General features: G+C 33.6%; 14 protein-coding genes across 14 annotated transcripts in view; 8 read left to right on the top strand and 6 right to left on the bottom strand.

Annotated features, from left to right (window-relative positions):
- HELRODRAFT_182479 (hypothetical protein) overlaps positions 1–3,352 on the bottom strand; it is a gene marked incomplete at both ends in the record, with an annotated part of 3,690 nt that extends 338 nt beyond the window's left edge. The window contains 3 exons of the mRNA XM_009032739.1: positions 93–206; positions 306–516; positions 2,949–3,352. Coding sequence (XP_009030987.1) covers positions 93–206; positions 306–516; positions 2,949–3,352 — 729 coding nt within the window. The remainder of the gene's footprint in view (positions 1–92; positions 207–305; positions 517–2,948) is intronic.
- Positions 3,353–9,622: 6,270 nt separating this feature from the next.
- HELRODRAFT_90708 (hypothetical protein) lies at positions 9,623–11,828 on the top strand (the record flags this gene model as incomplete). The annotated part of the gene is made up of 5 exons (XM_009032729.1): positions 9,623–9,823; positions 10,040–10,286; positions 10,824–10,897; positions 11,157–11,436; positions 11,584–11,828. The coding sequence occupies 5 exons, from the start codon at positions 9,623–9,625 to the stop codon at positions 11,826–11,828; spliced, it is 1,047 nt and encodes a 348-aa protein (XP_009030977.1).
- Positions 11,829–16,314: 4,486 nt separating this feature from the next.
- HELRODRAFT_182481 (hypothetical protein) lies at positions 16,315–23,153 on the top strand (the record flags this gene model as incomplete). Its single annotated transcript, XM_009032740.1, has 9 exons — positions 16,315–17,137; positions 17,399–17,540; positions 18,223–18,534; positions 18,809–18,849; positions 18,969–19,085; positions 20,230–20,401; positions 20,546–20,700; positions 21,056–21,396; positions 22,725–23,153. The coding sequence occupies 9 exons, from the start codon at positions 16,315–16,317 to the stop codon at positions 23,151–23,153; spliced, it is 2,532 nt and encodes an 843-aa protein (XP_009030988.1).
- Positions 23,154–32,170: 9,017 nt separating this feature from the next.
- HELRODRAFT_104310 (hypothetical protein) lies at positions 32,171–52,471 on the top strand. Its single transcript, XM_009032741.1, has 22 exons — positions 32,171–32,281; positions 32,768–32,866; positions 33,006–33,182; positions 33,674–33,825; positions 35,008–35,113; positions 35,191–35,379; positions 35,539–35,677; positions 35,876–35,944; positions 36,267–36,379; positions 36,788–36,943; positions 37,100–37,325; positions 37,481–37,728; positions 38,164–38,406; positions 38,923–39,089; positions 39,330–39,495; positions 40,453–40,529; positions 47,714–47,885; positions 49,225–49,305; positions 50,464–50,616; positions 50,969–51,102; positions 51,588–51,759; positions 51,923–52,471. The coding sequence occupies exons 3-22, from the start codon at positions 33,129–33,131 to the stop codon at positions 52,109–52,111; spliced, it is 3,006 nt and encodes a 1,001-aa protein (XP_009030989.1). The 5' UTR covers positions 32,171–32,281; positions 32,768–32,866; positions 33,006–33,128; the 3' UTR covers positions 52,112–52,471.
- Positions 52,472–52,818: 347 nt separating this feature from the next.
- On the bottom strand, positions 52,819–68,661 carry HELRODRAFT_194612 (hypothetical protein). The gene is made up of 20 exons (XM_009032742.1): positions 68,505–68,661; positions 66,975–67,115; positions 66,446–66,542; positions 66,176–66,226; positions 65,740–65,801; positions 64,460–64,756; positions 63,038–63,220; positions 62,628–62,900; positions 62,213–62,377; positions 61,743–62,031; positions 61,526–61,554; positions 60,549–60,684; positions 60,209–60,390; positions 59,757–59,898; positions 58,887–58,991; positions 56,542–57,129; positions 56,277–56,402; positions 55,651–55,914; positions 54,926–55,052; positions 52,819–53,218 (listed from the first exon to the last, which is right to left on the bottom strand). Exons 2-20 carry the CDS (start codon positions 67,026–67,028, stop codon positions 53,023–53,025), a joined length of 3,366 nt encoding a protein of 1,121 aa, XP_009030990.1. The 5' UTR covers positions 67,029–67,115; positions 68,505–68,661; the 3' UTR covers positions 52,819–53,022.
- Positions 68,662–71,018: 2,357 nt separating this feature from the next.
- HELRODRAFT_182488 (hypothetical protein) lies at positions 71,019–71,429 on the bottom strand (the record flags this gene model as incomplete). The annotated part of the gene is made up of 1 exon (XM_009032743.1): positions 71,019–71,429. The coding sequence occupies one exon, from the start codon at positions 71,427–71,429 to the stop codon at positions 71,019–71,021; it is 411 nt and encodes a 136-aa protein (XP_009030991.1).
- Positions 71,430–76,005: 4,576 nt separating this feature from the next.
- On the top strand, positions 76,006–76,278 carry HELRODRAFT_153303 (hypothetical protein; the record flags this gene model as incomplete). Its single annotated transcript, XM_009032744.1, has 1 exon — positions 76,006–76,278. A coding segment is annotated over one exon (273 nt), but the record flags the coding sequence as incomplete, so codon positions are not given.
- Positions 76,279–77,414: 1,136 nt separating this feature from the next.
- Positions 77,415–79,471, top strand: HELRODRAFT_182490 (hypothetical protein; the record flags this gene model as incomplete). The annotated part of the gene is made up of 3 exons (XM_009032745.1): positions 77,415–77,505; positions 78,874–79,056; positions 79,362–79,471. 3 exons carry the CDS (start codon positions 77,415–77,417, stop codon positions 79,469–79,471), a joined length of 384 nt encoding a protein of 127 aa, XP_009030993.1.
- An 11,198-nt stretch (positions 79,472–90,669) lies between these two features.
- Positions 90,670–91,299, top strand: HELRODRAFT_90672 (hypothetical protein; the record flags this gene model as incomplete). The annotated part of the gene is made up of 2 exons (XM_009032723.1): positions 90,670–90,776; positions 91,089–91,299. Coding segments are annotated over 2 exons (318 nt in total), but the record flags the coding sequence as incomplete, so codon positions are not given.
- A 12,367-nt stretch (positions 91,300–103,666) lies between these two features.
- Positions 103,667–104,838, bottom strand: HELRODRAFT_182493 (hypothetical protein; the record flags this gene model as incomplete). The annotated part of the gene is made up of 2 exons (XM_009032746.1): positions 103,667–104,255; positions 104,777–104,838. The coding sequence occupies 2 exons, from the start codon at positions 104,836–104,838 to the stop codon at positions 103,667–103,669; spliced, it is 651 nt and encodes a 216-aa protein (XP_009030994.1).
- A 1,236-nt stretch (positions 104,839–106,074) lies between these two features.
- HELRODRAFT_182494 (hypothetical protein) lies at positions 106,075–106,428 on the top strand (the record flags this gene model as incomplete). Its single annotated transcript, XM_009032747.1, has 1 exon — positions 106,075–106,428. One exon carries the CDS (start codon positions 106,075–106,077, stop codon positions 106,426–106,428), a length of 354 nt encoding a protein of 117 aa, XP_009030995.1.
- A 3,665-nt stretch (positions 106,429–110,093) lies between these two features.
- HELRODRAFT_182495 (hypothetical protein) lies at positions 110,094–112,532 on the bottom strand (the record flags this gene model as incomplete). The annotated part of the gene is made up of 4 exons (XM_009032748.1): positions 110,094–110,143; positions 110,842–111,063; positions 111,832–112,001; positions 112,399–112,532. The coding sequence occupies 4 exons, from the start codon at positions 112,530–112,532 to the stop codon at positions 110,094–110,096; spliced, it is 576 nt and encodes a 191-aa protein (XP_009030996.1).
- Positions 112,533–116,340: 3,808 nt separating this feature from the next.
- On the bottom strand, positions 116,341–117,091 carry HELRODRAFT_182497 (hypothetical protein; the record flags this gene model as incomplete). Its single annotated transcript, XM_009032749.1, has 3 exons — positions 116,341–116,448; positions 116,564–116,793; positions 117,076–117,091. The coding sequence occupies 3 exons, from the start codon at positions 117,089–117,091 to the stop codon at positions 116,341–116,343; spliced, it is 354 nt and encodes a 117-aa protein (XP_009030997.1).
- Positions 117,092–138,538: 21,447 nt separating this feature from the next.
- Positions 138,539–144,179, top strand: part of HELRODRAFT_182498 (hypothetical protein) — a gene marked incomplete at both ends in the record, with an annotated part of 5,893 nt that continues 252 nt past the window's right edge. The window contains 5 exons of the mRNA XM_009032750.1: positions 138,539–139,135; positions 139,195–139,434; positions 139,552–139,727; positions 139,785–139,947; positions 143,657–143,773. Of these exons, the coding sequence (XP_009030998.1) occupies positions 138,539–139,135; positions 139,195–139,434; positions 139,552–139,727; positions 139,785–139,947; positions 143,657–143,773 (1,293 nt within the window). The remainder of the gene's footprint in view (positions 139,136–139,194; positions 139,435–139,551; positions 139,728–139,784; positions 139,948–143,656; positions 143,774–144,179) is intronic.

The following is a 144,179-nucleotide window of genomic DNA, read 5'->3' on the forward strand; positions in this document are numbered from 1 at the left end:
TTCAGTCTAACAGGGATGGTTGGAAAACGGCTGTGTTTTACGCTGCCTGGGCCCCTTCGTTTTCAGATTGGCCAGTTATTTCTGTCGACAACCTCTTTGTTTGACAGAAGCAACAACATTGGTTTTTTTTGCTGTTGGACTCCGCAGTCGCTTGGGTTTGTAGACTCCCGCTTCTGCTGGCGTGGCTTCAACTCCCGTTCTTGCTCCTATTGATTTTTTTTATCAAGGAGTTCGAAATCCACAAATTGGTTTGCCTACTGCTTGGCCTTTCTAGACTAATTTGTGTTCAATGCTATTAGCAATACGCTCATTGCAGCCCTTGCGATAATGCATGCTTTCCACAACTCCTCTGAAGAGACATCGGTAAAAGACGACTTGAGAACGTTGACAGCTTTCTCTGGTCTATTGCCTCCGCAGTACGGGACAGCTCTTCCCAGCGATACCAGCTGGCTGTCCGACGGACTACTATTCGCTTTCGTAATTGCGTGTGAGTATTCTTTTTCCGCATTTAGAACACTGTTTCATGTTTACCTAAAAAATACAAAATAAATTAATTAACATAGTAATTTAAATTTATTGAGGTGGACGACAAATGGTCTATATGATAAATTATTACAAGAAAAGGAAAATGAACGAACGACAATCTAGAAGTCAGCCAAAATATTCATTCATTCATTCAATGATCCTCTGTAGTCCCTTAAGGGACCGTTGAGGCCGATGGTATTCTTCTATCTTTCCAAAATCCTTTTCTTTCCCTCGCCATCTTCATTGAGCCCAATGTTCCAACCCCCGTCCATTCCGTGATATCATCCATCCACTTCCTCACAGGTCTTCCAACTTTTTTCTTCCAGTCCCTCTTTCTCATCAGTACTTTTTTTGATCAGTCTGTCGTCTGTCATTCTGCAGATGTGCCCAAAGATACCCAGCTTTCTTTCCTTGACCCTTTCATACACAGTTTTTTGTCTTCCAAGTTGTTTTCTTATGGCATCGTTTCTTATCTTTTGTCTCCAACTGATTCTCAGCAACTTTCTATAACATTGCATCTCGAATGCTTCCAGTTTGTCTTTGTCTCTTTTCTTCAACGTCCAAGCGTCACATGCATACATCAATGTAGAAAACACACACGCTTCTACGATCTTTAACTTTGTTTTTGTAGATACATTACCGTTTTTCAATATTACTTTCAAAGATGCAAACATTCCTCTCGCGATTGCTATTCTTCTATCAATTTCTTTCGAACAATTATTGTCATCAGTTATGAGGCTGCCCAGATATATAAATTGGTTCACTTGTTCGAGCTTTTCTGCTCCTATCTGGAATTCATCATTGTTTCCACCTGCTTCCGAAATCATTATCTTTGTCTTACTGCTGTTGATGTGTAGTCCATGGTTTCTTCCACCATCGTACGTCAACTCGATCAGTTTCTGTAGACCCTCTGCACTAGGTGCTAGCAGATCTATATCATCTGCAAACCTGAGGTCCCTTATCACTCTGCCTCCAATGTCGATTCCCTCAATATCTGCATTCTCCATTTTTTCCAAGGCTCTTTCCAACAGTGCTAAGAACAATAAAGGTGATATTGGATCTCCTTGTCTACTTCCTATGTTCGCTTTGATCCAGTCTCCCAGCTCTGTACCTATCTTTACCGCCATTGTTGACTCCTCATAAAGCCCTTTCAGCACCCTTACCATTTTTATTGACAATCTCATACCTTCCAAAGTTGCCCACAAACCTTCGTGCCAGACTGAATCAAACGCCTTCTTAAAATCCACAAAACAATGAAAAGTTGTTTGACCTCTGCTTCCTGCATCTTCCAACAATAGTCTCAACATCAGGATTTGCTGGACTGTACTTCTGTCCTTTTTGAAACCTGCCTGCTCCTCTCCTAAATGCTGTCTTTCTCCAATCGTTCTTTCAAGATCGTCAGCATGATCTTGCACATATGAGGGATCAGTGCTATTGATCTGTAGTTGTTGCAGTCTTTCAGGTCTCCTTTTTTTTGGCAACATGATCAAGATTGATTTACACCAATCTTCTGGCCATTTTCCACTGTCCCAGATTTCTTGGCAGATTTTGTGAATCTCATTACATACAATTGGTCCTCCCGCTTTGATCAGCTCTATGGGAATTCCGTCTCTCCCTGTGCTCTTGTTGTTCCTCATTTTCTTCATTGCTTTCATTACTTCCTCCAATGTTATTTCCGTTTCTTCCTCATTGACTACTTTTCTTTCTTTTAAAGCCTGTAACACCTCCTTTGTATACGTGTTTTTATCTGTGAACAGGTCTTTGATATATTCCGACCATCTATCTTTGATTTGTTGGCCTTCAGTTAGAACATTTCCATCCTTGTCTTTAATAATCTTTGACGTATTCTTCAGTTTTCCTTTTAACTGTCTGACTAGCTGATAAGCCTCTTTTGTTTTGTTTTGTCCAACTAGTGCTTCTACCTTCGCATCTATCGTTTATCCATCTTCTTTTATCTGCTCTGGCACTTTTCTTTATTTTGCAACAAAGTTGTTTATATTTCATCTCATTTTCGTTGTTTTGTCTTTTCGTTGCTTTCAACTGTCTTCTTTCCTCTACGAGTTTCCAAGTTTCATCACTTATCCAGGGTTTTATTATGTTTTTCCCTACTTCGAATTTTTCGACTGCAGTCTTCTATTACATTTCTGATGTCTTTCAACTTCTCTTTTATCATTTCTGTGCTATATTTCACTCTTTTGATATTTTCGCCTGACTTTGGTCTTTTCGTTATTTTCATCTTGACGTTGCATAACACTAGAAGATGATCTGATCCAATCTCTGCACTTGGAAAAGCACGGCACTGAGTAACAAATTTTATCCATTTCTGTTCTATCAAAATCAAATCTATCATGTTCGTTGTTTTTCCATCTGGTGATTCCCATGTCCATTTTTTTCTATTTTGTGTTTTTGTATTTGTTATATACATTTTTTGGTCCTTTGCAAATTCCAGCAGTCTTTCTCCTCTATTATTTCTGTTTCCTATACCGTATTTTCCCATGACTTCTTCAAAACCAATATTGTTTCTTCCGATCTTTGCGTTCCAATCTCCGGTGATTATCTTAACATCTTTCTTTGGCAGTACATTCAATGTTTGCTCCAGTTGATCGTAGAATGCCTCGATTTCTGCATCCGAGTGATCCATTGTTGGAGCATATGCCACTACCACATCAATGTCTCTCGGGTATCCCTTAAACCTCGCATACATCATTCTTTCATTCACTGGATTGTACTCCAACAGTGCTTTTCTTGCTTTTTCGCCAATAACCATTCCAACTCCATAGACGTGCTCCCTCTCTGTTCCAGACCATAATATCTTCCCACCTTCCATTTCTCCACCTCCTGTCCATCGGCCCTCGCACAGACCAACCACATCATATCTGAGGTTTGAAGTCAGAGTTTTCCTTCTCCTAGGTAATAGCCGACCAAGGCTAACGAGCTTCACCTGCCCGAAAGCCAAAATATTATCTGTGATAATTTATAATAGTATATGGTTTTTTCTATAAATTGTATTTGCATCTATTGAGAAATTATAGTGAGTTATAAGTTAGAATTAATTTGGAAACAAAATGAGTGGTTGATGAACTTGTAAGATTTTAGTTTTGATTGCGGTAGATATTTATTGGTTAGATAATCTCTCCTAGGTAATGTTTAAGACTTAAATTTTGAATGAAGATTTTAGTCATTAATTAATTAATTGATTAGTTTGTTTATTTTTTTATTTGTTGCGTGTCATACTAAAGTTATTATTTACAACGTTGCAGACATTTCTGACCACAAGTCAGCTGAGAATGCAATTTTTTGCAGAAGAAGATCAGCTGTTGTTTTATCAACCAGACAGATGAACCAACTGGACAATAGCGATGATCAATTATTCCAACAGCGGGAGCGAAATGAATGCGGTCAACATGTTAATGGCCAGAGTAACTTATTTTTATTGTTCTATCAAATATCTAATCAACCAAATGATCAACAAACCACTTCACCTTCAGAGCAGAATAACTTTCAGTTGGTGAAGGAAGGATTAAGAAAGAGCAAGTGGCATCATGAAAGAATGAAAAAAATCGTATCTTCGGATTTCCATAATGAGCATTACAACTCTACTGCTGGTTTTGATCGCAATTCGAGTGTTGGCGATAATGTGTGCGAGTACATACACGTTGAAATCAATCACTTCCTCTCTGGTTGTTTAAATCATTTCGACGGCAAGAACCAGGCAGCAACTTTGCCCACCATTAAAGATAATGACGACACCGTAGATTATGAAATGATTTTTGAAGCTATGAAGTCTCAACAAGAAAGAGCCGAGGTTTTTTGATTTTCATTACACCCTAGAATCTCCATTATAGTTTTATTCTTTTTTCAGAGAATTATCTCTACTCATTATTTTCTGCATGCATTAATTAACAAACCAAACTTTTAAAGACAATAATAAATCAGTGTATACAAATTTTCACGATCTTATTTTTTAAAGTTGTTCATCTGATTATGGTTTAAAAGACTTGTGCCACATTATTTTGATGAACGTTGTAGGTGAGACTGTTTGCCCTGCAACAAATACTGAATGTTCTTGCTAGGCGAGAGGCAACGTCATCAGTGATCAGTAAAAACTGGGAGGATGATGACGATGATGCAGCTGATATTGTTGGTGCTGCGGCTGATGATATTTGGGACAAAGTAAGCAAAAATAGATTGAAGTCGTCGTGGAAAGATTTTGAATACTCCATTGATGAACGTTTTTTTGCTGGATTCTGTGGGCCAATTGGAACGTTTGCCGATTATCAATTTAGTGAAAGCAGCAAGTTCGCTTTCCATTACCAGGCATGTTTGGCATTTTTATTGATAATAAATTAATAGTTGTTTTATTATTATTAATATTATTATTATTAAAGATCGTTTATTTTTTTATCATTGATTTATTTGCTAAAAATTGTATTTGCAACATAAATAACGACAAAAGTAAAACCACTAAGAATACATTGCACTGCATTAACGAAATCTCTGGATATTATGAAAAACAAAAACATCAATAACAATAACAACAAAAAACATAACTACAAGTACAAGGTAACAAAAAACGATAACCATTACATGCTACAGGACAACATTGAGACATCCTGTGGTGGCATGCAGCAGTCCATTCAGCTTGTCGCCCATCAAATATTCAATCGTTTTATACAGTGCATAATGGACGCTTCTCTGGGTTGGCACATTTCAAGTTTCTATGTTTTTGTTTATTCAACAATTCAAGTGGAGTTAGATTGTTTAAACTTATTGCAACTTCATAATTATATTTTTTTCTTTTTTCATATGTCGTTACAGAAGCACAATTATTGTCGTTAATAATACTTTGAATTGTTAATAATTAAACAACTTTTTGATAATTAAATAACATTCCCAAAATTTATTGTAACTTTTGGTAACTTATAAATATTTTCATAGCTAACGGTAGCAAGATAACTATGTAACTACATTTTCATTGTCAGATAATATGCAAGTGATTTTAAGAATATTTTGGATGAGTATGAGGTACGAAGCAAGTGATGTCTCGCTCATCGTCTCGTCAGGACTTCTTCGCAAACTATTTCTTCTATCTGGGACCAACATGTGCATGAGATCCATCTTGTTTAAACTCATGAAGAATCATTTGATTAGTATTAGTGGTGATGGCGATGATGATAGTGATGCTGTTGATGATGATGAAAATGCAAGCTACGAAGGTGATTTTGATGATGGAAAGCTTAATGAGGGCTCTACCTATCACAAAATGGATAAAAATAAAAGTTGCAGTAAGGAGGATGAAGATGATAATTGCTCGGATAAGAAGCTATCTTCAATTGATGAACTGTTAGAGTGTACAAGTATGAACGCTTTGCAACTTATTGTCCTCTCTGTATGGTCAGTAAGAATTTTTGCTGTTATATTAAACATGAATCAGTTAAAGATGAATCAGTTGATAATTAAATTTATTGAATCACACTTCATATTGAAGATAAGTACTACCTAATGTTAACGTTAAATAGCCTTAAATGTGCAAATTATGTGTTAAAAAACATTTGCGTGGAAAACTTTAATGCAGACAACAACAAATGCCTAGATAGTAATCTGTAGGGTTTAAGACCACGTTCTGAGGTGATTCAAAAATTTAAAAAACAGTTTTGATTTTTTAAAAAAGGGCAATAAGTTAAATTAAAACCATCAGAATGTTGAACGTTTTTCAATTAAGGCATTTCCATTTATTTGATTTGAATTAAATTTTTCGCACTCAACAACACAGCGAGCAGGCTCACTTGCTGCCGACCTCAATCATACAGTCAACATGTGATACGCTCTTCTTGCAACTCTGCAAACTGCTCTTTCACCTTTATGGCAAAGATTTTTTTTCGCATCTTCCTTCCTGGTTGGATGGATTACTGGAGGAGATTAGCGCATTTAAAACTCAATCCTCAATGGGTTTGTTTATTTTTCTGGATGGCTTTTTTTTTTACTTACGTCCAAGAAAGACGGAACGAAGTAGGCCAGCGTTGCCGAGCCGACGCATTTCATAAAACAGTGTTACGCTGCAATCTCAAGTAAAACGCTGAAGGTCTATTACACTCTTCTATAACTTAAAGGAATCAACAAAACACACAAGCAATTTAAAGATAGGTTAAAAGAATTTATTATAAACATATTTACAGATGGATAGTATTTGATGAAAGAAATTTGTCTCATTTTGAATAGAGGAAACCTCAACAACCTTACTAACATTTTAAAAATTGACTATTTAATAGCGAAGAATGGAAATCTTTGATAATATTCTAGGAACATCATTTTTTTTAAAGTTTATAACTGGATATTATGAGCTATTAACATTGTTTATGTGATATCCTTTAACTTTTAGAAAACTGTGTTGGTTTCTTTTTAGGTTTTACTCAAAAATGTCGACAAAAATTAATTTCATTATTTTAACATTTTCAAATGATAATTTTCATACAGTTTCAAAAGAATTGGTGTTGTCACTGCATGATTATCTTTCATTTTTGTTGCATGTTGCATCTTGTGAGCACGTCAAAAACAACATGGCTACTCATAAATGGATCGACGTTTTGATTGCAATGATTGGATTCATCAGAGACAGTGGTTTGTCGTTTGTAATATTGCTAACGTAATTTAACAGTGCATTGTAATAACAGGACACAAAGGCGCAATAATGTAACACTAAACATTTATTTTTGAATGGTTTATTATTATTATTAGTTTATTATTATTATTTATTTAAAGCTTAGATGTTCCGCTAATAGTAAACGTCACTAAAAGTCTGTTCAAATAAAAAATGTTTGAGTGGCTACTTGAAGAGTATGATGGATGATGGATGTTTGCTGACAAATGTAGGCTGGTAGGACATCCATATGTAGGGAAAAGTGGAAGTGAAGCTTCTGTTGACTATTGATGATTTGTTGACAGGTTCAGGTTGGTGCAGCTGAACAAATAGCGACGAACGAAGATGACGATTGGATGAACGAGGATGTATGAGTTGATGAGGATAAGAAGGTTGAGTTGTATGTGCTATGTTTAAAAGAGAATTACATTTTTTAAAACAAGTGGTACGGCGTTCAATTATTTGAAGAAAGAAATAAAACAAAGGAGTTAAACCGTTCATGTATTAATACGTGTACGGTGCATGTATATATATATATATATATATATATATATATATATATATATAAATATATATATATATATATATCAATCATCGTTTAGCGTCTAGAGACCCAGTTCTCCCGGGGTAGGACGTGAGATTAGAGTATAAATTTCTGGGTGTCCGAAGAATAAAATAAGATGTTGGTATAAAACAGGATCTTTCTGCAATTCGCTCCATTTGGTTATCCGCATTTACATTCACTTCACCTCAACAGTCCCTTCACTCTTTAAAAATTGTTCATGTTCATGTTCCAGCTCTTGATTTTTCTAAGGCCTTTGACACTCAATAATTCTACTCTTGCTTTAAATCTTGGCTTTGTCTGGTAACACTTGCAATTTCATTGTTTCTTTTTTCTACTAGAACTCACTCTCTTTACTTTCTCAACTTTCAGTCTCACCGTCTCTCTCAATTAGTTCCAATGAGGTCTAAAGGTTTATCACTCCCAGAACACCTATCAACCACTCGCACAAATCAGCTCAAAGTTATAGGCGTTTAGGACTTGCCACGAAACAAAATCTAAACCGACTATAAACCTCATTGACAAACTTATCGGACTACATTTTTTATCATTTTCCTAGCCGTCAATCATCCAAATTCTCAACGCATTAGACATTTGCTTGTTTAGGAAAATAGAATCGCGTCATAATCATGTCATTTGCTCATTGCTACCACAAATCAAAACCACATCACACAACTCATAAGGCAAGCTCGACCATGCAATCTCCACGTATTCAGCATATCAAGAAAAAACATTCATTCCCAGAAAACTTGAGTGAAACTGTACTCATACATGACCGGTTAATTTATTTATAACTAGTCCTTACTTCCACCATGTCCTTACAGCCATCAAGTTGCTTAGTCGTTATTCATTTTCAATTTATTTTTTGCTTGTGTTTATTTTAGCCAACAATGTGCAACTCCAATTTCATTTTATTTTACATTTTTTATGTATTTTACATATTTTTCTATTTGCATTTTCGCGATTCTAATTTTGTTTATTGCTTGCATGTTGTAGGAGAAGTAATGTTGAAAGCAATGACCATGAGATTGCAAGTCATATCCCTGCTTACTCAGCTTCTCAGATCTTCGAAATCAGCATTGTTTCAGTCGTCCCCCTCATCACCCTTGCCACCACATCTTTGCCATCGCTATCTTCACCGTGTTAGTATTTTAATTTATTTTATTTTATTTCACCGACCATTTTTTCTTTGTTAGCAGGCGCCTTAATATTTTAAATTATTTTGTAATGTTAATATAAAGGTGGTTGAAAGGTTGTTGTCATTGGTTAGTTATTATGGATGGCTGCATCCTCTGAATGAGATGCATGAAGAGGCCAGGAACGTTGTGGCGGAACTTATCTCTCGAATCAAATTTTTGCTGAAATCAAACGGCCATGTCGTGGAGGATGATGACTACCGTGCCAGGGAGAGGGCAGACCTAGAAACTGGACTTGATGATGAAAATTTTGCCGATACATTTCTCACTGGTGTTAAGATGTTGAAGATGTGCAAAGAATTTAATTTACAAACATTAGCTCTCCCATGTGAACATCGCATGAAAAAGCAGGTAATTTATTGAACATTCTCCTACGTTATTTTGACGTTCACTTTATTAAGATCCACTGTTTATCACAGCTATTAACAAGTTCGATTTAAATACGTCTCATTTCAGTGCCATTGTTAATATTTTGTGCAGATTATTAAACTGATGAAAGACGTAGTAAGTGATACGCAATTTAACTCGGCATGCAAAGCAAAACCTAAGCCTTCATCTGCCATGACATGTGCAACTTTTACGGAACAGTCGACTGCTAAGTCGCCATCAGAATTCACAACAACGACATCCATCATGACCACATCCTACAAACCAGCATCAGCATCTCTTGGACCGACATCAACAGCCACCGCAAAAAAGTCGATGTCAACAGCGCCAACTAGGCGAGAATGTGGATATCGTAGAACACACGATCTAATTAAGAAGTTGGACGTCTCATTTGATTTTGAGTTATCCTCGAACTGTTCGCTGAAGAATGATGGATTGGTGGCTGTACATCAGAGTTCTTGTGCAGGGTATGCTTTGGTTAATCTTCCTATGAAGGTCGGCACTTTCAAGTGGAAGGTAGTTTCCCACTTTACTTGCTTATTAATAAGGCTTAGTTTTATAGCTTAGTTTGATTGCAAACACAATTTGTATAAGATATTAACAATTTTTCAAATGTAAGTTATTCTTTGTCGAAGGAAAAGTCTTAAAGTTTTTTTCTTCAGTTAACTTAACATAAGAAATAGAAATAGTAATTTGAACGTTTTGTGTTCTCGTTGCACTGCTCCGTTTCAGATTCAGTTGGTGCGTGAGAACGTCAACAACGAAGGGACGTGCATCGGAGTGTGCCGGCTGCCCATTGCGGATTGCAACTACAGTTCGACCAGTGACATGTGGCTGTACAGGGCCTACAGCGGCTCCTTGTACCACGCTGGCGAGGTTGGCTACAGACAAAAATTCACTCAAGGTGACATTATCACCTGCTATTATGACGCTGATAACAAGACGTTGGCCTTCGCAAAAAATGAAACAACAACAACGTGTGTGAGTACTGTGAATGTTTAAAAAAAATCACTGCATTTAATTTATAAAAATATTGTATATAACCTATCATTCCATTGAAATATTTTTTTGGCGCTTATACTGAAAATCTTCAAATTGAAACTGTATGCATATCAACATATGTTTATTATTATTATTATTATTATTGTTGTTGTTATTATTATTCTCTCTTAGATATTTCTCAGAGGTTATTACAACATTCACACAGTTACAAATACACGTGAATCAACGCATCACACACTTTTACATGTGATGGGCGGGGGCGGTGATCTCTTTACATTCGAACCTGAACACTGCATCAACAATGCCAGGCACATTAACCATTACTCTATCGCGCCGCCAAAATTTTCATTAGATATAACTTTAATTAATTTTAGTTATTTCATATTTTTTGTTTTTACGACAAATTGTTACGCAAATGTATGAACGTTCAAAATACAATTTGATATTAATGTTATAAAACACTACATTTTAAATGATTCTGCTCTACACACCAATCCAAATTAGGATTACAAAGTAGCGTTTGAGGATATGACATCATCTGAGGTGTACCCCTGTGTTGTCTTCTACAATCCAAGCAGAGTGGAAGAGGTTCATGTTAAACGTTCAATAATTAATTCTCAAACGTCTTTCCTCTTTGATGTTTTTATGTTTGTTTGTGTGCAACTTGAAAATTCACATACTCTTTGTGCAGTTACTCCAAAACATCTTAAATATTTTTTGTCATTAGAATTGTTGAGAAAAATGAAAAGTTTACTCAAATGATATGTTTCAGGGGCTTACATACGATGAAAAAGAATTTATTTTTAAATTTCATGCATTTACAGAAAACGAAATAACTTGAATGCAGGTAGAAATAGTGGACATGCAAATGATAGTAGTCTCAGGTCTGTACCATGCAGGTGACCCTTGCCTCAACCCCCCTGCGAGCACCATGGTCGAGGAACTCATTCAACTCATGCGATCGTTGCATTCTGATCTGGATGTTTGGACTGAAGTGATAAACGATGTGCTTCTTGACAGGATGAAGATGATGAAAAACATGAAAGTTGTTCTCGAGCGGTCGTTAGATAGCAATTTCATGAAAATGCCAATGTTACAAAATTTGTTAGATGCTTTGGGCAGAGCAGGTTTGTTTGCTGTTTGCTTTTTGTTTGTTGTTTATAGTTCAGGGTTTTAGTTAAATTTATATGTAATTTTTTGGACATTATTTCATTTGAATTTGTAATATCTAATGTAAAATATCCAACATCTTTCATCTACTCCAAACAAAACAGATGAGGATAATGTTGATGTTAATTTTCCTGGTGACACCAAAGCATTGGCACCAAACGTGTATGACGTCTTCATGCAATGTTGGCCAATGTTGGTGCTGCTAGGTGGAATGGATGGAGGATTAAGGATGGGAGGGAGGTGTAGGTCGAAAGTTACAAGAAAGATCGGATTGGTGCTAGGTGCAGCCTGGGTGGGATCAAAAACTGTGAAAGTGGTGTGGGACGATGCAGATGGGTCGATTAAGTAAGTTGAAAATGTACTTATTAATAATATTTATTTAAATTATTGTAATGACTGTTTTTGCTATTTTGGTTTCGAATTGGAGGTAAGCATAAGAATGGTGAAATGGGGATTCCAATAGTTCTTGTGGAAATTCCCATGGTATCGGAAATTATTCCGGTACACTTCGGTAAGAAATGTTTTGAGGAAACGGGAATGACTCAATGGGAGACAAGAATAACTTTCCGGAATGTTTTTTATACAGAGTATCAACATTTTAAAGAGATGTTTTTCCCATTTGTATTACAGAAAATGTTTGAGAACCATTTTTCTCGTTTTCGCTTCTTAAGCATTTTAACATGTAGCTATTTAACGTTGATTGTTAGCTAGGGTCTGTTTGGAGGGATTCATAGTTCTTGTCGGTAAAAAATGGTCGAAAGCTTTTTTTAAGTAATTAAGACAGATGAAAATAGCCTGCTGAATGTTATGCCTACTTGCAAACTGGAAGCCTGGGGACGACTTTACATGTTGTTGGAAAAATTTTTGAAATCATAAAAATTTATTCATCAACTGTCAATGTTGATAATAATTTATAATTTTTGAATGGCAATTTTAGTTTATACTGGAAACGGCTGCAAAAAGTATTTAATTAACTCTCTAGTACATAAGTTGCGTATCAATTGTTCATGTCAATAAAAATAAATATTCTCAAAATATGGTAATACGTTTATGACTATTCTCTCAAAAACAATGCAGTGCTAGTTAAAATATCAATTACAATGGTAATCGTTTGTTGGCTTTGATCTGTAACTTTCCATTTTTATTTTTTTAATAATCAGAATAATTATGTATTAAGTTTAAGTTCTACATTTTGATTGAATTGGTGCAAAAAACTTTGGTTATAGGAGTCTATTTTTTTTTTGAAAACCATTTAAATGTCATAAATCCAAGAATATAAAACATCTAATTATTATAACAATCTCCAAAATAATTTGAGTACAAAATTTAGGCAATGTGGTTATCTATGGGGGCCAACGTGGAAGGTAAAATCTAGATCATGGCTACAGTTTGCAGAGGACTCAGCTGTTATTCCAGGTAACTCAAAAGATGCTCAAAAATCGACTTAAATCAGGCTTGGTACAAGTGGTCAGGGAATCAAATGAGGGTTGACAAATGTTGCGTGTTTGTAATGAGAAAGAAAGAGGGTTCATATGATCAATTTCTACTTAGATTGACAATATACAATATACACATTCTGGTCGTGAAACTGGGATCTGGATTCAAATACCTAAGTAAAACATATGATTCGGAATTGAAAGATCCAATAAATAGCCAAAGAAGAAATGGTTTCCAAGTTGTCACGGCTGCGGAAGATCACGACTGATTTTGATGTTCCGGCACAAATGAAGTTACAAATTTTAAGAAGATTCATCCCTTCACAATTAAAATTTGAGCTACGAAGATTCATCCCTTCACAATTAAAATTTGAGCTACGGAGATTCATCCCTTCACAATTAAAATTTGAGCTATGGAGCTACAACTTCTCCATGACATTGATCGTTAGTGCTTTGGACAACCTAGTGATAGAAACAGTCAGAAATTGGCTAACAATGCCAATCAGCGGTTGTGTGTTAGAGATATTGGGTCCACCATTGAGGATTGTAGGCCGAAATATTGTTTCACTCAAGAACTCTGCGCTGAAAATGAAAATGAAACTCCACAACTATTTTAAAACGAATTCAAATACTGAAATTCGATGTCTTTGATGGGAAACAGGAATAGACTACAAAATGTTCGACAACTTTCTTTTGAAATCGGACTTAACATCTCAGTCGCTAAAATGCTTAGAAAAAACCCGGATAGATGCATGTTGGAATCACATTGTTTTTCTTCGTAGTCAAGATACCCTTAGCAAATCTGTGACAGCGACAATATCCTCATTTCAAATAACTCATTGGTTTAAGAAATAAGATACGTTTCCTGAAACGCTCTACAGGTTTGCCAGAAAATATGTCATTCAACAACTACCGGCCAACGTAAAATTTACACAGATGGGGTAAAACACAGGATGCACTATGTCCCCTTGCAGTGCGCAACAGACAAACAATCACATAATGAATCTGTAGCGGCCCTGGCAAGATATACAGAGAGACATAATAAAATCCTATCAGAAATAGTTAACGGGTTGATGGCATGTCGTTCTAAGGACTGCCTAATATTTGCAGATATAGTATCGATTGGAGTCCTACCGATGGCACAACTGTTCAACACTCTCCGATCAGACATTGCCATTCTGCACGACTAAAAAATAGACGTCATCGAATTGACGGTGTGCCACGAGACGAATCTGAAATCGTGCTCGAACACATCCTATAAAAACTGTTCTATTACATTAAAAACATTTGAAATTACTTCGATTGGATTTTTTAATACTGTTTGTCATCAATTAAAACTGATTGGCCTTTTTCATTACCGGATAAACTAATAAACTCGATTATCAAATCGTCGTATGCCACTGAATAACCATTTTTAGATAGATTACCTCGGACACTTTTCCGAGATAATGAGCATTGTGGTTTTATTATACTGTACGTTGAATTTAATTTTAATTTTATTTCATTTATTGATTTAATAATTTGCTTTGGTTGTAATAAAAGAGTTTTAATTATTATTATTATTATTTAGTGATGTGTCTGCAGAGAACTTGATACCCGTTGAGCAGATTAAATTTCAAGTGAACAAGTTGGAATCGATAGACGGAGATTTGTTGATTGAGTTATTCAACGTGGCAACGTTCAAGCATGACAAAATTCATTTGGATATTTCCTACTCTCAGGTTGGTCAAGTTGGCTGTTTCTTTTCTTTAAACTCGAGTTTTATTTAGTTGCTTCTTTCTCTTACTGTTATCATCGTCTTCATCATTCATTCATTCATTCAATGATCCTCTGTAATCCCTTAAGGGACCGTTGAGGCCGATGGTATTCTTCTATCTCTCCAAAATTCTTTTCTTTCCCTCGCCATCTTCATTGAGCCCAATGTTCTAACCCCCGTCCATTCCGTGATATCATCCATCCACTTCCTCACAGGTCTTCCAACTTTTTTCTTCCAGCCCCTCTTTCTCATCAGTACTTTTTTGATCAGTCTGTCGTCTGTTATTCTGCAGATGTGCCCAAAGATACCCAGCTTTCTTTCCTTGACACTTTCATACACAGTTTTTTGTCTTCCAAGTTGTTTTCTCATGGCATCGTTTCTTATCTTTTGTCTCCAACTGATTCCCAGCAACTTTCTATAACAATGCATCTCGAATGCTTCCAGTTTGTTTGGACTACCATCGTGTTATTAGCGTTTTTACGACAGTGTAGCAAGCTCCTGTCAACCATTCCTTTCTATCCGGACTTTGGACCGGCACCTGATATTACTGGATCGCAACTCAGGTGGTGGAGTGTGGTTTTCTGTCTGGATTTGCTCCCATAGCCTTTCCCATGAACAGGTATGCCGCAAGGCAGCGGAGGTTTGAAGTCAGAGTTTGCCTTCTCCTAGGTAAATAGCCGACCAAGGCTAACGAGCTTCACCTGCCCGAAGCAACTGGTTATGGCGCCAGTTATTTGCCTTCGCCCCTTCTCCTTTTAGTTTAAACAGTTCTGCCGCGTGAAGGCCAGAAGTTGGGCTTGGTTGTCAGAGGCTCTTTGAGACGCTTGCCATATGGGAGCATTTTATAGATGATGGGAGCTTATCCCCATCACCACCCCCGGCATTAACAACCATTCAGAACCGTCTACAGCATGATCAACATCATTATCATCATGTCTTCATCATGATCAACATCATTATCATCATCGTTGTCGTCATCATCAACATCAGGACCACCACCATCATCATTTCATTATTGTTCTACTGAAATATGTTTGCAAATTTTATTATTTCTCAAAACCAAAAATATGACCACAAATGTTTTTTCTTTGTGAAGCAGCTGGGGTAAACTGTGCGTGCGCGTACACATTTGTACGTACGCGCACGCACCGCGTTATAAACGCATGGCATACGTTTGTCTTCGAGCAAATGCATTCAAACCAGGTCATTGCAGTGACATTCAATATTTATTTTACGGCTGTTAGCAATAAATACTGCTACATTTAATTTTGTAGGACGAAACAGATCGTACACATTACAAACACGGTGGGTATGATTACACTTGTTGTTTCTTGTCAATGTTTACTTGCTCACCTACAATGGCGTTACCAATCACATTCATTTATTAAATTAGCGTCTATCTATATTTTATCATAGAGCGTAAACGTCTGGTAAACTAGAACCAGTTTATTTTTAAAATTATCAAATTTTTGTTTAAATATTTCACACTTAAAATTTTTTTACACTGCATTGAGTTTCAAAAATTAGGCACTTGTAAAAATTACGTTAGCGATTTATCATCAATGATAAAATTTTAAAATTGTAAACGTTTAACAGATTGCAGTTTCTTTAGACTGAACAAATTTAATAATATTTGGAAGCAAATGACCGCTGCCACTTGCAGTTCAAGGGAAGAACATGATTTGAATTTGAACGAAAGGGATCAGAATCCTCTTTTGGACGAGAAGGAAGATGTACATAATGAGGAAGGGAACGTTGAGATGGTGATCCACCAGGTGCTGTCCTTACAGATCAGCTCTCTCAAATGTCTCCAAGCCCTACTGGATAACGATGACCTGACTCAATCACTCTTGCAGTCAATGTGCAGTCTCATTGCAAATGGTCAAGAGTATTATGAAGACAGCAAGGAGTCCAACGATGAATTGAAAAAAAATTGTACTGGTGGTATTGAGGAATGTTTCCAGGGTTCAAACAAAAAAACTCTAACATCGGCTAAGTCTATGGAGTTGTTACTCGATGATGAATCAACCAAACAACGCCTGGTCAGTTCTGAGAGTTCCAGTGAGATATATGACCTAGGCCCTGGTAACGAGTTCACTTATTATGTTCATGCAAAGAGGCGGTCACATCCTCACGACCACCAACATGTGAAACAGTCGAAACACGGCTTTTTGCCTCCGCAGCAAAATTCTTCTGAAGACTATCAGCCACCACAATATTATCCTAAACTAAATCAAAACATTTTTGATGATGACATTCCATTAGTTAACAGCAACTTGAATCGTACAACCACGTTGATTGAAGCTTTGCAGTTTGTTTACAAAAATATTGTAAAGTTATCTCTGGATCCCCTTCTCTACGGAGATCAAGTGAGCGTATCTGATCTCGAACGTGTCATGATTATGACATACATGCATGCCTCCAGAGGTTACATCAAGGAGCAACCACCGCAGAATAGCTTGGACTGTTGGTCTTATTTATCATTTGTTTGATTTCACTTATATTTGTCCTCATTTTAGTTTTTAAAATTTTGAGTCTATTTATCCATTAATAAAAGCGGAGTTACCGTCTTCAAGCTATCTATTCATTTTTTTTAAATCATAAACTTTTATGAGGATACACGCGAAGATGTTTTTAGAGTAATTCGATTTAACAGAATATGATAAAAATATTTGTTGAAATTTCAAAAATATTAATTAAATAAATCTACAATATTAATTCGCACAGTACTGCAGCGTGTGTTCGCTAGGTTGAGGTCATTTAATAATGAAAGTGGGGAGCATTCATCGGAGCAGCAAGAACCAGGAGGCCAGGTTCCTCATCTCCCAGTCGCTCTGTCTAAAACCACTTTGTCAGATCTTGCAACCAGGTTTGTTTCTTTAAAAGTATTTTAGGTGTTCTGTATGTCTTTGCAATATGAACAGCACACTGTACGTTGATGTTAATGTTTAACTGTATAACTTCAATTACATTGTTTGTAAGAACTTTATTGGTGCAATCTTTTTGCAAAATTTCATCTCCATTGATTAGAATTTTGTTGTTGGCATTTGCAAATTCGTCATTAATTTTTTCAATATCACGCACGGAACTCTATCTAGTATTTGTTAAGAATTTTCATTTTGAATTTGAATATTTAAATTCGGCAGAATTTAACTTTTTTCACCTAATCACCATCTCATTTGATCATTACAACTATGCTTTAATATCCACAAACTTCGTGAAAGTTTCATTGTTTTAAATATGCTGTAAATCGTGTAATTATGTTTTTAACTTAATCTGGTTTCTTCATCTTAAGGCCCTTCAAATGTAAATATTAAATTTTATGTTTTCAGTTTTGTTATTGATTATTAAAAATTTTTCAGTTTTGTTATTTATTGATTAATAAAAATTTTTTAGGGACTAAACAAATATTTTACGTTTTTCCTGTGCTATATTTTTATATATTATTTCTTGTTACAATATATTATTTGGAAAATCACGTCGTGCAAGTTCTCGATCTGTGATTTTCAAACTCTCTTATTGCTTATTGAAATATTTTATTTTTATGACAGTTCTGTAGAAGATCGATATAATACTGTTGAAATAAATGAAAATCGTGTGTGCAAAAGTAGAGGCAGAGGTAGGATTATGAGGTCATTCTTGGAAAATTCAAGAGAAGCAAGTAGGACTCGTGCTGTGAGGAATGACTCTTCACATGATTCAGCGAAAGTTATGGTTGATGGCAGCTTGAGAAGTGCTGACGATGAGAATCGTGTCTCCGTAGGAAGAGGCAGAAGGAGACAAATCATGAGGGAGGCCGTGTGTTATGCTCCACCAATCATGCTGAGATCTGTTAAAATTCGTTATGATGCTAACCAGAAAAGGTTATTTGGTGTTCCGTCATCAATTTTAAATTTTATTTGGTAATTGCTCATCGCAGGAGTTTGTATCCGTTGTATTGTTTTTAGAGCAAAATTTATTTTTTTTTTTTTTTTTTTTTTTAATAAATATTTGCTTAATGCACTCAGATTTAACAAAAATAACAAAAATAACAAAAAACTGCTAATGATCTAATTTAAATACAGATGAAATATTATTGAAATATAATAAAAACTATATGTTATATGGTTTGAATTATTTTTTCAAAATTTTTTCTAGAACCTCTCCGCCATCATTTCCTTTGTTTCCAGATCCACCAGGTGAATCCGTTTGCAGTTTTTTGCGTTTTGTTCCGATACTTCGTCGTTTTCATTAATCTAAAACGTGACTCATATGTAATTATCAACTGTTAAGAGGAAGTTTGTTTAAACTACCGCAGCACCATCTTCCTCGTATCGATCTCAAGACCTGCCTTCCTCCATTGCTCAGCACTTGCCAAGTTTGTATGATATGGGTTTCAACCAAACACAGATCAAGCAGGCAATCCATGTTCTTGGTATGTTTCAAAATTTTTAAGATCAATCTATATTTAGTCTATTTTAATTTCAATTTTTTTTTTCAAATTTTATATTTTATAATAATGAACAACTTAATTTCGGACGTTTATTCAACATTTCTAATATAAAATATTTATAACCCTAACCCCACCAACAGTTTAATAATATTGTTAAGCATGCACATGCCTCTTAATCGTCTCAAAAAGTAATAGCCGGTCGCCTAAATTTGTTTTCAGCTTCATCATGGCACAAAATTTTGTTCCCACTTTGGTCAGAAGGTCGTACATATCATACTTTTTGAAAGAACTTCATTGGCTCTTAGTACAATGGCGAAATATTTATAAAATTTTCTTCAAAATCGGAATTTTTAAATCAGTCACTTCACACAACTATATAATTTTTTTTCCTCGCCATAAATATGACAAAAACCCTCGGCACTTTTTTATCATATTTTCTTAATTTTCTTTTTGCCAAATCAATGTCAAGGATTTCAACACGCAGCTCTACATGTTTTAAATGGCCTGCCACTGAAACAGCAAAAAAAGCTGCAATTCTCTGGCAAGTTTAAAAAAACTCAAAACTTTCCCGTTAGACGATGCAGGTTCAAGATGCCTCTGAGGCAGCTTAACTTTTGGCGTTTAATAAATCACTATATTACGATTGTTGTTAAATGTAATTTAATTGGTATTTACCATAATTGTTTCTAAAGTAAAACGTACAGCCGAGCAACCAAAAATCAAATTAGGTTCTCATAAAATATTCACGATGAATTGAAGGCAATCAATTTAATGAAAGTTTTTCAAAGCACTGACCACAAATGTTAAGGATGTTAATACCGATGTAAACATAATTTCTTACCAACATTTAGCATTGCTCGTGAACTTCTATTACCTCACCCGGCAACTTACTACATGACTTCACTAGTGACATGTTTCTGCTGAATTTTAGCATTACCAAGTTTTCAAAAAGTTTATCTTTCATTTTAACGCCAGTGAAAACTTCGCACCAGAAACAACGATCACGCCAATTTTTCACTTGTCACGAAGTAAAAGTACAACCAAAAATAGTAGTTTAAATTTTTTTTTATATTCGATGTCTTGAATGATGGAATCTGCTAGAAATCTAATAACAAACTAAACTCAGGAATAACGGGAGAAAACATTGAAAGTAACATTGGAAACATGGCAGTGTGGATGTTGGACAATCCCCTCCCTCCCATGGCACCATTTCATCGATCCGCCAACCATCAGTGGACCAATGCTCCACCGAATGACAATCCCGATGAAATAGAAGACAACGAAAACATTCCCAGCCAGTGAGTAGATACTTCAGTCAATAAAATACTTCAAATATATTGTTTATTGTTTGTTATTTATTCCGGGAATCATTTATATTATCTGTGATCACCAATTGCGTTTTGGCGCAGTTTTCATTTTTTCCATCAATAAATTCACCACAGATCATTAAGAGCTTCAGATTTAGCAAATTTTGATGGTGGCTCAGTGTCCGAGAAAAGATTGAGGCAAGATGCTTTGGCAAAGTTTTTTGGCAGCAGGTTTCAAGATGCTCCTACTTCCGTAGTTCATTCGTCTAATGTCGCGAGTAGACAATTGCGTTAGTCGTTTTATTATTCCGTCAACATTTTATTCAGCTTAAAAGCTTCTTAAAGTTGAAACTCGGTTTTGAATTAACTTGGGCGTAACATAATTCCTGCTGGCTTAAAACCAGCTTCATCAGGTCGTATAAATGGTTATATTTTTTTTTTTACTAAATTTGAGTTAACATTGAATGATTCAAATTATGTTAGCTATATTCAATTTTTATGCAACACAATACCTATGCTACATTGTTTTGTTACGATATATTGCTAACATTTGTAAATTATTTCGTCTTTAATTTCAATTAATCTTTCAATCAAATTTGTTGTATCAATAAATAACTTATATTTGCTTGCTACTAAATGATGCAGGTCTGTTCTACGTAATCTTATTGAAATATTTTCCAGTGAGCAGGGCAAGTCGAATACCGAGTATGAACAGCCATGGTGAGGAGCGCGTGAGATGCCAGAAGACAATTGATGGCGAGGTTGATGAGGGTTTGTTATCAGTGCGCAGACAACTTCAGGAGCACCTTGTCAGTAAGGTGCATAAACGTCGGGCAGTCAGTAGCGTGGAAGTTCATAGTGGAAGAGCCGCACCTGACGAGGCAGATGCCAATTCAAACTCAGATGACGCCAAAACTACACATTCGGTTTTCATATTTTTTCATAATTATATTTACATTTTGACTTTTAATGTTTTGGCTTGTAAAGTAAGAAAAAGAGTTTTGTAAAAATTTCATGTATTTGTTGAGAAAGAGTTTTTTTTTAGGATTTCATGTATTCGTTGAGGAGTTTTGTGAGGATTTCGTGCAAAGTCCACGTTCAGACTTTACATTCTAGCATATTTGAAACTAATAATTATATTAATGTAACAAAAAAAAGTTGGAAACGTGCTCTACTCTACCGACTCTGAACAATTTTCGCCATTAAAGACAATTATCGGTTCGAGGCCAGCTATCTCGAATATCTCTGCTAGTAAAATTTTCTCACTTGAAAATGTTTTCACGCCTGCACTGTTACAAGATGTATGTCATCGGATGTTATTGAACACCTCAAAATAATCAACGTAGGGGTAATATTCTGCTACTCAGTTTCTAAAAAAAGAACAATGGAGTTAAAAACCTGATGACTTCCAGCCATCCAGATTGTTCAGATTGTGCATCGACCATGTTGTCACGAAAGGAAGTCAAATCAAATCATAAATCAAAATTCTATTTATTTAAAATTCAAAAACACAAAATGAAAAAAAACAGACTGTGCGGATTTACGGAGATCACAAACTTTTAAAGACTACCGTGAATGCTATAATCAATTTAAAAATAAGAACACACATATATACAAAAGTTGATCAATTCACTAGAATTATGACTAACTGGTATTACCCATTACAGTTAAGTCATTAACATATGCATAAGCAGTTCAATTGCACACAATACAACATATAATCATTGTATTTAATTAAGATGAACTTCTTATTACGAATTAAATCATTTCATTCAAGGGATGTGGCACTCTATGTCCGTTATGTGAAAAGAATATATCCAACCATATCATTCACTTCAAAATCAAACATCCTGGCTGTTCAAGTAAGCTTAAAAATTTTTTATAGTTTCTTCACACACTCGATTCTACTCATACATTTGGTTTTAATACATTACTGTTTATAGATGTTTGACTCGTGTGATGAAACACTGAAAGTTTGTAACAAAAAGCAAATGTCAATAGCACTGATCGAACTACTGCACGATGAATATAAATTTTATAATTTGTATAATCTTATATAGTTTTATTTTGGTTTTAAAAATTATGTATAATAAAAATCGTCTTATTATGTTGAGATTAATATTTTATCGTGAAATTATATATTAGAAATAAATATATATTTAAATAACCAATCAATCAACCAACTAATCAACCAATCAGTCAACCAATCAATCAACCAACCAACCAATGATACTTTTGTAGATTTTCAAAATACTTTCCCAACTTTGACAAATTTCACTAAGTTCAATTTTTCCACTTCCGGCTCATTCGGCAGCCGCACATCGTCGAACAAACAAAAATCATTTCGCCACAATTAATTATAGACTACGCCAACATGGGTGTTGCACTGATCAACAACAACTTGGAGGCCGTATCACAAGCCAGTCAGTTCAGATGCGGTTACACCTCCACTCCTCAACCATCCTACTGCCTCTGCCTCAAGTGTCATCGGGATTATCTCGAGTGGCGGCGTTTCCTTTACGATTCTGAAAACGAAGAACATTTCAACGAAGATGATAAAACAAACTTGGGAGAGAATTTTGCCGATGTCAAGTTTGCTCCGTTTTTTATGGTTTTAATGTTTTGGAACTGGGGTGGGCAAACATTTTGCTCTGTGGGCCGCATTGAGAACTATTTTGCCTTTGAAGGGCCGCATATGTACTTCAATAGCAAATTTTTTCGACCCGGGGGAGAATTTTTTTAAGATTTGTGGCTCCTTTTTTTTAGTCATAATGTCTGGCTGACGACATTTTTTTTGCGAACAAGGCCTCGCAGGCTGCATAAAATAGCTTCGCGGGTCGCAGTTTGCCCACCTCTGCTTTAGAATATCAAGCATATGCTAAAATTACTTATTTTCTCCATTTTCTGATTTGTGTTTTATTTATTGTCCTGACCTCTATCCCACCAGTCTGCTACTGCTGCATCCGCACCGAACGTTCTATTGCTTCTTCTTTATTTGCTTGTTTCATTGCAAACTGAATTAGCTTCAATTCTTGTTCTATCCAGTTGTCCAACTCTTGAAAGTTTTTATAAGGTTGAATTAAATTAATTCACCGTGACCTTACTAAAGATATTTCAATTTTGTAATTAAATTTCAATTCTTGTACGTCTAATTTTTATACAGCAGAAAATTTTGTTATATAATTTTCATTGTACCTGTTTCATCAACAGCTATGTATGATTCGTTTTTTTATGTCCGTGAATTATTTAACTTACTTTCTTCTTTATAATTGTTCCTACTCAGTGATCTGTTGCGAGATCTTCCGATAATTTCCATTTCAATCAATTCCCATTTGGTTGATTTGATGAAGTGATATTGATAGTTTATTGATACGATGGGGAGACAGGCGCCCACGTATATGATGTGACGTGATCTGACGGGATGTGCTTGTGATGTGATCTGATCATGTGATACGTTGAACGTAATAACTAGTTAGTTGAGTTTTAAAAATGAGAGAAATTGTCACACATATTTTCACCATTTCCCCACTTAGCAAGTCACAAGATGAAAAGCGCAGCATTGAATTGGACTATCTCATTTCTATGGCCCCCGATTTGCTGGGTTCAATTTGCCATTCTCCTCCTCCTCCAGGTGTTGGTGTTCTGTCCGAGGAAGAGTTAGATGGCAAAGGTTGTTTTCCTTTTTATCATGCTATAATTAGTTATATCATAATTAGAGTTCCGTGTGATAATTTGCTTGTACTGCTCTTATGTAACTATTAGTAACACACACACACTCACACACACACACACGTACAAATCTGTTCATATTTATTATTTGCATTTTGAAAAATTATTAGTTGAAAAATTTCGCATAGATCAGTTGCATCTCACGTGAATAATTAACTTTTTATATAAATTGTGCAAGTTGTTTTTTATTTTGGAAAAAGTTCAACAAGTTTTGTGATTGTGACTTGCCTGTTGTCAGCCAGTTTTGAATGAAATTTCGGACGTCAGGATAGTGAGTCTAAGTTTTAAGAAACAAAAACATTTATTTGCTTCTTATCACGTTTTGTCGTGGAACAGGAGTGTTCAATTTTTGGTTTTGTGATGATAATTACGATGTTCCTTTTTGAAATGGAAGGAATAAATTAATAAATTGAAAAACAGACGTGAATACAACACTTCTCATGGATGCGCTGAAGAACAGTCGTGAGGACTCCGATTCCCAGCCACACTCCAGTTCGCCTTCCGTCGACATTAGAGCTGATTTAGAAAAAACTTTAAGTTCATTCATTGGTCACTCGGAAAGTGGAAATCTTCCGGCACCGGTCACGTGGGCCAACCACGATGTGCTGGGAATGAAAGATGCCAAGTTCGTCTGCCAACCATTTTCAGGTTCGAACGTCGTATCGAAGGTAACCGACCGTGCAAGCAACCCTAATATAGCTGATCAGTTGTCAGTCACTTCCGAGAGCACAGCTACTCGATTGTTTGCTTTGTTGCAAGCGTTTGAAGGTCACAAGGTCATGATCTACAGGTCGATCATATTTAAACTCATCAAAGTACTCAGCTCAAGGTTCGTTCATGTTCTTCCTTTCCTTCATGTTCTTGCTGTTCAAGTTGTTCATTTTTTTCTTGTTCAAGTTCTTCAAGTTCTTGCTGTTCAAGTTGTTCGTTAAAACTTTTCACTTATTCTAGTTTTTCATTTATTCAAGTTGTTCATTTGTTGTTGTTGTTCATTCATTCATTGAAACTGCTCATTTGTTCAAGTTGTTCATTTGTTAAAGTTGTTCATTTGTTGAAGTTGTTCATTTGTTGAAGTTGTTCCTTTGTTCAAGCTGTTCATTTGTTGAAGTTGTTCATTTGTTGAAGTTGTTCCTTTGTTCAAGCTGTTCATTTGTTGAAGTTGTTCATTTGTTCAAGCTGTTCATTTGTTGAAGTTGTTCATTTGTTCAAGTTGTTCCTTTGTTCAAGCTGTTTATTTGTTGTAGTTGTTCATTTGTTCAAGCTGTTCATTTGTTGTAGTTGTTCATTTGTTCAAGCTGTTCATTTGTTGAAGTTGTTCATTTGTTCAAGCTGTTCATTTGTTGAAGTTGTTCATTTGTTCAAGTTGTTCATTTGTTCAAGCTGTTCATTTGTTCAAGTTGTTCATTTGTTCAAGCTGTTCAAGTTGTTCATTCAAGTTTTTTAATTATGATTTAACTGGCTGCTGGTGCATAATAATTTGCAGTGGCTTATTTAATGTTTTCGTCAGAATTTATCATAATTTTTGTTTGACGTTGTCATTGAAGCTGCTCGTCATTCATTTTAAAAGATTGATTTCTTGGTTCGGTGGTGGTCAGTTGTTATTTTGACTAAACAGGAAGTTGACGTTCCAGATCGTGCCAACCCTGAAGAGTGTGGGCCTGATGGATGTTAAGACTTTGATCAGACTGCTGGCCTTGGTCACCAGGAAGAAGCAAAAAGAAGTTGACGAGGAAGACAATGATGATGATGTTGTTGTTGATGATGATGATTTCAGTCCTACAAACTCCTCTTGTCATGATGATGAGGGTAAGCTGTTGTATTCTTTATTACGTTTCTCATTTATTTTTTATTTTACTTGATATTTTTTGACTTTTTATACACTAAATTTGTTTGCTGTACATTTGTGACCGTCGGCCTAAACAGTTTTTGAGGAATTAAAAATGATCATTAATGAATGAATGAATTAATGAATTAATTAGTTAATTAATGATTGACTGACTAACTGTCCGACCAACCGACTGATTGATCATTTTAATATTTAAAAATTCTTGAAAGTATTCGTCCAAAATTTAATGTTGATACTAACGCCAGTATTTGTACGTGTTTGTACATGTTTCCATATATTATGCTTTAAACATTGTTTATGAGAATATTCTTTTTAATTTCTTTGATTTATAAACTTCGAAATAATTTTTCTTCAAGTTTTTGTTAATAATTTATTCGTTTCTAATTCGTTTGTTATTTTAACTCTTGATGCATTCAGCAGCGGAAAATTTTTGCGACCGATTTGCAATTTAAGCAAACGAATCCCATCTTTATAACCTTATTTTTTTTCAAAACGTTCTATCAGTCTTACCCCTCATTTTTGGAAACAAAATACATTCCCTAAAATTAATTTGTGTATACTCTAGGGCATCTTTTTTTCAAATTGGTTTTCCTGGTCTACCATCAGAATGCCATTTTTCACAATTTCTTACAATGTGACCTGGCAATTTGCAATAATGACATATCAGTCGCTTTGGTTTGCTGACAAATTTATCTTGTTTTTGACCATTCATGTTTAGTGATGATGACCTTTTAATTGTTGCTTTGACAAATAATACTTTATTACATTCTGTTTTGCCTTCCAAAGATCTCTCATAGCTACACAGTTGATCTGTGAGTGTTTCGACTGTTTTTTCAGTCTTGTTCAACAATCTCCAACTTGCAGCAAATGAAAAATATTTTTCTGGCAAAGTTTCAATTATTTGGCACATCAGCAACAAGTCAATGTTTTCATCTTTTCCTAACTCAACCTTTAAATCTTTCCAAAGATTCTTGAGTTTTGTGACGAGTGACAACATCATCGCTTTCATCTATTTTATAACTGAAGAACTCCATGCATAAGTTGTATGCTTTATCTTCATTAACTTCATCATACAATCTGTGAAGTTCTAACCAAACATCTCTGGCATTACTGAATGAACGAACTTTTTCATACGTTTCATCGGTCATGTTGGTTGACACAATAATCATAGCACTACAATCTGCTTTATTGAATCTGTTCAAAGCAGTTTGATATTTTGCTATCTCATCTTTATTTGAGTCATCGTTCGATTCATCTGGAACTTTTAATTTGCCATTTACTACATCCATTGCATCAGGAATGCCGCGTAGTATTATACAAACCCTCGATTTCCAGTTCAACCAATTACTTTTGCCTTCTAGGTGTTTGATTTGCACTTTTATTAAATCCATTTCTTCCTTGTATTTTCAATTTGACCTTTTAATTAGAGGCAAAATATCGATTTTCAGAGAATGAAGAAGCACGTGCTTTCTCTTCACTTCAGTCTTCACAAAGGAATCTTCCGATTTTCTGGGCCCATAACCTGTTAAATTTCTTGTTACGTAGATTGCTTAATTAATTGATACAATATTGAAAGACATTAAAAGAAGAGAAATAAACTAAGCAACGTTCTCGACTTGTTTATTATCCACCGGATTAACAGAAAAGGAAAGAGTGAAGTTACATACAAAGCAAAGAACATTTGGTACAAAGAAAAATAAATGTATATTATAAATCATAATGTTAAAATATTAATTTGTCATAATAAAACTTAACACCATCTACACTCCACTCACTCCTCACTCCCATCTTCTACGCTCCACTCACCCCTCACTCCCATTTTTTACACTCCACTCACCCCTCACTCCCATCTTCTACACTCCACTCACCCCTCACTCCATTCTTCTTCACTCCACTCACCCCTCACTCCCATCTTCTACATTCCACTCACCCCTCACTCCCATCTTCTACACTCCACTCACCCCTCACTCCCTTCTACACTCCACCCACCCGTTTGAAACATCTACTACAACCTCACCGTTGCTGGGTCTTAAATCTGGTCAATCCTCATTGTTAATGCTGTAAAAGAAGCAAATTATCTGAACGTATTAAAATTTCAGCTGGGCGCCACTTACCTTATTCTGGCCGCCACAATATGTTCTTATCACTGAAGTCTGCTGCTAATTATTTTTCATCACTTTTTTCATTTACAGGTGTTAATGATGAAAGTTATGAAACATGTCAGGCTCAGATGTCTATCTCGTTCTTATTTATTAATAATTAATTACTCTCATCTCTTCTTTTTCACATGACAGTATGTGAATGTTCTGACCTTGTAACGGAACATCGTAACTGTGTTTTGTATTGTTTGTGCAAACGCGTCGATAGATGTAAACTAAAGATGTCTTAAACATTTTCTGCCAATTTTTATAAATATTGTTTTGTTTGATTACATTTTCATTATTATTTTGAATTTTCATTTTGAAATTTACATGTACAGGCTTCCATAATTTGAACAATGCCAAGAGAGCGAAATATTTATGCGGAATGTTGGAAGATGTTGTCATTTTTCATCCTTCATCTTTCCACACCTTGTCAGACGTTTGCTTGCAGGTTCATTTCTTTTCTTGTTATACATGTTCTGTTGGTTCGTTTGCAGTTTTATTTTCAACAAATATATCAGCGGTGCTAATGTCAAATTTTTTACGCACTTCTTTAAGGCCTACTTTTTTAATGACGGTGTAATGGGCATATTCACAACTTTTCTATGTTAGACGCAAATTTTTCAATATTTTCTAATGAAAATTTGAAACGCCATTTAATGGTGACTTTATCATTAAAGTGTAATTAACTTTCATGCATTGATGTTAAAAAGATGGTTGGAAGGTTTTTTTTTACAACACCATTAAAACGAACAGAAACCCTAAATAATTCTTAAACGTTGTTAAGAATCTTCTCCGAATTGCAAGTGGCTCGAAGAAAAGTGGAAGGCCTATGATGGATGTGAATAATTATAAAGAAGAAGTCACCTTGTCATTTCTGGTTACTAAGATGCTAGTCAGGTTGTTGTGTGCTATTCAGAGGCCGAGTAATCAATCTTGTTTGCATCATATTGCACCTTTTTGCACATCCACTCCATCAGCCAGTTTGTTTCATTCATTGCATTTGAGAATGAATTATTAATTGAAATGTTTTTTAATTATTATATCACAATTTTTAATTGATTCGGCAATTGATAAATTCGACATTTTTGATTCCTTTAAACTCAAATTAATGTTTTATACGAACATTTTTCAGAAGATGAAACAAAAACGTGGAAAAAGAAAAAAGAAAACATTCTAATGACGGCCAAATCTCAAACTTTAAAGTTCTGCAAAAGTCGTGTTGAATCCATTATGAAACTGGTTGATGGCTTATCCGCTTGTTGTCTTTCAAATTTTATAAATTCGAGCAGGCGAGAATGGTTCGCCGAGCAACTGGTCCTCACGATGATGGCTCTGCAGAAGAACAAGGCGAGCAAGGAGGATGACAGTAACTGCTTGGCTGATTTGAATTTTGACATTCCTTCGTGCTGCACTAATAAGTATGAAGGCCACGAAGGTCACATCACTTCCTGCGTGTACCACCACAGGAAACATCTGCTGGCCACCAGGTTAATTCTGCTCTTGCTAGGGGTCTCTGTATCATTTCTTATCTATTTCAATTTCATATTTAACTACTTAATTTTCTGCATATAATTTAAAACAATGTAATAAGTTTATCAAACAAGAGCATTACCTCTATTACACATATTTAAAATGGAAGGGGAATAAAACGGTTTAACCGCTGACAATACTACAGCGCTGAAGACGGAACAATTCGCATATGGAACATGGGCTCCAAAAATGTCGTTTATCCCCACGTTCAGCACATCTGTCTGGTTCCGCAGAGCTCTCAGCGTGGCGGGAGTCAGCATTGCACTCGCCTGCAACATCTGTCGTTCAATATTCACGCAACGCATGTCGTCTGCTCGTCCGACGAAGCTGCATACGTCTGGTCCCTTCGAGGTCAGCGTCACTTTCAATTTTTCTTATAATCCTCAGTTGGCTTTCAACTAATAAAATGTTTTGCTGATGTTTCTTTTATGTTATCTTTGTAATATATTTTCCACAACATCAAACGAAATCAGCTGCCACTTCATGTTCGTATTTTTGCGGTCGTATATGCCGTTATAATAATAAAAATAATAATGATAATAATAATAATGATAATAATAATGCACAATTGTTATTTCATTAGGTCGTATATTTTTTGTTATTTTAATGCATCATCCATTTAAATGTTTCGCCCAAATGCTGTTTGGCATTTTCGGCGGTTAATTGCAAAGAAATGCAAGAGAAGAATAATTGTAAAATAATTTTAACGTAGTGACCAAGTAGTTTTAGAAGGACGTATCTGTTGAGCGAATAAGTAGCTGGTGATGCTTGCACGCTTGCCTCCAGATGAAAGAGATCCTCTGCACATTGCCATCAGACTGATAACCGCCATCTCAATGCCCACGAGAAGAATGAAGCTGAAGAAACGGAAGTCGAGTGCAAGTGATGGCTATGATGATTATGAGGAGGAAGACGATGATGGTGATGATGAGGAGACTGACGCTAAAGAGGATGGGAGTTGTTACCGGTTTGCGTATGGTGACGTGTTGAAGTTTGTGGTTGGGAAGCAAGATGGTTCGGTGGATCTGGTTGAGGTGAGGGAGGGCGAAGATGATGATCACGTTGTCACCAGACTCTCCGGCAAATGTAACGGTTAGTGCCTCATTACATTATTGTACGGTGCGTGTTGGTTTATGTAGTTTTGAATTTTGTATGACGTTTGAACATTTTGACGAACGTTGCAATCTTCATCACCACCGCCACACAGCCAGCGTGCAGAGGATAAGTTGGTTGTACGAAACCGACGTGCGAATCGTAGCTGCGTACTCCGATGGCTCCTTCCACCTCTTGCATCTCAGGCAGGCTGTGCCCGTCGTCGTCGTGCCGGCTCATGTGGTCGGCTCCTTCTTCTTAGTTGTTTCTTATGATGAGCTTTTAGTTATCTTTTTAACCGCTGGTTCATTGAATGAATAACGATTTAATGATTGATTTTTTAATCGACAGAATAATCTGGAGAGGATTTTAAGTGTTGAGTTTGTTAATTTTTAATTGCAGTTGAACGATGATTTGTTTTTGAAACACAGAATTCTCTGAATGACATGTGTTGGGACGCTTCTGGAGCGTATCTGCTCACTTGCGGTCAAGCTTCGGCCAAAGTGTGGAAGTTTAAGGGGTCGGTATTTATGAGGGACATCAAAAATTGCACTGGCAGGCCAAGTGGCGTGGTGTACAACTTGGTCGGTCGCCCTGGCAGGCAGCGTGCATCGATGGACGATGGAGTGTGCAGTGAGGACGACGAACCTTGCTCCGTGCTGGAGTTGCCTTCCGGGACTGGTGCTGCTGTTGTGGCGGTCCAGTGGTTCACCGGCACGGTGGAAAGCAGGAATGACGAGCAAACGTGCACGGACACTTGCAGTGATGACGTCTTCAGCATGCTTGCTTGGTAAGTTCAACTTTTTTTCATCTACATTACGTCGGACATATCGTTCAGCATTGAAAAGCAGATAGTTTTTTTTCAATTGACTAGATAATGTATAAGCAGACTTGCCAATATGTTTATTTGTAATTTTATCGTTTGTTGAAACCCGCAGTGGACAAGCGGATGGAGTTGTGACTGTTTGGATAGTTCGAAGTTCTTCCGACACTCTGATGACAGTTAGAATGAATTTTTTCAATTAGTTGAAATTTTAAACAGTTTTGTGCAGTTGTTTGATCTTATTATTTGAATTCATTGGCAAAATAAGATAAAAATGCATCTGCCAACTTGCACCATGGCCTGCACTCAACCATTCCCGATTGATATCTTCCACTGAAAGACACTTTAACGCCATATTGTAGTGAAATTAAAATTGTATAAAGGTATAAGTATTTCATTTATTTTTCATGTTATGAATATTTGTGTGACACTACCAATTGTTGTTTAGTTATTGAAAGGTGTTTACTGAACAAAAATAAATTTTGTTTTGAATTCGAATTAATATTTTTATCACTGATTTTTATTGACATCGACACAAATATTCGTTCTTGGTGAAGGCTGCGCCTGCAAACTCACCGGGGAGTTCAGGTCCCACGTATTCCCTGAAAGGACACCTAACCTCCATCAGCTACCTTGCGTTTTCGTCGTGTGGATGGTTTCTGGGCACAGGCTGCAGCCGGGGGTGGCTGAACCTCTGGTCGCCGCAGGTCAGTTACTTCGTGTTCGCCTCCATCTCTCACACACTCGCACGCTAGATCCGAGTTGTGTAAAATTTAGTTTCATTGTATTCTCAAATTGTAATTGAAGTATTTTGTATTTATAACAATCCAGTTTTTTCAGAATTACTCATTTATTTTCTTGTTTTAACAACATTTTGAAGCATCCAAATGATAAAGCCAAAGAATTTTTATATATAAATCGTAGTTAATCCGAAAGAGTTTATTTAAACGACGTTGTAGAGAGGGTATGCGTACGTGGAAACTTATATGGATACAACATCACTTCCACACATCAACACCCAGCATCTTCACTCCTTTGCATCACCAACACACAACATCTTCACTCCTTCACATCACCAACACCCAAAATCTTCACTCCTTCGCATCACCAACAAACAACATCTTCACTCCTTCGCATCACCAACACCCAACATCTTCACTCCTTCGCATCACCAACACACAACTTCTTTACAGAATGGCACACTGCTTCACACCTGGACAGGAAGTGGATCGGTGGCCGGATTGTCTTGGTCACGTGATCAAAAACTCGCTTTCATCTTTTCTAAGTCACCGGTTGTTATTCAATGAAGTTTTGTTGGTTTCATTTATTTAATACTTTCATCAATTTAATGTGTACTTGAAACTTTTTCCAAATGTATGCAATCAATTCAAATTCGACGAAATTCTGTGAAAACGAAACCACGCAATGAAGAACTTGATAGTGGCAGAGGGCATAGATGAGCACGCAGCCAGGAACCTGGTATTTGCCTCCTGCAGGTCTCATCTCAAGGCGAGACACATCAGCGTCGGCTGCAGGCGAACACCGTTCCTCTCAATGCTACTTCGCAGTTTGCCTGATATCTTGCAAAGCCAGTATGCGTACGAAAAGGTGCGTTTCAACTTTTCTGTTATTATTATTATTATTGTTATTATTATTATTGTTGTTATTATTATTGGTAAAAAAGATAATGTGTAACATTCAGTACCTATGCCAAATTCAAAATTACAAACAAACACATCATGCAGAACATAAAAGATTCACATACTTGTACACTAACATAATTATTTAATTAATTAATTAATTAATTAATTAATTAATTAATTAATAGTTCATTTTTCAAAATTACTGATTGAATAAATATTTTAATAAGAAATCAATAGTAATTATACTCGTCAGATCACTACACTCTTCATTTGTTTTTAAAGCCGACGAAATAAACATCCGTTGTGGAAAAATATTTTATATTCACAATTGATCATTTGTTTCTAATACTTTCTGTAACGCTTGTTGAATGGCGGTTTTCAAAATTTGAATTTGTTTTCAAAGAGGTGATAAAAGTTGTTATCAAAAAGTAAAGTTTGTTTTTACGATTTACGCAGAATCACGTGATGTCCGGCAACCAATTGCTTCACAGCAACTACTTGCGCTGCCTTGCAACTTGGGCTGTTGAGATGAAGTTGCTTGAGTTGTTATATTCATCTAGTCATCCTCTTCTCTTCATTGGTTGGTTGGTCGGTTGGTCAATTGGTTGGTCAATTGGTTGGTCGATCGGTTAGTTGGTTGGTCGGTTGGTCAATTGGTTGGTTGGTTGATGGTTGGTTGGTTGGTTGGTTGGTCGGTTAATTGATTGGTTGGTTGGTTGGTTTGTCGGTTGGTTGGTTGGTCGGTTGATTATAAGTTATTCAGTGTTGTTGAAATATCTCAGAAATTCCAACCACATATTTTTTCATATGATAGGCGCGTTGATATTTGAAATCGAACCTGATCAATGTAGCGTGGGACCATGCCTATTTAACTACTAGTACGTAATTTCGCCCTGATATTCGTTGGTTCTGTGAGTAATTGTTAGTTGGTTGTTGGTTGTCTCTCGGTTGGTTGCTTGTTGTCTTTTGGCTGGTTCCTGGTTTTCTCTTGGTTGATTGCTGGTTGCCTCTTGGTTGGTTGCTGGTTGTCTCTTGGTTGGTTGCTGGTTGTCTCTCGGTTGGTTGCGAGTTAACTAATAGTTGGTTGAATGGTTGAGTGTGCGGTTTTTTACGAAATGATGATTGGAAACTATGTTCGTTATCATTAGAAACGTTATCATTGTTCATGATAATTAATGGAATGAAGACAGCGTCGCAATGATTTTGTTTTGTAAGAGAAATTGGATACTGTAAATAAAATGTGTAGAAGAATGTTACGTCAAAGAAAGTGATTCACTGGTTGATTGAATTGTTGAGAGCAAGTTTAAAAGATTATTATGATGAAAAGTAGCTGGGTTTTTTTCTGACATAATGTATCATTTCACAAAAAAAGATGTATCGTTTGTAAGAAAAGATTTTGTTTCAATAAACGCTTATGTTGAAAATTTTTAAAAGTTAGAACTTGTAAAACAAAATGATCTTGAAGACTTTGCTGGGGCCAGGTTTCAATCATTTCTACTTTAGTGCAATCCGCTCATAGTAATGGGGATAAAAAATGTGCAAGATAATCGTCACGGTGATGATGGATGGCGCTGAGGACGATACCTCTGCACAGTGTCACGCAACTCTGGATCATTGCCCGGCTGGTCATAATGCAATGATTTTCACTGCTTCTGTTGGGATACGCTTGTTTGGGATGAATTTGAAAATAACTACAAGCTTTGCTCAGCGTCGTGCTGTTTGCTGGCGATTTTTTCAATGTTTATATATGATTTTTTATCAGATAAAAAAAGACTACTAAAAGTAAGAAGTGAGTGGGAGTGGTTGTTCAACTTGGGGTCCATGCTTGCAGGTGCAAAGTCCCTCATCTGCAGGTCCCTCTTTCCTGGCACCGACAGTATCAACGTTCTTTCAAGGGTAGGTTCTCTTGAGTCTAGCAGTAAGTAGGCCATTGCTCGATGCGCTGGTACATTTGTATTGATTTGAAAACACAGGACAACTCAAAATGGACGAGCGAAATGGATGGTGAGATCATGCAATGGATCGCCTCGAGACCATACGACTGGAAGATGGAGAGCAAGTGTGATGCTTTCATGTGGGGCACGTGCAGGTTCAGCCCCCTCTCCACAGCCTCCACACCTTCACCCCCCGCTTCCATCGAATCACTAGCTAAGGCCGCTCAGGTTTTTTTCTCTTTTTTTCGATTTTCTACTGACTAATATTCCAATTTATAAAATTAGTTCCTCTTTTTACACACAAATAAATTTCGACTTTTTTTTATTGTAAATATGTAAAAATTGCATATGCCGTTATTAAAGTCTATTTGCCTTTAACCACACCAGATAGCTTGTGGTCAGAACTGCACATTCCTCGTGCAAAGCGATGGATTGGTGCTGGCGTCTGGTGAGGGAAGTTATGGCAGACTGGGCCAGGGTAACTCGGATGACCTGCCTGTGCTCACTTTGATTTCAAGTTTACAAGGTCCGAAGTGTAATATATTATATAACGTTTTATCGTTTTATTCGGATGTTATGTGATATTTGTTCTCTTACTTAGGCGTTTTAATGAATGTTTGTTATTGAAGGTTTTAATGTTCAATAATAAATTAAAACTTTTTTCCATAATTTTAAGATTTTTCCAAAAAATTATTTGTTAACAATGAATATTTTTGATGCTCAGGTTATGTCATCACATCTGTGGTCACTTCCGTTGGATCGGATGGTCACTCCATGGCTCTCACTGATACTGGTTAGTATTTTGGTTTCTTCTTTTAAATTAATTAATTTTAATTACATATTTACCATTCGTTTTGGAATTATTAATATATATTAATAGAAATTCGCCGTTCAATCACGAAAACACTTTTAGTATGTTGTATTGGCCGCAATCATCGAGCATGTTAAATAATTTCAAGATTCTTGCAGTTTGTTGTTTGAAAAAATCGCAGCTTGTCAAATAACAGTGCGCACGTGAAGAAACTAGCGGGGCAAATTTAATTAGTTAATAATTAAAGTCTTGCTCGCTGCTTGTGGATAATGAGAATTTTTTTACTTGAAAATTTCAAATGCAGGAGAAGTCTTCTCCTGGGGGGATGGTGATTACGGCAAGTTGGGTCATGGGAACAGCGACAGACAGCGTAGACCGAAATTAATTGAGGCACTCCAGGGAGAAGAAGTCATCCAGGTGCACGTCTCTCTTCTATTTTGCTCTGTTTTCTTCGTGTATGATTATTTATCTGCCACGTTCTGTCGTGTTGTCTGCGTCTGTGGCTGCTGTGTGCTTACTCACGCTGGTTCGCTCACTTTCTACATTTAGTCGAGGCGATAATGTCTTTAACTTGAGTGGTTTTTTTATCACCGAATGTTTTCAAGAAGGTTGATCATGTTGAAATGTTAAGTTGAGAAGTCTTATTTAATGTTCATTAGAGCCATCGTAATCTAATATTCTTATTTTTGATTTAAATGTTTTAATTTTTGCGAAGAAAACTAGTACGTTAACATTCATAGTTTCAAGTGATCTGGAATTTTCTAAGTGAAGACAAAATTTTAGTTTATTCGTCAGCTAATAACAGCCAACCACCAATTGGATCAGGTAAGTGTGGGTTACAAACACAGTGCTGTTGTGACGAGTGATGGCAAGTTGCTAACGTTTGGTAACGGCGATTATGGCAGACTGGGACATGGATCAACGAGCAATAAAAAAATTCCGGAGCGAGTGCAGTTCCTTCAAAATTTTAAGATTTCTCATGTTGGTGACTTGTTTATTTTCTTTTATGTTTATATGTATGTTTATGTTTTATGTATATGTATGTTTGTGTGTGTGCGTGCGTGTGTTACATTTTATACAATTGTTGTATTGTTTTCTCGCTCTTCATTTCCCCCCAATTATCATCCATCGTGCTAGGTTTCATGTGGGCTGAACCACACCTTGTGTGTGTCAACTGAAAGTAATTATGTTTTTGCGTTCGGGGATAACGATCACGGGAAGTTGGGGTTGGGTCACGTGACTAACAAGAGCGTGCCCACCTTGATTGAGGAGATTGTGGGCTGCGGAGTGGTCAAAGTGGCCTGTGGATCGCAGTTCAGCGTGGCACTCACCAAGAATGGAGAAGTCTTAACGTGGGGACAAGGTTTTGTTGCTGATAAAAATTTGTAACGTTTGAAATTGCTAGATTGTCATTGCTAGATAGTTTGCTAAATTGCTAGATAGTTTTTGATTAACGCCTCTTTTGATTGGCTAATATTTTTATTAAGACTCTTTTTGATGTTTGATTTATTTGCGTAGATAAGTTCACGGGCCAGCCAGCAGAAGCAGGTTCAAAGTCGTTATCCTTTTTCCTGAGACCCCAACAACTATGCAATCTGCCCCCAATAAAAGATGTGTCGGTCGGCTCGGAACACACGTTAGCCCTCAGCAGGAGTGGGGTTGTGTTTGGCTGGGGCAACAATTCAGATGGCCAGGTGGGCATCAGCGGCAACTCGCATGTGCTGGAACCCACCATCATTCCTGGCTTGCCAGATGCTCTGCAACAGGTTTGCTCTGTCCGACATATTTTTAATAATTTCGTTTTTGGTGGAGTCATTGTCTTTTTTGCATTTAATTATGAATTACTAAACTGAATTCGAGCCGGCGTTCGACAGGTTCATGACTCATGGTCGACAGAGATTTTTATTATAATCATTGATTAGTATTTGCTACTTTTGGTATTTATTATATTTATCGTTAGCTTAATTTTTATATTTTTATACAAAAAATTCAGTCCAGTTGTTTGAGATTGATTTGGTAGTTTTAGATAATTTTTTTGTTTCTTGTTCTGCGTTAATTAAGCAACAAATGATGGCATTAAATATGCATAATTCAGATTTCGCGACGATAATTTCCATTTAATGATGACTGACTTCTTGCTAATGACGATGATTTCATTTTGATGGTGATTTTGTAAAAATGACGACGAATCAAAAACGTAGATCTCAGCGGGGAGGACGCACTCGTGTGCATGGACTACCCCTGCCGCCCACCAGCACACCTACACTTCCTACAACAAGTTGGAGTCCTTGTGTTATGTCGGCTGTCCATCGCACGTTCCATCCCTCTATGGCTCCATCAAAGATTTGCCCGTTCAAATAGTTTTTGACCGGTTCAAAGTCATCAATTTTTTCTCAAATCTTGTGTCCACTTCCTGGAGATTTCTCAATCTCTCCTTCAATCAGGTTTCATTCAGATATACTCTTCTCATAATTTTTTGCTCGTCGCCGCTTACATATTGTTTCACGCTCAAAGAAAGTATTGCATAAGGATTGATATACTTTTTGTAAAAAAGTAACCGAGATGATTCTTGTGCTTGTGCATACGAAGGAGCTTCAGTGAAAAAGATTAAGCCAAAATATTGACGGATAAGCTGTAGTTAGTGCTCAAAATCATTAGTTAGCACTAGTTGTTAAAAGCGGTTAAATGTTCAGTAAGATGGCAACATTTTTAATTAGTTATTACTTTTCAGAAGTATATCGAAAAAGTTTCCGTACCAGTAACAATGCAATTTTTTAAATCCATTTTACCTTCATAATAGTTGTGGATAAATAAACTTATATTTTGAAACTGACAACCTGCAACAGTGTTTATATTAAAATTGCAAAAAACTTTTTTTGCAAACTCTGTAATTGATAATAACCACCTGTTGTGAAGCTCCCGCTGATATCAATCAATGTCATACAAATTACAACCTGAAGCGTCTGCTGCATCTTGGATGTGAACCCAACTGCATGCTCCACTCTTCGATTCGCAAGCTGCTGATGCCTCGTGTTCACATCAAACCCTTGCACAGAAACCTGGGCAGGACCATGGTTCAAGGAAAAAATTTCGGACCTATCATAACTGTTAAGAGAATTTCAACAAAGTTAGTATGCTGGCCTTCTTTCTACTGCTCTGATCTGAGATTTTGTGCGTGCATCTGTACTGGCAATATTTTGTCTTATTTCGGTGTATCTGTACTGGCACCATTTTAATACAGAATGTGTTTTTTACTACCACGTCCTTGTTCTTAACTACCGCCATATCATTACCAACAGAAATGTTTTTTATTAAATTTATTTTGATATTTCCTTAAATGGGGCTAACTTTTTACACTCTTTGCAAGGGGAAAGACGAACAGGATGATTTATAAGCAAGTCAGCCAACAGGTTTTACTTTTAAACCCCGCTGATTTGAGGCTGCCAGCTCGCGCCTGGAAGGTGCAGTTAATTGGAGAGGGTGCAGATGATGCGGGTGGGGTTTTTGACGACACCATCACACAAATTTGTGAGGTTTGTTTCACGTGAGATTCGCTTTGCGAGATAGAAAATATATGTATCATTCGTTCTCTGTCAATCTGAAACACGGTCCATGCCCGACCATCTCCATTTTTTTTAATTTTAACAGTAACCACCTTAATGAGTTTCAATTAGTTTTCAAGTTATGAAGATTTTTGTGACAGCACTCTCAAATGTTTGAGCGATTTTTTTCAAAATTTGTTGCCAATGTAGAACGCTATATCTCTTGAACTAGCCGACATATCTTGATGAAGTTTTCTCTGATATCAATAAAACAATTTTGTAATAAAACAAATAAAAACCATTGCCTCGAATCTAAAAATATTTTGTTAAAAAATCTTGAAAAAGTTGAATTTTTTGGAAAATTCCACCGATTTCAAAGCAGTGTAGCTCAAAATCTATAGCAAAATGTTTTTTGTTATTTTAAAATTACTTCATAAAAATCGGAGATGGTCCAGCTTGAACTTTTTTAAAATCGTTCAAGTTGACAGAATCCATATTTATTTAAACATACGTATGCACATTATTCATCCTAGCACGATGTTTTGTCAACTGTTAATGAAACACTTTTATATCGTGTTGTTAGAATGGTTATATTGATTTTTCTTTGTTGTGTAGTTCTGACGAGCTGCTGTTTACATATCGTTCCACGCTTACTTCTATGCAATCGTCTTAATGCCGCTAAAACCGAACATCTGTATTACACGAGGATGTACATTTATATTTTTGAATTTCGAACAATTAGTGTTAGAACCAGGTCGCTGCGCAATAAGAGCGACTCAAGACATGGCACTTATCGCCTGAGCTAACTCGCCATCATAATAACTTGATAACATTTTTGTTAACTACATTTTGAAACTAATAATGATGATTTTCAGCTGTTCTCAATTTTTCTGATCTAGCATATTTGGTATTAAAACTAACACAAGACAACTGAAACATTTGTTTCAGGAGTTGAAGAGTGGAGTCGTTCCTCTTCTCATTCCAACGCCAAACTCAAAAAGCGACGAAGGCTACAACAAAGACAAGTATGTATGTATGTATGTATGTGTGTGTGTGTGTGTGTGTGTGTGTGTGTGCGTGTGTGTATGTGTGTATGTATGTATGTATGTATGTATGTATGTATGTATGTATGTATGTATGTATGTATGTATGTATGTATGTATGTATGTTAAAACCAAAACATGATGAGTGACACTGAACCGTCAAACATCAAGTAACAAATGGATTAACACTTTGATTTGTCGTTAATTGCACATGTCGGCATTCAGTTGGATATTTTCAAGCACACAGACAAGCAGGAACCGCTGCAACAAGCACGAAATGTGGTTAGTTGCGAAAAACAGTTCCCTGCTGTCGCTTGATCTGACGCTGATCATTTTGCATATTTCCTTAAGAAATTTAAGGGTGTTGGGGTCCATCGGGCCAGAAACCTCGATGCATATTGGCAAGAATTCCATCGAGGGGAGGGCGTTCCCATATTTTTTCATTTTCTCGTCCGCTGCCCTGGCCGCGGTCAAACCGCATTCTTTACTTGTCAGGTTTACGTATCGTTCGGCGAGGGTGCCAGGGACCGTAACATCCCACGCCAAACATCTGCCGGCTCTCCAAGGTATTAGCGTGCATCCGTCCGGGCGCCTACCATCATGCGCAGAAATGCCGGATGGTTCCTTGAGAACCGGGATTGAAGCCTTGGAGAAGAGCCGACAAATGTAATCGTTTAGCGCTGAGTGACGTAGTTGACGGCCCCCACCCAGGCGACAAACCAAACCGTGGTGCCCAAACTCGTCCGCCCCAGCGCCACATCGGCACGTGTATGTATGTATGTATGTATGTATGTATGTATGTATGTATGTATGTATGTATGTATGTATGTATGTATGTATGTATGTATGCATGTATGTATGTATGTATGTATGTAAACAAAAAAAATGGCGTCCAGGTCACTTGTGATAAATGAGTTCCTGTATTATTTAGAAAATAATTGGAATTTAATTGAGAATGAAACGTTTATTAATAATATATCTGTATTTTATATTCATGAGGATATTGTAAATGCAATTAAATTGCTAAAAAGTGAATTAAATAATTTTAAAAATGAAAAAAGTGAAAAATTGCAGTCGCGGGGTAACATGAAAATTGAGAAAATATTGGAATGTATATCGTTAATTAAACAGTTGAAAGAAAACAAATGTTGGGACAAATGTCCATTATTTGTTAGTTGTAATTTAAATAAAGTCCCAAAGTCTGAAAATTTGTTAACATTGAACTTTGAAACTATCAAACTAGAATTAAAAGATATATTGCACAAACAACAGGTGCAATTTAACAAAGTTATTGAAACTGTTGAAAGTAATAAAGCTGATATTATTTCATTAAAAAACGTTATTAAAACTGCTGATATTAATAAACCAGAAGTAAATACATTGAAAAATAAATTAAATTCTAATGTTGTAAGTGACTACAATACTGAAATGATAAACAAGGAAGGACAAAAGAAAAATGTCAGTAGTTCTCTGTGGTCAGACATAGCAAAGTCAGAAGACAACGGTACCCCGTTCTCAACTGTAAACGGAAAAAAATCACGTCAAAATAACAACAATTGTGAGAAACAAAACAACTCAGGAGAAACCAGCAACAACCCAACAAACAACAAACAAACAGGAGAAACCAACAACAACCCAACAAACAACAAACAAACTGGAAAAAAGACAGCTATGAAAATAATCGGTAAAAAAGTTTCAAATGATTGCAAACTGAAGGCAGATAAAATCTTAATGAAAAAATCTGTGTTCTGTTTAAGCAATGTCAGCAAGTGCCACAGAAATGATGTGATGGCCTACCTAACCGACAATGGTATCCATGTTGTTTCCTGTTATCCCATACTCAAACAACTTAATAAAATGGCACCAGCTTCTACAGCCGACGTCAATAACAATAATAATAGTCAAACTGAGAATAAAAAAACAGATGAAGAAGAATCCAGTACGTTTAGAGTTTGCATCGATAGCTCTGATTCTAAGAAAATGAAAGACCCTGACATAATGCCCCAGCACATTATAGTACGCGAGTGGCAATTCAATAAGAAACCAGAAGCAATTGTCGATCAAACAAAAAAAGGTGGATAAACAACATGTTGATAATGATGAGGACAGCAGTGATGATGAAGAAAAAGACAATTTAAACCCCAAGCAAACTACATGTAAAAGGTATGACAATTTTAAGACGTTGAATGATGAATATAAATTAATAAATAAAGATCTTGATAGCAGTATGTTTTTCAACTTAATGCATTTGAACATAAGAAGTTTGGTCAACAAAACCGATGAATTAGAAAGCTATTTGTCAAACAGTCACATCAAATTTTATGTAGTTGCGATAACAGAAAGCTGGTTAAACGAACGTACTGAAAGTTTGGTTGGCATGGATGAATATAGATATGTAGACAAAAATCGTCATGACAAACACGGTGGAGTGGTTGGTTTCTATGTCTGTAATGATTCTACCTTTCGAATAAGAGATGATTTAAATACCATTGGCTCGCCAAAGTTTGAAATGTTTGCAATAGAGATCATTAACAATTTTAAATCTAAAAATTCAATTGTGATGGTTAGTTATCGACCTCCAATATACGAAATTAAAAAATATTTTAAAGAATTAGAACAAGTTTTACAAATAACTAGTAATGAAAATAAATTTGTTTATCTTTTGGGAGATCTAAATATTGACTTATCACCAGAAGTTAGCAGTATAAATAAAATTCAATTGAACCAACTTGTGACATGTTACAACCTCAAATCCATGATCACAGTTCCTACAAGAATCAGTAATACAAAAAATCCACTATAGACATTTTGTTTACAAATCATCCAGAAAATATTATACAATTTGGTACCATTTTATGCGACCTATCAGACCACATCCCACTTTTTGCTTGCACTAATCAAAAAATAAATAATAAGACAGTTGCTGACGTTACATTTTCAAAATATTCTTATTCAACACACAGAATAAATAATTTAAATGAAGGTTTATGTAATGCCGATTGGACAAGTGTGCTGAGCTGCGATGATGTAGATGTGGCCTTCCAAAATTTCATCGACATCTTTCGGTTACATTATAAAACTTATTGTTCAGTGACCTCTAAAAGACAGGCTCAGAAGATGACAAAAGACAAACCGTGGATAACTAAAGAATTTAAACAAATGTTAAAAAGGAAGAAAATGTTATATAAAAAATATCTAAAGCACACATCGTCAGATAACTCTACAGCACTCAAATCATGCAGCAAATTATGCAACAAGATCAAGTGCCAGTTGAAAAGACAATATTATTTTAATCTTCTACAACAAAGCAATGGCGACAGCAAGAAAACATGGTCAATCATCAATTCTTTAACGAAACGAAATAACAAAAAAACATCAACAATTCAATTAACTTTAAATGATGATCCAATTGATAATCCTGAAACTATTCTCAATAATTATTTCATCAATCTGGTCTCAGATATGCAGCAATCATTTGTAGAAGACACAAGATGGAAAAATTATCTTTAAAATGGGTCAGTAAATTCATTTTTTTGTAACCGTGTTTCATCATCTGAAATCATTTCAACCACAAAACTCTTCAAACCCAAGACTTCGAGTGGTTACGATGAAATATCAACAAAAATAGTAATATCAACAATTAAATCAACAGCAACAATTTTTGAATATTTAATCAACTTATCATTTGACAAGGGCATCTTTCCTAAGTGCTTCAAGACATCCAAAGTTGTTCCAATTGCAAAAGAAAGAGGTAACTCAGAGGTTAAAAACTTTCGACCTATATCTTTGTTGCCTGTTTTTTCGAAGATTATTGAAAAATTGATGCACAGTCGTTTGCTCAAATTTTTTGAAAAAAATAACATTCTTTCTAATCATCAGTTTGGTATTCGAACAAACCACCCAACTGAAATGGCAATACTGGAACTGATTCAAAAAATTGTAGTCGCAAGTGAAAAGAAAAATTATGTAATTGGAATATGTCTCGATCTGTCAAAAGCTTTTGATTGTATTGACCATTCGATTTTATTACACAAACTTCATCACTATGGTATAAGAGACTCCAGTTTGACTTGGTTTCGTAGCTACCTTTCATCAAGATATCAATTCGTTACTTGGAACAATAAAAAATCAAGTAAATTGATCAACAAAATAGGCGTTCCGCAGGGCAGCATTTTGGGACCATTGTTATTCATAGTGTTTGTGAACGATCTACCGATGGCCTCGAAATTTTTTAATTATGTTTGTTTTGCTGACGATACAAATGTGTTCAGCAAAGGAAAAGATATTAACATGCTCATCAAATATACAGAAGAAGAAATTAAACATGTTAATTCTTGGTTCTCACTAAATAAACTTACTTTAAATAGTTCTAAAACGCTAATGATAATCTTTGGACCAACTCAATATTTAAACTACAAAGAACCTTATAAAATTAAATAAATAATATCGATATCTACGAAAATAAAACAGTTAAATTTCTGGGCGTTCATCTAGATCAAAAGTTAGCGTTCCGTGATCACGTTAATAGTGTTGCAAACAAACTTGCCAAATCAACTGGTCTGATGAACAAGGTGAAATTCTACCTCACAAAAAAGTGTCTGAATTTGTTGTATCACTCACTTTTCATGCCACACTTGATTTATTGCAACATTGTCTGGACTGGCACGTCTCCTTCAGTCACGGATCCAGTCAAACTTATGATGAAAAGGGCCGACAGAACCATCACCATGTCAACGATGAGGTCTCATACCAAAGAGTTATTTACGACAACCAATAATCTTAATTTTAATCAATTGAATATTTATCGTACTTTGATTTTTGTGTATAAGCAGCTTAATAATCAATTGCCTAATACGTTTGCTAATTATTTTAAACATGCTAACAGTCATAGGATGTCTAATTATTTGCAATCGAATAAATCAAAAACTAACATTTTACATTCGCATGTAATCTGTAAGGGTCCTAGGACCCTTACAGATTACATGAATTTTTATTAAGAATAGTTTTCAATATAAGGCGAAATCGGCTACTGATTTTAAAAAAAGTTAAATCGTTTTTAATAATTAACAATTATTAAAATTATTAATCTTATTAATAATATAGAGATGTTTGTAAAATCACTGAACATTTAATAAATTATATAAGAAATGTATTTACTTCATGAAATTTATGTTCTCTATCTATAAACAATTTCTGTTGATATTTTTAATGCGATTATAATTATCTATGAAACATTATTTTTTAGTTAACTACCTTTTGTTTTATTATCTGTTATTAACATACTAACAACTAGCAATATTTGATATTAACCTACTAACAACTAACATACTAACAACAAACAATATTTGATATTAACCACAAAACTCTGAACATATTTGTCTAGGTGGCTGTGCTAGATGAGCCCATTATGGGCTCGATCACATTCATCCTGTCTCTTATTTATTATCTTTAATTTTGAGGAGCAAATAAAATTTCGTTTCATTTCATTTCGTTTCGTATGTATGTATGTATGTATGTATGTATGTATGTATGTATGTATGTATGTATGTATGTATGTATGTATGTATGTATGTATGTATGTATGTATGTATGTATGTATGTATGTATGTATGTATGTATGTATGTATGTATGGATGTATGTATGTATGTATGTATGTATTTATTTATTTATATTGTACATAAACGATCTTCCAGCTGCATCAGCGTTTTTTGACTACGTAATTTATGCTGATGACACGAATGTTTTTAGCAGCGACAGATCAATGAAAGAACTTATTGAGGAAACAAACAGAGAGTTAAAAAACATAATCTCTTGGTTCGAAGCCAATAAACTTTCAATTAACAGTTCAAAAAGCCAAATGATGGTTTTTGGACCCGTACAATATCTAAATTACAAGGAGCCGTATAAAATCATCCTAGGTAACAACACAATTGTTGAAACAAAGTGTTTAAAACTTCTAGGCATGCAGCTCGATCAGAAACTCTCCTTCAAACATCACATAAAACAAGTATCATCCAAACTTTCAAAGTCAATAGGAATGATAAACAGAGTAAAATCATTTTTGCCAAAAAACTGTTTGAATCTTCTGTATAATTCCCTGTGCATTCCGTTAATAAACTACTGCAACATTGTATGGGCTTCATCGTACCACACATCAACCTTACCAATAGAAATATTAATCAAAAGAGCAGTTAGATTGATAACGAGATCCAAACGATTTGAACACAGCCAACCACTGTTCAACAGCACGCGAAACTTGAATTTCTCGAAACTCAGCATTTACTTTCTGATGATTTTTGTTTATAAACAGTTAACCAATCGATTACCTGATTTATTTAACAGTTATTTCAAGATGAAACAACAATGTCGGCAACAAAATAATCTTGTCTCTAACAAATCGAAAACGAATATTTTGTTTTCTCACGTGTATTGCAAGGGACCGAGAATCTGGAACGAAATTTTAAACAGTGGATTTAATTTTGAATTTATTTCGTTAAACAATTTTAAAAAAAAGTTAAAAGAATATTTACTTAAGTTTAAAACATAAATTTTTTGTTTCTGAAATTACGTTTAAATTCTGTTGAAAATTTATAACATTTTAAAAATTATGTCAAGGTGGTCACACTCGATGAGTTTCTGAAAAGAACTCTACTGTGGTCATCCTGTCTTCGTAGGTCCTTGATATAAAGGGGAGAGAATTCTTTTTTTTCTCTTTTTTTTAGATTAATTTTGAGAAGCAAATAAAAATTCGTTTCGTTTCGTTTCGTTTCATTCGTTTCGTATGTATGTATGTATGTATGTATGTATGTATGTATGTATGTATGTATGTATGTATGTATGTATGTATGTATGTATGGTTCATCATTTGCTTTCGTCGTTACTTGCATTTTTAGTACTAATTAACGATAGATGAGATACATGTCTTGCTTTTTTTCTCTAACAAACGTTATCTGGGATATTACTATTCTGATTTTAAAACGACAAAATCTTGAACGATCAAACTGCTTATCTAGGATAGGATAACTCGAATCAAACCAAAATGAATTTGACTATTATATTGATAAATCTGATGTTTTGGTAAAATCAAAAGTACGTTTCAAAAAGGCACAATTGTGCAAAATATATCATGACAATAAATACCAACATTGGCGTATAACATCACCAGATATTTGTTGAACCCTTCGTTGACCTCCGTGGACTGGCTCTCTCAATATAAATTTCTGGGAATCCTTATTGGAGTGGCCATTAGAACGAAGAAGCCCCTTGATCTTCCACTTGCACCTATCGTGTGGAAGGCGCTGTGTGGCTTGCCGCTGACTGCTCAAGATATTGAAGAGGTGTGTAAAGCATATTTGTTTCGTGATTAAACAACTTTTTGACAGAGTATATAATAATGGAGCTACATTTTTATATTTCTTCTCAATTATTCGTTTGTTTCGTATATTTTTATGAAAAATCTTAATGTTTTGTTAAAAAATTTAGCGAAGTAAACAAGTGCTTATTTAAGTAGGTATGTGCAGTCGCCTGTCTTTTTAATAATAATGTAATAAAACACTTTTAAACAATTTTTTTTCTTTTTCAACAATAAAATCTGGAGAAACTGTTTCGTCTGTTCAAACTATCCTCAAACTTTATTGTTGATTACTATTAAATTTTAACATGGTTAATAGTCACTTTCTGGCTTTGGTTTAAGTAATAAATCAAATTGAGCTTACAGCAAAAGACGGCTATCATCATAGCATAATATAATTAATATTAAATGTGAACTTTAATGAGCGAAAACTAGGTCCACGTCGATAATAAACTTTTCAATACCATCAGAGGTTTCAGTTTGCAATAAAATGAAATGAAATTAATTTTATTTGCCTCTTAAAATTAACGGAAAGTTAATTATAAGCTAGATGACCAAATTAGAATTCTAAAATAAATTTATCGCACACGACCACTTAGACATTTTTCAATAAATTTTCGTTTTTAACGAAAAGGTTCTGAAATAAAGAATTAGAGTTCCATGAATAATCTATTGTTGTCAGTTGTTAGCGTTAAATAAACTTAACTATTTTAGTTAAACAAGTTCCATAAACTATTTGCTGAAATTAACAAGAAATAAATATTTACATGAAATAAAGAATAAAGTGTCATAGACTTTGTGATGAATGGTTTCAGTTTTTAAAACCATGAAACGATGTGTTTAACCATAATGTTTGTATTTGTAATCAATTCGTTAATATCTTCCTTTGGAAATAATGTTAACATCATTTGCATCATAAATATATTTGAAGAATAAATGAAAGAATAATTTTCAGAATTAAGCCGACTTCTAGGGCTAAGAATTTTTGAATGTAAAATTTTTCGGATGATTTCACAAAGTTTTGCAGAATACTACCAGAACTAAACAAAAATTACGAAATCTTCTTTAAACATTAGAAGAAAATTGAGCAACTGACTTTTGTATTTTATTGGGACAACTGGTGAGATAAAGTTATTTCATCGTCCATCTTTTGAAAAAACGCTCAAAATTAAAATTTTCTCGCTTTTGAGTGGTTATTATTTTTTAAATGTCCACTTGTTCAGTCTTTGTTTTGTCCGTTAAACAAAGAACTACTTAAATTGATTAAAATATTTCAAGTGTTCTGTTTACTTTATTCACCAAAGGAATTGTATCACCATGTTTAGGTTGATGTATACTTCGTGCAAGGGTTGAAGTTCATTAACGACTTTGAGGAAAAGGATATCAGCCAAGAAGCATTTGTTACCGTATGTACGATGCATTTGTATATTTTGTAAATTGTATTTAATTATTAAACTTGAAACGTTTATTAATGAATCTATTTTTGCAATTGTAGATACTTTTCTTTTCTAGCTATTCTATTCTTTTTAAACAATTAGGTTTTAACGGCCTGTTAAAAGGTAATTGTTTAAAAAGTCATTGTCTTAACTCAGGCAGATACAAAATCAAGCATAAGCTTTAGAATTAGTTACGCATTTCATTACATAGAAAAGTCAATTACACGAGGAAATAAAATTCGCGATAACATTATTGCAAATGATGGATCCCGGTAGGAGATTGTTCTTGTTACAACAGGATTCGCGCAAGTTTCGCCTAACTTTCAACTAGACTATACGTTCTTTTTGATTTTTTTCAGGAGCTCAATATCTGTTTTGGCTGTGTACACTTGCATATTCAGAGCGTAACTTACGCACGAGTCACATAGAGCCCATAGTTTTAATTCTTATTCTGCAGGCTTTGATAGGAAATACTGATATTAATAATAGAAACAACAGAATATTACTAGATTTATCAAACTCATTTATCAAATTCCTTCAGTTTTAAAGTGAAGAATAGTCAAGGTCGAAGAAGAAATTGAAACGTTCAGCTAGGCTGTATAAAATGTTTTTTTTATAATAGTCACGAGTCACATAGAGCCCATAGTTTTAATTCTTATTCTGCAGGCTTTGATAGGAAATACTGATATTAATAATAGAAACAACAGAATATTACTAGATTTATCAAACTCATTTATCAAATTCCTTCAGTTTTAAAGTGAAGGATAGTCAAGGTCGAAGAAGAAATTGAAACGTTCAGCTAGGCTGTATAAAATGTTTTTTTATAATAAAAATTTAAACGCATTGAACAGAGCGCAAAAAGATCCCATACAAAGAAATTATTTATTCCATCAGCATAAAAGTTGTTGTTTGTAAAAAAAATTTGTTACCCATTTTGAAAGACAGTTTTCGTTTGCATAATCTGGCAAATAAAGATTTCAGAAACTTAAATTGATTTGTAAAATATTGCAAACGCCGTTCGTTCACTGCCGTTCAATCAATTTATGAAAATAATTTAATTTGTTACTTCTGAAATGTTAATTTATATTTTAACACAATTTATGTGAAACAACCATGCCTTTCATGCAGTATACAGCTCTTGAAACCTTTGTGTGTTTAAATTCACTAAATGAATTTGTACCTGTGGTGCCCGGAGGCCAATCCATAGCACTGACCTACCACAACAAAAAAATCTACACCCAACAAGCTATGCATTTCAGATTGCATGAAATAGATCTGCAGGTGAACAATTTTTTGGCTATTTAAAAGTGATTAAGAATTCAATGTTGGTTTTGATTTGACATCAGGCGGTTTATTATGTACTGTTGGCACATTGCTGTTTGTGAAATGTTATGTAAACAAAGAATTCTTTATTGTTTAAATTGGATCTTTTTGTTATTCTGCTAGTCCATGCTTTTCTTTTTTCAAGTTTTTTCTTTATTTACCTTATGTGAGTTCGTTTGGAGCATCGATTTTGCCGTTATTGTAGACATCACAGTAGCATATCGTATTTGTGCTGCAAATTCATATTGTTTGGCGCTTATTTGTCGCTTTTTCACATTGAATTTCACGAAATTGAACGACGAACAAACAGGTACGTGCAGTGAGGGATGGCATATCGTCAATTGTGGCACTGCCTCTTCTCTCTTTATTGACGCCAGAAAATCTGGAACAGCTAGTATGCGGAATGACGCACGTACCTGTTGAACTCCTCAAAAAGATCGCGAGGTTGTTATGTTTTCGTATAATTAAATTTAATCATTATACTTGTTACGAATCAATATTTTTCATTTTCAAAATCTTAATTTAGTTTTATCGTCTTCTTTTCTAATAGATGATAACATGTTGCTTAAATTTCGACAATGCATAAGTCAATACATTCCGTTAAATCATGAGTTTCAACCCAAATGTCCGATGAGTGACCCTCGAATTTTAAGTCTGACTGGCCTTTTTATCACAAAATTTTTCTGGAGTCACTGCCATATTCTAACGAGCCACGACCAATTCTTTCTTTTTTGAATATTCAATAAATCTAAAAAGTTTCAGTATAGATCTATTAAGTTTAGATTTCAAGATTCGCGCACTCGAATTTCAACATTTTGCTCATTTTTCATTTTCAAATCCTGATTCAAACTGTTGGGATGAAGTTAACGCGAAATTGTAAACTGTTTAGGGGCTTATTATTATTTTAATTTTTTTCATTTCCAATTTAGATACAGAGACATAGACGAAAATAGTAACTTGGTTCTCTGGTTTTGGGAAACCTTAGAGGAGTTCAGTGAAGAAGAGAAAGTGTTATTTATGAGATTTGTCTCGGGAAGGAGCAGGCTCCCTACAAACCCAGCCGACATCAGTCAGCGATTTCAAATCCTCAAATCTGAAAGAGTTAGTTTTCAATTATTCTTTAGCTTGAAAAATTGTGCCGTTTATTTCTTTAGTTTTGATTTTCCGTCCTAGTTAAATTATTCCAATTCATTCAAGCAAAACATTTCAATAAAACAATTCAACTTAAAGACTACCATTCTTAATTAACATTGTTTTAACGCAGTCCAGTGACAGCTTGCCAACAGCTCAGACATGCTTTTTCCAGTTGAAACTTCCATTTTACACAAGCAAAACAATGCTCCAAGAAAAGTTGAGGTATGCCATCAACAATTGTAAATCTATCGATACAGACAACTACATGTTGGCAAGAAATACTGCAGATAACAATCTCATGTCGGATGATGAAAGTTAAACATCTACCACAATTTCTAACGAAAAATAATTCATTCTCAATGAGTTCTTGCTCGTGAGTATTTATAGAGAATTGATTAACTTAATAAGTAATCCTTACTTTTTTTTATATGAAAAAGCATTGTCCACGTTTTACGTAATATCTATACAAGGTTGAATCAGTTTATTTTAAATACTTATTTGAAACGAATCAACTCGTGTATATGTTGGAGTCAAATTGTACAGGTAAAATCACTTTGTGGACCAATTATTGAAATTATCAAAATAAGCTTGTGGAAATTTTTTAAATAACATTTTTTTAAATAACATTTTTACGTGGTTTGCTTCTAGTCAAAATAAATTGTATAAACATTTGTTAGAATCCGTTCTCGAATCTATAAATTATGAAATTTTACCGAGAAAAATCAGAAAGTGGCAATACATCACCAGTACCGAATTTATTGACGCACAAGTCGTCAGGTTGCTCAAGTCACTTCCTAAAAATTCTATTTTAGTGCTTTCGATTTGGAACGCCGTAACAGCCCGCATATAATATAATTGAAACTGTTTCGTAAATTTTGCTTCAAGGCAGTTTTTAGCTGACTGATGAACCCAAGTTACTGTTTGAATTGTAATGGCTGTGTTTGCACGGTCTAACTCAAAAGCGCTATTAGTTAGCAAACCGCTGAGACCTCACTAGACGGTAAAGTTTATATTATAACAAGTTCATACCAAAACAAAATCTTATATTTAAGTCAACAATTTTGTATGCATACATGCGTATTACTATATTTTTTAAACAACAAAGCACGTGTGTATATACTGTTTGTAAGCGTGCGTGTATATAAATATATAATAAAAAACAACATTGTCAGTTCATCATTTCCTCGTCAGAGACAACGACATAGCAGCAGCACACGGCAGGTTGTAACATCAAGCATGGTACGTAGGAGCCATGTTGGAGAGGTGAGCCTCCTGTACTTCCCTCACCACTCTCAGTCTGTTGAACATCTTGCTGATGTTTTCTATGTTTTGAGGTTGTGTCGAGTACCAAACGGGACTGTCCGGTACGCAGGATCGCTCCGGTGTTAAATAAAACAAATCAGTCCTGTTCTTAATGCTGTCTGGGCTGGTTGTGTGAAAAATTTAAAAAAAAACATATAATTATTTGGCTTCAATAGTTAATTCGTGAAGTAGTAAATCATATATATATATATATATATATATATAGAGTACTGTATGAATTCTACCAAAATGTTGGTATTGACCAATTTAAAATTTGTCTTTTAAAATTTTTCTTACTAGAATTGGCTTGAAAGTGTTCAATTTAATGAAAATAGAATTATTATCCACATTTATCCTGCAGAATAGCCTATTCCAATTTTTCACAAACCATCTTCAGTGCTTCTTAGACGAAGGAAAGGTAGTTAATTAATAATTAGTGCCATTTTATTTATCTTTGTTGCTGTCAGTTTCTTGTTTCCATTGCTTTTACAGTTAGCACTAAAGTGTCGAGTTGGTAATGATGTAATCATTCTTTGTTTTATATTTATTTGCGGTTTATTGATATCTATTAGGATATTTAGCAAAACATCAACACGATACACCTAAAAATTTCAGGAGCTAAATAAGTAGGATCACAAGGATTAATAAGGAGAATAACTGTCCCGAATTCATATAAAACATTGCAGTCATTATGTGTCGATAATGAAATAAGATGATAATTTTTGGTTTGGCTTGATGACAATCACAGAGTTAGGCGCCTCAGTAGCTTGCATTGAAGCTTTACAAATGACATTATTATTATTATTATCGAAAAAGTTGATAGAATGCTGGCGGAGTCAGGTTCGGTGAAACAGTCACTCAAATTGCTGGAAGAAACAAGAATTGCATCCAGCCTCGACCATGTGTTTAATCTCAAATGCCAAGGTTTGTTAATTAAAGCAATAAATGAGCACATTTCTCCATCACAAACGTCGCGTTGGTCAAAGATCGTCGAAGGATTACCGGGAGTGCTCTATAAGTTTACTAGAAAGTATTTAATACAACAACTTCCCACCGATGCAAATTTATTTAAATGGGGTAAGTCAACAACATTTCTATGTCCACTATGCAATCATCGCCAACCAAACAAACATAAACATATTGTTTCGAACTGTGATTCCACAGCGGCTCTCGCAAGGTACACGGACAGGCATAACAAACTGCTGTCGTTGATTGTCAACTGGTTAAGGATTCGTGCACCATCAGACTGTTACATATTTGCCGATCTTAATGCAGAAAATGTACGTCCAATGTCACAGTTGTTCGACAAGTTGCGGCCGGACATTGCCATTCTCCAAAAAAAAAACAAAATCGAAATTTTAGAGCTCACAATTTGCCACGAAACCAACCTAGCTTCCTCACATGAATACAAACGCCAGATATATAAAAGCTTGAAATTAAACTTAAATTCACCCTACAATAACTGTTCGCCAATTATTAACTCATTTGAAATATCACCTGTGGGTTTTTATAACAATTTTAATCTATCTTTGTTTAAAATTTTATGGCCGAAATCTTTTAATGAAAAATTGATTAACGCAGTAATTAACTCGTCATATAGCATATATTGTGACAGAAACACTACTTAACCGATTTTAAATATATCTTTTACTCTCAAGCACTTGTTGATCAAAGGGCATGAGAGGATCGTACATTATATTTTATATTTTATTTATTTACACTCTAATATATAATTAATAATTTTCGATGGATTCCACTTGGATTTTTTTTGGTAAATAAAAAAATGTTCCCCTTATTATGGCAAGATTGTACATTCAAGAGACTAACTAACCATTTGGAAATGTAGAACTCGTATAGTTTAACCGGGCACCTCAGAGGATTCTCTGCATTCTCAGCTTGTTCTAAATATGCGGCATCTTCTTTCACTTTTTTCTTGTCAACTGACCCTACAGCTGATCCTGTCGTATTAACAAATATAACAAAGATATGAAATTATATAGCAAATAACAAAATCAATTTTGTTTTATTCAGCAATGATGCGATATTCATTATGTTTGCTATATTAGATGATGATGACAGTGTTGTCATCATAATTTGCATATCAAATACGGATCAATATAATTTTTGAACAGTTCAAACAACCTATTCTTAATTCCGTTCAGTTTTATGGACGGCGTAATGGTCTAATGGTTAAAAGCTCTGGTCCTGTTTGGCAGTGAATGGGTTCGATTCCTAGGATATCACATGCAATGGTCGTCGTATGTGTGGTTCCACGCGCATTACGTACGTTTATTATTGTTGACACATTTGAGAAATGAAAGAGTAAATGACCTTTTAACCATTTTTTATATTTCTATACAACATCATCAAAGATACTATCCGTACAGAGAAAGGCAGATGTTTTAGCAAATGCAAATATAATGTTTATTTTTTTTAATAGCGATTATTTCACGGTACACTGTCCTTGCAATATAACTTCCATATTGGTTTGATATCTATATACAGAAATAACAGTTGCTATGCATAAGGTGTGTATTAATTGAAAACAAAGACTACCACTCATAGAGGCCACGGCATGAGACGGATTCATGTAATACCGCAGATAGACACTTTTGCCCTGCCTGCCATTTGATGTAGTTGATCTCTTCCAGTGTTTCACGATGTTTGAAAAAGAAAGGTTGACGTGCTCTTGCGGTGTCTTGAGGAGGAAATATTTAGAATTGAAGTAGAGTAATGTGTTGAGCAGGACGTGTGGCGAGTGAGCTCCCAGCTGCTTTGATTCCCATAAATGTTCCTCTTCGATCCGGCACACCAGCATACCTGCATAACGACAAATAAAAGTTCGCTAGATGGCACGCCCAAACATGCAAACACGCTGGGTCTTCAATCAAATTTCTCCACTTTTAAAACATGTTCAAGTTTTTTCATGCATTTATTAAATTTTCAACTTTCACTTTATGTTTAGCCAACTTTTTCTATACAACACCAAGACAGATGCTTGCACCACAATCAACGTGGAGTTTAGGTTTAATTAATTGATTATTTAATTAATTACATGCGTAACCACAACCAAAAACGTTAGATTACTCAAGCAAAACCAGGAAAATAAAAATCAATTACACAACTCATGATTAATTTATTTTTTAAGAAAAAACATCATGAAAAAAGCATATAAATTAAACCTTGAGCATTGAGTCTGACTTCATAATGAGATAGTATCTCATTCAGATTCTCATTAAATTTGTCGTAAAAGTAGTCAGTAAATATATTGTCTATCCGACCATTTTCATACATGTACTCTTGAATGCCTGTAAACATAATATTCCAAATGTAAAGTTTGGAAAAAAAGAGTTATTAGAAGGATAAGTTTAAAAAGTCCGTGCTAGTAGATAGTGAAAATGAAGCAAGCAAAACCAAAAAAAAAGAAGAAACAAAAAAAATACTAACCCAAGCAGAGATACAAAATGCTATCTGGTGCATAATCTTCTCCATTTGGTTTTCTGACCTCCTTTACGAACATGCTCAACGCCTGGTTCAACTCGACGGAGGGAGCATGCAGCAGGTCTAATTTAAAAAATCTTGGTCCCCTTGTAAGCGCCACCGAAGGATGCAGCCTCTTGTACTGCTGGTAGGATGCTTCTATTTGTGCATTTTTCTGACCGACCCAGTGCTTGTAAGCATTCACGCCGTATGAGAACTTCAAAACATAAGAAGCATCAGATATAGGTTCCACTTGTTGCTGCTGTTGTTGCTTAAGAGATTGTTGTTGGTAGCTATTGACTGATGCATCATCCATTTTATATTTTTTGGCACTGTGCTCCATTGGATTCTTATTGTTGGCCATGCTCATAATCGTATTATTGGCGGTCGTGGCGTTATTGACTGATACCCTACTCTTTTGACCATGACTGGATTTCCTTTTGACGCCCCTGCTTCTAACGTCATTCAACCCTGCATCGGACGTCATGATGCTGTGCTGAATAACATCTGACGTTGTGTCAATCGTGCTGTACGTGTTCATAACTAGTTCATGATCTGTGCAGAGGTTAGTAGGTTAGTATTATTTTTGTTTGCAGATTATTAAGGAAACTTATGAAGATTCATTAACTTAGCCTTATCTTTCAACATCTGACATTTGTCATCAATCTGTACAAATAGCTGCTTCGTACAACGCATCCTACAATTTATCCAATCACAAAATGAATAACTCTCGTTTTAAAAAAATCTATTTACGCTTCAGGGTGTTGTTGGAGGTTCAATTTTGTAATACTATATATATATATATATATTTACATATGGGTATTTATATAGCGTTTTTAAAAATAGAATTTCTCAAAATCGAAAAGACCAGCTGGAAATATCAAGCAATTCCGATTATTTAAATGAAACAAAAAGAGAAAATATCAATTTAAAATCATCTGAAAATAATGATGAAACTAAGTGTTTTGTGAAGGATATTGTATTATGGCCAGAATACTTAACAGCACCATTAATTTCTGAATTTCAGTTAACAGATTATGCTGTTCTCTCATCAGGATCCGCTGTCAAAGGCTGTCGTGGTATTATCCTTTATTATAAAGAGTCATTGCTTGTTACAAAAGTATTTTTGAAAGTGTAAGTTCTATGAACATTTATGTGTTAGAATAATTTCCAAGAAGGCACAATTAATATATTGTCCCTTTATAGGAGCCCGAACAGCAGTTCTGACAAAAAATGCCGCCTCTGGAACATCGGGTATCTCGTGATAGAGTCGATTGGAGACGGTGGATGGGAAACCCTCTGCCCTCTCAATAAACCGTAGCACCTCTCCCTCCCTGCCAAGTCGCCGGGTATCAAATTATTTGCACGGCAGTTTCGCCATAACAGAATTCAAACTCTCTTCACATTACACACATCTCAATATTAATATCATTCTCTAATTAAAATCAACAACCATTTTCTTCCACTCGAACATAATCCAAAGATTTTGGGTTTCACATTTGACACGACGCTGTCACCCTTGCAACATCACAAACTGGTTGCATCCAAGGCCACTAAACCCAACAATATCCTAAAAGCGCTCAGTGGAACCATCTTCGGCCAGGATAAAGAAACCCTGCTGCAAACGTACAAGACCATCGACCGTTCGAAAAGAGTGCCAGCCCCGCTTGATCCCCGCTTGATGCTGCCATACGGGTGATAACCGGTTGCCACAGATGCTTTCCGTAAGACAGCACAAGAATCTCCTCTCATCTCAGGTTTTCCTGCAGTGCCACACCATTAAAAATGAGCAACGATCCTTTCCCAACATGAAGGATACCATCCGCTCAAAATACCAACCGATGGTACAACCGGTGCTCCCACCAATCATCAACAGCGCCTCTCTAAAGACAGCATCAGTTACACTACACAGCAATGCCGCCAAACTCGCCTCCGAATCATATCAGGCCGCAATAAACAAAGCGGAGGAAAAGTTGCCCAAAGCGATAAGAAGAACGTTGGTTCAACTACGCTCAGGTCACTGCAGCCTACTTAACAGCTATAGGATTAGAAACTACACTAGACTTACCAATGAATGCCCTCTCTGCCTCTAGTCTATAACGTCTGTTACCGAAGTAGCAATAATAATGATTTGTTGACAAAGAAATATAAACTGTGTAGTGATTAAAGAATTTGTTACGTAAATTTATTAACTAAACCAGTCATGTTGCAAAGGTAACAGAGCATTTTTGAACATTTTATTGAAGAGCACCGAATGCAATCAAACAGCCAAACTATTATGACAATGGCATCTGAAAATGAAAAGCACAAACTTCTATTTATCTTGTTGGTGACACTCATGTTAGAAGAGCCGACATCCTGCTCCCTTGCCATCTCACTAGCCATCCTCAAAGCAATTGTCAGCATGTCCTCTTCTACTTTAGGGTTTGTTAGAGGTTAGATAAATTTTCATGAATGAGAGAGACATTTAAAAAATATAAGGTTGAAACATTTGTAACCAAGCAGGCAAAAATCAATCAACCATTCTAATAAACTAAATGTGAACAAAATTGAAAAAAAAATAAAAAAACGAAAACAAAAATTCAAGTGTGGTGTTCAATCTAATAGGTAAAAATTTGCAACATTTGCAGGTCAAATGATGATAAAATAAAAATAACATGTCCTAAACAAAATTAGAATGAGTTATTATTAAAAGCTGGGTAAGAAAAACAAATATATTAAATGGACAACGCAGACAGCATGCACGGAGTTTGCAGAAGTATATTCATGCACATTATTATACGTAGATGCTCTAGCTCTACAGTGATGCTAACATGAAGTTAACTCGTAGTTCGTAACTACCTTAACTAATGTTACACATTTTTTAGAGTGGAAAAATATTTTGAAGAAGAAATTACTTGCAATTATAAGTTAGAGTTAAAACAACAAGTCAGCAAGTTGGCTCATTTGGTAGAAGTGCCAGGAGTCACGCTGTTAATATGCGATAGCCTGGTTCGAATACTCTGTCCAAAACACAAGGACTGTCATACGTCAATGGTGCAAGCATACATAATGCATCTGTATGTCATGATGTGTGGATAGTACAGACTATTATGTGGCACAAAACTTTCATTAAAAATATAGAATGATATGTAGGCAGTTCTGTACCTGAGAAAGCTCCGTATATATAAATATTAACTTACCAGCATTGTTGTGAGCAGCACTGACAGTTTCCTCTTCGTCATCCTCCTCATTATCCGATGCCTTGCTGACACCTGCCACTGCCTCTGCCATCATCAGTAGTTCAGCTTGGAAGGGATCCGATGGCAACTTTTCTTGTAAATCCTGAAAAGTCATCATCATTATCAAATTTTGAGTGTGGCATCATTAAAAAGCTTTTAATAAATTAAAAATAAAATCAATAATCATGCATGAAAAAGCATAAGAAATCTCATTAACAGTAGCATTAAATTTTTAGTAAGAACAAAAAGTTAATGAAATGTTCACGACAAAAGCAGAAATCCCTGCTTTGAATGTAATCAACATAAATCAACGGCAACAAACACAAATCACATCCTCATCAGATGCAACATCATCAAAGACCGACCACAGCCACACAAACAGGCACATCACCAGAAGCAGACCCTCAACCGACCTTGATCTTTTTCATGATACCCTGAGCAGAGGCTTTGGTTGTAGGTATGAAACACGGTACAGGGACGGGTACCGGAATGATGACGGGGTATGGCGTGGGCGAGGTGTACATGTTCATCGGGGTTGGCAACATCATCGGCACAGGCACAGGCACGATAATTTTCTTAGGGCACAATTCCCCATCTGTATAATGACGTGACATTCATCAAACAGCTTTAAATATTTTATAAACATTGGCACGTTGGATGAGGTGCAACTTCTCCCACCTGCTAGCAGGAGTGAATGAAAGTTCGGTGTGGCAATTTAATGTGGCACATTAAAAACAGACGCACGCCAAAAACCTGTCTGAGTAGATTTGCTGGCGCAGTGGATCTTGCACTGGGTGAACTTTGTATGAATGATTGGTTTGCAGATTAATGCTTTGTTCTTCACTTCCTTCGGAGGTGGAGGCTTTATGATGACTTTGCAGGCTGAGAGCTGCAAATATTGAATCAACGCCTGGCTGAAGAACTTAATTAAATGTTGCTCTTTATTATTTTCAAAATGTTTTCAAAATTATAACAGTAGCAGAAATGTGATGAATTAATAAGTAGTTATTTTATATGAAGAAAATATGAGATTAAATAAAATTTGAGATGAGGGAATTGGTAAAAAATAACAGGTGTAATAAAACTAATGCACTACTGCAAGCAAAGTTTCTTTAAAACAATCTTTGGTGTTTACCAAATACTCTGAAATTGAAGAAATGAAAGAAATGATTTAAAGAGCTTAGACTAGCAACTCATTCTCCATGTTAAATGGACACCCTTTTTTATCGCATTGATAAATCAGTATCTGTTTTATTAAGCCCCAACTCACCACACCCGCCTTATGCAAAATGGGCAGAGCGAATATCCATACATTACTCAACTACATAATCAACAACTCTCTTAGAGATGGAAGTCTGCTCTTTTAAAAATTTGGAATGTAAAAAATGTATTTGTTAAAAATCTGTATTGCTATACTGTGCAAATTATAGTCTTCACTGATTTCATCCCATCAGAGGCATGAAAATTAACTAAAAGCTTATGAAATCTGTTGTTGAGACATTTCTCATCGGCACAGGATCCACTAAACAAGCAGCGTACCCCAACGGTGCACGAAAAATAAATTTCACAAAACTCCCATAAAATTCTCAAAATTTCATGTGAACCATGAAAATGGGAGGGGACATTTAATGAGAACGATGAAAAATAATTTTTTGGGTCATGTAATCGATATAAAATGAAATGATTGTAAAAGAATAGATAACAATTGCAGGATAGAAAAAAGAACTAACCCCTTCTTCGTTGCTTGCTTCTTCACTGACTGGTAAAATTCATAAATTATAATTACAACAAAAACATTAAAAATTTATGAGCTTAAAAACAGTGATGAACAACAAATTTGTAAACCTCATACAACATCAAAACATCTTTAACAAGTGCAAACAAATAAGATAAGCTCATTATACGGACTCAAGTTCTTGAAGTGAATGTTATTCTGCAGAATATCACTTTCAGGAGCCACACAGTTAGTTGCAGCAGTGGTAGCTGACGATGTACATGATGTCATAGCTGCTAATGATGTGGTCGACGTCTTAGCAGTTGGTAGCGTAAATGATGGTTTAGTTGCCGACGACGTAGATAATATTTTTATTGTTGCTGACTCTGGTCCCTTTGTTTCTACGAACTTGTTCTGGAAAGCCAGGACGCAAGGGTAGCCACAAAAATTCCTGACCGATGCATCACTCATTGACAGATGGTACTGTGCCGGTGCGAATTTCATACAGTAGTCACATGTTACCTGTCGTCGTTACAAACAAATCGGTGCAATATTATGTTTTATTGTATATATATGTAGTTTATTGCTGGTTAGATGTTATATTCTAATGTTAAATCTCATTTGTGTTCTCCATTGAAAGCAACAAACAACAGGAGTAGTTAGGTTAACTCATAAGGAGCATGCATGAAAGAAGGACATTTACTTTAACATTAGAGTTGGCTTGCACATTGACTCTGTACAATGAGAGGCAGTTGAGGCTGCAATAATATTGAACTTTGCTGTTGCTGGCATCTTGTTTTTCAATCATTTCAAAACAACTCTTCCTAATGTTGCACCATGAACATGGAACCAGCTTGTGATGTTTCGCCTGTCGTGATATTGTGTTGCTATGTGCAAAACAATGATGTACAAATGTTTTGTTGGGTTTTAAACCACATTGTGACAAAGCAATTAAATTTTCAGCCAATATCCTTGATGAATTAATTTGGTAGCAAATTAAATCCAAAGAACTTAGATAAATTGTCTTAATGAATAACAAATGACTGACATTCATAACATTAATAATGCAAATAGCAGAGAATAAATGTCAAAATGAAAAATTAGAAATGAAAACTGACCACGAACGTGTTGAGGCAGGTAACACTGCATAGACTATAATCAACACCTTCAAACAACTTGGTCAACTTTTTGTTGTTTGAGTTTAAGGTGCACTTGCACATCTCACATCTCTCTGAAACCCTAAATGCCAGCACACACTTATCACTGCAAAATCGTTTCAAGAGGTTTCCTTTGCCCAATTCAAACTTGCAGATTGTGCTGTTTTGACAGCTGTAGCATTTGGTTAATAAGTTTATGGCGTTGGTCAGCACATCCGAGCTAAGGCTTTTTATCTAGGGTTGAGTTGTATTATATGTTTGGTCTCAATTTTAAGCTCACTGATTGTAGCTAAAAATTAATTTTGTAGTAAGGTGATAAAGAGAATGAATAAAAACTACAAAATTAGTCTTACTACCAACAACTTACTTACCTTATCTTCTTCTTTTTGCTTGTTTATATTAAAATCTTCATACTTGGCGAGACACTTGTGGCTGCAGAAGTCCTTGAGACCTTCATTGGTCACAGGAGCTACGAAAGCACTCCCATCATTTGTCAGGTTCTTGAAACACAATGCACAGGCTTTCGCTGGTCCCTTCTTCTTCTCCAAGCAGGTCTTTTATGTAGTGATTGAAATAATGAAAGAACGCGATGTTTCAAAAAGATGAAAAATCTATAAGGGTCAATTTGAACAATTTTAAATGAAGTTCACGCTCGACCATCTCTGACCTCTTTAAATTTCAACAGTAAGCCTTTTGATCTATTTCACCAACAAGATAAAATTTTTATAAAAATATATTTTTTTCAAGTTATGAAGATTTTTTTTGAGAACCATCCTCCAATTGGTGAGTGATTTTTTCCAAAACATGCACCAACACAGAGCGCATTGTACCTCAAACCAGCCAACATTAAAATTAAATTTTTATGAAATTCTTTCAGCATATGAACGAAACAATGTAATAACGAACAAATACAAATTATTTTCCTGATATTAAACAGATATTTTGAACAAAATTTTGAACAAATTGAGTTTTTTGAAAATTTAAAAAAAATCACTTGCTTGTTTTTGAAGATTTTTTTAAAGAAGAAAGAGACCATTTTCGTTTTTTAATGCTGTTAAGTCATAAAAGTGTAAACAGTAAAAAAAAAAACATTGAACAGAAAAAAAATTTGAAAAATTTTTTGTTTTTCATGATTAAAAATGGCACCAAACAAAATGAGTTTTCCAATTTTTCAGCATTTTAAAAGCCAATGGCTTAAAAAATTGAAAAGAGATTTCAACAAAATTTTGTTCATAAATTAAGACTATCAAGTACTTTAAAAATAAAATGAGACAATTAATTATTTTGGAATAGATTTTCAGCTACAACGTTTGAAAACGTGATACAATTTTTTGTGCAAGATATCTGTCGATCCCAGGAAAATAATTATTTGCTCAATTATAATAAAGTTTCGTTAATATGTTCCAAAAATTTCATTGACGTAAGTTTTCTAGTTTGCGAGATGTATAGCGTTCTACATTGGTATAAAATTTTGGGTAAAAAATAACTCAAAAATTGGAAGGCAGTTTCAACAAATTTCATAACTTGAATATGAATAAAATATTTATATAAACATTTTATTTTGTCAATTAAATACAACAAGGTAACTACTGTTAAAATTAAAAGAAATCGAATATAATTGAGTGCAGACCATGGTTCAAGTTGGCGAGAATAACTCATGATAAAAATGTTCAGCTAATAAAACTTCATAAAACTGTTTCGAACGTCAACGCTCCACCAGCACCAAAACAACAGCAACATAGATTATTTATGATCATCCATGACTACTAACAAGCAGCAAACACACCACCTACCGATGAACAAAATGTTTTGAAATAAGGTCCAACTTTCCACGTGATGCCTTTGCCTGAACCAGGGACAGGTTGCTGACAAGAGTCACATGTCTTTGGTGGGTTTGGATTTCTGGTTGTGGTCGAGCTGGAGGAAGTGGTTGGGGTGGTTGGAGTGGCGGTAGATGACTGAGCCAACAATGATGACGAGGGTAATGCTAAATAAGAAGCAGGATTTGATTTAAAAGTTTTGAAGCAGACATCATCGCAAAGATGTTTTGTGTCGTTATTCCTCAAAATGTTGTACTTGCAGCGAGTTTTCTGTGATTAAAAGAAATTATTTTAAGATTTGAAAATTCAATTAAATTCCTATTTCAAGGAAAATAACCAGAAACATTTTTTATCACAGTGAAAGCAAACTATCAAATTTGAGTTTGTTTCATCATTAATATTAACATTAATATGATAATCCTTCATAGTTAAAAACACACTATAATCTGCTTGTTTGGTAAACATAGCTGAAAGATGGTTTATTTTTCATAAATAAAATCCACATATGTAGTTGAAAAGAGAAACATTCAGATAACCTTGATAAGAGCCCTAGTATAGTTAGTGTCATAGATACCAAAGTTGATGAGGTTTATAATGAAAGCCTTAACCCTTGAACACCAACATGGGTCTTTTGTCCCATGCACACTTTTCAATTGATTGAATTGTTTTTGAAATATTTTGACTTTGTCTAACTTTTGATAGACTTTACAAAATACTTCAAATTCAAAAATCAATCAAAATTCAAAAACATTTTTCATGTTTTAATCTAATTTGTCACTTATTAGTGGTGAACTATAATGAAGTGATTTTGAAGAAAAAATAAAATTTTAAGCTGCATGGGCTGATTTGACGCCTTCAACGTTTTTTGGCGTTTAAGGGTTAAATTGCATCAAAGATTCATAAAGGATTATAAATAGTTGATTTCGAAAGAATTATAAAGACCAATGTGATGACGTGATGAACGTCAGCATGCTTGGTGTCCACAATCATATAATGGTCTATGTCAACTTACAAGATGACTGTTGGAAAGTAAACTGGCCAAACATCCACTCACATTTTTTTTAATTTAAAGTTCATTACGGAAAGAAAAACAGACAAAAAAGAAATAAAGAAAAGTGAAAATGACTAACAGTTTTGATATTTCATTTAAGTTTTCAAAAGAATGAAAGAGCATTAAAATAAAAAAACAGATTAATGACCAAATGAAAAAATGGTAAAAGCAGCCACTACAAAATTAGAAAATGTTCTTTAACCTTCAAACATACGACACATTGCAGTTGCTTGCTAAGCTTCTCATTTGCCTTTTTGACACCTTCTGTTATACATATAAACACATAGATAAACAAATAAATTTATAGAAGCAATTATATCAGTTATATATATATATATTATATATATATATATATATATATATATATATAACATTGTAAGAATAATACTAAGTTATTAGCATTAATACTAAGTTATTAGCATTAATACTAAGTTATTAGCATTAACGGAATTTAAATTTTTGAATTTTATTTGGTCAATGCCAACAATGTTGTATGGAACGTCGTCTACTTTCAATATATAATTAGGCATAACTTTTTCAATCGCAATCTTTCAAAAAAATAACTCCCCTGAGCACTTTTCTCGTTTGTCTATTTAGGATGCATTAAACTCACACCTCTCAACAACAACTAATCTTACTTTCCTTTAACCTACTCAGTCTCCTTTTTCCATCAGATGACTTACATTTTGCTGGTTGATTTTTTGTTTTAAATATCCAAACATTTTTTGATTCAATGCCAAAAAATGTTCTAGGAAGATAATAGGTGAAATGCCTAGTAGATCATAAATTGAGGTTATAAATTGGGAATTAACAATGACAAACAAGGTGAGTCATTCATTTTGAAATACTTTATTCATTCAGCTTGAACGTAGTAATAAAATTGTTATCCAAATAAAAAATAAAATTACTTGATGAATTATTAAGAGCTGCATTATTGTTTGGTTTGGTAGTGGAGTCATCAACAATTTCTACATCCTTATCAACTTCTTTCTCAACCTTCTCGCCCTTATTGGATGACGAAATTGAATAGGTTTTATTTGATAATGAAGATGTATGGCATGCAAGCAAAACATTATATAGAACAGAACAAAGTTTAGAAAGATTCTTCAAAAAGAATTTGAAACTATTTATAAAATTTTGAAGATAGTAACAATCTACAAACTATTTTTAAATGATGTTACAGCCATAAAATTCAATAACGTATATTAAATAGGTAAATAAAAATTGTTCAAGTAGTAATAAAGAATTAGCTCGAAACCTTAGCATGTTGCATTCTACAAAAAATGTTAATTCATCAGTTAAATAAAACATCTCAGATATTGCTCGTGTCACAACATAGTGAAATTAAACACACACATACACATTAATTCACATATGACAAACACACATACATTCATACAGGCCACACATACACACACACAAATATATATACAAAACCTCAATAGTAGATGCGTTGTCAAGTGACACATGTGGCTGATTGGTGGAAGACATTTTCAAAGTGTTGTCTGATAGCAACCGAATGGGTCAAGACAAAAGTGCTGCCCAGTAACTTGATAACAATATCAACTTTGTTTTAATCTGAAAAAAAATAATTAAAAAACAATTTAACTTGTGAGTTAAATATTTAGAATCCTCTTTTAAAATTTACACTTAATAGTTTGTTAACTGAAGTGCCAAAATTTTCACAATAAAGGTAAACTAGGAATTCATAATTGCATGAAGCATCAAATTAAATGTAGCTATTAATGCAGAAAATATCCAAGGAGTATCTCTAAATTCAGAAAATTATTCGATCGGTAAATTGTATTTTAATCATTAAAAACACAATTAGCATATATAATAATAAAGGAAATATCTTTTATGACCACAAATAAAAAAAGCATTCATCAGTAAAATTGAAAGTAATTAAAATAATAAAGTTATTAAAAATTAAAATAACGTGAAGACAAAAAAAATAGACCACTTCGCTCATTGCACAAAGCTGTGAAATATATTTAAATTTATGTCATAACTTGTTTTTACCACATTAGATGCCATATGAATTACTATAATAATAATTATAATTATTATTATTATATGTAAATTATACAACACCTTACTTGTATGCCATAGATATCACACATAAATGACTTAAGAAACAAGTAGCGCTAACAGAAAATAAACAATCACAACATGAATTTTACAATAATAATAAATATGATGACAAACTTGTGATGAAAATTTAGTTTATCATGCTTGTTAGATTTTTTAATATTAATAAAAAAAAATTTGTTAAAAACCAAAAATTGACCAATTGTTAATGAAAAATTCTGAGTGCATCTATGAATCACAGGTAAAAAATTGAATAAATAATCATAAGTATATTTTTTTAAATTGAACAATGTATTTAGGCAGCACAAATATATATTCAAAGCTATTTACATTTAGACTACATAATATATCCAGGTGAGTATTCAAGGTACCTTATATTAATTCATATGTAAAAGTTGTAAATTAATGAATGTACTTTTTTTTATTAATTACAAAAACACAAATTCAAACTGCAAAAATAAAAATAACAAAAAATTAAAAAGAAGTGAAACAAATTTTTAATAATTAACACATTTTTAGCTTTAGGTCTTAATTATAATTTGGAATGCTTTCTTGATGAAAAATATCCGGCCTCCCAAAAATTGTGACATCAATCCTGGCATATACAAAATCGAAATTTATAATTATTATAAATTTCTATTATTATTATAATATAATATTATAAAAAATATCATCATTATTAACTAGCATCAGTCCCCTAGATTAAAATAAATATTATAGGAATAATGATAATGGCACAGACAAAAGTTGAAAAGTGTTCACCAACGCGCAGCCCACTAACAACAATGCGAGCAGAGCACTGACCAACCATGATAATCATCAAAATTAAGGTCCGTCATCTCATAACACCAGCGGAAAGAAAGACGAAATCAAAACCTAACGACGCGCCAGCCAGTCGTTGCAGGCATTCAGCCTAAAACTTTTATTGGCAATCGTCAAATCGGGCAAATGAGACATAAAACCAAACGAAAAACATTTTCTCGACATCGTGAACTATAACAAATTTTGATCAAATCAAAAACGAAATTAAATACGATTACCTAAATCAACAAAATACATGCATCTCTCCAACCACGATCAGATAAACGTTAGTTCAAGTTAGCAACGACTTTTTGAAAGCATGATTTTAAAATTTTCCAGATTGTCATAAGCTAAGTTTATAGCACTCTTCATGTAACCTATATAAATATATATAAATATATATATATAATTATGTTGGTAATAGACCATAATTTTTACAATATTCTATAAATTCTACCGAATGTTTGGCGTTAATATGTTTGTAGCATGAATTTGGAAAATAAGTTTATTTTGAATTTTAATAAACTAAACGTTCACCAAAAAACGTTAATGAGAAAAATTTTAAAAACGAACTACAAACATATTAACGCAAAACATTCGGTAGAATTTATAGAATATTGTAAAAATATATAATTATATAAACATCAATCAATCAATCAATTAGCTTGTAAAGCTCTATTCCCGCGATGTTCAACAGCGCTCCTCAATGAATTTTGAAAACAGATGGGTCTTGAGATCCGCTCTGAACTTCGCTAATGATGAAGTAGTCAGAGAAGTAAATAGAGAGTTCCAGAGAAAAGGGCCAAAAAAAGCAAAAGCAGATTTGGCAAAAGAGTGTTTAACACGAGTTAAGAAGTAGCGAGAACCAGAAGACGATCAAAATATGAAGATATATAAGAAAAGAAAGAGGCACGAGCAACTAGACGAGCAGCAGAGTTAAAAACTTTACTTAAAGGATATATAGTATAGAATCAGGAAGACCATAGTAGAGCGAGTTACAATAACAAATCCTAGATAAGACTAACGAAGTAATAAGAAAAAGAGTAGGATCATCAAGAAAAGGCAAAAGTTTTTTATTCTACGTAGATGAAAGTAAGAGCTTCTAGCAACACTATTAATCTGAGAAGAAAGAGACATACTAAAATCAAAGATAAAGCCTAGACTACGAAACTTGTGAGAAACATCAAGAGTTTTAGAATCAGGTAAGATAATAGGAGGAATAGTAATAGAATGTTTAGATTTATTAAAACAAATTAATTCAAACTTAGAAGGATTAAGTTTAAGACACATAGAGTCAGACCAAGAAATAATTGAAGAAAGACATCAAGATAGATTAGGAAGAACACTATTGAGATTAGATGGGGGAAAAGAAGTATAAATAGAAAAATCATCAGCATACAATTGACTAGAAAAAGAAAAGTTATTAATGTGAAGTTGTGACGATTGTGATGATAATGATTGCGCGATTGAAATATGCCGCCTGTATATTTTGTGAAATTGTGACGATTGTGATGATAATGATTGCGCGATTGAAATATGCCGCCTGTATATTTTGTGAAATTGTGACGATTGTGATGATAATGATTGCGTCTTTGAGGCGTACCGCCTGTATATATTTATATATTTTAATAGACATTCTATGCATGTATATTTTGTTATTTGATATGCTATATATGCGACGCTGCTGTGCTGTTTTGTATATAGGGAGTATAGGAATATATGGGACGCGTGCTACGCGCTGTTCTGAGTATAGGAAAAGAGTATAGATGTGAGTATAGAATTTTCTATGATATAGAAAGCGTTATGTAGATAGGGCGGTAAAAACATATAAAAGGCCGCGAGTTGAGATATAGAGGGAGGCTGGTCGTTTGTTATTTTTATATTAGGTTTTGTTTCTTGCTTGGTAGTTGTATTATTAATAGATTAATTTTGGATTAATTGTTTTTTTTAATAAAGACAGAGGTTTGATTTGTATTATTTTGTTTGTTATTTTGTTTCTTTTATTGAATAAAAGAAGTGTACACTTGAAGTTTGGCTCGGCTTAATTATTCTACCTAAAATAATGGATGTTGAAAAAGACTTGCTGATAGTTGACGAGGTCGGCGTCTCTAGTCAACAAGCAGGGCGCGAACAAACTTCCGCCCGGCCCGTGTTTTCAGACCCTGAGAAGGTCTATTGTAGAGTGGCGGATCCCGGCCAGGAAAGACTCTGCCAAAGCGAAGGCTCGGGTGGATAATCGTATGCGGACGCGGTTCGGGACCGCGTGGTGCGGAATTCGAATGTCGCCCGGCGGAAATCTACATATTTCGCCCAACGTTGGGCTTCTTTTTCAAACATTACAGGTTTTAGGTGCAGCAGGAGCCAAGGCGATTCTCCAAATTTTTTAGGTGACAGGTGGCATGTTCGACAACATGAAACTTTTTTAGATTTTAGGTCACAGGAACCGAAGGAGGATCGAAAATCAACCTCGAGCAGACTTTCAATGCCCGCCAGCCAAAAAAATAAAATTGTTTTAAACATCAATCGTTTTAAAATTGTTGACAGGTACGAAGAAAAGCCGCGCATTGATTTTTCAGCAAACAATTTAGGTTACAGGTTTATCCCCAAACAGGATATTTTAGGTTTTAGGTGCCAGGGTGATCCAAAGTTGCAGTAGTTCGGACTGAATGAGCTGCGATTAGCGTCCAGTAGATCACGGCGAAATAAAATTTTAGTTAACAGCAACAGGTGCAGAGCGACTGAGCGAGAGAGAGACAGTTGAACACAAGTCGACGTGTGACAGTCGGGAACCGCTTCATTCAACTGGTGTGAAGTCTCAGGTTCATCAACCGCGTATAGGTGCCGGGCGTGACAACGACTTTTGTCGTCGCGAATTGCTTCGACCTGACAGATTCTGACAGGGTCTGAAAACACGGGCCGGGCGGAAGTTTGTTCGCGCCCTGCTTGTTGACTAGAGACGCCGACCTCGTCAACTATCAGCAAGTCTTTTTCAACATCCATTATTTTAGGTAGAATAATTAAGCCGAGCCAAACTTCAAGTGTACACTTCTTTTATTCAATAAAAGAAACAAAATAACAAACAAAATAATACAAATCAAACCTCTGTCTTTATTAAAAAAAACAATTAATCCAAAATTAATCTATTAATAATACAACTACCAAGCAAGAAACAAAACCTAAAATAAAAATAACAAACGACCAGCCTCCCTCTATATCTCAACTCGCGGCCTTTTATATGTTTTTACCGCCCTATCTACATAACGCTTTCTATATCATAGAAAATTCTATACTCACATCTATACTCTTTTCCTATACTCAGAACAGCGCGTAGCACGCGTCCCATATATTCTTATACTCCCTATATACAAAACAGCACAGCAGCGTCGCATATATAGCATATCAAATAACAAAATATACATGCATAGAATGTCTATTAAAATATATAAATATATACAGGCGGCACGCCTCAAAGACGCAATCATTATTTCGTCACAATTTCACAAAATATACAGGCGGCATATTTCAATCGCGCAATCATTATCATCACAATCGTCACAACTTCACATTAATAATACGAGGTAATTCAGAGGTATAGAGTATAAATAGAAGAGGGCCAAGGATAGAACCCTGAGATACCCTGAAAGTAAGAATAGAGGAGTTAGAAGTAGAATTATTGAAAACAACAGAAGAAAAACGATTACAGAGATAAGAAGAAAACCAAGATAGTCAAGAATCAGTAATATTAAAAGAAAGATGTTGCAAACTCAAAAGAATAGTATGATCACGAGTATCAAAAGCCGAGGAAAAGTTAAGAGTAAGAAGAAGAGTAAGATTACTATTGTCAATAAAGAGAAGGATATCATTGTGTATTTTGAGTAAAGAAGTTTCAGTATTGTGAGCAGGTCGAAACCAGATTGAGATACAGGTAGCAAGAAGTTAGAGTTCAAATAAGATGACAATTGATTTAAAAACTACTTTTCTATTATTTTAGAGATGAAAGTAATATTAGTAACAGGTCTATAATTAAATAAAGAAGTAGGATCTAAGGATGAGTTTTTAAGAATAGGAATAACAATAAAATTTTTTAAAGAAATAGAAAATTTGGAGGTGGAAAGAGATTAATTAACTAAATTGAGATGATTGGACAAAATATTGAAAAAAAATTTTTAAGTAATTAGAAGGAAGTAGATCTAGAGAACAGGAAAATAAGGTAGTATCAAAAATAGTTTCAGTAAGAGATTGAAGAAAAATATCTTTATTAAGAGAAGACCAGCATTTTTTAGTAATAGACATAGATGAATTTGAAAGAAGAAAATCTAATGAAAATACAGATTCAATAAGGAGGGGTTCCGGTGGCGGATTAACGCACAGGCACAACAGGCACCGGCCTGGGGCGGCAAATTTTGAAAACTAGTTATTTAAAAATGTTCAAGTTGAATAAAAATAATTATTGAAATTGATACTTTACTCAAAAATTATGGTGTTCAAGTTAATATAATTTAAAACTTTAAAAAACCGATCAACAGTTGCCGTTCGTTTTGATCATATATTTAAAATACATGTATCGGAACATACAGCCGATAATGTCATGCAAAAAAATCATACTTTTATCACTGAAACAATAATTAATTAATCAGAGGACGAATGACTACAAGTGGCGCTAAATTGTAACAATATGTACGAATACCTTTTTTTTCATGGTCGCGTTTTTCACAATAATTGTGTACACAGCTACAAAAATTTGAACGTAGTTAATTATGTTAACTGTTCACTAATAATGACACAACAAACTCAAACATAACGGCAACAATGAAAAGCGTAAAACTAAATAATTTCTAGCGATCAAATAAAAATTACTTTATTAGTGCCTGTTATTTTACAAAAGTTTTTGTTAATGAGTTTGATGAGCTTGTATCATGATTTATTTGATTACTAAACGTTAATTATTAATCTAAAGATAAAGGTACAACCTATAAGTAAAGTAAAGGTACGTAGTATATGTGGGCGATAATATTTTCTTTCCAATATATGTAATTTTATTTATGTGGATGTGGTTCGATCATTGAATTAGATAGACCTTTTTTTAAATTCGCCATCTTGTCTTGTCTTGTTAAGGCCATATTCGTAGTTTCATAAAAAGAGCTAAAATGAGCGATGGTAGAAAAAGATTAAGTGGAAGTCAATATGCAAAATTGCGAAAAGACAAAGAATTGAAAAACAATACGGACTTGTATAGAACGAAGAAAATCAACAAGTTTTTTCAGTCGGTGGTCAGTGGAAGTGGAGATCAATTGGAAGAACGAAATGATACTGAAGATAAGTTAGTCGATGCGTTTTTCATTAGTGCAAGACATTTCTTTGAAAATATTGTTTTTAAAAATTGATTTGGCTAAAATTTCGCATACAAATAATATTGCTGTCTATCTATAGGTCCAGTTTAGCATGTAACAAAGAGAGATCATTTGCGGTTGAAGAATCTAAGACTGAGACAAATGATAAATCAAATGTCTCAGATGATGATGGGTTAGTTTGTCTTTTTTAAAAATCTAAATAAGAAATAATGAAACATTTTGGTTAAATTACTTTACCTGAATAAATATCTTTCTTGTACAGGGCCTCCATGGAGATATTAACAAAATTGTCTGATGAATGTCTCTCAGAAAATGTGGAGCAATGTTTCCATTTATCTGATGACCCTGCTTTATGGCAAGTAAATAATGAGACGCGCTATTTTGTGGCCAAATATGGCTTCAAGCGAAATAAAAATATGGACTTTAGTAAATCCAAAAAGGAGTACAGTGATAGCAAAATACGTAGCCTCACACAAAGTATGTTTGACTATACTCTTATTAACGGAGAAAAATTGTCGCAAGAATGGCTTGTTTATTCAGAAAGCACTGGAGCTGTATTTTGAGGAATTTGTGTTTTGTTTTTAAAGAAATCGAATGTACAAACAAAATTAACATCAGAAGGTTTTAATGATTGGAAGAATGCTTATAATGCGCTGAAAGAACATGAAAATTCATTATCTCATAGAGACTGCGTACATGCTTGCAAAACCCGTGTATAGGTCAAATAAACTCGCAGTTAAATGATCAATTGGAAACTGAGATAAATTACTGAAAATCGACTCTTGTTCGCGTGGTAGAAGTTGTAAAGACATTGGTTGCAAGAGGACTACCTTTGCGTGGACACGTTGAAAAATTTGGAAATTCTGAAAGTGGGAATTACATGATGCTGCTTGAACTTATTGCTAAATTTGATTCTTTTATGGCGCATCATATAGAAAGATTTGGCAAATGTGGCAAAGGTAATACATCTTATCTGTCATCAACCACTGTAGAAGAGTTAGTAGCAATATTGGCAAATGCTGTACAAGACGAACTCGTCTATCAAATCAAAATTAACAAATATTTTTCAATAATTGTTGATTCAACGCCTGACAGCAAAAGTTGATCAACTTTCCGTTGTAATCAGATAAGTTCAAAAAAGCGAAATGCCTTAGGAAGCGTTTTTAGCGTTTCTACCAAACACTGGCCACAAATCGCAAGAAATATTTAACGCTGTAATTTGTTTTTTACAATCACACAACCTGGATCTTCAAAACTGTCGCGGACAATCTTACGACAACGCTTCAAACATGGCTGGCAAGTATTCAGGACTTCAGGCGCGAATCAAGGAAGTCAATCATCAAGTTTTATTTATGCCATGCTCAGGTCACTCACTTAACCTTGTTGGCACAAATGCAGCAGAACCCTGTGCAGAAGCGTGCAATTTTATTTGGTTGATCCAACATGTTTACAACTTTTACAGTGCTTCTACTGCCAGGTGGGAAGTTCTCCAAAACCACACACAGTTTTACTTAATTTGAAAAGTCTCTCCACTACCCGGTGGTCTGCTCGCGACGACGCAGTTAGAGCATTGAAATATGGATGGAATCAGGTTATTGAATCACTACAATTTTTAGAAAAGGATTTAAACCAGAAACTCGTGCTGAGGCTAGAGGAATTATTTCTAATTTGAGTTTTCTTGAAATTGGAATTATGGTAGAATTGTGGGGTTTTGTTTTAGAATGTCTGAACAAGTCTAACGTCAAACTTCAAAAAGTAGACATTGATCTATCGACTGTAATCGAAATTTACGACTCACTTTTAACGTTGTTCGAATCACTCAGAGAAAGATTTGAGGATTATGAAAAAAAAGGAAAAGTCCTGTCTTTAGTTGATGACTACAAGGTACCGCCATTAAGAAAACGGAAGCGGCATTACGACGAATCAGTTGACAATGAAACAGAATTTACCACTCGAGAAAATTTTCGTGTAAACATATTTTTGGTAATTGTGACTTAAACTTAAATTCTGAAATGAACAAGAGACGAAACGCTTATGTAGAAATTAATGAAAATTTCAAAGCAGTTGTACAGTTCAAAACATTGTCAATGGGTGAGTTAGAGATTGCAGCGGATGGATTAAGATCTTTATTTCCAAACGATCTAGACGACACCTTAAATACTGAACTGTTGCATTTAAAGTCTCATTTGGCTACCTTAGACCAAAATGCAGTTCCACACACTCCAATTGATATGTGTAAATGGATAAGATTGAATGACTTGCAGTGTGTATATCCAAATGTAGACACTGCACGTCGGATGTACACTTGTACTCCTGCTAGAAACTGTTCGGCCGAGCGATGTTTTTCTTGTTTAAAGCGCGTTAAAAACTATTTGCGTTCGACAATGTCCGAAGAAAGGTTAAATTATCTTGCAATTCTATGCATCGAAAAAACAATTTTGCAAGATTTAGACATTAATTTCGTTATTGATGAATTTGCGCACAGGAAGGCACGTCGTAAAGTTTTGAAATAACTTTTATAAACAGCAATGAAAGAAAATTTATTTTTTAAAATTGATAATATTACATTACATGAATATTATTAAAGAATGTGCTTAATAAAAATGTTTTAAAAATATTGCGTTTATATGAATTTAATTTCTAAATTTATTATGAAATTTAAAATTGGGGCGGCAAACCACGAGTGCCTCTAGGCGGCAGAAAGGTTACTCCGCCACTGAGGTGATCAGAATAAGGAACAGAGCTAGCAGAGATATTAATAGGCTTAGAAAAAGATGAAGCTATAATAAAATCAATAGTGTTACCAGAAGTATGTGTAGGAAAAGAACAATATTGTGTTAAGTTAAAAAAAAGACAAAATATCATTAAATCTACGAGTGTAAGAACATGATAAGTTATTGAAATGCAAGTTGAAGTCACCAGAGATGTAGAAAGGAATAGAAAAAGGGTAGCGAGTTAGTAGAAATCATCTAAAATTAAATTGAGAGAAGAAGAAGGAGGGCAATATAAAAAAAAATAGAGAAGAAGACTTGAGAGATACAACAAGACATTCAAAAGAAGAAAAATGAAAGGAAGTATTAATGGAAGCAGTAAATAGAGATTTATAAAATAGACACCCCCATAAGAAGAATGAGAAGATGATAGAAGATTTTTTGGAAGTCTTGAGAGTTCAAGAAAGCTGTAACAATCAGGAGTAGCAAGAATAAGAGAGGGAGAGTTAGAGTTCTCGTGCCAAGTTTCAGTAAGACTAAAAAAATAGATATGACTAGAGAATAAAAAAAATAGTAATAGAAGTCTAAATGTGTAAAGTAAAAAAAAATAAAAAAATAATATGTGTATATAATATACTAGTATGTATAAAAGCATGTGACTTAATGAATGAGTCATGATGTAAAAAAATGTTGTGGAGATATTTGAACAAATTCATCGCCCTGAATGAACGTTCAATGGAACAAATTTAAAAAAAAATTAACGTGGTACTTGAAGGAGCTGCTTCAACATTATTAATATATTAGAAATTTGCTACAGGCTTTTGTATATTTCTTTTTATGGACTTGATAAGGAATGCATCCACGCATCTCCTAACATTCGTCGTTGTCAGTGACGTCTCATGACTTTTTTTAGATGCGTAGAAATGGTTCCAGACTTTTCTAGATCGAATCACGACCGAATACGTTTCAATTCAAATTATAATGACAATGACGCAGCGATCGTATTTCAAACACGTATGGGATCCGTAGTAAAATAAAATATGTCTTTTACAGAAAATAAAATACTTATGCATATGCAAAATGTGATTTGGTGTATGCACATTATGTCTTTATATAAAGTATGTGTAATCTGTATAAATAAATAATTTCAAGTAGTTTGTTGATGGAAGGTAACGGTAATTTTTTGATAAAGTCATATGTTATCTGATCTGTTCCAAGATTAGAATTTTTGCATTTATTCACTTTGTATGCAGTAGCAGATCTACACAATTTTGACGTGGTGGGGGACAAAATTTTGAAATTGTTTAAATTTTACGGCGTATCCAGCATGTGATCAAAATTAGACTGATGATCTTTTTTGGTTATCACCTCTATTTCTTGGTCAAAAATAAGGCTTTTTCTGTTAAAACAATGATTTTTAATACAAATATTTTTTACAACGGGCCCCCGCTTTCCCTCCGGACCCTCCACTGTTTATATACTAATTCATCAAAAATCAAAAAAGGATAAGGATTATTATAAAATTTTTGATTGTTAGTTAACAATTAAAATTAATTTTCTTTTCGTTATTTTTAAATATTATGAAGTCTTTATTTATGCAACTATTTTACACCATTAATGTAATATTATTATTTTGAGTTTCACGTCAGAGAACTTTGTTTTTATTTACGGCAATGTTTATTTATTTTTATAGAGGTTTTTTTCTGTTTGTCATAAATTTACAATTAAATGTCTGTGAAATAGGTATGAGATTGATAGAAATACACACACACACATACATACAGACACACACACACAGACACACACAATACAAAAAAATTCACCAGAAAAGACTTTTTGATGAGGCCGGATAGTTAAAAATGATATCCGCCGAAGCTGGATACCATTGCTAGATATCTTTTAAATAGCTTTAGTTACTAAACTGTTCACAAAATTTTTATATAAGCTCTCTAAGTTTATTTTATTGTTTCTACCACGTGGAAACATGCTTTGTATATCTTGAACACAGAGTAAACTTCAGAAAATAACATTCTTACCAGTATCAAGCATGCTGGAGCGCAAGCACATTTATAACAACCAAGCCTACTGTTATTTGTTGCTTTTGACACTACTAGATAAGTCAAGTTAATACATGCATATATTATATAACATTTATTGCAATAAATATTACAATGAAAATAAATCGTGTAGTGTATGTGATTAGCAAATACTTAAATAAAAACATCAGAGACGCTTTTTTATTATTAATTAAATAAATTCAAGGTTTTGACATAAACCATCAGTAATTTTTTTCTGTTTTTATACTTTCGTAATTTTATGGTTTTGAAAATCGAAACAAAAATGTTCATAAATGTTCCAGTTGCTTAATTTCTTTTGAAATAGATCCAGGAAACGGTGCATACTTGAGTGATAAGAAAGATCCACCAACGATATATTGCATATTTAAAAATGAGCCTGCCATAAAGAGCATAACGTGGACCATCAATGAAAATGTACTGAATAGCACGGAGAGGACCGTCATTAAAGGCAACTCAACATTCAGCATTATAACGTTTAATTACGTTGGTTAGTTCAATAAATTTTAAGAGTCTTAATAATTAAAAAAGCTTGTCTAATAATTAATAGTACAAATTTAATAGATTACAATTTTATTGGCAACATATACAAATGCCAGGGAAACGATGAACGACATAAAATGCGACTATCTGCAAAAGTTAGACTGGACTGTAAGTAACGATATTTATTTATTTCTTTATTTTAATCTTTATTATTTCAGCTCTGACATACGCAAAACCATTTACAATGTTACAGATAAATTATCTATATATTTTTTTATTATGTTCTTCATATCTTCAACCATTGATTTGAAGCAGCCATCTTCGCCAAAAAGGCTGTTAACATTCTTTTCATACGACGTGCACATGTATTTTACGCTGAGTATATGATAGCCATTGAGATGTTTGACTCAGCGAGCGTTTGAACCACTGAGCCATGTCGCCGTCCAACATGCGACAACTTACGTCGTCTACCCATTTACCAACCTCGAAAGGACGGACGGCTGGGTTGCATCTTTTTAGTCTCATACGCTTTTATATCAACTGCTATTCGACAGTGATACACACAAATGATTTAAATTTGAGCGCATGTATTAATATACTCAATAGGCATAGCCAGGATTTTGTTTTGGAGGGGGGGGGGGGAGTTAAAAATAAAACGAAAAATATTATTTTTCTTTACAATGTTCAAACTCTGATAAATGCAAAAATATAGCAAAAAAATAAAATTGGAAAAAACCATCAAGATATAAATGTAAGTATACTTAATCTTTCTCGTGCCTTAGCCTTTCAGGACATTGGCGACCATCGTTCTATGTTTTATATTAAAACATTATGATTTATAATATACATTTATTTTTTTTGGACCAAATGTTCTTTTGCTTTGTATGTAATTTCACTCTTTCCTTTTCTGTTGATCCGGTGGATAATAAACAAGTCGAGAACGTTGCTTGGTTTATTTCTCTTCTTTTAATGTCTTTCAATATTATATCAATTAATTAAACGATCTACGTAACAAGAAATTTAACAGGTTATAGGACCCAGATAAAGTTTTTCTTAATTAATTGATTTGACGAAGAAAATTTAGAATAAAGAAATATCGGAAGAATCCTTTGTGTTTGTGAAGACTGAAGTGAAGAAAAAACAAGAAAAAACACGTGCTTCTTCATTCTCTGAAAGTCGATATTTTGCTTCTAATTAAATGGTCAAATTGAAAAACAAGGAAGAAATGGATCTAACAAAAGTGCAGATCAAACACTTAGAAGGCAAAAGTAATTGGTTGAACTGGAAGTCGAGAGTTTGTATAATACTACGCGGCATTCCTGATGCAATGGACGTAGTAAATGGCAAATTAAAAGTTCCAGATGAATTAAACGATGACTCAAATAAAGATGAGATAGCAAAATATCAAACTGCTTTGAACAGATTCAATAAAGCAGATTGTAGTGCTATGATTATTCTGTCAACCAACATGACCGATGAAACGTATGAAAAAGTTCGTTCATTCAGTAATGCCAGAAATGTTTGGTTAGAACTTCACAGATTGTATGATGAAGTTAATGAAGATAAAGCATACAACTTATGCATGGAGTTCTTCAGTTATAAAATAGATGAAAGCGATGATGTTGTCACTCATGTCACAAAACTCAAGAATCTTTGGAAAGATTTAAAGGTTGAGTTAGGAAAAGATGAAAACAGTGACTTGTTGCTAATGTGCCAAATAATTGAAACTTTGCCAGAAAAATATTTTTCATTTGCTGCAAGTTGGAGATTGTTGAACAAGTCTGAAAGAACAGTCGAAACACTCGCAGATCAACTGTGTAGCTATGAGAGATCTTTGGAAGGCAAAACAGAATGTAATAAAGTATTATTTGTCAAAGCAACAACTAAAAGGTCATTATCACTAAACATGAATGGTCAAAAACAAGATAAATTTGTCAGCAAACCAAAGCGACTGATATGTCATTATTGCAAATTGACAGGTCACATTGTAAGAAATTGTGAAAAATGGCATTCTGATGGTAGACCAGCAAAACCAAGAAATAACAATCTACACGATGACAATAAGTCACTAGTTGTTATGGAATCAAGTGTTCTTGCAATTGATGAGTCAGCGTACACTGATGAATGGTTTTTTGACAATGGTGCAACGTGTCATCTAACTTTCCGAAGAGACATATTTCAAAGTTTTGAAAAATTTTCTCAACCGAGTAAATTATATGTTGCAAATGGTGATACTGTAGAAGCTTTTGGAAAAGAAATTATTCATCTTCAAGTGAAAGTGAATAATAAATGGCAACTGTTAAACTTACAGATGTCTTGTATGGGCCAAAAGTAAAAAGAAATTTGTTCTCAGTACTTGCAACTCAAGATAAGAACAGAAATAGCTCTTTTGTTTCAACCTCAAGAAGTTGTCATCTACTTATTGACAATGTGATAAGTGTTGTTGGAATAAGAAACAACAATGGAGGTTTGTTCAAACTTGTTGCAAAAACTGTTAGACCGTTGAATTCTGTAGTCGAAGTTAACTTTGTCAATGATCAAGATGCATTGCAGTTATACCATGAAAGAATGGGACATCAGAATAAGAAACGTGTTAAAATGCATCGATCAAGAGATGTTATTTTTGATAAGAAGGTTGTCAAACCAAATTTAGTGATTTTGCAAGAAGAAAGTTGTTCAGATGATACAGTTTCGATTGATGTTGAAATCAAAGATGAAAATAAAGAAACTTTGATTAAAGAAAATATTTCAACTGATGAAGATGTTCACAACCGTAGTTCAGTTTTATCTGATGAAGAAGATCAATCTGACTGTTGTAATCAAAAGACCAAAAGTATGGTTTTACGTGACAGGAATAATATCAAAAAGCCATCTCGTTATGATCCTTTCGTTATGTCCGCATTATGTGAAGTACTTAAACCAGTGAGCTACAAAGATGCCATTCAAAGTGATGAAAAAGATGAATGGTTTAAAGCCATGAGCAGTAAAATGCATTCATTAAAGGAAAATCAAACGTGGGATTTGGTAAGTCTTCCAAAAGGTCATAAGGCAATACCATGCAAATGGGTCTACAAGGTAAAACACAATCCAGATGGTTCTGTTGAACGTTTTAAAGCCAGGCTAGTGGTAAAAGGTTTTTTTCAAAAAAAGGGAATTGACTATGAAGAAACCTATAGTCCTGTGGTCAGAAGTTCAACTATAAGAACACTATTAAGTGTTGCTGCAAATGAAAAGATGTCACTCATGCAGTTTGATGTGTCAACAGCATTTCTATACAGCAAACTAGATGAAGATATTTACAAGGAGCAATCTGAAGGTTTTAAAGATAATTCAGGAAGAGTCTGTAAACTCAAGCAAAGTCTCTATGGACTTAAACAAGCTCCAAGATGTTGGAACAAACGCTTTGCTGAATTCTTGAAAAAGAGACATTTCAAACAAAGCGATGCAGATAATTGTTTGTTCATTAGAATACAGGGAGGAAAAAAACTAATACATGCACAGTATGTTGATGATGGACTAGTTGCAGGAACCAATAAAGAAGAACTAAAAATATTTGAAAAAGAATTAAAGTCAGAGTTCAAGATAACATCTAAACCTGCAACATATTTCCTTGGATTAGAGGTTAATCAAGATGAGAAGGGAAATATTAATGTCAGTCAGTCATCGTATACAAGAATGATTCTTGAAAGTTTGGGATGAGTCAGTGTAAATCCTGTACAACTCCGATTACAAAATCTGAGGAGTTCAATGAAAACAAAAATGAACACGATGAAGTGAAATTTCCTTACAGATCAGCAGTTGGTGCATTGATGTACTTGGTGACGGGAACAAGACCAGATATTGCATATGCAGTTGGAGTAGCATCCAGAAGTTTAGGGGAACCCAGCAAGTCCAATGTAGCACAAGTCAAGCAAATTTTCAGATATTTGCAAGGCACAGCTGATGTCGGTATTGTTTACAAGTCTGGTCAAAACAATACACTTATAGCCTACAGTGATGCAGATCATGGAGGAGATAAATCTAGTGGAAGATCGACATCATTTGTAATCTATATGTTTGGAGGAAGCGTGATCAGTTGGTTTAGCCAACGTCAATCCTCAGTTGCGATTTCAACTACTGAAGCAGAAATCGTTGCCGCAAGTGAAGCAGCTCGTGAAGTGATATGGCTCAAACGATTGTTGAACGAAATTGTAGATCTAAAGAAAAAGCCAGAAATTTTTGTCGACAATGAAAAAGCAATTTGTTTAGCACACAATCCAGAACTTCACAGAAGAACAAAGCACATACACATTAGACATTTCTTTGTCAGAGAAAAAGTTGCAGAAGAAAAAGTTTCAGTTGAACGAGTTGCGACAGAACTTCAAGTTGCTGATGCTCTGACAAAACCAATGGTAGGACCAAGACTAAAGAATCTGATGTGTGCGATGGGTCTTCAGAACATTTAGGTTAAGGTCATCTAATGTTTTAAATAAAATGAGAAAGTGTTAAGTTTTATATTTTATATTAAAACATTATGATTTATAATATACATTTATTTTCTTTGGACCAAATGTTCTTTGCTTTGTATGTAACTTCACTCTTTCCTTTTCTGTTGATCCGGTGGATAATAAACAAATCGAGAACGTTGCTTGGTTTATTTCTCTTCTTTTAATGTCTTTCAATATTATATCAATTAATTGAGCGATCTACGTAACAAAAAATTTAACATCCACAAACCGATCTTTAACACTTTGTAAGAGTTAAAATGTGGTGATATTCACAAAGTGACACAAGGACTTCACGATCTCTTTTCCTGCAATCTTTCCAGTAGTTGTTATATTTTTCAAACTTTCCTTCCGCATGATGTGACCATAAATTTTAACTGCCCCCGTCGGGTTATCTGTAGTGATTTCCTCTTTTCATGACCAGACTGTTTTAATACATCCTCATTCGAAGTATGAGAGGTTCAACTAATTTTCATAATTCTTCTCAAAAACCACATCTCAGAATCTTTAATCTTTTTTCCCATTTCTTTAGAAATTGTCCCGGACACAAAGCCGTATGTTAGCACAGAAAAAATGTAACACCCTAACTAACAGTTTTAATTTTGTTGATATTCTGATGTTACTGTTGGTGAGAATGTTTTTTATTTTAAAATATGCTTCTTCTACCATTGCTATCTTTTTTTTGATATCCATATCATATTTACAACCTTAAGTAATCAGACTTCTGAGATAATTGAGTAGGTATACTAAAAACTATTATTTTTTAAAATATAAATTTAATTATAAATAGAATACGACTTAATTTATTAAAAAATTTCAAAATTAATATATTTGGCATTTAAATTTTAATTGTAGTGAACGTTCAACAAAAATAGTCCATTTAGCATAATATTGGATATGGATTTTTATTTTATTTTGATTCTTTAAAATGTTGAAGTTTTGTAGTTTAGAGAATGTTTTTTTTTGTGTGGTAGTTTGACACTGGTAAAATTGCCAAAATTTAAATTAGTCTAATATATGGTTACAAACTTTTATTATACAAATCTTCGGCGTAGATTTGAGCGGATTTAGATGAATTTTTGAAGCAAAACTAGCTTTCCATACCTCTTTTGTGCCAGAAGACTCTTTCAAGCCTTTATACAATTTTATTATATACATAAAAACAAACAAATTAAATGAGCTACAAATAAACAAAAGGTAATTAAACGAAATTAAACATAACTGAATTAAATTGGTGTAAAAAAGGCGGAACGTACCAGGAATTTCTTCTTTCAGACGTTGTCCGCAATTTTTGCAATACTTTCGAGATTAAATAAACGAACAAGACATCTTATGCTTTTTCAAAAATCGAACTAACTTCCATTGCAAAAATAATATCGAACTATTTCTCCCGCCCATATTTTCTCCATAACGAACATATTCATCTCCCACCATTAGACTGCACAGTAGACATACACGCATAATCATATAGAGACATCGACCCACAGTCATGGGTCCTTCATACATAACTACCACTATTATTAATTTTATTATTAATGGTAAACTTTGGCTGTGAGCGCGCCAAATGTTACTGCTACCATTGCTCTCATGAACATCAATGCCGTTGAAGCCAATTATGTTTAGCCATGAACATGCATTACACTCATATTATTATAACCAAATTTTAAAGTTGCCAATATGTCACGAGAAGTACAATCAAGATGTTTAATTTTTTGGAATATCAATTTAAAAGTAGAAATATTAAAATAATTTTTCAACTATTTCTTAAAATGGTGCACAGCAAACATGAAACATATCAAATTGTGAAATATTTTTTATTTTTGGGGGGTTTGAATTCCAAAAACCTTTTGGCAACGCCCATAATATACACAAATTTGCAAATGTATATATGAAAGGCCGTAGCCAGGATTATTTTTAGAGGGGGAGGGGCTGTCGGAATACTTTTTTTTATAATTGAAATCAACGAAAAATAACAAATCCAATCAAATCAGCTCTTATTCGCAAAATAAAAAACCAAACAAAATTATATAAACAAAAGTAAATTGTATTTTATTAATTTTTTTTAATATATAAATTTAAGCGACATGCTTTTTGGTTTAAATGGTCCAAAATCATGTCGTTGTCCACTTAGATAGATATATCCCGATGAAAAGATAGTAGTGCCAATGAAGTGAGTCGCTCCTCATTAGAGCTATTTCTTAAATAATTTTTAGTTCTTTTCAGTGTTGAAAAACTTTTTTTCAACTGTTGACGTTGATACTGTTAGAACTGCCATAATTGATAACAGTGCCTGAATATTTGGAAATAGGTTGGAATTGCATTCTGCCAATGCTTCAATGGCTGTTTTTGGTCTATTTTTTATTCTCATTTTCCATTTTTGTGTCCACAATGTTTAATATGTTTTTAAAAGGTTCTGGAAAGTCATCTTTATAAAATTCGAGACATTCTTCAATCTAATTATAGAGTACATCACACCTTTCAGGTAAAATAAATTGTAAAGAAGTAATTAAAGTGTCGTGTTGAAGGAATCTATTTTTTAGTGAAGCCATTAAATCATACAATAAAGAATTGAAAATGGATATTCAAAAATAACTTTCGGAATCCTGTGAAGTCAAATTACATCGATTTTTACTAAATTTTGTGGTTCTTGGAATAACCATTTCTATATTTAATTCATCAGTTCTTTGGCTTGAGTATATATAGTCTTGAGTTCTTCATCTCCATTTTCTTTGCAGCAGTTAAGAAGTACTTGAGTTACATCCTTTACCGCCTGCATTGTAGTTTTGATATCCAGATTCACAGTCTGCAATAACTTCGACAAATTGTAGATAAGTCCAAGAAATTTACTTAAAACACAAACTGCTATAATAAAATTACTTTTACCTATTGTATTTGACAATAAATTAGCCTTTTGAGATTGATCATTAAATGTTTCATTAATTTTTTCTAAAGAGGCCACAATAGGTACACAAATTTCTTTAAAAAGAATCAGAGCTTCATGTCTCACACACCATCTAGTTTCTTTTACATATTTGTTTGATTCGTTTGTTTTTTGATTGAAGGATTTAATTCTTTTATTCTATCTTCCAATATTTTTGTGCGCTTTGGGCTTAACCGAAAAAATTGCACACTTCTGCAATAATTCCCACAGCGTTCCAAATTTCTCGAATTTTAGAAAAATCAGTTAAGCAAAGGTTTAAACAGTAAGATAAACAATGTGTATAAAAAGCTTTCGAAAATTGTTTTGTTATAACAGATTAAACTCCTCGAAATTCACCCCTCATGGTAGATACTCTATCATATTTTTGTCCTCTAAAATGTTCCATTTGAAGACAAAATTCACTAAGCTTAGCAACAATTACCGTTGCAAGGCTTTGGCCAGAAACATCATATACTAGAACAAATGATAAAAATCTTCTTAAAATTGGTATACCATTGTCATCATTACTCACATATCTTATACATAGGGAAAAGTGTTCAATTTGTGAAATATCAGTTGTTTCATCAGCTAAAACTGAAAAAAATTGTTTTTGCTAAACTCTTTCGATAATTTTTTTCTGTATGAGATAGCCAAATGAATTTATTATTTCATTCTGTATTTCAGGACTGGTAGGATGGCGTTTTTGCAGATTGTAGTAAATGAATTTGTAAAACTACATCTCCTCCATTGGCTCTAAATCTTAACAAGCTTCGAAATTTACCATAATCTTCTTTTGGAGTTATTAAATTCATCCGTCCTACTTCATTATTGCCTCTTAATGCAAAGCCTTGCTGACAACAAAAACGTATAGATTCTATTATAGGTTTAAGTTTCTCTCTATTATCTATTGCTTTTTTCTTTTTTTGAGTACCTATTTGTTTGTCAATACTATCCATTCTATTAGAAGCAATGATTTCAATATTACTTTTTGCTAAAACAGCATTTTGATGATATACTGTTGATTCATGTTGTCTAAAAGACTCCAAATAGCTCCTCATTTGAGCTATTTCTCAAATAATTTTTAGTTCTTTTCAGTATTGAAAAATTTCTTTCAACTGTTGACGTTGATACTGGTAGAACTGCCTTTTTCAAATTTGTGTTTGGTTCAAAAGTTCCAATTATTTCATGTTTACCTTTACCAACCATTTTGTCTATTAAAAATATTACACACGTTGAACAATAAACGCTTTTACCTTTTTCTGAATAAGCAAGAATAAACTTTTGTAACCTTATAATGAAAGCGTCTTGTCAATTTTCCTTTATCATCGCAAATAAATTTTTTGTAACTATTTGTTGGTTTCCAAAGCAAGTCTCTTGCTTCAATTTTTCATGGTTGTTTAATTTTGCGCCGACGTAATCAGCTGTCTTTTTTTGTTTTTGAACATGTTGCATCAAAAAAATTATCTTTTGCAATAGATAAGGACGAAATATATTTCTCATTGCCCTTTATCTCCAATTCATTGTTAATGTTCACAGGACTCTCAGACTCATATGTACCGACTTCCAACTCTGTGTCAACAAAGTTTTCGATTCATTACAACATAAAGATTTTGGTATTTTTGTTAAATATTTCAATAAATTGTTTATCTGCTTATTTGTTTTTTTCATAGCAAAACATTACTTTAGAACCTCAACGCAATCGAAATTTAAAAGTGAAAAAGAGAGGAAGATTCGGACGATTAATGCATAAATATGTTTGATTTGAAAGTGAATTGCTATTAAGACTGTTATTTATTAAAATATTGATAATTAAGGCTTTAACGTAGAATACAGAAAAAGTTTTAAAAAATTAATAAATCAAACCGTCAAATCCGCAGAGTTTTGAGAGTTTTTATCCGCGGTTATCCGCTTGGGGCTCTATAAGGTAAGCATGTTGTTGCGTGAAAGAGAAGACGAGATTTGATTGTGATGAAACATTTCTAGAATTTGTTGAGTGAAGGTAGCTGTCTGAGAGCATTTTTACTGCCCTTTTCATGAGTTGAAAAATTGCTTTAGTGTTGGATTTATACGTTTAAGTCCAAACTAAATTACAATAGTTTTACTTATGGCAGACATAATGCATTGACGAGCAACTTACGACTTTTAGTGGGAAGAAAAATTTGTATTTGTTGATTAAGCCCAGGCCTCTAGCGAACTTTGAAGCAACATTTTTTATGTGAGGTACAAATGTTAATTTCTGGTCTAGGTACATTCCCAGGAATTTGCAAACTTTAGTTCACTTAAACTTACGTTGTCAATTGTAATATTGTACGGCTCCTTATAGTTTAGGTATTGGACAGGACCGAATATCATCAACTGAGATATAGTTTTGTTTATTGTTAGTTTATTGTCTTCGATAAGAGACTCACATCTGTGTCCGCTTCTGGAAAATATTTGAGTCGTCTGCGTACAGTACGAAGTCAAAAAACATTGACGAGTTACTGAGGTCGTTGATGTATGACAGAACAAGTAGAGGGCCCAGAATACTACCTTGCGAGACACCTCCAGTCACTGAGCGACAGGAAGAAGTGGTTCCATGGATCTCAACGTATTGATGTCGATTTAATAGGTAGCTTTCGAACCACTTAAGTATTGTGCCACGAAACCCGTATACACATAATTTTTGAAGAAGTATCAAACGCTTTTTATAAATTTAGAAAATTTCCCACGGTGTAAGTATTTTTTATACAATTTTTTATATTAAATTTGCCGTTTCATTTATTCATCTTTTTAGCATTTTTCTTAAATACTTTGTCACCGAAATTTTTTTACTTATTTACATTTATCGTTCAGCTTTTCCCCACGTAAAAATAGATGTGGACGAGAAGTCGATATTCATGCAAGAAGGTGAAAACATTCAAATATGCTGCACTTTCTGGGGAAGCCCCTTGCCCAAAGCCAAATTAGATTCTCATTCCGCCCTGATCATCTCCAACCAGTACAGCCACAAAATTACTCCAAACAAGGAGAGGATCTTTGCCTTAATAACAATCCCTATTAATTTCACAGAAGAAAGAGTCGACCTAATATGCAAAGCTACTAACTTCATTCACGGTGCACCCAGGACTAATAGATATAATGTTACCATCAGAATAAAAAGTAAGACAAACTGTGTGCTACGTTTTACTGAGATTAACAGTTTAAGAGAATGTTATCGAAGTTAAATTCATCTTTCAGTATTGTAAATTATTACATATCAGTAAAGATTTTATTTTCAAACTAAAACGAACATTTCATAGGTGCTAAGTCCCTGGTCAAACCAATTCTGTTTTTTACAACTTTGACTGTGGCGGTGATAATAGCCTTAATCGTTAATGAACTGCATATAAAGTTTCAGAGTCGTCATCACCATCACCACCACCATCATTTTCATCAGCACCACATCATCCAAAAAACATAATTTTATTTTACCATTTTCTAACGATATATTATTAATAATAACGTATATTAAATAATTAGATTCATTGTGTTCGTTATATTTTTCATTATATGTAACATTTTCAATGATCTACTGATAACCGTTATCATATTTTCGTCGGATTAAACTCAATTCGAATTTCCTACCGTTTGAAACATCATAAAAATAATATTAATGCATTTCTTCATCCTTCAAGGAGAATAATTTATGGCTTACTCAGCGGCTGTTTTCATTCCTTTCGTGTTTGACGTTTCTATCAACGGCTTGCTGCAGGCTGCTTTCTGCCGTGTATTTGTTGCGTTTGTAATGTGCAATGATAATTCATATTGCCCAATTTTTAGTTAACGTCACATATTAATTAGAATACATATACTGCGTGAAAATAACATTTGTTCATTTCAGGAGCAAGTATTTTTAAAAATTATTGTAAATATGAATAAACATTTCAAATAAAGTTTTTTAAAGTTTGCTTATCATTGGCTAGCCTGGTTCTAGAAGCTGTATCAACATTTTTTATGTTAATGTGAAGAAAATTTCAAATATTTAAACCTCCGCATAGCGTTCTCAAAAGAAGTAACCATCTTTCAACGTTTCGGAATGTCTCATGTAAGTAGCAGTAAATTTTGATTGAAACATTAATTATAATATCTTCAAATATAGATATATTTTAAAACATAAACAAATTATGAAATTTAAATAAATATGGAAAACATTTGCTAAAATTTTTAATTATTAAAGCTTTTAGAAGATCCCGAAGGAGAATTGAAAACTCAATTGGTGGATTGGATTGAAGCCGTTGTCGGTGAGAAGTTGAACAAAAATGAACCTTTTGAAAAAGTCCTGAAGGATGGAATTACTCTTTGCAAGTAATTAAGTAATTATAAATTGAAACTTATGAATTAAAACATTTTTCAAATTTATTTTTATATTTACTCATATAATTTTTGAAAGTTACGTTTGAGTTTTTTAATCGTAAGCAATTCACAAGGCTTGTATTTCATGTTAATATTTCAAAAGATAATTATAGAAAAAAAATCAAGCTTTAATTAAAGAGTTGAATGTGTGTGCGTGCGTATGTGCGTGTGTGTGTATGTTGCATCTGCGTAGGCTTCGTATGATGTATCTCACAAACTATCTCACTGCACTTTGATATTCATTTCACGTTACACGAATTGCAGATTGATGAACAAAATTGTTCCCGGCGGCATCAAGAAAATTGTCATGAAGGGAGGAAACTTCACTTGGATGGAGAATTTGCAGGCGGTTCAGAAAAGTATGCGGACGTACGGGGTGCCTGAAGATGAACTCTTCCAACCTATCGACCTCTGCGAGGCTAGGAATGTGAAGGCCGTTGTCAAAAGCTTGGCTGCTCTGGCGAGATTGGTATAAAAATCATTGAGACATTCCTTTTTCGATCATTTACATACATATGTCAGTGCTCAGTTAACTTATCACGACGATTCAAAGCATCAAAAAATTATTGTTTTTATTAATATTTTATCTATTATTATTGTTTATAGAATTATGTGATTTACTACGTTATCTATATCGAATTGAAACTTTTTTAACTTAACTTTTTACAGTGCTACAATAAAGGTTTTGACGGGCCAAGTTTTGGACCAAAAATGGCAGCCGATACAATTTGAGCTACTGACGCTTTGAGAGATGTTTATCTGTACATCAACTTTCATTATATTTTATAAATATGTTTACATACACATTTTAAAACTTTGTATTAAAAGTTGTAGCGTAATTCCAACTGTTTACAAAAATTTTATAGTTTTCTATAATGTTTTTGATTATTAAAAATGTTTTTTAAAACATTTAAATTAATTTGCTGATAGGGTAAACATTAAATTACCAAAGCATGAGTGTGGGTTGATGCATTTTGACAGAAAAGCTCATATCAATACACAATAGACTTTTTTTATCATCACAAAATTTTCAACAAGTTTATTTAGTCGGATGGATTGATTCAAAGCACTAAAAATAAAATAAAAAATTGCATTAAAGGAGAAGAAACATTTTGGGAGAAAACGTTGAAAACGATTATCAGCAAGCTGTGTGAAGGTAAATACGCAAGGATAGCAACATTCATTTTGAGGTCACATCATCAAGTTTTAAATTCGTTAAGAGTTGCTAATTTCGTCAACAGAAAAAAACGATTGCATGGTAAACATATCTGCTAAAGAACTTTAACAAACTAATGAATATATATATATATATATATATATATATATATATATATATATATATATATATATATATATGTTGGTAATAGACCATAATTTTTACAATATTCTATAAATTCTACCGAATGTTTGACGCCAAACATTCGGTAGAATTTATAGAATATTGTAAATATATATATATATATATATATATATATATATATATATATATATATATAAATTACAGTACACTATCGATTCTTTCATTCGACATTTCAATTCTTATATATATATATATATATATATATAAGTAAATCTTCAGAGCTATTTTTTACAATCTGCCAAAGATTTTTGCAACGCAGTGGCGATTCTATACAAAGTTGAAATATTTTGACATTTGACGTAGAGGCCAAAAAATTAACCAAATGTTCGCTTGTGTAGCAAACGTTAGGCTGCTGACATATTTTTGCTTATCAGGTCAATTTCTGGTGCTTTTTTTAATTAAAAACGTTGCTTTTCTTTCTAGAAACTGAGTTTTGCCAACTTTTATTAACTATAACAACACTGCTCACAAGGGGGCCACGTGACCCACTGTTTCATTGCTACTGTCAAGTACAATCCAGGAAGAAGCAAATTCAGCACAAAAATATTATAAAACTGATTGACCAGAAGAAACTTTAAAAAAATTTACGATTTGAATTATTTTTGAAATGGTATTAGTTTTAAAACATCTTTTTTTTACATTGAAATGTCTATTTTGATGCTGACTAAATAATTATTAACTGAAGGTTGAGAATATTTATAAAGAAGTCACGGTTGATAAAATCTCAACCGTTTAAGAATCGTAGGAATGATAAGACTTTTTGTGGTCGCCTTTTTGGGGATAATCTGGGGCAAAATTTTATTGTTTGGTTATTCAACTATTCAACGGATTTTATTAATCGTGTTATTACAGAAAAAATTTAATACATAAAAGTAAAAAAAATTAATTTGCAAAAGTTGTTATCAAACCAGGTTACTCCCAAGTAAGGTTTTTGGCATTCCCATATTCTCTAGAAACAGGATAACCGAGAAAAATGATAGTCAAAACAGGTTTTTCCTAAAGTGCAAACTTTCAGCCTCATTGATATGGTGAATCTGAACATTGAAATTTAACGAAATTCAAACAGTGGTGGATTTAAGAAGACTTGTTCCGCTAGAAAGAGTATTTTTAATAAAAGTCAGTAGAACTCAATTTTTACACAAAAAATTCTGTTGTAACAAGAAAATCGACAAAAAATTGGGGTAATAAGCAAAAGAAGTTCTCCCTAATTTTTGCAATTTTGGCCATGTTAGCCAAAATTTGCATATTCTAGTTAGTGAAATTTCCAAACTTTAACATTCCTTTTTAAAATTATGGTTCTCACGTCAACGTGGCCTATATCCTTCCACGAATTTGTGTGTTGCTATTTAATCAACTTAGCGTTGCCTACATAATCTGTTCCCATATTGAAAATCTCATGTAGGACTGTTGTTAAACTACCGCTGAGTTGATTTTATTTTATGGAAAAGGCAGGCATAGCTTTAGTCACGATTTTTGTTGCACAATGTTATTGCTGGAAATTAAGAGATTGATTTGGATAACGGAAATTTTATTACAATATTTACTACAACCGGACCTTATTAAAAAAAATCACTACATTGTCAAAATTGCAGTCATTGAATCACATTTTAAATGCAAATCTACGAGGATGTTTCTCCAATTCCATGAAAAGATGGATTAACAGTCAAAACAGCATTGCACAGGAACTGAAAATCTCTTACGTGTTACCTTACGGAGTGTAAATTCTGCTGTCAATAACTTGCAATCATCTCTCTAGAGGCGCCAACATGCAATATAAAAAATATTTCGAAAAGTAGTGAAATATTAATGAGAGAAAGTTACTCGATTAATTTTAAACTTTTTTTGGTGGAAAATGTGAATGGCATTTTTTTGCTCATTTTCAATTTTTATCGCTATTATTGTCAATATTTTTATTCAAATAAATGAAAAACTTATTTAAAAAACGTGGAATAATAATATTTGCTCAAAAATTATTTCGTGGACCAAAAATGTTTCCCGCTACAAGTCGGACCCTGGCCTCTATGTTCGCGTCAGTCATGTTTATGACAGACCTCCACGTCAGTAGAGCAGATCAAATGTTGTCCTTTTTAAAGTTTGATTCAGCCTCTGTTGTAACTTTCGGCATTCGACTTCAAAATGATGGCTGCAGTACTTGCAGGAGAGCAAATTTCAGGATACAAATGGTTTTGTTAAGTGATAATTAATTGACCAGATATTTTTCAATTTTCACATGGCAGAGTTTAATAAAAGCGTTACTTTATGTACTAAAAATATTAGCACAATTTAAAAATTAATGCACGCATGTACTCACTCATAGACTTCTAAATATAATATTTAGGAGTCAATGATAAGCACCATTCATACACAACTTTTTTTTACAATCTGTCGGCTTCCGATAGCAATTTTCCGGTTCTCCCTGGTTTATACATTAGCCAACCCGAAACAAATCTATTTTTAAGCCAAAAATTTTTTTAATTATTATTATTCTTTGAAAAATCAGAATCTGACAGACGCAGAAACTATTACAACATGCAAGGCAATAATATAGAACGGTAACGAAATAAATAATGGAGTAAGAGTGTTCAAGCATGAGAAGCATGGAAAATGAAATAATGAATTCAATAACAAATGAATAAAATAATTAATTAATTTACTATTTGATAAAGCAAGTAATTAACTAACAACAATTTTTTTGTTTTGTTGCCATCATCCGGCATGTAATAAGTTTTATCTTTCACGTCTTGATTTGACCAAATTTTAACACACACACACACACACACACACACACACACACACACACACACACTCACGCACGTACACCCACCCACACCACACATGAATATACAAACAAGTTTCTTATCATTATTATTTTATAAAATAGCATTTAAGAATTAACTGCTTAATTCAATATTTCAAATCTCATCACACATGTTATTAATATTCGCATAGTTTTCAAACATTCAGGAATAATATATAAACACAGCAAGGATTGTTAAAGTTGAAAAATGCGTTTGCTTAGTGAGTACATGTATTAATTATTTGTTCTATTTAAAGAAGCAAAATTGTTTTTTAGTTGTTGTGCGCAACCCATGTTTACCTACTTGTAATGTAAATTGTTATATACAATTCTTTTGCAAAAGAACATCTATAAATTGATTCTTATTGATAAATTAAAATTTACTTCAACTAAAAAATATATAAATAATAAAATTAGAAAACCGTTTTACTGCAAATTTCATCATATCAAATTATTATTACAAACCAACTGTGCATACCAAGCAGCCTTTCACTTTTTTTCATATCTCTACCACACTCTGCACTCTTTTTTTCACGTTCTCTCTTTCTTCACATTTTCTCATTTCAATGAGCATGCGCTCAAAATAGTTTGCTTGCAGCTGCAGAAGCAAAAGTGGATGAATGCGGTGGTGAGGGTGAGGAAGAAGAGGAGCGAAACATAAGGTTGAAGTAGTTTCATAAATGATAGGAAGAAGCATTCCTCGCTCAGTTGTTAACATCGATAGATAGCTTTGTGTGTGCGCTCGTGTTGGAGCTCATTCTAATTCAACAATCTTTCTGACTTACTGCTTATTATTCGTTCAGTCTTTTAAACGGTTTAAATTTTTTTGAATTTTTTGTTGTTTTATTTGAAATCTAATTTGCTGCAATTTATTTTTCGAGTTGAGATTGACAATTGATTTTATATTGGAAGATACATAAATAATCAATAAGGACATCATGTTGGCGGCAAACACCATGGAGACGATCAAGAAGAAGATGCAGGCGATGAGGCTGGAGAGGGAGAACGCCATCCTCAAGGCGCAAACTCTCGAAGAAAAAGTTGCCGAGCAGAAGGGAATCAACGAGAGGGTTCGTTAGACCGCCTGCATCTCACGTTGAAGCTACTTTTATTTCGTCAATTTAGCGTGTTTAAGTTGTTTGTTTTTGTTTCAAATTTTCTTTCTTTATGAGTTATTGAAAAAATTCTTATTTTGAAAATTGATATCAGTCACTATAAAAAATAAAAATAATTAAATTTCTTGATTAACAAAAACGAATTTTTCTCCTATTCACTTTAATTAGAAAATGTTATCACTCCGCATTTTAGAAAATAGGTTTTTGAAGCCAATGAAACAAATATTTCCATTTAGAATGTGTTGAAGTTTTAATTAAACCAAATATTTATTCAAATTTCAGCAAGAGGAAGACATTCAAACTTTGCAAAAGACAATTGCTCAGCTTGAATCAGAACTTGATGAGGCCCAAACACATTTAACAGAAGCCAACACAAAGCTAGAAAGCACCGAAAAACAACTTACAAACGTAAGGAACAAATTATTATTACAAAATAAATGTTAACGCAATATTTTTGTAAAAAAAATCGTTCAAGAAAAATGTTAAATAATTAGGCCGAGGGCGAAGTGGGTGGATTGACGAGGAGAATCAGCCTGCTGGAAGTTGATTACGAGCAAACGGCCGTTCGTCTCTCCACCGCCTCCGAAAAACTCGACGAGGCATCAAAAGTTGCCGAAGAAGCAGAAAGGTTGGCACGTTGTACGCTAGTTTTATGAGTTTGAAAGTATGTTGAAATTAAATTTGAATTCTGATGAAGTTAAATATTAAGCGATCAGTTGACTGGCTGCATTGTTTGTTATATAGGTATTTTTGTGCTATTTTTGCAACAAAAATGAATGCGTAGAAGTAAATTTAGAATTCTAATTGTTCACTTTTCAACTTTTTTTTATTCCATTGTTATATGTACAAACAAAAATATATAAATAGATAAAGTTTATATAAAAGGTTTTATTATAAAATTATTTTATTATTAAAAATGTCAACACCAACCAGAGCACGCAAGTCCTTGGAAAGTCGCAGTTTGGCGGATGACGAGAGGCTGACTTTCCTTGAGACCCAGCTGAAGGAAGCCAAGTACATTTCTGAAGATGCCGGTCGTAAATTCGATGAGGTGCCCACATTTCATCGGCATTCAACATCCATCAAAGCTCCAACATTCGTTTCAAAATGCTTTATTTATCGTGAATACTCGATGCAAAATTTCTTCCATATTTTAAAAAACTCATTCAAAAATGTATAAAGTAATCAAATTTTAATTTACAGGCCGCCAGAAAACTGGCAATTGCGGAAGTTGACCTGAACAAATCTGAAGCCAGATTGGAAGCAGCAGAACAGTGAGTAGTGGCAACAATTTATCTTTAATTAAATAAATATATTAATTAATACATGCTACGAAATTTTTTTCATTCAATTAAAAAATCTTTAGTTGTAGAGTAACATACATTTATTTTGTCTTTTCTGTACAAAGCCAGTAACAATATTTAGCTACTGAAATGTTTAAAAAAAATTTGTTCAAATGAAAAAAATAGTACAAGGTGTTATTTTTGAAGCGTTTAACAATCAAAAATTAAACAGAAAAGAAGATGCCAACCATTTTATAAAACGTCGGCAAATTTAGGCTTATTAGATTATAGTCAGTTGTAAAATAATGCTTTATAAATATTTTAAAATTTTTATTTGAATTTTGTTCAGTTTAGTTTCGTACGCTTTGCAACAGCATTGTACGCAATTTTTGTATTCCCTTCAAATTAATTAAAAATTTATTTTACAATTTTGTTTCATAGCTTACATGCAATCAAACTTACATGTAAATAATTTTTGCAAACAGAAAGATCACCGTGCTGGAGGAGGAGCTGAAAATCATCGGCAACAACATGAAGGCTCTCGAAATAGCTGAACAGGAGGTGCGTGTGATCTTGCCAAATTCCACTATTCATATTATTTTGTTTCCGTAACTTTTCAGTTATTTATATTACGGATTAATATCCGTTATTATGCATATTTATACTTTACTAACTAAAACCGGTCAAGTTTTGCTGTGACTCCAACTATAAAAAAAAGTGAGAAAATAAAAATCTTGAAACAGTTTTAGATCCAGAAAATGGCAAACATTATTAAATTTATTTTTTCCATGTTTTCTCATCACTGTTAGAAATATATATCAGAGAAGAACCCAGTCTTATCCCAAAGTCATACTCAAGTAAGGCTGCGGATCGATTAACGGTGTTTCATGTTTGTCCATGATCCATATCAATGTAAAAATGTATAAAATCATAATCATGTCATGTACAACTGCTTACCAACGGATACATGGTGTCAACCAGCCAATATTAGCGGTCCGTGCACGTACCATTGTACGTACGTAGTCCAATTTCAAGTCTAATCCAAACTAATTTTGACTTTTTTCATCATTAAATCAAACAATTTATTGAAAGCTCGGATTTCAGAAATATTGTATTTATTCCACTTGAATTTTCTTTTAAACTTTATTTTCTATTGGGGTCCGAATACTATTGCTAACAAATTTTTTTAATTTTATGAGTCTGAAAGAGAACAGTTCAGTGTTGAACTATTGCAATTTTAATGCTTCAATGAGAAAAACCCGCTAGCAATCTGATCAATTGCAATTTTTCTTACATGAATTTCTACTGATAAATAGTTGGATTTGTAAGAAAGAGCATTTATTTTTTAAAATGTTTGCACGCAAAATTTTCTTTTTAAACGAATAAATAAACACAAACGTTGTTGTTTTGCACAGTGCATTCAAAGAGAAGACAGCTACGAAGAGACCATCCGTGATTTGACTCAGCGTCTCAAAGAAGTACTGCTCCAGTTTTTGTTAAAATTATTTCTTACTTATTTTTTAGTAATAATAATCTCAAAACATTTTATTCTAACTGCTAAAAACCAACATTTAGGCTGAGAATCGTGCTGCCGATGCTGAAAGGAGTGTCTCCAAACTGCAGAAAGAAATTGACAGACTTGAAGGTTCAATTTATTAACTACAGCACTTATTAAAAAAATTTTCTTACATTTATCATATAGCAAATCAAAAATGCATTCTCAGGAAACGCTTATTTAATATATTATAATCGTGATATAAGTAATAATGTATGCAAAACAAATGAATCACCAGACGAACTGCTACTGGAGAAGGAGAAATACAGAACAATCAGCGAGGAACTCGACGGAACCTTCTCAGAACTGGCCACTTTCTAATCGTCAACTTTCATGTCTTCCTTCATACAATCTTTTAAACAATTTACATTGGATGCAAAATAACTCAAGAGACATTTGGACGAAATTAAATGAATTCATTTCAATAATACGCTCGTATTGTTGTTTCATTAATATTTATGAAAATAGATGTTTTATTTTTATATTTTCGCATAAACTTTAACAGATAAAAAAGTTGTTTCTTCTTGTTACAAAGACTTTCTTATTCAACTTTAATATATTTTATCAGAAAACAGTACGTTAATCACATGATAAAAAATGATAGACTATTGGCAAGTTAAAAAACACAATCAATTATACAACATTATCGTACGCTAAAAACTATTCTCACGAATGTAGATACATCAGGTTAGAATTTTGGTTGAAGATGGATGTATACAAGACGTTTTTTATAAAAATGAAATTGGCAAAGAAGAAGCAAAACAGGCCAGTTCTGCAGTTGATTATGATAAAATTCGGCAAAACGATTCGTTACAACTCGAAGATTAGAAGGGAAGCAAGCAAAGGTTGTAATAAGACCTTACGTCATCACGCAAGGTGTACAGATACTCTGATTTTGATTTTGCACGATGATATCATCCAACAACGAAGTAAAAACAGATGACATTTTGTTATATTGAATAATAATAATGAGTGATAATAATAATAATAGTAATAAGAACATCGCAATTAGAAGTTAATTAGAACGTAAAAGTTAGGCGCCAAACACACAGCTGTTTCAGCGCACGCTTGTAGCAACTATTTACACACACGTAACCAAAACTTGTCCAAAAGTTTGTTAATAAAGACAAACATTTCACAAAAAATCTTTATCAGAATTTTAACATTTTTTGTCAGAAGGCACAAATCATCAGCACAATTTTCAACCAAAATGTCCATTCTCTTCTCCGACAAATCAATTTTAGTAAAAGTTTTTGTGTGACATTTTCCAAACGGAACAAATTTGTTAAAATTATTAGGTTAAAATTATTCAAATCAAAACATTTTACACAAATTAATTTAGAATTACAAAATGTTGAGAAAACGCTTTCCTATCAAGATACTAATAATGGGATAATTTTTTTTACATAGATAATCCCATTGAATTATATAATTATGTAATTAGTTATATATTATTATATTATATAATATTATTATAATTAATTAATATTATTATATTATATATATTATATTAATAATTATATATTAGTTATATAATTCCATGGATAATCCTTAATAAAACAAAAATGTAAGTCTGGACCACACCACAACCATGTAAGATTCTATCTTATATCTATTCTAAGATTCTAACCCAATAAGACTTCATCTTTTAAATTTGTTTTCAAAATGAAAACAAAACGGTTATAAGGTCAAACAGACTGAAAATTTTGATATATTTTTATGTTGTAATATTTTAATACAATCTCAAACGAACAAATTTTTAACAAATGAATTTTTTATCGAATGAACTTTTGTGCCATCTCTTCAAACTTATCGACATGCGCGAGCAAGTTTTTTTCAAATCTTATTTTGTAATTTCCGGGTTCTGCCGTTTTTCTAAAAAACGGATGCCTGGCCTCAGAAAGTATATAATATAATAAAAATAGGTAGGTAATATCGAGGTCACTAGGTCACCATTCCTTCTATTATTCAATTCAAGGAATTCAACTTAGTCAAAAAACTAGCGGCATAAATTGCATTAAAAATTTAATCGCCAGAGCTCTTTTTCAAATAAAAACAAAACTTTTTTAATAACTGTTGATTAAAGGTTAAAGGTTAATTTCTCTCTTTTGCGTTTGCCTCAGAGGTTTCAGCGACAAACACACACAGCGTATATGAATACGCGTGCAAACCACGCATTATACACATCGCTTATGATAGGTGAGAATCTCTTTGTATTCGAACCCAGTCATTGCAATAGCAAGACCAGGCGCCTTTAACCATTGAGCCATCACGCCGCCCATAATACTATAACCATAGTATATTTGAAAAATTAGTTATAACAAAAATTTTCAATTCTTTTGTCATCTTTTTTAAATCGTCAAAAACAGCAACAAAATTTCATTATATTACAGACATGACGTAAGTTGCCAGAACGAGATTTTAGAATTTACCAACATGATTTAGTTTGTAAGGTGTTGGGGCGTACGGGAATAAACGTGGAAATGAAATGGCATGGCTTGAGAAATGACGTACGAAGTTGGTGTCGGAGTCGGAATTTTGGAGTGGCCGGCACATATTTATCATCCGATTCCGTAGAACGCTAAGAAATTAAAAAAATTAATTTTTATTCTAAGAATTGTTTAAAGTCATGTTATTAGAAGATAAATGTATGTCGCGACATGCTATCATCTTTAATACGTAAATAGAAATAAATGCTTTACTGTGAATAAAATCACATGATTTTTTTCCCAGCATTTTTAAACATTAATATAAAGCAATTTTGTTAAGAAAAAGAATTACATTTACTGATTTTAAGTGTTTATTTTAAGTATTTTTATTTAGTAGTGATAATAAGGTAAAACTATTATGCAAAAGTTGAAATTTTTTTTTGGGAGTCGGAACCATATAATTAGAACCCAGAGTCGAATTTTTTGAGGGGGCGTAGTAGGAGTCGGTTGATACAATAATTTGTTATTTAGGATTGGAAATTTTTAATCGTCTATAACGTTTAAGTTTTTTTTTTAATTTTTAAGACATTTTTGGCCAGACCTAAAGTCCTTAATCTATGGGAAAGCCGAGAGAGCAAAATGGCCAACCATATACAGCGACGTATCTAGACAACTTCAGCGGAGGGCCAAAATTTTTCGAACGTTGACCAGAGAGGAAATTTTTTTAAATGTTTAAATATCTCCCAAGTTGACCAGGGGGACAACATTTAGACTGTGAGTCCAACATTTGTGTACGACATTTTTTTTGCTTATCACGTCACTTCATTGTCAAAACGGCACTCTTTTGGTTGAAACAATGAGTTTCACTGGCATTTAATTTAAATACTGCTCACAACGACCATATAATCTGACCATATAATCTGTCACTGACCATATAATCTGTCATCAAAAGTAATCGTCGGTTCACGACTACCTAGTCACTTGAAATTTACTGGAAGTGAAATTTTTTTCTTAAAAACATTCTTCATGTCAGCAATGTGACAAAATATGTGGCTGACAACAGCAGTGATATCTCAGTACAATCGATTTTAAAATCGTGTCCTGCTGAAATTTCTCCTCAAAAATTCATTTTTCAAGGTTTTTATCACATTTATTTTCCTTGTTAAAGCGTGACCTCGAAATTTAAATCGATCGTAATGCTAATGTTTTGAAATGTATCTAGAGAAAAATAATAAGACGTTTTGATAAATTTGATGATGTCTAAAAATGACGTCACTAGCTTGTCAAACAAGCACATTCAACCAAAAATAGAAAATGAACTTTTCTCCAATAAACGGTTAGGAAACATTAAAAAAACATTTTTCCATGTTGACCCAGCTGAGTGCTGATCTGGCACCAACAGATCTTCCGATAGCAGTCTCCATCGTTTCATCGGACAGAATTGGCGCTTCGATGACCCGCGCACTGCAAAAGATACGATCGAGTTTGGACCCAAATAAAATGAATAAGATGATATTTATCAAGAGCATTTGGGGCTTGTGACCTATATTTATGCGTTTTTTCAGGATTACTTCAAAATAAAATTTATTTGCTTATTTGTTACAATGGTTCTTATAAATTTTATTTCGTACAGTTTGATATTATTTTTAATTTTTTGATCAGTCGCGGCGGTCAGGAGCAGTTGCGATTTCCATAAGGTTTAACCACGCTGGACTTTAACGTATATTATATATATATATATATATATATATATATATATATATATATATATATATGTAAATAATGCATTACATTACTTTTTAATTCAACATATTTATGGAGTGGTGGATCTTAGGAGAGAGGCGTGGTCAGGAGCCCCCGTTGTGAGCAGTATCTGCATTAAAAGTCAGTAAACAATTTATTGTTGTTTTGACAGAAAAAAGAACGTTTTTTATCAAAAATTGACGTAATAACCATAAAATAGGTCCTCCGCTTATTTTGACGACACGTTGGTCTCCCCCGTAAAAATATTTGGCCCCCACCAAAATGCTAACCATTTTAAAATTTTGCCCACCCCCCGTTGAAGTTGTCTAGATCCGCCACTGTACATATGTTAGTATGTCTATATGATTCACTTGCTAGTCACTATTCATAAAACGCTTGACCATTCGATTAAACAGTGTTTATTCAAAAAACATAAAGTGGCGTCGCAGTGAACAAAAGACATGACATACAAACAGTTAACCTTATAATTTTAAATTAATTCATTAGTTTGAATATGTTTGCTACATTGTATTGCTTATTGAAGTCTATGCACGAGTTATTTAATTGAACGGGGATAGATAGAATACATTGTTCTTGTCTTCTTGGCCGTATTTCAAACTGACGGTAGTTAGACCCGACATCCTGTTTTCTGTTGGATCAACCAATGAACCATTCACTTTTGTGCTTCGATTGCTCTTCAACCACTTATTTATTTTCTTTCTCACTATATTTGTTGAACTAACAACTTTCTGTTTTGTTAAATTTTTTTTCTTTTGGAGAGACAGAGGTGGATGATCGGGTGCGCATATTTGTGTAGCCTCACAACACATTTCACACGCTGGTATCCAGCATTTGTTTTGAGGTGTTTTGGGTGGCTGATGAGGATCAGTAAAATGGGGAGTGGAATATTTTGTTGAGTTGAATTCACCGCAATGTTCAGAATAATTAGTGGAAAAATTATCGAATGGTTGTCGCTGCAAATGTTTCTCTAATTGGTGTTGTCTCTGTTCAATTTTTTGTACTTTTGTTATCTCTTTCTGTTGTTGATGTTTTAAATGCAGTTGAAGTTGATGTTGCGCGTGGCCCGAATGATGAACGACTGCAGTTTTTATGGAGAGGGTGCTTGCTGGGTCCATTCTTTTGCTGTCCCTGCATTTGTATTTTTATGTATTTTTAGTTCTGGCGTTCAACAAAATTTTAAATATAAAACGTCAACTTTTATGAAAAATGAAATGATTTAAATTAGTTTATGGTTATAAAAAATATTTTGTTAGAAAATAAAGCCAAACAATAAAATCTGTTAGAGACATACTTGAATAAAAAATGGTTGACATCCAAATTAACATTTCTCATAAAGAAAACCCATAATGAATAATATGAAAAATAAATAAGCTCATTAAAACTTAACTCCATCCTAAATTATGTACACAGAAATATAAGAAAAATAAAAACATTATTAAATAAATTATTAGAAATTAAATTGCAAATGAGTGAATAAATACAAAAATATATCAGCAAACGATCGGCAAAACATTTATTATTCATACGTAACAATAATAAAAAAAATGTACAAACCAACATTCAAAATAAAAGAACAACCTGTCAGAGATGGAAACATAGAAAGAAAGAAGCAATAAAAAAAATGGAAAAAACTAAACAACCAAACAAACCAGTGATGCAGACAGCAAAGGAAGGTGATGACGAGACATACGCACACAAGCACTATGAACATCGATCCAATCGTTAATCCTGACACAAGAAATCGATGGAACAGATCGTAAAATGGCAAGTGGAGTCATTCATTAAGTACGAACGTCAATTTATACTACCTTCATCATTTCATAACAACAACATACTTTTGTACTAACATTATCCTTTTGTAACAACAATATACTGTTGTATACTAACATCCATTCTCAATTTATTACTTTACAATTATTTTTCTTTATTTCAGGCCCATCGTTGTTTATCGATGATTTAATATAAATAGCATTTTATATTAGTTTCATCTTTCCATGAGTACAAACTACTTTTTGTAAGAACTAAAAATTTACAAAAAGTTTAATTCATTATGTGCATAAGATTACTTAAATATTTGTAAAATTTAGTAAATAATGATGTATAATGTAAATACAAGCATATTTATCCATTGTTATTGTATAACTTTTTTTTCTGTAATGTTCAGCAAAACAGCAATTTGAAATAAATTTATTTGTATTTATTTTTTCTAAAAGCAAGCAATATGGTTGGTCTGCTAAAACGTAATTTCAAAAACTTTTTCGTTTTTCTCATCAGTCTATGGTTAGGTCAATTCTGGAGTATGGTGTGGTTGTGTGGTACCCCTTTAAAAATACCAATTTCAACACATAAAAAGGGTTCAGAAACAAACATCCAGATTATCACTCTAATGCAGAGGATTAAAATACGAGGATAGATTAGAGCTTCTAGGGTGGTCTTCAATGGTTTACTGACGAAGAAGAAGAGACATGTTTGTATTACTCCAAAATCGATCTGGTCGATGCATACAATCAGATTCAACTTTCAAAAGAATGCCAGAAACGTCTTGCTTTAAGCACACATCGAGGTGTGTTTCTTCAAAAACGTTTACCTTTTGATATACTATCGGCTCCAGCATATTTCCAGGAAATCATGGATGGACTCACTAATGGTCTTCCAAGTGTGGTAGTTTACTTGGATGACATTTTGATTGGTGGAAAATCAGCAGATGAACACATCCAAAGTTTGAGAAAACTATTTCAGCGTCTCCAGGAAAAGGGTCTTAAATGCAATCGCCATAAATGTTCATTTGCCAGACAATCTGTTGAGTACTTGGGTCATACCATTTCTTAGAGGGGGATTCAACACCTTACAGGCGCCCCATACCACCCGGCGACTAATGGTCAGGCAGAGTGGTTCGTTCAAACTTTCAAAAGATCTAAGAGAGGGAAGAGAACTACAATAAGGTGAAATGTTTAATTTCGATAGGTCAACCGTGTTATGTCAAGCACTATGGCCCATGAAGAGATCGCCAAGCCAGATGGGTTCCTGCAATAGTTGTTCGAAGATTAGGTTGAAGACACATAATGGTAAATCGATCCCACATGGTCTTCTATGGAAACGACACGTAGAGCAAATCCGACATAGATACGGTGCCAACCAAAATGGCGACCCAGGGAAAATCACTGGGACCCAGACCAAAGTTGATTCAAGGCATTCAATTGTCAAACCTACCACGCCTGAAAGTAGTCAAGTGCTTTTCGACCCGATATCTCACCTAAGAAGATCGGAACGTATACGTCATAAGTTTGCCCACAAACTTTAGCTTGTTGGGGAGGTGTTATGTGCAGGGCACATCACTATTTATTCTGTTTGTTTTTGGGCGATAATTAATGTACAATGTGACTTTTACTGTGACATGCTTTTTAGTTCGTTCAATTCGTTTCAATTCGTTTGGTTATAGAACGTTATATTTATTTTACGTAATAAATTAGTATACGTACATTACGCTTATTGTTTTCTATTTAGTTTGTGTTTCAACTCTTCAAAACAGCAAAACACAACAATATTAACTTTTAAATTCTATGCTGGATGTCGATATCAAACCAGACTACACGCTTAACATGGCGACAAGAGAAAATGGTATGAAGCTGATCTAGCAAAAAAAATGTCAGAAAATATTACTTCACCAACAGAATAGTATATGACTGGAATGGCCTACCTAAAAATGTGGTCAAATCAGCCAACTTTACTAGCTTCAGGGTAGCCTTAGATAAATTTTATATATGAAAAGAAAGATGTCAAACCAAAAAATACAAAGTTAAACTGAACATTTTCAACAAAACATTTCAATTATCGAATTGTTTATTCATAAAAACTGTTTACATTATGGTAGCAAGAGTCTTTGCTTGCGCTGCAAATTTATTCTATTCTATTATGTAAATTTTTTTAGTAAATTAAAAAAAAATTGTTTCCTTTTCAATGTACGACGTTACATTTGATACTTGATATATAATATTGATGGCTAGTAAGCGGGTATGGAGAATGCGAAGCACACGGATGACACAATCTCAAAAGGGTGTCATCGAATGAAAAATACAGAGCAGGCGCTACTCGGCTCAGTGGTGTTTTATAAGCGGATAAACGATCACAAGCTTAATTGATTCAATACAAGTCAAAAAAGCAGCAAAGAGTCAGGACTGGTCTACTTTAAAAAACTATTCTTATCCAGCGATACCCTCAGAATAAAAGCTAAATTATTGACAAAGTGGTGACACACCGCACTGTGACACCAATCCTAGCGACGCGACTGCCAATTTTATTGTATTACTTCCACCTTTGTTAAACTTCAGAAAAAATAAAGTTAAATTCGTTCCCGTCAACTTTTTATAAATTAAAAATATTACTGCTTCACCATTCCATCGTTTTGTTACTCCACCCCTTCGACGCGTTATTCCAGATCTTTATGTTTTTTCTATCTCATTGTTTTGTTATCTCATTTAATTCTATTATCATATTTCACTATCTCATTATCCAAATTCTTCTTTATCATACAACTGCAGTATCATTTCAGTTGTCATCCTCTTATCATTTCAATACTTCCTCTCATCAAACAGTAGCGGATTAACCTTTTTGCCGTCTACAGGCACTCGTAATTTGCCGCCCCAATCTTATAATATTAAAAAAACTAATTTCAAATAAAAACATGCCGCCCCTCAAAATTTGCCAACACAGGCCGGTGCCTGTGCGTAAATCTGCCACTGTCATCAACTCTTCGAAATCATCCAAATCAATTTCACATTCCACTCGTTTGTTATCTAACAAACACAAAGCCGAAAATAACAAATGCGGTGTAACCAGCCACCAATCAAGAACCAATTTGATTGGCAGATGTGTAATTTTTCCATTGAACTTCATTATTTATTCCAACCAGCACCTTCCTGACATCCATCACCAACTTCAGGGGCTAGTCTGCATTTTGGGCGGACTTTAATAACCGTTGTGTGTTTCATTGTTTCACGTTTCTTCGAATTTTCTAATAAAATTTCAATCAAAATCAATTGAAATTTAGTTTAAAAAATCTAGTTCTATGTTTGAAAAATTTAAAAAGTTGTTTTTAAATTTTTTTTCATTTTTGATTTTAGTCAATTAATTATTTGAGGTTATAAAATTGAGAAATTAAAACAAAACAATGGGTCTGTATAAAACTTATAACTTAGATGCAAGATTCATTTTAGAATTTTAATATTTTCAAACAGATTTTATTTAACAAATACAGTTATTAAATGATTTTAAAATGAACGATCAAACGACGTGTGCTTGTCTATTCATGTACAGTAAAAACACGCATACATCCAAAAACACATCCTGCTTCTATTGACAAATAAATGCACATTAAAACATACACACACCCACGCATGCATACATAATCACCACCCACACATACATAACCACACTTATGCACTGCACACAACCATTAGCATACATGCCCTTATGACAACCCGTAAAATCAACAGCCTACGTAGAAACTGGCGCTTGTATTAATAGATATATGAAAGCTCAGTTTTGATAAATTTTATTGTTGTGGTTTTGACATTTACAATTAAACATATAAACATAAAAAGTCTTTCAAAAGTCGGGCACTGAAAATTACCAAATGATCGATAAGCAGTCCTCGTGATAGATTGACTGACTGCAAGAGGTTCACTCTTCATGAAGACGAGGAAAAACATCATGACCAACAACTGTCTGTTGTTGTTGGATGTTACGTGTGCTGTTGTTCATCTTGCTTCAATCAACTGCTTTCTTAATGTACATTTAAACACGCTGCCATTTTCAAACTTTGCATAACTGTATTAAATTAATTTTATGAAAAACTTGCCTATCTGCTTGTCAAACAACGTAAAAAAAACACTCTTCACAAGAAGCAAAAATGTGTAAAAATTTTTTCAAACAAAAGTTTTTTCCGATTTGAACAGTGTCAATTTTTTCAACTTGAGATAAATCGTTGAACATTGAAATTCAAAGCATTTCAAATTAACGTTAAACTCTCCCTGGTTTTACGGCTCATCCTACCTAATGGCCGTCATCATTTCTCAATTTTGTGCAACTGTCAGAAAAAATTTTCTACTTTTGTCCGTGCAACAATTTTTTATTCAATAAAATATTTTTTACATATTTTTGCAATATTATTAAATTTTTACAATCCGGAAACGTTTTAAATTTTAAATAATTCAGGACCATCAAATAGTAAAAAATTATAAAGAAATCGAAAAGTAACACAAAAATTCTTTTAATGAGAAAACCAATTTTTTTTTAGCAGAAATCCGTATGTTCGCAGATGCATGTGTCCATACATGTACAAAGCCACACGCCATCCTTACACAAATTACACAAACTGAATTGGCTTTCTGTAAGAGTCTACGTAAATAACCATCTGTGGTAAAAAAATCTCGCAAGCTTGTCAGAGCCAATGTAAAAAAAATATGGTGAAATGTCAACTTCACACAAACATTTACATCCCGAGACAATCTGCAACCCAAATCTTGCATGGCTCATTGATACGCTGACAACCTTGTTCCATAGGCCGGTCTAGGCTCTATGTCACCATTACCAGTCGGAGATTACCAACAAATTTTTAGGTGATTTACGCCCATGTTATCCTTTCCACTATCTTCTTGTAACATTTCTTCTGAAAAGCCACTGCGGTAACAGTAGAAGAAAAAGTAGATTGTAGTGAATCATCCACGACAGCTATCCGAAACCAGCCAAATCAAAGTTACCTAACCACCCTTCATCATTAAACAAATATTGGAAATAAACTGGAACTCAATTCGGAATCTCTTGTTATATAAAATTTTAATTTGTTTTGATGGACTCTAAACAACTTTATTAAACATAAGTTCTGGAATATAGGTACGTCGTTTGAGCCATGAAAACAAGAGTTACAAATGTGCGTCATCATTAACATGATAAGTTTGAGTTCAGCCATCACAAATTTAAAGTGGCGTTTGCCTTAAAAATTACGGCTCCTAAAATCTCTAGGTCGATTTTTTTTAATGTTTATAATTTTTCAGAAAGTAGCCAAAGAAGTGTCGATTTCAGATTTTTAACATTAAACTTTAAGTTAACTACCAATTAATGCGCAACTTGTTTAATGTATAAATTGGAAAAGTTTTCACATTGCCACCTCTTACAAACGTGAATTCAACTAAACTTTTTAAGAATTTGTCATTCAGTGAAAAATGTTCCACTTTCGTCGATCGTTTCCGCCTCTCGCTCAGTTCAGTCGATCCCATTTTTCAGCAATATTTCTGCCAGCAAACCAAAAACTCAGTAAGCCCAATACCCCGTCACCACTCTCGTAGGTGTTTCAGATTTTCTTATTTCTATATTTTTCAATATTTCTTCATTATCAGTCGTTCCCATTTTGCACAATATTTTTGCCAAAATAAAAAATTACTCCACTTTCGTACAAACTCCCATGCTTCTCCAATTTTAGCTTTTCTTCTGACTATCTTTAGTAGAGCATTAACATTTCGTTACGTAGATAAGTGTATTATAATGTTGCTATTTAAAATTATAAATAACAACATTACAAAGTTAACATTATGTCGTATATTAACAAGTAGCCTCATTCCAAATCAACGTTTGCTCCATAACAGCCCAAGAATTTTTTCAAAAATATTTGAGAAAAAAGTAAATATTGAAAACAAGAAATAAGATAAATCTGATATACCTATGAGAGTAGTGACGGGGTATTGTGTTTGCTGAGTTTTTGATTTGCTGGTACCATGCACAGCCGAGTTGTTGTTGTCGTTGTTTGGGCTGTTCAACATGTGGTTGTTGTTGTTGTTGTTAATGTTGCCGTTGTTGTTATTGTTGATGTTGTTGCTGACGAGTGTCATCATGTTGGTTGTTGAGTGGTTGGTTGCCGGGAGGTTCGCCAACGAGCTACCGCCTGATGTTGTTTTCAACGACGATGATTATGAAAACGAAATGGTGATCATAACTTAGAAGACATCCAGTTAAGTGAAGATGAATGAAATAATTGAGTGATGGTGGGTGATGACGACAACGACGACAATGATGATTGATTGAATGATTGATTGAATGATTGGTTGATTAATTGATTGATTGATTGATTGATTGATTGATTGATTGATTGATTGATTGATTGATTGATTGATTGATTGATTGATTGATTGATTGATTGATTGATTGATTGATTGATTGATTGATTGATTGATTGATTGATTGATTGATTGATTGATTGATTGATTGATTGATTGATTGATTGATTGATTGATTGATTGATTGATTGATTGATTGATTGATTGATTGATTGATTGATTGATTGATTGATTGATTGATTGATTGATTGATTGATTGATTGATTGATTGATTGATTGATTGATTGATTGATTGATTGATTGATTGATTGATTGATTGATTGATTGATTGATTGATTGATTGATTGATTGATTGATTGATTGATTGATTGATTGATAATTATTTATTTGAGCAGATAAAAAGCCGTTCGAGGATTAAATGAAACAATTGGAAAGATGTTCACTTGATTTAAAAAAAATTTTTTTGGTCTCTCAATTAATTATTTATTTTTAAACTTGAACAGGTTTTTCTCCCAATAAGACTGAATAAAGTAACAAAACGTAAAATTGAAATTACTTTTAACATCACGACAGCGGTTCAGTTGCTCCAATCCCACCCATCTTCCCGCCTTGCATTCCAACAGGAGGAATGAACTTTTGAGAGATTTGTTTATTTTGAGGAGTTGGAGACAGGTGATGTTGGCCCCAAACAATCCCCCTTCCGAGACAACGTAACTGACCGTCATATGGTCCTTCTTGGTATCGATAGCAGGGCACGGTGGGCGTACTACGACAATTGGATTGGAAGGGCAGTGGAAATTGAAAAATTTTCAAGTTTGGGTTATAAATAGTTATCATTATTTTCAAAATAAACAAGCCCGTTAATGGCATTAAATGTTTTCATCATCGTTAACGATAGATTAAAATTAACAACATTTTTCGCTGTGCCAAAGCTAGAATAAGACGGTCAGCAGGTAAAATTTGCGCAATTGAAATTCCTGATTACGAGACTGTTTACAAAACATGGTATCCACTTTTTATTGAGTTTTTATGTGCCTATTTACAATTACCAACCAAATAACTTTTTCATAAAAATTTTCAAGAGAAATGAAAAGGCAGACATTCAACCTTGCATGTGCAAAAGGAATCCTCTCTGTATAAGGCTGTTTGGCGCCGAAATGAACCTTACGTTGAACGATTGAGAAAGTTGTAAGACTTCCGACCCCATCACTCCGCATGCATCCAGCTGAGGAGGTGCTGGGTTGGAAATGCTGAATATCTGCAAGACGTCCTGTCCGTCATATTTAAATCGTTGCATTTTTCATTTGTTTGTCTGTCTGACTGTCAGTCAGTCTGTCTCTCTCTCTTTCTGTCTGTCTTTTTGTTTGTTTGTTTCTACAATGTTCACGTAACATCGTCTTTTAAGATATTTTCAACTATTTTCTTTAGTCACGCAATAGCTTTCTTTGAAATAAATTACAAATAAAAATTTTAAACTAATAATTTAAACACCCAGTTTACAAAACTTTTCAAAGTAAACAAAATATGAAATTATAATGAAAATGTGATTAAAGAATGTTTAAAAATTAGGGAGAAAAATTGATGAATAGCGATGAAGTTGTTTGCGGCCGGATGATTTATGTAGGCATGAATGAGTGATCGATCACCTGGATGAACAATTTTTCAACATTTACATGCCTTCTATTTTCTGTTCTATTAAATTATTAATATAGGCTCTTTTAAAGGTAGGAGTTTTATTTTTGAATAATAAATTACTATCTATCTAAATTAATGAACAAACGAACGAAGTGATTGGATGAATTAATTAAATTATTATCATTTAATTATTGAACTAAATTAACTCATGCATTAATAAACAAACAAAAAACAAATAATTAAGGAATTGAAAAGGTAAATTTGAAAATAGTTTAGATAAATGTTTATTAAGAAGAATGCTTGCGCAAACGTTGGCGGTTAATGAAACATGCGTGTAGTATTATTATCGAAGACTTAGAATAGAAATATTTTTAGCTAAAATTAAGGGCTGAAAGTACTTAACATAACACAACACAGCATAACACAACACAGCATAACATTTTTATTAAAGTCCATATGACCAGATCTAACTAATAGCAAATTTCAACATGAAGAATGTAATAAAAATCTTTGTCAGTAATCGCGATCTCGAATTCTTTTACAGTTTCAGCTTCAACAGCAGCTGAGGGAAGTTTGTTCCACAGAAGCACTGTTCTGTTGGAGAAATAGTATTTCTTTGCATTAACATTAGATCCACTCACATCGTGTTTGTATCGATGTCCTTCTCTGGTTCGTGTAGCTACATGAGTGCGTATTCAATAATTTTTTATAAAGATTTATAATAGCTCATTCTGAGAAATTTGAAAATTGTAACTTTGAAAAGTGTGATTAAGTTTTCACGAAAGCGTCAAAATCTAAGAAAAGGAAGATTCAGTTTCTGTAACCTTTCGCTCGATATAATTTAATCTTCTGCACTCTCCAACCAATTTTGTGGCCCGTCTTTGAACCCTCTCTATTGCCTCGATCTCATTAATCTGCCATGGCGACCAAACGCTTGCAGCAAATTCAAGTTTAGATCTAATCAGTGCCTTGTATAACAATATGAAAAAGTCTTCAGTAAAATATTTGAAAAAATTGAAAGTTACTCCTAAGTATTTAATTTTGTTACAACAATTTAAATTATTTCCCTTAAATTTGTAAAACCAATCATCATCATATCTGTTAAGGCAATGCCTCCTTGCAGCACATTTATAAGCAGTTAAATCTGGCTTCCATTTGAAACACCAGGCATAAAAATCATCCAGACATCATTGTACAAGTTTACCTTCTATCAAATTAATTTTACTAAACGATTTGGCATCTTCAGCATAAAGACATAACTAAACATAACTGCTTTCAACAACTTTGAGCATGTCACTAACATAGGTGATAAACAGAAGAGGACCTAAGACATTTTTTCTGGGACGCTTCGCTGTTTACATCAAAGGCGTCTGATAAGGCAATTATTCACCCTTACCTTGGATGATCTACCTTTCATATAATCCCTAATCCATTCAACCAGATCTGCATGTACTCCGTGTATATATACAGATATATATATATATATATATATATATATATATATATATATATATATATATATATATATATATATATATATATGTATGGTAATAGACTAATTTTTACAATATTCTATAAATTCTACCGAATGTTTGGCGTTAATACGTTTGTAGTATATGATATATATATATATATATATATATATATATATATATATATATATATATATATATATATATATATATCTATAAGTATTGATTCGGCGATATATATAAGTTATTTATAACCAAACGCAACAGATATATTATTAATTCTCCTTTATTAAAACCTAACCAAATAAATAACCGAGTAAATCAAATTAACGAAAATGCCACGTTACAACAACTTTACTAATGTCGACTCTGGCACAAGAGCGACAGAAAAGTAAGAGAAGGGGCTTAACTCATTTGTGCAGACTATTTATAGATTTGCACAGTGCTCTCTCCTAGGTAAGCGCTTGTACTTTGGTCTAGTAACCAACCCCCGTGACCATGTAATGGAACAATTTCCATTACATATATATATATATATATATATATATATATATATATATTTATTTATGACTATGACAGTCAGAAATGCAATTATTGATGAAAATGTTCTGCGTTAGTTTCCTGTTTAACTAAACTGAACTAAGCAGGAAGCTAACTACCACGGAGCATGCTGTGATTTTAATCAATAATATATATATATATATATATATATTATATATATATATATATATATATAATATGGTCCAAATGTTGAAATCTTACATAACAATAACAACCATTATAATTTACGACTCGCCGAATCAATACTTATAGAACAATGACATCCGATAATAAATATTCAACAACGTGCAATTGGAATCCGTCCTAGTAATGAATTTAGAAACAGAGGAATCATCGATAATGATGACACGTAAAAGTTTCATATCGCTCAAAAGTGAAGATGGCAATAACTAATTAAATGACCGTTAAGTATTCACTTTAAACAAATAAAGAATCAACAAAGTTAAGACACAGTATATTAATATTTAGGCATCTGGGCACACACACAACGTATATATTAGACATATGATTACATGTGATGTTGCTGCTGCCCTTTGCAGATGTTTGATCCTTTTTAGATTAGACTACTGCAACTCCTTATTGTAGGGGGCCTCACGTGCATCTGTCAGAAAGCTACAGACTATCCAAAATAAAACTGCTAGACTGATATTTAATAAACCTCCTCGTTTTAGTTCTTCCATTCTCTTTCCAATGGTTTATTGGCTTCCAATTTCCGCTCGAATCATTTTCAAAATTGCAGTCCTTACCTTCAAAACCCTTTTATTAAAATTCCCAACATATCTATACGACCTCATATCCAGACATGAACATACTAGATCACTCCGCAGCAGCTCAACAGGTTTCTTAAACATTCCCGTTGCCGGATCCCGCATGGCTGGCCGCGGTTTTCGTCACGCTGCTCCGTATGTCTGGAATGCGTTACCTCCTGAGTTGAGACAATGTTCCTCGTTGAGTCTTTTCAAAAAGGGATTAAAAACTCATCTTTTTAACAAGGGCTCCGAGCGCCTCTGGAGCTGCTGTGCGAATGGGCGCTTCATAAATGTTTATATTATTATTATTATTATCAATTCGAACACAAAAGATAGTATAGGAATATCGTAAAAATCTTTTATGTTTTGTTCTATCATGCTTAAAATAAATAAGAAGTTTGGTTTTGAACTCAAGAAACTTGAGAATGATTTAGGATCAACCGTTAGAAAAATTGAAAAACTAAACAGGAAGCTAACTAACAGGGATCATGCTGGGATTTCCATCAATAATTGCATATATGTATGCAATATATATACATATGAAATTATTTAAAATTAACTATTTGTAATTAACCATCAAGATTTTCATTGTTACATTATTAATTTGACTGCGTTTTGATTAAATTTTGATGGTATTTGTCTGCTAATAAAGACCGAAAATGTAATGATGTTTTAATTGATGAACTGATTAATTAAACCCTTTTTTTTCATTTTTATATATTGAGTTGATAATAAGTTTTACATTTATGAGTTGTTTTTGAAATAAACAAATTTGTTTGGGGTCACAAATGTTAGCCTGATTGCATAAGCATTAGTAGTGTCATATTCAACGTAAATATTTAATATGTTTTTCGCCAAAAAGTTGTGTCATCATTGATGAAATGGAGAAGACTGCAAAGCTCGCCACTCACCTTACAGACACCATCTCTCTTGATGTCCAACTCGAAATCCAGCAGTGTCACATCGAGGAGGTGATGCTGTGGAACAACCACCTGCACGGAGCACGTCACATTCGATGGATACTTTCTTGGATAGTTTGGACTGGCGAGGAGTGTGGCACGCAGGAATGATGGATAAACGATGGAAGGATAGTGGAATGGTTCGGTTGGCTCATCCAAACAAATGTCTCGCAATTCACTAACTGTGAAATTTCAGACATCACGTGTTATCAAATTATTATTTTTTTAACTACTATTTGCATTCACGTTTGAACTTGTTAAAACTTTATAAAACTAGTTAAATGAAAAAATTTTTTTCTAAAAACCACTATTATGTTAAAAATAATTGTTATTTAATTTATTTACTCGCTAATTGCTAAAAATTTTAAAACACCTCAAACTGGATGACATCGGCTGTACATAACTAAAAAATTAAACAAGTTCTAAGTCTGTTCGTTTATTTACATTTACCCTACACTTCCGACTATGTTTGACTGCCATTTTATTGAATAGTGCCTACTTATTTTGCCAAATCATATAATAATTTAATTAATTAATTTAGACTGGTAATTGATTATGCATAGCCACCGGATTTGAGCAAATATATAAAGTTTCAAATCAATCGGACAATGGGATTACAAAACTTCTATAAAACGAGACGTGTAAAGTTGATATGGTGAACAACTAAACTTATTTTATATTGATAAAAAATTTACAGATTAAAACTGTAAAAAATGACGTTTTGATAATAATTTCAGTTTGTATAATATTTAAATTTTATAATTGTAAACATTACCATCACAACACACAGCGTTGAATATAGTTTATGAAGATTTGAAATGTAATGTTAAAATTAGATATAAATTCGTTAATGATTCGTAATTGAAATGTTTCCAATAAATGGCATTGCAGCAACTGGAAGGATGTGACAGGACAGTATGCCACAGGCAGGCAATGATGAATTGAAGCAAGCAGCAAGGTTAGTAAGAAATAATTGTCCACACACGTACAACAATAGCTTTTGTAACACATCGACGAAGCTAGAAAGATCTTTCCAGTGAATGAAAGCAAAAAATATAACAAAAATAATAACGACAGTGGCAATCACTGCTAACCAGTGCATTTGTAACAATAATTTCAACACAAGCAAGAAGTGACATCATCACAGCTCATTCACATTTGCTCCGACATGGAATGCAACATCCGGTTTACTTCTTCGGACGCATGTTGGTGTAAAAAAAGGATCGCACCGCAAAGCATGATCCACAAAGAACGAAACACAGGCTGATGTTGAACGTGATTATTCTGGTACAAAACTTGCACGGAAACAATTTCCTATGAACAAATTCCCTGTAATGGCACAAAAAGTGAAATATTTCACTCGTGTGTGTACAACGTTTGCAGCCAATCACAAAAAATTTATGCTTACTTCTAATTTTACAAAAACATTTTGAATGATTTCAAAAAAGAGAAAAATTAATTGATGAATTTTTAGTCGCACGTACAACAAAACAAGCTAAAACAGCTAAAATCATTTCCTAACAAACAAGTTGAAACACTAGAGCAAAATCCTAATTCATTGACACTCGCACAATTTCATCTCACGGACGTTTACATTCAGGTTAAACACACGCCACTTATAAATATTGGTAGTTCCAATAAAAAATCATATAATAATTCATTTAATGCGACCGCAACATTGGAACGTATCTGCGTTATGTAACCAATAAAAACTTTCTTCTGCAAAAAATTTTTTTTAATAAATTTATTTCAAGCAAATCCAACTTGACGTGTTTATTGAAACATTTCACCATTAAAATGACGTATGATATAATTAAAAGCTTAGATCAGACACTTTTTTATAGTATCACAAATACAATATAAAAAAGTAATAAAAATATTTTTATTAAACTGTAACCACGAGTTTGTTGGCATTAATGCTGCGCTTCCTTGTGGATTTATCCAGGATGAAATTTTCCAATAGGTGAAAATTAGTTTTAGTTTGTTGAACAAACGCTCACTGTTTGCAATTGACAAAAACAGAGGCGAAGGCAAAGTGGGTTTTGAGGCTGAAGCCCCTTCTTTCTTGCCAAATGTTGACAAAGTTAAGGCTAAATCTAACTTTGAACTTTTGAAATATGAACAGCAAACTATTTCAGATTGCCATAATATGAAGCTAAATTTTGTACAAAATCACTGAGTTTAATAGCAAATTGTCTTGAAAAAAACTTTAGTTCTCTCCACAACAAACTTCTGACTACGCCATTGAACACAAATTATCAGTTTAAATCACAAAATGATTCCACTTGTTTGGAAATGTGTAATTAAAATATTTCGATAAACTACCTGGGCAGCATCTGGTTGTGACAATCAATTGTATCTAGGCAGGCCTAAACCTACCCCACAATGAAAAATTTGGCTAAGGTTAAGTCTAAATTAAACATGATCTGTACATGGATTTGTATAAATTTGGATTGGAGACTGTTTCAGCCACCCACAAAAATAACGTTTGTTCATTTTTGTTAGTATGTTAATTTTTTGCAAACCACTTATTTTAATATCTAAATTTATGAAAAGTTGTTCAAAATGCAACCATTTCAAAAACATGTCAATCAATGCTTTCGGTAACAACAACCCCATTCAACCATTTGAGCTTTAGAAAAAAACAAAAAAACATTAAACTTTGAAATTGAAAACAAACCCAACAAAATATTAAGTTTCAACATTAATTATTTTTTAGGATATTGTTGCAACCCTTCACCCCGTAACTACGAAAACAGATGTTATAACTTCAATTATCTCTATACTTCTTTATTTTCACAATCAGAAGGTTACAAAGATAGCAAAGATGACAAATAATCGAGATAATAATAATGTAGCAGAATTTGATCATTCCCGCATTTATATTAATAATAACATTATCCACACCTTAGCCTGTTAGTTCCTAACATTGGCGATACTTCTTTACTTCGGTAGATAAGGGTAATCTATTCAAATGGACAACTTTCATTGTCCATTTTTTCCATGATCATGGGTCCTGTAGATCACCTTATTTATCTTGTTAGTGATCTTATACCGACCTTTCCATTTTTTTGGAGTTTTGCCGGGCATCTTTTGTACCGATTTTTCCAATTTCTTGAGAATTTCGCCGGGCATTGCTTTTTTTTGCGTCGTAGGTTGTACAACCAGACCAGGTCTTTGCTCTTTAACCCTGTTTTATTTTTTTGGGTCACGCTACGTTTTCGTTGTTGCGATTGTTCTAACCATAGGCAGAAGTCGTTGTATTATCTTGATTTTGTCTGCACTTGAAGCAAGTTATATCTTTCTACTAAGTTTACAAGTTGTAGAATGACCAGAGCGGTATATTAGATGCATGTTGTAAGATTCGTCGGTGACATTTTTTCTGTTGATCAGTGAAACGGCGATGCACCTCTCATCCTCATCAGCAATGAAGCCGTCATTAAAATCATCCAGGTAGACGAGGGCCGAGCTGTCATTTCACGTGCGTGCTAGAAGGGTTAACTCAAAGCTTGAATTGCCGTCAGTCACCAATTGTTGTCCTAAATGAATATTCGCATTAAAATCACCTTCACTGACATTGTTACCATTAAAATAATTGTCATCTTCATCATCACGATAACTACGTTTTTCCACGTCAACACATGCAGCAAAGTTGTCACGTGCATCGCAATTAACATGTGCGTTGCAGATATCACGTGCTTAATCAGCTGCAGATGAACAAGTCGGTAGGATAATTTCAAGTACTTGTATTGCCGTCACCGGTATAGCTGTTTCGATTGTCTCTTTATTAGGTGATATTCTTTCATTAGTTGCTTGTAATGCGGCTATCCGTTGATCTGGCTTAGCTGATCGAATCTTTTATTTATTTTGGCCAGCTGCTGTTGTTGTTGATCGAATTTTCTATCAATTTTGGCTAACAAAGTATCCGGAAAGTCGAACTCATCCGGATCGATTCTTTCTTTTATTAGAGCGGCCCTTAGGCGGTTTACCAAAACTGCCTTCGCTCCATTCGAGTCGAGATTTCTTTGTCGTAGTTCTTTCTTCAAACTAGTTATATTGATTATTTTTAGCGCTGGCATTCTTAACGGCAGTGAGTTTCAAGCTATCAAAAATCTTACTTCTGACACCAATGTTGTAACCCTTGACTTTCGTAACTACCAACATCAATGTTATAACTTTAACGATCTCTATACTTCCAACACTAGTTTTAGTTTGTAGCTTCGAACAATCGTCTAGTGCTCGTTATTCCGTAGATTCAAGATTTCCGATAGAGGAACACAACTGCTTCAAACGCAAACTTTGTTGAACGTTTATTTGAATACCAACAGTAATAGAAACAATAAACTAGTCCAAGTAACTCCATAAATTACATTTACGACTTTGTTTTCTCTGCTGGAAACCTTATTGTAAACCCTGACTATTCACACGCTAATATGCCGGATATTCTCATAACCTAAAATGTTACAGATATATCAAAGATAACAAATAATCAAGATAATAATAATGTAGCGCAATTTGATCATTCCCGCGGTTATAACAATATATATCTATATATTATAAAACACTAAATTATTTATTGGTATGGATATATTTTCATATCATCCAAGTAAAACATTTACTTAATATCGCTTATCAATGATTTTATTTTTTTGTAACTGATATTAATTGCTGTAGCAGTCGTCTTGTGTTTTTTATAATTATTATCACTCATTATTTTTATTCATGCATTTCATGAAAATTTGAAAATTTTTTGTTTTTTGGACACCCTTTGTCATTGTTATTCACCTGTTGTAGAGTAGAGGGCCACTTTGAACTGCAATCTTTGGAATCTTTCTTGAGAAAAGTCCACATATCCGGATCAAAATGAAAAATTGCTTGAGTGCCTGCATCACTGGCGTCGTTTTTAACCACATATGAACTTTTCACCATCTTTCTTCCGTTGTGTGTCTCTTATATTTTTTAAAATTAAAACAAATACAAAATTTCATTGCCAAGCTTTTCAAAATCTCTTCAAATTATTGGTTAATTTTTTAAAACTTGCTGTTTACTAAAAACTGTAGCACACAAAAAAAGTTAATGCATCACGCGTCATCCATCAATTCAAAATGTTCCGTCAGCAGATCAAAAATGCGATTCAATCAATTCGTCAGCTGAGGCAATTCAGCAGTTCACAAAGTTCGTTTCTTCATGTAACATTTTGAAACTTCATTCAAGTTTCTCCATTTGATATATTATTTTAATATGAGTAAAAAATGAGTGTTTGACAAAAATCCAATGACTATCAGTTGAATGTGTCCATAAATGAGAGCAAAATAAAAATAAATTATTACAAACATTCATGAGGCTATTGTTCAAAACAGACAAACGAACTCATAAAGAAGAATATAATGTATGTCTGATTGAAATCAACACTCAATAGATCATGTTAATACTAAATCGCACACGAGCAATTAAATCAATCTTAGGTACTGTGAACACAAAAACGGCTGATCTGTAAACAAAATGTTGAGAGCTTACTAAACATTTGATGTACAATGAACGTTAAGATAAAAAAAATAACGCGCTAGAAAATCTTCAGCAAAAACATAAATTGCTATTAGCATTGAGTTTAGATCTTCCAAAACAATGAGAGCATTAAAAATGAAAGAATGAAAGGATGACGCAAAAGCATTTGGATGCATGCACGCACGTCATTCGAGAGAGCCGTCGGAGGATTCACATTGACGTAACTGTCATAACTCATCGGTCTCAATAAATCTTTCAATGTCATTCTCTTCTGTAAATATCTACGACATCGCCATTAAATAATTGTTCTCATACAATGTTCAAAAGAATCTTCAAAAGAATCCTTCACGTCATAGCTCAATCGTTTGGAATTTCAGAAAAATAAATTTTCTATGATTGATAATCACAAGAGAGAAAACATGATTACAATAGATTTTCAAATTAAGTCTTTTAATTTTTTTAAACGATATAACTTAAACATTTTTATAATTGAGAAACTTAAAGATATCATTTTTGTCGCAACCTAACCATTATATAATTATATATAATCTCACAATTTAATCATAGCGCAATGACTTAACGTTATTTTCATTTTAATGAGCAATTATTAAAGTTGTTTAAAAAAAGTTTATCAGACCCTTACTAGGTTCAGAGGACCACACACACAACACGCCACAAACATCGTATACGAATAATTCGGCGGGGCTCTCTTTTTGTCAAGCAATAGAATCGAACCCGGTCATTGCACGATTTGCGAATCAGCACTGGGCGACCTTAACCACTAGGCCATCACGCCACTCCTTATACAAGTGCATAAAATATATCAACATAGAATGCAGCTTGTCAAATATACTAACAGAGAAATCAGTAGTATAGAACATACCAACACAAAATTTGGAAAAAAATTTCCGACGATGTTTGCCCGTCATATGCAAGGGTTGCGAAATGCAGATTTAGGGGAAATTAAACAGAAAAAATTTGAATGCTTTGATGCCAAAATTGATTGTCTCGAAAAACGCAGCGAAGTCCTGGTCGATATAAAGGAAATGTCCAACATCGACGAGCCATGAACAATAAATTCTGGCAACGAAATAAATTCACCTAGTCATGCTAAAAATATTCTGACCAATCAGATCCGGACGAACAATTCAGATGATGCTTCACAAAAAGTAAAATGGTAAAATTAGAACAAATGAATTTAGTATAGTCTGTTTACATAGTATAGTCAATTTAGTTACTGGAAACACCACATCCTCAAAAGTTCTGGTCGACTCACGTATATCCGTTGAGTCCAAAATATCGGAAAATAAAAATAAAAAGAGGTAGAAGTTTTTGTCACCTCAGCAGTCAGCTCTATGAAGAAATGTAATGTAAGTGGACTTTGTCAACCACTTGAAAGCAATCAACATTGAAACACTATCCCGTTTTTCTTATTTTTGTAAAATTATTTCTAACATAAAGTCTGAAAATGGTGGATCTTCAACATTGTTTCCTCACTGCGTTAACAGCGAATTTTCTGATTCGATCGTCAGTGGCCTGGCCGGAGTGAGTTTTTCTGCATCAGGGAATGGATATTCGGCAGCAGCAACAATTAAAATGATGTTAAGCCATCAATAACCTGAAAAAGAAAAAAGGCATAAGTCCATGCAATTATTAGACCTGATTTTTTCTTGATATTGCTTTCTTTTTTTTAGATTGTTTTATAATTTCGTACTCGTTATTTTTTCATGTCTGTGCTTTGTGACGCCGATAAAAGCTTATTACAAATCGTCATAATGATGACAGAATGCAACAACATAGAACACAGCAACACACAAATAACATACCTGGCACACAACTGTACTTGATGAACATGAACTCATCCTGACCACAGGGCCTACCAAACAAATGAGGACTGACCAGAATTTCACAGGATGACTTACCTGCATGAGAAATTGAACTGTGGAGAGGCGATGTTTCGTTCGTGTAATTATATGACTCAACTCCTGCTGCTATTTATGAGATGGGGTTCTTCGGTTTTTGTAATATATTTTGAGAAAGTTTTTATACGTTACGAGCGTTATGTCTGGTTAAAGATTTGCTTTGATTTTTTAAAACCTAAGATAACCACAACTAATTTATTTCATTGGTACAAAAAGTGTTCATTTTACACCAAAGGCGTGTTTCCGACTTTGCCTACAATAAACATCGACCAAACAATTGAAAATGAATTTAAATTAGTTGTTTGCTGAAATTCATTATAATTTTATACAACTAAACACACAATACAGAATAATAGTTGGTATTCATTCATTCAAGATTTTACATTCCCATATCCATTCAATCTATAAACCTCAAAATAAATTTTTTCATTAATTTCCAGTGAAGATGTTTCACATGTGCTTAGGGACAATATTTTAAAGTCTAATGATAATTTCGTTTCTATAAATACACATAAATTTTTACACTTTTAAATTTGTTTAATGCTTAAATCAATGCTTCAAATTTTTCCCAGCAACACCGTAATCCACTTTCCAGGTTTTCAAAGAATTCAGTTAAATAATGAATCAGAAGGATATTTCTATTTAAGCTATTTTCATTCCATAGCTTTATTGCTTTAAAAAAATTTAGCCATGAATTTTTTCAATTTTATTTCGCAAGCGTGAATTTTTTCATAAATTTGTCGTAGGCAACACTTTTTATTCTTTCGTGATTCTATCCACACAAACAACGTCAAGTGTGAACGTGTGTGTTGCGATTAAAGTTTATTATTAATAACTAATTTAAATAAATGATCTTTTGTTACCGTGGATCGCAAAAAAATGAACAATGAAGCAAAGTAAATTACAATCTTATTAAAAAATACAAAAAATTGTACAATGCAATCAAACTGGATATCAACAGGAATGAATACATGAACGAACACAAACAACAATGGCACTGGTAGAACAAACTTTAAGAAAATGGTAACCAGCCATTGATACAACAAGCCCAAACATAATAACAAAAATTACTCGTTCAAAAACATAAAAAAAAGTGTAAAACTAGTACATACACACAGATACATATGTAAAATAAAAAATAAATTACATAAATATATATTAGTAACAAACCAAACATTGAATTGACGAACCGGCACAAGCCCTGTTAACGATGAACTGCACGTCGACCTCACAGTTTGTGACCAGGGCAACTTCACACTTGTTTGCAAGTATCGTGTTATTCTTTCCGAACCTGGATGTCTTAATGATGATCATTTGTTGGGAGGGACAGGTCAAACTGAGTGTGGAATCTTTGCAGCCAGATTCCTCTTTGACGTCTGTTATAAGTAACATGAACCATGTTTGTAAGTAATTTGAATCATGTTTGAATAGTTTAAAAAAATTATAAAACGACAAAAACATTAAAACATTTTTCACCAAAATTTCTAGCATAAAATTACGCGTTTTTTAACAGAATGAAAATATAACGAGAATTTTGTTTAATTTCTATCGGAGAGTTTGTTTTTAATCAGTATCAGACGGGTCTATTCATGATAGTTGATGGTTGTAACCAATTTTAAAATAAAATTTTTGTTTTTTCAATATAAACAATTTTTTTTTGTTAGAAATAATTTGCTAGTAAACAAATAATCGTTTGCAAAAACTGTTTTGTCTTTATTTGGAATAATCAAATTTCTATTGTTTGTAAAACCAACAGTTATTTTTTATCATAAAATTAATTCTTTGTCTCCTTATATACAAAAATTTCAACCTTCGTTTAGGATCAAATTTTGATCAAGATAAGCAAAACTGCGTTCATATTATCTTTTTATGGTGCGTTTAAAGCGATGATCCCTCCTGATGGGACCTTATTTTTCATGTTGCAGTCACTTTTTTAATGTTGGTTCCGTGTATCTCGTAAAGAAACAATTGCACCAAATGTGCTCTCCACTCGCTTCTTCAACTCATTCCGTATATCTGATCGCTGCTCCTTTGAGGCACTTTTCTGCTGTTGCAACTTTCTTAATTTTTGAAAAATGAAAACATCGGACAACCCAACATTTAACCATTTCTTATTTTTACAAACATCAAATACAATAATGCTATCTTGCACAATAAAATTTTATTTTACTCAAAAACCTCTGACTAAAAATTTATAATCCAATATTATGCATTGGTCAAGCGTTACTTAGGAGTAATATAGTAGACACAAAAATAAAAACAATTGAATAATATTACATAAGAATGACAATATTAATAATAATAATAATATAATTATTAGAAGTGGAAACAGTTAAACTGATAGTATTGGTAGTAGTACTAGTAGTAGTAGTAGTAGTAGTAGTAGTAGTAGTAGTAGTAGTAGTAGTAGTAGTAGTAGTAGTAGTAGTAGTCGTAGTAGTAGTAGTAGTAGTAGTAGTAGTAGTAGTAGTAGTAGTAGTAGTAGTAGTAATATAGAGTAACTAAAAAATGTGTCTTCTTTGATATCTAGGTCACTTTCTTAATAATTATTATTTATTATTCTTTCTTATTTAATCGCAATAGAAAAATTTCAAAGTTGCACATTTTATGACAATGCTGCCAAAGAAGCTCATTGTAGTACAAGATGAAATTTCACAGGATAACTTATTCAACTTTATGCACGACTCTAAGACATGAACGTACATGTACGAATGCGTGCACGTGTCTTCTCCACCCATCCAACCAGCATGTGCACTTACGCACAGACGGAGGGAGCCATGCAATCTGATTGCTGTTGTCTCCTCTATTCTTGGGATATATTTTAAAACAAATGAAGGTTGTGGACATAAATGCATACATCTGAATGCTTTCTTATTAATGTACCCTTGGGTCCCGCTCACGATGCTGACAGTTTCTTGTGTTCACATTCTTTTCCTATGTATACAAATTTGTCGGCTTGTTTGTCCGTTGTGAACATTTTATTAATAACTACGGTTTGAAAATTTTTTATTAGATTCTGTAAGATGTAAGAATTTTTTGGATGTTTTCGCGGCAAACCAGCTGTTAAATAGTTAAATAATGTAACTAACTATAGTTGACATAAATTTTGACAAAAACAAAAATTTGACAAAAAGTTAACATAGTTGATATAAAAAGCTATTTTTTATATTTTAATTAAAATATAAAACACGGGAAAAATTATTTTTAATTAATTTTTGGTAGAAGATTTTTTTCTTATCTGATTTACCAAATTGTTTTTAACAACTCGATAGATGATTTTTAGTCCACAAAAAATTTTAAAAAATTTTTTGCTGAAAACCTTGCACAACAAGTAATTATTACCACGGAAGAAATCATCTAAATGCAGAAATCTGTCGATACGGCAAAACAAAAGCCGGGATGACAAATAATCTATTGTCTGAGAGAAGAAGACATGCGTTTGTAAACAATTCCATCAATAATTTTATTCATTTCTACACTTTTTCATTCTTCTATTCGTTCATTTTTTGTTGATTCCAACTGTCAATTATAACTAACCGTGCATACATTCAACCAGTTATTTAATTTATTTAGAATCAGTCAGATGTTTGTTCCCGATTGAACTTTCTATAACATTATTATTTATGAGTTACGTGAATTAAATTTTATTTCTACCGGCCAAAGATCTATGGTCCCCTCATTATTTTCTTCATTCGTTTGAGAAGAACGCATGCAACAGCAACCTGAATGAAGTGTTACATTTAAAATCTAGCAGAGTCCTCGCGTCCATCAACTTTCAACTACATTCGATATTTTTGTTTTCAAACACAGCGCGAACACAAACGATCATGAGATATCATTTTTGTGAGAGTTCGTATACTTCGTGCAAGTTTGTGTGCAACAACCAGCTTTCACAGGGCAGGCATACAAATTTATGTTCAGCGTACTCATTATTTATGTGCAATGCATTCTAACACATTTTGTTTTACTCCTTACATAAATATTTACATGTGCGTGTGTTTGTATTCATAAATGTTTGTATTCATAAATGTTTGTATTCATAAATGTCGATTCTTTCATGCTAGTGGTTCAACGTGCAGAGCAATTAAACAGAGCCTTCGCATAAAAATATCAATAGTCGACACAAAGTTGACTTTATCAATGTAGGGGCGAATGTTTATAGTGCCTCTTCCTCTTCACTTTCTTCAGTCATCCTTCTTATCTCGTCAGGCCATCAGGACTTGGTGTGCGAATCAAAATTGAATAAATAAAAGATAGAAATTGTTTTCATAACAATGAGAGTTAGTTATAAATTGCCTTGCTGGCCCCACTTTGTGCACCTTTCAAGCAAATCTATGGTCGTATGTGGTTTCCAATGTTGCATGTTGCATCCGCTTGTATGTTCATCACACCAATTGGATGAATATTTTAAATATATACCTATGCAAATCACTACACGAATAACGAGGTACAATCACAGAAGTCTCTGCATTCGATGAATGAGACTTGAACATCTTCAGACTTGCAGGACCCCAGGAAACAACCCACACTCAATGCATGCTTTCTATTCAGTAAAAATCTAGCAGAAGAGATAAACAAATGTCCCATTGAAATCTACAGATTCGCTTGTAGACAAACGTAAAAGGCAAACAAGAAGATGTTTTACAATGCTAAGCATAAGTGCGTGCACCATGTTTTATTGGCTCATTCGTTATCATTAGGCGTCTGTCTCAGAAATTTTTCTGGCGGAGTTTTGATTGCTTTTTATTGCTGCAACCCACTATCATTCACTTCTTTATGTCTCACTAAGACCTCCAAAGAAGTTTTTGTTTGGACAGATATTTATAACTCGTCCACCAAAGTCCATTTTGCTGTCTTTATATTTTAGTGTACTTTCAATTAATTTTGTCAACCACAGTTTGTCAGGTTGAAAATGGTTAGATCTTTTAACGGTGCTAACAATAAATTAAATATTGAAATTGACCGCAGAGAAAAACAGCGGCATAACATGTTAAAGACTCTGACCTGTGAGGATGCGATGTTTACCTAGATGAGGTAATTGTTTACTCGCGATGACAACGCCATCAGCTGATGAGTTATTTAACAGGCGTTTTATTATGTGTCGTGAAATTTCGCGTCGCTGTTGCACATGCAAGCGTGCAGGCAGGCGTTTGTTTGCACACACGCATTTCATACTTTCCTGTCCTACGCTAAGCTCAAACATTCCTGCGGCGTTCCATGTACATCAAATCATGCTTAGTATTTTTTTTATAAACAAAGGGTTATCGGAAAATAAAACTTTAATTCATTTCTCGTTTTTCAGATTCAATAAAAATGGATCGCAAAATTGAAAATCTGAATAAATAAATAAAGAATAACTAAAAAACCTTCAAAATATTTGTGAAACAGATTGCAAACAAATTTTTCATGGACCCGATTTTCAATTTGTTATAGAAATTTAGAATTTGCGTTACAAACGTTAAAAAATAACAAGAAATGATGTTTGTAACTAAAAAGATAGAAACTGATGCGAGTAACAAACGAAGATGCAATGCATTAGGACGCGCTGGTTCTCTTGAAACTTTGTCAACAAGAGCAAATCCTTCACAGACCTCCATACGTTCGACAGATGTCATCTCCCTGTCACAACCTTTTATGTCTATGCATCGCATATCTATGCCTGCTTTATTTATATCTCTCATTTTTGACTATTTCATCTATGCTTCTTGTATCTTTCTTTGTTTTATCTATGTTATTCTTTATTTTTGTAGGTAGTGACTGTACAAGATGTTTTCTTCTGAATTTATGTTTTTGTTTTATAAGAGGAAGATTTTAAAAACTGGGCAGACTTTCATTGTAATGAAGGTTCCTGCTCTGCTTGTTGCTCGTAAATTGTCATTTCATCTTAACTTCGTGCATCGCCATTCTCTGCTCTGCTGTGCTTACATCGGATGATGGGCTGCCGTGTTTGTTTGTTCTATTGCTAACGAATAGATAGAATTGTTTAAAGTAATATTAGTTGTACTATATAAATAAATAAATGTATATATTTATGTATATCATTTCAGTCTCAGTCGCTTGCATTGGCGCTCTATAAATGATATTAATTATTATTATTATATAATATATGCATACTTGCTTATTGCATATAAATATGCTTAATTAAATATTTACGTTCAAACATGAGGAAGAGAAAGGGTGATAATGTGTGTATATGGGAGTGTGAGAAGAAAAAGTGAGAGAGAGAAAAGAAAGAGAGAGGGAGGAGGGAATTATAGCTTGCACATAAGTTATTGCCACACAATTAGGCAGAATATCTTCAACTTAGCAATCATTATCCTTCTGAGAAAACAACTGCTGTTCGCAAAACACGACATGGAATGGACATTATGTTTCGCATGTCACGTGATTTCTATTTAACTTCTGCTCTGTTTCCTTTCGCTTGGTCTGCTTTTTGCAGTAAATAAAATGGAAATGATGTTTCTTCAACGTGTTTAAACTTTTAAATTTTAATGTTTAATAAATCGTCTCTTCTATCTGGTAGGTGGGAAACATGCAATAGATGCGTAAATTAAAAAATAATAGCAACACGCAACAAATTATAAAACATTCGCTTATTTAAATCTTAACTCATTATATTTATTTGTTGTAGTTCTAAACCAGGGTTTCCCAACCGGTGGGGCCGGCCTCCCTTGGGGAGGCCAAATGATCTTTTAGGGGAGGCCAACTAAGGTGTTTTATTTACATGTATTTTATAAATTTATATAAGTTTTGTTAAATCACAAAATTTTAATCATGCTAAAAACGATTTTTTGAATACTATATGAAAATTGTTTTTGCGTAACGGCTTTCCATATTGTATTTATTTGAATAATGATTTGCACATTTCTGTTTTCATAAATCCCTCATTTTCTTTCTGTCGCGTTTTTTGTGATACCCTGCATGAGTTTCTTTTTCAATAAAATTAATAAAATAAGACAATTAATTGAATAAATTAACTAAAAAATTTGGTCTGCTGTTTCTAACATAACTGGTAATTTATATTTGTGATTTTTTAATTATTTCAGTTCTTTTTAAAATATGTGTTTTTTTATCATTTTCAGTTTTCAATAATCATTATTGAATAATGTCGAAAAAACGTCACTATGACGAAACCTACGTTGCGTTTGGATTCACGACTATTACTGAAAAAGATGGCACTGAAAAGCCACAATGTTTCTTATGCGGAGCAGTATATTGTAATGATAGAATGAGACCAGCAAAGTTACGCCACCACTTAGAAACCAAACATCCTGGAAATGTCAACGACAACCTGGATACCTTCAAACTGAAGCGAGCTAGATTTCAAGCCACTGGAACATTAAAAAATGTTGGATTTGCTCAACCAAAGAAACCACTTCTTGAGGCTTCTTACAAAGTTGCCTATTTGATTGCCAAAAAAAGAAAACCACATACAATTGGAGAAACCTTAATAAAACCCTGTGCACTTGAAATGGTGGAGTTAATTCTTGGAAAAAAAGAAAGAAAACAGGTTGAAGAAATTCCACTTTCTAATAATGTTATTTGTTCCAGAATAGCAGATCTTTCAAATGATATCTTGGACCAAGTTATGTCAGAACTGAAAAGTAGTCCTTTTAATTTTGGTATGCAACTTGATGAAACCACAGATGTATCAATGTGTTGCCAGCTTTTAGTGTATGTTCGTTATGTATGTAATTTTAAAATTTATTATTTTGTCAACCACTTCTGACAACTAGTAAAGCTGCAGATGTTTTTCAAATGATTGCAACTTTTTTTGAAAGAAATGAATTTAGTTGGTTGACAAAATTACATTCAGTTTGTACTGATGGAGCACCAAGTATGTTGGGTAACAAATCTGGATTGGCTGCCTTAATCAAAGTTAATTCTCCACAGACACTTGTAACTCATTGCATGCTCCATCGCCATGCTCTAGCTGTGAAGACATTACCAGCAAAGCTTCAGTCTGTCATGTCTACAGCGATCAAAATAGTCAATTTTATACGATCAAGAGCAGTAAACCATCGTTTATTCAAAGTTTTATGCCAAGAACTTGGTTCTGAATACGATGTCTTGCTATATTACACAGAAGTCAGGTGGTTAAGCAAAGGAAAGGTATTTTCAAGACTAATGGACCTGAAAGATGAGCTGTCTTCATTTTTGCAAGAAAAAGAAAAAACGTTAGCAGGTGACTTTGAGAAGACTGATTTCATAGTTAATATGGCATATTTAGCTGATCTGTTCACACTCTTAAATGAATTTAATCTTTGTTTGCAAGGACCAGAAATGACAATAATCGACGCCAATGAAAAATTAGTAGGATTTTTAAATAAGCTTTCATTGTACAAAAGAAGAGTAGAAGCTGAAAACCTTGCAAATTTTCCATACCTAGCTGATGTTATAAGTAACAGTGGAAACAAATCAATGCCTGTTCTGTTGAAATAAAAAAAAAAATTATACAACATATCATAACTCTCCAACTATCATTTGAGCGTTATTTTGATACTAAAAATTTGGAAAATAATCTTTGGATACGAAATCCGTTCATTATTGACTTGGATAGTGTTGCTGATGAAGAAGAAATAAAGGAAGATTTAATTGATCTTCGATCAAAAGAGTTGGTAAAAGCTGAATTCAATTCCAAAGGATTGGCAGAGTTTTGGTGCAGTCTGAAAGAAATATACCCAAATTTATTTAAAAAAGTCATGGCAGCTCTGATTCCATTTTCGACCACCTACTTATGTGAAAAAGGGTTTTCTACATTAGTATCTATCAAGACTAAAGATAGAAATAGATTGGATGCCTCGAATGATATGAGGGTATCTCTGTCTAATACAGAACCTCGATTTCATCTTCTCTGTGATGGAAAACAGCAACAATCATCTCATTAAGCTTCAATAACATTTTATGTAATAAATTAAAAAACCTTACATAAACCTTATTATTATGAATAATGCTAATTTTAATTAAATCTGTCTGAATAAATATTGTTATAACAAATTGATTTTTTTTCAATTATTGACGACGGGATTTGGGACCATTAGGACTTTTTTAGGGAGGCCAACACTGAAAAAGGTTGAGAAACACTGTTCTAAACGGAGAATTGCAAATAAAATTGAAAATGTATCATTTTTTGAATTGTATTTCATTTTGCAAATATTTGCAAGAAGACTTTTTGAAAACTGGCAACATTCAGAAGAAGTCAGGGATGGACATAATGCGCTGACCAGAAGTAACTAACGATGAACAGAAATGTTTCAATTTTAAAAATTTATTACTAATTCAACGATTGTTTTAAATAAAATGGTCATAACAAAAAAAATAAGTTAATTTTTCAATAAAATGTATAAAATGTTCTTACAGAAGGATGAGTTAAAAATGATCACAAGTTGAAAATAAATTGCTGAAATGGAGAAGATTAACACTTATTCAATGTAGCTTGAATTAAAACGGACTCGAGGAAATGTTTAATTATTTGCTTTCCTATTTGTAACTGAAATTAAGATTTGTATGAAAGTCCAACCCGCAATGAATATTTTAATGTCGCTCCAGCACAGAGGGCGATTGCGATCATCCACCACGCAGCCCTCGTTGTTTCATAATTCAAATCTTTTCATTTTGGGAAAAGTAGATTTTCTGTATCAGCTGCCCAAACTTGGAACGCGTTGCCTGTTGATCTGAAGAAATTAAAGACCATAAGTCAAAGTGACTTAAAAAGTGTCTAAAAGATCATTTATTCAACCTGCCACTGCGAAAAAGTGAAGAGAGCGCTGAAGTCAACTCACGAGAGGCGTTGCAAAAGTTTTGCGATATGATACGATACGATACTGAGAAATGAACAACATGCAGCAGACAACTAATCAGTTTTAAAAAATTGAATGGCCGACAGTATGCTGTCGGTCATTGGTTTGGATTTTAAAGTGTGACTTTGTTCGATGTAGACAACGCTCAGGCTGTCATTTTTCTCACAATAAATGCGCGTATCAGCATATTTTAGAAAGATAAATTTGAAATTATCATAATGACAACCAAAAATGAAAATAGAATCATCACTTCTCATGTTTAGTCGCATCTGAACATTTGTACACATTCGCACACACTTACACCACAGTCACATTCAAAATTTCAACAGGCGGATGTTCAGTTATGTCGTGAGCTTCGATAATTGGACTGGCTAAGGAGGGTCACGTGGACCAAGGCATTTTTGATTTTCTTAATTTGAATTCATTTTTGGTTTCTTTTTGTTACTTTTATTTTTACATGTCAAAATGTACTTCTGTTGCATAAGGGATATTCTAGTCAACAGTATCAAAAGCAAGAATACTGAAGATCAAGTAGAAGCCAGAAGTTATCAGAAGAATAATTGAAAAATTGTTTTGTTAGTGTTGTCGAGAAGGTTTCAGTACTACGACCAAGTCTAGCAACTATATTCAAAGTTTATATATCAATACAAAAAATGTTGGAAATAGTTCTGTAATTAGTTAAAGAGGAAAGACACAAAAATGAGTTTTTAATGTTAGATTTTTAGGAAATTTAGAAGTAGTTAAAGATATTTTGACAAGTTTAAAAATATCAAGACAAAACATTGTAAAAATGTTCTAACTAAATTAGCCAAAAGTAGGTCTACAGATAAATACCTAAAAAGAATTAACGCTTTGCCATATTCAACTTGCCAGCCACTTAACTGTCAGACCTCCACTTGAAGAATTGAATTGTTGTAGCAATCGAATTTAAATGGTAGACAACATTTTCTGGTAATGGCCTAATGGTTAAGATGGCCTGGTGATGTTTCGCACTGTGTGAAGTGACCGGGTTCGATTCGATTGTATGACAAAGAGATCCCTGCCTATCACATGCTTCGTGTGTGATGCGTCGTTTCGCACGCATTCTTATACGATGTTTGGGCGTGTTGTTCATTCCTTTGAACTTAGGAGGCGTGTGAAAGACTTTTTTAAGTATTTGTGCAACACAACTCAATCAAGTTAGTGCAGTAACGAGTCGAAGGTGAAATTTATTGTTGCTTGCATTTTGCTCCTACCAAGCTGGTTCAGTAATAAATTTTTCAACTCTTCTAACAATTTTATGTCCATAATTTTGAAAGATGTGGAATGACTTGCGGATTTTTTTTCATTTCGAATATTCTTTTTCATGTCCAAGCTTATAAGGGCGGGGTCAAAATTTTAAAACGGGGGTTGGTATTTTTGAAATAGTTTCAGCATGTCTTAATGTGTTGATTGGGGGTGAGCAACATTTGTGGCTGACGACATTTTTTTACTTATCACTCTAAGACAATTACTTTTACTGACTTTTAATACAAAACGGGGGTAGGTTTTGTGTTAAAAGTCCCCCTAGATCCGCCACTGGGCACTGCCATTGCCGTGAGTGGACACGAGTGCAAAAAGATCCCAGCCCATCACATGTAATGCAGTGTGCTGCTGAGTCGTTTCATGCACTGTGTGTTCGCTGCTGAGGTCTCTGAGAATTGCTGAAAAGAGATTCGTAATAGTAATAATAAAAATTATAATAATAATAATAACAATGGGAACTCTTTTATTTTTGCCAAAAGTAAAATAAACATACAGTGGAATGAAATAAAATAAAATAATAATAATAATAATAATAATAATAAATAATAATAATAATAATATGTAAAACTTGAAAAGAATTAAAATTAATTGGTTTATTGACTTTTTCACCACATTTTGAATGAAATAATTTTTAAAATAAAATAATAAACTGTAGACATAATGCCACATGAAAGCTAGACAACAAATTTTATTTTAAGCTACATGCAATTAGGAAATCTTTTTGCATTCACAAAAATATTCTGCTGTATTTCTCAATAAATAATAAATCAGACAAACAGCATGCTTTACGAAGGATGCAAGGACCGCCTCACCGTTATTACGTACAACCTTTTCAGGATGCAACTTTTATGCGCGCAACAACAAATAGTGGTAGTTTTTATATGAAATACCTGTGTTTTAAGACATTTGAATGTTTTGATAAAATCTAAACTGTAGAATATAACATCATTCGCACATTCACACTCTCTTTCTTCTCTCTCTCTCTCTCTCTCTCTCTCTCTCTCTCTCTCCCTCACACACACACACAGATGCAAATGGTGGCTTCCAACACACATTCTCATTTTATAATTTGCAGATTTTATTAATGTTATATCCAGTATGTCAAAATAATGCATAAATAAACGGACGAATGAATGAATGATTGAATGAATATATTAATAAATAAATGCATGAAGAAATGATTGAATGACCCACTTATTTTGTGCAGGTTAGGTTTTGATGAATGAATGAGCGCAACAGCTTTGCATGATATTAATCTTTGCTTGGTAATTTTTATTCATCACAAATTTTGGCAAATTTTCTATATAAAACATGATTAACAATTGATTATTAAAAACAAAAAATTTTGTTGCAAACGTGTCAATACCAATATTAATACTTGAAATAACAAATACTTGTGAAATTTAATATCTCTTTAATACTAATATGATTCAATCTTAAATTAAACAACACGTACTCAAAGTCTAACTTAATAAAAACAAAAGTTTTGTTGCAAACGTGAATACCAACGAAAAATCCATAAGTTCAGACAATCAAAATGTAATGATGCACAGATAATGAAAGTGAATTTTACAAAAACCTATTTGGTAAAAAGGTGGCCAACCCTGACACTGCAGAATCAGAAACATGCAAGGCAAACATTCATTTAAAACATTTCAGGGACGGCCTTATAAAACTTCATCCACATTTCAACAAGGGGGCTGGCGGCGGATGATGAACGCCTTCATTCTCATTCAACATCAATTAGACAGCAAACAAAACTGTCAGAAAAAAAAACCAATACTACAACCACCTACTTGTATGTTCTTGGAGAAACCATGACGATGACGATGATGATGACGTAGCTGTTTGCATGATGATGATCATCATCGTCACGGCAGACTCTGTCATCAACATCATGCTAGTCATTCAGTGTATGTAACGTTCTATTGGCGACAACATGGGGCACATCCACCCGATCAATTAAAACGACCACCACCATTTCAGTCCCTGTTCGTTATTGTCGAAATATTGAGAGTGCTGGGTTTGTTTTGCAAATTTCATTCTTTGAATAATCACGTTTAACAATCAACAAATTTAACAATTTTCTAACTGATAACAATTCAAACGTTAACAAATCTCTAACTTAAGAGAATTATGTTGGAAGGTTATTGTTGGTGTTTAAAAAATTGAAAATTTTCAATTCAAACAGGAAAATTTAAATCATTTTAAATTTATCACTTGTTCTGCATTGGAACGTTTAAAATTGTACATATTCAGTGGCGGATCAAGGGCGGGGGGCAGGGGGGCACAAGACCTCGTTGTGAGCAGTTTTTAATAAAAGTCAGAAAAAGAACAGTTTTATTTATAAAATCGACCAAAAAAAGGGCCTCAGCCACACTACCACAAATCTTGCCACCCCCCGTCAAAATTGGGGCCACCCCGTCAAAATTTAAACATTTTCAAAATTTTGCCTCCCCCCGTTAAAGTTATCGAGATTCGCCACTGTACATATTATATATGTTTATATATATATATATATATATATATATATATATGTGTGTGTGTGTGTGTGTGTGTGTGTATGTATGTGTGTGTGTTTGTGTGTGTTTGTGTTTGTGTGTGTGTGTGTGTGTGTGTGTGTGTGTGTGTGTGTGTGTGTGTGTGTGTGTGTGTGTAAATATATTTCATACATTTATATAAATATTGAATTTGTTGACGAAACAAATCACTATAAATTTCCATTATTAAAATCCTTGTTTATCACACAGTTTGAATTTGTTTTACACACGTTTTTGTCCAACTTCAACTAGAAAACATCAGCAATGAAATAAAATAAAGTGAGAGTGTCATAAAAAACTGTCTCAGTTAATTTTTGCGATTTAAAACAGTTTCCAAAAAAAGAGAAAATAAAATTGTGTCATGCACAGACAACATAAAATTTTGAAACATTGAAACGGCAACAAAGTTTGCATCACTTGTACTCGCAATGCAGCCAGGCATGTAGAGGAAGAGTAGGAGCGGAGATAGCTCCATGTACGACGATGCTCGACATACATATCCATCCATCCCATGCTCGCTTACATGCAACATACAATCCTACTATCAACATCTTTACGGGCTACGTTGAAATGAAGCGTCCAATTGGTGTTCTGTGCGAAGAACATGCTACATTTCATTTTAATTTGACGTTACAACTTTATTTATTATGTATTTGTTTTATTTTTTTATTTATTTCACTCTCCCTCTTCTCTCTTTCTCTCTCTATGTATATATATCTATATCTATATAAATCAATATAGATATACCTTTTATAAACCAATATATGATCAACTAAAAATCTTTGTAGCGGCCTGAAATGGTTTTGTGAAAGTTGTTTAGATCAGCTATTTGATATGAATTCGTTGTTAAAATTAATCAATACCAGTAGATATGAAATGTTAGCAAAATTGGATGTAAATAGAGACGAAATGTTGTCAAAAATAGATAAACTGGACGAAATGAACATGATGGTTAAATCAGAAATTGAAAACATAAAATCAATAATAAACTCGAATGAAAACAAGTTTAGTCAGGTTAACCGCTCTGACGACGGTCTTCGCAGTGAAATCGATAGTATGAAAAAAGAAATGACTGTTACATTTGCAAGCATTATAAAGAGAAATGTAGACAGCATCAACAATGTGGTCAAGGTAGTACAGAAAACTCTTGCTGAAGTGGATGAAACAAAGAAAAAAGAAACAAACTTGATTATATTTCGCTTAAAAGAGGGCGAAAACGATCGTGCTAATGTTGAGACAATATTTAAACACTTAACAGATGATGTAACGGAAAAAAATATTCTTAAGATAACACGGCTTGGTAAGAAGGATGAAAATAAAATCAGACCTTTGTTGGTAAAACTTGAAAATATTGGGATCAAAAGTTTAATAATGAAAAACGTGTATAAAATAAAATCACTGGCTGAAGAATATGCAGGCATTGGACTAAGCGATGACTTAACAAAAGAACAAAGACAGGAATACAAGATGCTGGTTGAAAAAGCTAAGAAATTGGAATCTGATGATAAACGAGGTTTTTTATTCCGGGTCAGAGGACCGGTTGGAAGAGGGAAAATAGTGTCGTTTCCAATGAAAACGAAACAAAACACACCAGTAGCATAAGCACGGAAGAGGTGATGTCTAGAAATGATGTGATGAGTGATTGTAATGTATTGCTGGGAATGTTAAACATTAGATCAATTAATTCAAACTCGGATAAAGTTTACGAAATGATTCAAGACGGCTTAGACATTCTTGTTTTGGTAGAAACGTGGCATGGTTCCACAGAAAATGTATCAGTAAAGTCATCGATGCCACCTGGGTTTAGATATGTTGATTTCTTGAGGTTGAATGATCCGCATCATGGGGGAATAATAGTATTCTTTAAATCAAACTTCAAATAAAAAAAGATTGATCTGCCTCCTTTTGACACGTTCGAAGTTGTCGCTCTCAAATTTGTTATAAACAGTAAAGATTTTGTTTTGTTATCTCTATACAGACCTGGTTCAGTTCAAGTGAATGCATTATATTTCGAAGAATTGTCAAAAGTTTTAGATAACATAACACTCCTAAGTTCGAGCATATTGTTGGTTGGTGATTTTAACGTTCACATTGAAAGATGCAATCATCGTCACGCAAACAGACTACTTGATCTATTTGAAACGTTTAATTTAACCAACCTGATCAGTGAGCCAACTCACGAACGAGGTGGAACACTCGACCTGGTTGTTTGTTCTGAAAATTTTCATGTTTCAATTAGTAATATATTTCTTAGTGGTGTGTACTCCGACCACAGTTTGATAAATGTTAGCATACCAATTAAACGAATATGTCTTAAAAAAGTTCGCAGATTAGTAGATCGTGGAGAAAACTTGATGAAAATCTGTTTTTTTCGTATGTTGCAAATTCTCCGTTATCAAAGCCATGTCAGAGTCACGACGTAAATTTTGAATTTGAACTTTTCAATGATGAAATGAAGAAAATTGTTGATAAAGTTGCGCCTCTTCACTTTATAGAACACAGATGCGATTTGATAACTCCTTGGTTTGATGATGAATGCAGAACAGTTAAAAAACTTTGTCGACAGAAAGAAAGGAAATATAGAAAATATTTATCATCTGCCTGTCGGAGTGAGTGGATTGCTGCTTTGCGAAATAAAACTAAATGTTTCTCTAAAAAAAGAAATTGTTATTGGAAAACACTGGTAAAGGAAAACGACGGAAACCCTAAAAATTTGTGGAAAGTAATTAATAAAATCATTTGCAAAAATTATGATAATGAATCGTCTCAGGAACATGTAGACATCACTTGTTCTCAATTTATTGAACATTTTGAAGAAAAAATCAACAAAATAAAACGAGACACCAAAGTAGTTGACAAACCAGTTTTTGATGGATGTAAATTAAACAATAGCTCTTTGTTTTCAAATTTTGCAGTGGTTTCAGAAGAAGATGTAAAAAAAATTGTTCTTAATCTGCCATCTAAATCTTGCATGTTAGACGTCCTTCCTACTCACATTTTGAAAAAACATATAGACCTCTTCATCTCGTTTCTCACAAGTTTAGTTAATTCATGTTTGTGTGCTAGAGCACTTCCTGTTTTTTGCAAGCATGCGGCTGTGATACCCATCTTGAAAAAAACAAACGCAGATTTTAATGAGCTCGGAAACTACAGACCAATATCTAACATTTGTTTCATCTCCAAAATCATAGAACGTGTCGTAATAGGTGAACTTGTAAATCATTTAAATAAACATAATTTGTTCCCGATTCATCAATCTGGATATAAACGTTACCATTCTACAGAGACGGCATTGTTATATGTCTTGTCCGAATTATTTGCCTCCATCGACAAACAGAATGTTGCTCTACTCGCATTTTTGGACATGAGTGCAGCGTTTGACTGTGTCGATCATCAAATTCTATTGAACAGATTAATTCACGACTTTGGCATTGCTGGAACTGTTATCAAGTGGTTCGACTCCTATTTGACTGGAAGGACTCAACAGGTATTTTTCCAAGGGGATCTGTCTAGTGTAAAAACAAAGTCATCCGGAGTGCCACAAGGTTCAATACTTGGACCTATTTTGTTCATACTGTATACAGCTGATGTATTTAATGTAATTGATACTTTTGGTTTTTCTTACCATGCATATGCCGACGACATTCAAATAATAGTCAGCAGTGAACCAGATCAGTTCGAAAGTGCAGTTGAAAGACTAATAAAATGTTTGGCTGAAGTTGACACATGGATGTCAAAAAATTGTCTAAAACTTAATCAAAATAAATCACAGTTTTTACCAGTGGGCACCTGGCAGCAGCTATCAAAAGTAAAAATTGATTTAATAATGATTGAAGATAATGAGATAAAATTTTGCAAGAAGGCTACCAATTTGGGATGTATTTTTGACACTAAATTAAAACTTTGTGACCACATAAAATCGCAATCTAAATCATGTTCAGCACAACTTCAACAAATATACCGAATAAGAAAATATCTGGATCAAACTGTAAACACAATCATTGGTTCATGCGTTTGTCCACTCGAGATTGGATTATTGCAACAGTCTGTTTTATGGGTTGCCAGAAATGTCTATCGCTGACCTCCAGTCTATTCAGAACAGAGCTGCAAAGGTGATTGTTAGAGGCAGAAAATACGATCATGTGACGCCAATTCTGAATAGCCTCCATTGGCTAACAGTGAAAAATCGAATTTTTTTACAAAATATGCGTCATTATGTACAAGGCCATAAACGGACAACTCCCAGAATACCTGGCTGATAGATTCATAAAGAAGCCGCTGTCTTCGACTGGCAGACGCATGCGATCAGATGACGTCAATTTGTTGATTGTACCAACTACGCAGCTGCAGACATCGTCTAGAGACATTGCAGTGTCGGGACCAATCGTCTGGAATAGTCTGCCAATGTCGATGAGAATGTCAAAGATGAACATTGTTGATTTCAAAAAGAATTTAAAAACTTATCTATTTGCGATGAACGATTGTAATTGATTGTATCATATCGTCTATTGATAGGATGTACATTATTTCACTGTTCGTTTATTATTTTTCTTTTTTCGATAGCGCTTGTGAGAGATATTCATTTTAATAGGCGCTTTATAAGTGTTTGATAATAATATATAAATATAAATATATATATATATATATATACATATACATATATATATTTTCTTTATTCAAAATGGTTGTTAAACATTACGCTTAATCATTTCTATTTTCAAGATACTGGTCATTTATGGTTATAAATTTTTGATTATCATTACATTAACATCCATTACAGTTTATTTATTTTTTATTTTTTTATTTATTTTTTATTTATTTCTTCAAAGACACAAAAAAGTAAACAGAAAGATACTTGTAATAGTGCCTTAACTAAAAATTGACAAAAATATTTCGATGAGAAAACTAAAATGACCAAACTTTTGCAAAAATATACAGACACATTGCATAGTTACGAATATATATATATATATATATATACATATATATATATTATATATATATATTATATATATATATAAAGTACAGTTCTTTCATTCGACAGTTCTTTTATTTCACAAACGTACGATTTTGTTACACGCTATGTACACTGTTTTAGTTTAATTCGTTGCACAAATTATTTTGTAGTATCTTTTCAAAAGTGCAAATCGCTTTCTGATACAAACAACTCTTTTAACCTGTGTAGTGTATCTATATTTTTTCCATTGTTTCAATTCTGTTCTTTTTTTACTTTAAGTCAATACTTGCTCAATTTAGTATATAGTATCACATTATCTATGACTGGCCTCAATAATAATTATCATCATTTTAATTCTAATGAATGCAATTATTATCATGCGTCTGATATGATAAACAATTCTTATAGTTTAAATAATCCATCTAGTAATAATTTTTTCGATACTACAGCATAAATTCTAGAAGTTTAGTAAATAAAATTGAAAATCTCCTTGAAAAAGTAAAATTCATCTGCAGGTTGATGATCCAGCAACCTTTCAGTGTTTATTTTAGTAGAACATTGATTGGATGCTGAATAATTATGTATAGTTCAGCAAGCCGTTATGTGATAACTTAGTTCAAAAACTTCACTGCATATACCTCTTCTTGGCAATGATGGAACCCAATAAGTGTTTTGATGGAGTATTTTGCTCAGACATGCATCTGATCATGATAATCTGTTTTTGTCATTCGCTGCCCAATGTGCAATCGCACTCGGATAACTGGAAATTGTTTCGTTTTCATCACATTAAATCGCAACCGTTGAGAATGCATATAATAAGTTGGAATGATTAATTGGCATGATGGAATGTTCCCTGGAGTGAGCCGTTTTGTTATTGTTAATTAGGCTGATAACGATATCTCAACTGCATTCATCTGAGGCGAACGTCATGTGACCATCTGATGTGGATGTCAAATGTTGTTTCGGTAAGCGCAAAGATGCTTACGTAAAGTTCTTCACTCACTCAACTGCAATAAACTTTTTTTCCACATTCACAGTACGCGTTAACTTTAAAGTTTTGGAAAGATTATATTTGGACCAAGTCATCCCGCAATAGCATCAACGTGAAACATGGCACTTCTGCTGTTCTGCTCTCTGAGCTAACTTGCCAACCGGTAAGGTGTAATGATAAATCCTTCTACGCAAGGATCAATGACAATTTCACACAATACTCCCATCTATATTAATTATTATACAGACTTTTGAATATAGAACATCATTTTCAAAATGATGATGACGTGGAGTGAGTGAAAATGCGATTTGTTGTTTTTGACTGGCTTGGGTCAAAACATTGTACCTGTGCCCGCCACGTAGGCTTGTTAGTGGATGCCATTGATCTGCGAATATATAAACAAAAGCTATTTGTAAAAAATAATTATTATTAATTATAAATTAGTGACTGGATCTAAGTTTTTTTTATAATAAAAAGCACAACTCGATGAAAATTTTGAACAAATAAAAATGATGACGTCTGATGATGCATGATGCTAACGAGAAGCAATAAATCATTTCAAAGCCAGG

This window comes from Helobdella robusta (assembly GCF_000326865.2).
Source record: "Helobdella robusta unplaced genomic scaffold HELROscaffold_87, whole genome shotgun sequence".
NCBI classification, from domain to species: Eukaryota; Metazoa; Annelida; class Clitellata; order Rhynchobdellida; family Glossiphoniidae; genus Helobdella; species Helobdella robusta.

Bases quoted from the DNA above. Each gene is read 5' to 3' on its own strand.
- HELRODRAFT_194612 (XM_009032742.1), bottom strand. From the start codon at position 67,028: ATGTCTTCCACCAATCAGCCACATGTGTCACTTGACAACGCATCTACT. The intron at 56,403-56,541 runs GTTAGTATTTTT...TTATGTTTACAG, and splicing joins CATTTTGTATCTCTGCTTGG to GCATTCAAGAGTACATGTAT. The intron at 55,915-56,276 runs GTTTAATTTATA...GTCGTTATGCAG, and splicing joins AGTCAGACTCAATGCTCAAG to GTATGCTGGTGTGCCGGATC.
- HELRODRAFT_104310 (XM_009032741.1), top strand. From the start codon at position 33,129: ATGCTACTTCGCAGTTTGCCTGATATCTTGCAAAGCCAGTATGCGTAC. The intron at 39,496-40,452 runs GTTTGTTTCACG...CATTTGTTTCAG, and splicing joins CCATCACACAAATTTGTGAG to GAGTTGAAGAGTGGAGTCGT. The intron at 51,760-51,922 runs GTTAGTTTTCAA...GTTTTAACGCAG, and splicing joins AAATCCTCAAATCTGAAAGA to TCCAGTGACAGCTTGCCAAC.